This window comes from Phyllobates terribilis, unplaced genomic scaffold (assembly GCF_046119375.1).
Source record: "Phyllobates terribilis strain yellow unplaced genomic scaffold, ASM4611937v1 Scaffold_3__8_contigs__length_932513732, whole genome shotgun sequence".
Lineage (NCBI taxonomy): Eukaryota > Metazoa > Chordata > Amphibia > Anura > Dendrobatidae > Phyllobates > Phyllobates terribilis.
In genome coordinates this window covers 135,896,982-136,041,160 of record NW_027362763.1, presented here as the reverse complement: position 1 = coordinate 136,041,160, position 144,179 = coordinate 135,896,982, and positions in this window count along the sequence as shown.

Genomic DNA, 144,179 nt, shown 5'->3' with positions numbered 1-144,179 from the left:
AGAAAAAAATTAGATTTAATTTGCAACCTGATGGAGGTCAGTATAGATGGACTTATAGAACAAGTCCCACACACTGCTAGAAGGCTAAATATTTTTTCAGAGTAAGATGCAGAAAAAAATTAGATTGAATTTGCAACCTGATGGAGGTCAGTATAGATGGACTAAAAGAACAAGTCCCACACACTGCTAGAAGCCAAAATATTTTTTCAGAGCTAGATGCAAAAAAAATTAGATTGAATTTGCAACCTGATGGAGGTCAGTATAGATGGACTAATAGAACAAGTCCCACACACTGCTAGAAGCCGAAATATTTTTTCAGAGCTAGATGCAGAAAAAAATTAGATTGAATTTGCAACCTGATGGAGGTCAGTATAGATGGACTAAAAGAACAAGTCCCACACACTGCTAGAAGCCGAAATATTTTTTCAGAGCTAGATGCAGAAAAAAATTAGATTGAATTTGCAACCTGATGTAGATCAGAATAGATGGACTAATAGAACAAGTCCCACACACTGCTAGAAGCTGAAATATTTTTTCAGAGCTAGATGCAGAAAAAAATTATATTGAATTTGCAACCTGATGGAGGTCAGTATAGATGGACTAATAGAACAAGTACCACACACTGCTACAAGCTGAAATATTTTTTCAGAGCTAGCTGTAGAAAAAAATTATATTGAATTTGCAACCTGATGGAGGTTAGTATAGATGGACTAATAGAACAAGTCCCACACACTGCTAGAAGCCGAAATATTTTTTCAGAGCTAGATGCAGAAAAAACTTAGATTGAATTTGCAACCTGATGGAGGTCAGAATAGATATACTTATAGAACAAGTCCCATACACTGCTAGTAGCCTAAATGATTTTTCAGAGCTAGATGCAGAAAAAAAGTAGATCGAATTTGCAACCTGATGGAGGTCATTATAGATGGACTAATAGAACTAGTCACACACACTGCTAGAAGCCGAAATATTTTTTCAGAGCTAGATGCAGAAAAAAATTAGATTGAATTTGCAACCTGATGGAGGTCAGTATAGATGGACTAATAGAACAAGTCCCACACACTGCTAGAAGCCTAAATATTTTTTCAGAGCTAGATGCAGAAAAAAATTAGATTGAATTTGCAACCTGATGGAGGTCAGTATAGATGGGCTAATAGAACAAGTCCCACACAATGCTAGAAGCCTAATTATTTTTTCAGAGCTAGATGCAGAAAAAAATTAGATTTAATTTGCAACCTGATGGAGGTCAGTATAGATGGACTAATAGAACAAGTCCCACACACTGCTAGAAGCCGAAATATTTTTTCAGAGCTAGATGCAGAAAAAAATTAGATTGAATTTGCAACCTGATGGAGGTCAGTATAGATCGACTAATAGAACACGTCCCACACACTGCTACAAGCTGAAATATTTTTTCAGAGCTAGCTGTAGAAAAAAATTATAATGAATTTGCAACCTGATGGAGGTTAGTATAGATGGACTAATAGAACAAGTCCCACACACTGCTAGAAGCCGAAATATTTTTTCAGAGCTAGATGCAGAAAAAAATTAGATTGAATTTGCAACCTGATGGAGGTCAGTATAGATGGACTAATAGAACAAGTACCACACACTGCTAGAAGCCTAAATATTTTTTCAGAGCTAGATGCAGAAAAAAATTTGATTGAATTTGCAACCTGATGGAGGTCATTATAGATGGACTAATAGAACAAGTCCCACACACTGCTAGAAGCCAAAATATTTTTTCAGAACTACATGCAGAAAAAAATTAGATGTAATTTGCAACCTGATGGAGGTCAGTATAGATGGGCTAATAGAACAAGTCCCACACACTGCTAGAAGCCTAAATATTTTTTCAGAGCTAGATGCAGAAAAAAATTAGATTTAATTTGCAACCTGATGGAGGTCAGTATAGATGGACTAATATAACAAGTCCCACACACTGCTAGAAGCCGAAATATTTTTTCAGAGCTAGATGCAGAAAAAAATTAGATTTAATTTGCAACCTGATGGAGGTCAGTATAGATGGACTAATATAACAATTCCCACACACTGCTTGAAGCCGAAATATTTTTTCAGAGCTAGATGCAGAAAAAAATTAGATTTAATTTGCAACCTGATGGAGGTCAGTATAGATGGACTAATAGAACAAGTCCCACACACTGCTAGAAGCCTAAATATTTTTTCAGAGCTAGATGCAGAAAAAAATTAGATTGAATTTGCAACCTGATGGAGGTCAGTATAGATGGGCTAATAGAACAAGTCCCACACAATGCTAGAAGCCTAATTATTTTTTCAGAGCTAGATGCAGAAAAAAATTAGATTTAATTTGCAACCTGATGGAGGTCAGTATAGATGGACTAATAGAACAAGTCCCACACACTGCTAGAAGCCGAAATATTTTTTCAGAGCTAGATGCAGAAAAAAATTAGATTGAATTTGCAACCTGATGGAGGTCAATATAGATGGACTAATAGAACAAGTCCCACACACTGCTACAAGCTGAAATATTTTTTCAGAGCTAGATGCAGAAAAAAATTAGATTGAATTTGCAACCTGATGGAGGTCAGTATAGATCGACTAATAGAACACGTCCCACACACTGCTACAAGCTGAAATATTTTTTCAGAGCTAGCTGTAGAAAAAAATTATATTGAATTTGCAACCTGATGGAGGTTAGTATAGATGGACTAATAGAACAAGTCCCACACACTGCTAGAAGCCGAAATATTTTTTCAGAGCTAGATGCAGAAAAAAATTAGATTGAATTTGCAACCTGATGGAGGTCAGTATAGATGGACTAATAGAACAAGTACCACACACTGCTAGAAGCCTAAATATTTTTTCAGAGCTAGATGCAGAAAAAAATTTGATTGAATTTGCAACCTGATGGAGGTCATTATAGATGTACTAATAGAAAAAGTCCCACACACTGCTAGAAGCCAAAATATTTTTTCAGAACTACATGCAGAAAAAAATTAGATGTAATTTGCAACCTGATGGAGGTCAGTATAGATGGGCTAATAGAACAAGTCTCACACACTGCTAGAAGCCTAAATATTTTTTCAGAGCTAGATGCAGAAAAAAATTCGATTTAATTTGCAACCTGATGGAGGTCAGTATAGATGGACTAATAGAACAAGTCCCACACACTGCTAGAAGCCGAAATATTTTTTCAGAGCTAGATGCAGAAAAAAATTAGATTTAATTTGCAACCTGATGGAGGTCAGTATAGATGGACTAATATAACAATTCCCACACACTGCTTGAAGCCGAAATATTTTTTCAGAGCTAGATGCAGAAAAAAATTAGATTTAATTTGCAACCTGATGGAGGTCAGTATAGATGGACTAATAGAACAAGTCCCACACACTGCTTGAAGCCTAAATATTTTTTCAGAGCTAGATGCAGAAAAAATTTGGATTTAATTTGCAACCTGATGAAGGTCAGTATAGGTGGGCTAATAGAACAAGTCCCACATATTGCTAGAAGCCTAAATATTTTTTCAGAGCTAGATGCACAAAAAAATTAGATTTAATTTGCAACTTGATGGAGGTCAGTATAGATGGACTAATAGAACAAGTCCCACACACTGCTAGAAGCCGAAATATTTTTTCAAAGCTAGATGCAGAAAAAAAAAAGATTGAATTTGCAACCTGATGGAGGTCAGTATAGATGGACTAATAGAACAAGTCCCACACACTGCTAGAAGCCAAAATATTTTTCAGAGCTAGATGCAGAAAAAAGTTAGATTTAATTTGCAACCTGATGGAGGTCAGTATAGATGGACTAATAGAACAAGTCCCACACACTGCTACAAGCTGAAATATTTTTTCAGAGCAAGATGCAGAAAAAAATTAGATTGAATTTGCAACCTGATGGAGGTTAGTATAGATGGACAAATAGAACAAGTCCCACAGACTGCTAGAAGCCGAAATATTTTTTCAGAGCTAGATGCAGAAAAAAAATAGATTTAATTTGCAACCTGATGGAGGTCAGTATAGATGAACTTATAGAACAAGTCCCACACACTGCTAGTAGCCTAAATATTTTTTCAGAGCTAGATGCAGAAAAAAATTAGATTGAATTTGCAACCTGATGGAGGTCATTATAGATGGACTAATAGAACAAGTCCCACACACTGCTAGAAGCCGAAATATTTTTTCAGAGCTAGCTGTAGAAAAAAATTATATTGAATTTGCAACCTGAGGGAGGTTAGTATAGATGGACTAATAGAACAAGTCCCACACACTGCTAGAAGCCGAAATATTTTTTCAGAGCTAGATGCAGAAAAAACTTAGATTGAATTTGCAACCTGATGGATGTCAGTATAGATGGACTAATAGAACAAGTCCCACACAATGCTAGAAGCCGAAATATATTTTCAGAGCTAGATGCAGAAAAAAATTTGATTGAATTTGCAACCAGATGGAGGTCAGTATACGTGTACTAATAGAACAAGTCCCACACACTGCTAGAAGCCAAAATATTTTTTCAGAGCTAGATGCAGAAAAAAATTAGATTTAATTTGCAATCTGATGGAGGTCAGTATAGATGGACTAATAGAACAAGTCCCACACACTGCTAGAAGCCGAAATATTTTTTCAGAGCTAGATGCAGAAAAAAATTAGATTTAATTTGCAACCTGATGGAGGTCAGTATAGATGCACTAATAGAAAAAGTCCCACACACTGCTAGAATCCGAAATATTTTTTCAAAGCTAGATGCAGAAAAAAATTAGATTGAATTTGCAACCTGATGGAGGTCAGTATAGATGGACTAATAGAACAAGTCCCACACACTGCTAGAAGCCGAAATATTTTTCAGAGCTAGATGCAGAAAAAAATTAGATTTAATTTGCAACCTGATGGAGGTCAGTATAGATGGACTAATAGAACAAGTCCCACAGACTGCTAGAAGCCGAAAAATGTTTTCAGAGCTAGATGCAGAAAAAAAATAGATTTAATTTGCAACCTGATGGAGGTCAGAATAGATATATTTATAGAACAAGTCCCACACACTGCTAGTAGCCTAAATATTTTTTCAGAGCTAGATGCAGAAAAAAAGTAGATCGAATTTGCAACCTGATGGAGGTCATTATAGATGGGCTAATAGAACTAGTCACACACACTGCTAGAAGCCGAAATATTTTTTCAGAGCTAGATGCAGAAAAAAATTAGATTGAATTTGCAACCTGATGGAGGTCAGTATAGATGGACTAATAGAAGTAGTCCCACACACTGCTAGAAGCCGAAATATTTTTTCAGAGCTAGATGCAGAAAAAAATTAGATTGAATTTGCCACCTGATGGAGGTCAATATAGATGGACTAATAGAACAAGTCCCACACACTGCTACAAGCTGAAATATTTTTTCAGAGCTAGATGCAGAAAAAAATTAGATTGAATTTGCAACCTGATGGAGGTCAGTATAGATCGACTAATAGAACACGTCCCACACACTGCTACAAGCTGAAATATTTTTTCAGAGCTAGCTGTAGAAAAAAATTATATTGAATTTGCAACCTGATGGAGGTTAGTATAGATGGACTAATAGAACAAGTCCCACACACTGCTAGAAGCTGAAATATTTTTTCAGAGCTAGATGCAGAAAAAAATTAGATTGAATTTGCAACCTGATGGAGGTCAGTATAGATGGACTAATAGAACAAGTACCACACACTGCTAGAAGCCTAAATATTTTTTCAGAGCTAGATGCAGAAAAAAATTTGATTGAATTTGCAACCTGATGGAGGTCATTATAGATGGACTAATAGAACAAGTCCCACACACTGCTAGAAGCCAAAATATTTTTTCAGAACTACATGCAGAAAAAAATTAGATGTAATTTGCAACCTGATGGAGGTCAGTATAGATGGGCTAATAGAACAAGTCCCACACACTGCTAGAAGCCTAAATATTTTTTCAGAGCTAGATGCAGAAAAAAATTATATTTAATTTGCAACCTGATGGAGGTCAGTATAGATGGACTAATAGAACAAGTCCCACACACTGCTAGAAGCCGAAATATTTTTTCAGAGCTAGATGCAGAAAAAAATTAGATTTAATTTGCAACCTGATGGAGGTCAGTATAGATGGACTAATATAACAATTCCCACACACTGCTTGAAGCCGAAATATTTTTTCAGAGCTAGATGCAGAAAAAAATTAGATTTAATTTGCAACCTGATGGAGGTCAGTATAGATGGACTAATAGAACAAGTCCCACACACTGCTAGAAGCCTAAATATTTTTTCAGAGCTAGATGCAGAAAAAAATTAGATTGAATTTGCAACCTGATGGAGGTCAGTATAGATGGGCTAATAGAACAAGTCCCACACAATGCTAGAAACCTAATTATTTTTTCAGAGCTAGATGCAGAAAAAAATTAGATTTAATTTGCAACCTGATGGAGGTCAGTATAGATGGACTAATAGAACAAGTCCCACACACTGCTAGAAGCCGAAATATTTTTTCAGAGCTAGATGCAGAAAAAAATTAGATTGAATTTGCAACCTGATGGAGGTCAATATAGATGGACTAATAGAACAAGTCCCACACACTGCTAGAAGCCGAAATATTTTTTCAGAGCTAGATGCAGAAAAAAATTAGATTTAATTTGCAACCTGATGGAGGTCAGTATAGATGCACTAATAGAAAAAGTCCCACACACTGCTAGAATCCGAAATATTTTTTCAAAGCTAGATGCAGAAAAAATTTAGATTGAATTTGCAACCTGATGGAGGTCAGTATAGATGGACTAATAGAACAAGTCCCACACACTGCTAGAAGCCGAAATATTTTTCAGAGCTAGATGCAGAAAAAAATTAGATTTAATTTGCAACCTGATGGAGGTCAGTATAGATGGACTAATAGAACAAGTCCCACACACTGCTAGAAGCCGAAAAATGTTTTCAGAGCTAGATGCAGAAAAAAAATAGATTTAATTTGCAACCTGATGGAGGTCAGAATAGATATATTTATAGAACAAGTCCCACACACTGCTAGTAGCCTAAATATTTTTTCAGAGCTAGATGCAGAAAAAAAGTAGATCGAATTTGCAACCTGATGGAGGTCATTATAGATGGGCTAATAGAACTAGTCACACACACTGCTAGAAGCCGAAATATTTTTTCAGAGCTAGATGCAGAAAAAAATTAGATTGAATTTGCAACCTGATGGAGGTCAGTATAGATGGACTAATAGAAGTAGTCCCACACACTGCTAGAAGCCGAAATATTTTTTCAGAGCTAGATGCAGAAAAAAATTAGATTGAATTTGCCACCTGATGGAGGTCAATATAGATGGACTAATAGAACAAGTCCCACACACTGCTACAAGCTGAAATATTTTTTCAGAGCTAGATGCAGAAAAAAATTAGATTGAATTTGCAACCTGATGGAGGTCAGTATAGATCGACTAATAGAACACGTCCCACACACTGCTACAAGCTGAAATATTTTTTCAGAGCTAGCTGTAGAAAAAAATTATATTGAATTTGCAACCTGATGGAGGTTAGTATAGATGGACTAATAGAACAAGTCCCACACACTGCTAGAAGCTGAAATATTTTTTCAGAGCTAGATGCAGAAAAAAATTAGATTGAATTTGCAACCTGATGGAGGTCAGTATAGATGGACTAATAGAACAAGTACCACACACTGCTAGAAGCCTAAATATTTTTTCAGAGCTAGATGCAGAAAAAAATTTGATTGAATTTGCAACCTGATGGAGGTCATTATAGATGGACTAATAGAACAAGTCCCACACACTGCTAGAAGCCAAAATATTTTTTCAGAACTACATGCAGAAAAAAATTAGATGTAATTTGCAACCTGATGGAGGTCAGTATAGATGGGTTAATAGAACAAGTCCCACACACTGCTAGAAGCCTAAATATTTTTTCAGAGCTAGATGCAGAAAAAAATTATATTTAATTTGCAACCTGATGGAGGTCAGTATAGATGGACTAATAGAACTAGTCCCACACACTGCTAGAAGCCGAAATATTTTTTCAGAGCTAGATGCAGAAAAAAATTAGATTTAATTTGCAACCTGATGGAGGTCAGTATAGATGGACTAATATAACAATTCCCACACACTGCTTGAAGCCGAAATATTTTTTCAGAGCTAGATGCAGAAAAAAATTAGATTTAATTTGCAACCTGATGGAGGTCAGTATAGATGGACTAATAGAACAAGTCCCACACACTGCTAGAAGCCTAAATATTTTTTCAGAGCTAGATGCAGAAAAAAATTAGATTGAATTTGCAACCTGATGGAGGTCAGTATAGATGGGCTAATAGAACAAGTCCCACACAATGCTAGAAACCTAATTATTTTTTCAGAGCTAGATGCAGAAAAAAATTAGATTTAATTTGCAACCTGATGGAGGTCAGTATAGATGGACTAATAGAACAAGTCCCACACACTGCTAGAAGCCGAAATATTTTTTCAGAGCTAGATGCAGAAAAAAATTAGATTGAATTTGCAACCTGATGGAGGTCAATATAGATGGACTAATAGAACAAGTCCCACACACTGCTACAAGGTGAAATATTTTTTCAGAGCTAGATGCAGAAAAAAATTAGATTGAATTTGCAACCTGATGGAGGTCAGTTTAGATCGACTAATAGAACAAGTCCCACACACTGATAGAAGCCGAAATATTTTTTCAGAGCTAGATGCAGAAAAAAATTAGATTTAATTTCCAACCTGATGGAGGTTAGTATAGATGGACTAATAGAACAAGTCCCACACACTGCTAGAAGCCGAAATATTTTTTCAGAGCTAGATGCAGAAAAAAATTTGATTGAATTTGCAACCTGATGGAGGTCATTATAGATGGACTAATAGAACAAGTCCCACACACTGCTTGAAGCCGAAATATTTTTTCAGAGTTAGATGCAGAAAAAAATTTGATTGAATTTGCAACCTGATGGAGGTCATTATAGATGGACTAATAGAACAAGTCCCACACACTGCTAGAAGCCAAAATATTTTTTCAGAGCTACATGCAGAAAAAATTAGATTTAATTTGCAACCTGATGGAGGTCAGTATAGATGTGCTAGTAGAACAATTCCCACACATTTCTAGAAGCCGAAATATTTTTTCAGAGCTAGATGCAGAAAAAAAATAGATTTAATTTGCAACATGATGGAGGTCAGTATAGATGGACTAATAGAACAAGTCCCACACACTGCTTGAAGCCAAAATATTTTTTCAGAGCTAGATGCAGAAAAAAATTAGATTGAATTTGCAACCTGATGGAGGTCAGTATATATGGACTAATAGAACAAGTCCCACACACTGCTAGAAGCCGAAATATTTTTTCAGAGCTAGAAGTAGAAAAAAATTAGATTGAATTTGCAACCTGATGAATTTTAGTATAGATGGACTAAAAGAACAAGTCTCACACACTGCTACAAGCTGAAATATTTTTTCAGAGCTAGATGCAGAAAATAACTAGATTGAATTTGCAACCTGATGGAGGTTAGAATAGATGGACTAATAGAACAAGTCCCACATACTGCTAGAAGCCGAAATATTTTTTCAGAGCTAGATGTAGAGAAAAATTAGATTGAATTTGCAACCAGATGGAGGTCATTATAGATGGACTAATAGAAAAAGTCCCACACACTGCTAGAAGCCGAAATATTTTTCAGAGCTAGATGCAGAAAAAAATTAGATAGAATTTGCAACCTGATGGAGGTCATTATAGATGGACTTATAGAACAAGTCCCACACACTGCTAGAAGACGAAATATTTTTTCCGAGCTAGATGCAGAAAAAAATTAGATTGAATTTGCAACCTGATGGAGGTCAGTATAGATGGACTAATAGAACAAGTCCCACACACTGCTAGAAGCCGAAATATTTTTCAGAGCTAGATGCAGAAAAAAATTTGATTTAATTTGCAACCTGATGGAGGTCAGTATAGATGGACTAATAGAACAAGTCCCACACACTGCTACAAGCTGAAATATTTTTTCAGAGCTAGATGCAGAAATAAATTAGATTGAATTTTCAACCTGATGGAGGTCATTATAGATGGACTAATAGAACAAGTCCCACACACTGCTAGAAGCCAAAATATTTTTTCAGAGCTAGACACAGAAAAAAATTAGATTTAATTTGCAACCTGATGGAGGTCAGTATAGATGGACTTATAGAACAAGTCCCAAACACTGCTAGAAGCCTAAATATTTTTTCAGAGCTAGATGCAGAAAAAAATTAGATTGAATTTGCAACCTGATGGAGGTCATTATAGATGGACTAATAGAACAAGTCCCACCCACTGCTAGAAGCCAAAATATTTTTTCAGAGCTACATGCAGAAAAAAATTAGATTAATTTGCAACCTGATGGAGGTCAGTATTGATGGACTAATAGAACAAGTCCCACACACTGCAAGAAGCCTAAATATTTTTTCAGAGCTAGATGCAGAAAAAAATTATATTGAATTTGCAACCTGATGGAGGTCAGTTTAGATGGACTAATAGAACAAGTCCCACACACTGCTACAATCTGAAATATTTTTTCAGAGCTAGCTGTAGAAAAAAATTATATTGAATTTGCAACCTGATGGAGGTTAGTATAGATGGACTAATAGAACAAGTCCCACGCACTGCTAGAAGCCGAAATATTTTTTCAGAGCTAGATGCAGAAAAAAATTATATTGAATTTGCAACCTGATGGAGGTCAGTTTAGATGGATTAATAGAACAAGTCCCACACACTGCTACAAGCTGAAATATTTTTTCAGAGCTAGCTGTAGAAAAAAATTAGATTGAATTTGCAACCTGATGGAGGTTAGTATAGATGGACTAATAGAACAAGTCCCACACACTGCTAGAAGCCGAAATATTTTTTCAGAGCTAGATGCAGAAAAAAATTAGATTGAATTTGCAACCTGATGGAGGTCAGTATAGATGAACTAATAGAACAAGTCCCACACACTGCTAGAAGCCGAAATATTTTTTCAGAGCTAGATGCAGAAAAAAATTAGATTGAATTTGCAACCTGATGGAGGTCAGTATAGATGGACTAATAGAACAAGTCCCACACACTGCTAGAAGCCGAAATAATTTTTCAGAGCTAGATGCAGAAAAAAATTAGATTGAATTTGCAACCTGATGGAGGTCAGTATAGATGGATTAATAGAACAAGTCCCACACACTGCTAGAAGCCTAAATATTTTTTCAGAGCTAGATGCAGAAAAAAATTAGATTGAATTTGCAACCTGATGGAGGTCAGTATAGATGGACTAATAGAACAAGTCCCACACACTGCTAGAAGCCTAAACATTTTTTCAGAGCTAGATGCAGAAAAAAGTTAGATTTCATTTGCAACCTGATGGAGGTCAGTATAGATGGACTAATAGAACAAGTCCCACAAACTGCTAGAAACCGAAATATTTTTTCAGAGCTAGATGCAGAAAAAAATGTGATTGAATTTGCAACCTGATGGAGGTCAGTATAGATGGACTAATAGAACAAGTCCCACACACTGCTAGAAGCCGAAATATTTTTTCAGAGCTAGATGCAGAAAAAAATTAGATTGAATTTGCAACCTGATGGAGGTCAGTATAGATGGACTAATAGAACAAGTCCCACACACTGCTTGAAGCCTAAATATTTTTTCAGAGCTAGATGCTGGAAAAAATTAGATTTAATTTGCAACCTGAAGGAGGTCAGTATAGTTGGACTTATAGAACAAGTCCCACACACTGCTAGTAGCCTAAATATTTTTTCAGAGCTATATGCAGAAAAAAATTAGATTGAATTTGCAACCTGATGGAGGTCATTATAGATGGACTAATAGAACTAGTCCTACCCACTGCTAGAAGCCGAAATATTTTTTCAGAGCTAGATGCAGAAAAAAATTAGATTGAATTTGCAACCTGATGGAGGTTATTATAGATGGACTAATAGAACAAGTCCCACCCACTGCTAGAAGCCGAAATATTTTTTCAGAGCTACATGCAGAAAAAAATTAGATTTAATTTGCAACCTAATGGAGGTCCGTATAGATGGACTAATAGAACAAGACCCACACACTGCTAGAAGCCAAAATATTTTTTCAGAGCTAGATGCAGAAAAAAATTAGATTGAATTTGCAACCTGATGGAGGTCAGTATAGATGGACTAAAAGAACAAGTCCCACACACTGCTAGAAGCCGAAATATTTTTTCAGAGCTAGATGCAGAAAAAAATTAGATTGAATTTGCAACCTGATGGAGGTCAGTATAGATGGACTAATAGAACAAGTCCCACACACTGCTAGAAGCCTAAATATTTTTTCAGAGCTAGATGCTGAAAAAAATTATATTTAATATGCAACCTGATGGAGGTCAGTATAGTTGGACTTATAGAACAAGTCCCACACACTGCTAGTAGCCTAAATATTTTTTCAGAGCTATATGCAGAAAAAAATTAGATTGAATTTGCAACCTGATGGAGGTCATTATAGATGGACTAATAGAACTAGTCCTACCGACTGCTAGAAGCCAAAATATTTTTTCAGAGCTAGATGCAGAAAAAAAATAGATTTAATTTGCAACATGATGGAGGTCAGTATAGATGGACTAATAGAACAAGTCCCACACACTGCTTGAAGCCAAAATATTTTTTCAGAGCTAGATGCAGAAAAAAATTAGATTGAATTTGCAACCTGATGGAGGTCAGTATAGATGGACTAATAGAACAAGTCCCACACACTGCTAGAAGCCTAAATATTTTTTCAGAGCTACATGCAGAAAAAAATTAGATTTAATTTGCAACCTGATGAATTTCAGTATAGATGGACTAAAAGAACAAGTCCCACACACTGCTACAAGCTGAAATATTTTTTCAGAGCTAGATGCAGAAAATAACTAGATTGAATTTGCAACCTGATGGAGGTTAGTATAGATGGACTAATAGAACAAGTCCCCCATACTGCTAGAAGCCGAAATATTTTTTCAGAGCTAGATGCAGAGAAAAATTAGATTGAATTTGCAACCAGATGGAGGTCATTATAGATGGACTAATAGAAAAAGTCCCACACACTGCTAGAAGCTGAAATATTTTTCAGAGCTAGATGCAGAAAAAAATTAGATTTAATTTGCAACCTGATGGAGGTCAGTATGGATGGACTAATAGAACAAGTCCCACACACTGCTAGAAGCCGAAATATTTTTTCAGAGCTAGATGCAGAAAAAAAAAAGATTTAATTTGCAACCTGATGGAGGTCAGTATAGATGGACTAATAGAACAAGGCCCACAAACTGCTAGAAGCCTAAATATTTTTACAGAGCTAGATGCAGAAAAAAAATAGATTGAATTTGCAACCTGATGGAGGTTAGTATAGATGGACTAATAGAACAAGTCCCACACACTGCTAGAAGCCGAAATATTTTTTCCGAGCTAGATGCAGAAAAAAATTAGATTGAATTTGCAACCTGATGGAGGTCAGTATAGATGGACTAATAGAACAAGTCCCACACACTGCTAGAAGCCGAAATATTTTTCAGAGCTAGATGCAGAAAAAAATTTGATTTAATTTGCAACCTGATGGAGGTCAGTATAGATGGACTAATAGAACAAGTCCCACACACTGCTAGAAGCCGAAATATTTTTTCCGAGCTAGATGCAGAAAAAAATTAGATTGAATTTGCAACCTGATGGAGGTCAGTATAGATGGACTAATAGAACAAGTCCCACACACTGCTAGAAGCCGAAATATTTTTCAGAGCTAGATGCAGAAAAAAATTTGATTTAATTTGCAACCTGATGGAGGTCAGTATAGATGGACTAATAGAACAAGTCCCACACACTGCTACAAGCTGAAATATTTTTTCAGAGCTAGATGCAGAAAAAAATTAGATTGAATTTGCAACCTGATGGAGGTTAGTATAGATGGACTAATAGAACAAGTCCCACACACTGCTAGAAGCCAAAACATTTTTTCAGAGCTAGAGGCAGAAAAAAATTAGATGTAATTTGTAACCTGTTGGAGGTCAGTATAGATGGATTATAGAACAAGTCCCACACACTGCTAGTAGCCTAAATATTTTTTCAGAGCTATATGCAGAAAAAAATTAGATTGAATTTGCAACCTGATGGAGGTCATTATAGATGGACTAATAGAACTAGTCCTACCCACTGCTAGAAGCCGAAATATTTTTTCAGAGCTAGATGCAGAAAAAAATTAGATTGAATTTGCAACCTGATGGAGGTCATTATAGATGGACTAATAGAACAAGTCCCACACACTGCTAGAAGCCAAAATATTTTTTCAGTGCTAGATGCAGAAAAAAATTAGATTTAATTTGCAACCTGATGGAGGTCAGTATAGATGGACTTATAGAACAAGTCCCACACACTGCTAGAAGCCTAAATATTTTTTCAGAGCTAGATGCAGAAAAAAATTAGATTGAATTTGCAACCTGATGGAGGTCATTATAGATGGATTAATAGAACAAGTCCCACCCATTGCTAGAAGCCGAAATATTTTTTCAGAGCTACATGCAGAAAAAAATTAGATTTAATTTGCAACCTGATGGAGGTCAGTATAGATGGACTAATAGAATAAGTCCCACACACTGCTAGAAGCCTAAATATTTTTTCAGAGCTAGATGCAGAAAAAAAATATATTGAATTTGCAACCTGATGGAGGTCAGTTTAGATGGACTAATAGAACAAGTCCCACACACTGCTACAAGCTGAAATATTTTTTCAGAGCTAGCTGTAGAAAAAAATTAGATTGAATTTGCAACCTGATGGAGGTTAGTATAGATGGACTAATAGAACAAGTCCCACACACTGCTAGAAGCCGAAATATTTTTTCAGAGCTAGATGCAGAAAAAAATTAGATTGAATTTGCAACCTGATGGAGGTCAGTATAGATGGACTAATAGAACAAGTCCCACACACTGCTAGAAGCCGAAATATTTTTTCAGAGCTAGATGCAGAAAAAAATTAGATTGAATTTGCAACCTGATGGAGGTCAGTATAGATGGACTAATAGAACAAGTCCCACACACTGCTAGAAGCCGAAATAATTCTTCAGAGCTAAATGCAGAAAAAAATTAGATTAAATTTGCAACCTGATGGAGGTCAGTATAGATGGACTAATAGAACAAATCCCACACACTGCTAGAAGCCTAAATATTTTTTCAGAGCTAGATGCAGAAAAAAATTTGATTTAATTTGCAACCTGATGGAGGTCAGTATAGATGGACTAATAGAACAAGTCCCATACACTGCTAGAAGCCGAAATATTTTTTCAGAGCTAGATGCAGAAAAAAATTAGATTTAATTTGCAACCTGATGGAGGTCATTATAGATGGACTAATAGAACTAGTCCTACCCACTGCTAGAAGCCGAAATATTTTTTCAGAGCTAGATGCAGAAAAAAATTAGATTGAATTTGCAACCTGATGGAGGTCATTATAGATGGACTAATAGAACAAGTCCCACCCACTGCTAGAAGCCAAAATATTTTTTCAGAGCTACATGCAGAAAAAAATTAGATTTAATTTGCAACCTGATGGAGGTCCGTGTAGATGGACTAATAGAACAAGACCCACACACTGCTAGAAGCTGAAATATTTTTTCAGAGCTAGATGCAGAAAAAAATTAGATTGAATTTGCAACCTGATGGAGGTCAGTATAGATGGACTTATAGAACAAGTCCCACACACTGCTAGAAGCCTAAATATTTTTTCAGAGCTAGATGCAGAAAAAAATTAGATTGAATTTGCAACCTGATGGAGGTCATTATAGATGGATTAATAGAACAAGTCCCACCCATTGCTAGAAGCCGAAATATTTTTTCAGAGCTACATGCAGAAAAAAATTAGATTTAATTTGCAACCTGATGGAGGTCAGTATAGATGGACTAATAGAACAAGTCCCACACACTGCTAGAAGCCTAAATATTTTTTCAGATCTAGATGCAGAAAAAAATTATATTGAATTTGCAACGTGATGGAGGTCAGTTTAGATGGACTAATAGAACAAGTCCCACACACTGCTACAAGCTGAAATATTTTTTCAGAGCTAGCTGTAGAAAAAAATTAGATTGAATTTGCAACCTGATGGAGGTTAGTATAGATGGACTAATAGAACAAGTCCCACACACTGCTAGAAGCCGAAATATTTTTTCAGAGCTAGATGCAGAAAAAAATTAGATTGAATTTGCAACCTGATGGAGGTCAGTATAGATGGACTAATAGAACAAGTCCCACACACTGCTAGAAGCCGAAATATTTTTTCAGAGCTAGATGCAGAAAAAAATTAGATTGAATTTGCAACCTGATGGAGGTCAGTATAGATGGACTAATAGAACAAGTCCCACACACTGCTAGAAGCCGAAATAATTTTTCAGAGCTAAATGCAGAAAAAAATTAGATTAAATTTGCAACCTGATGGAGGTCAGTATAGATGGACTAATAGAACAAATCCCACACACTGCTAGAAGCCTAAATATTTTTTCAGAGCTAGATGCAGAAAAAAATTAGATTTAATTTGCAACCTGATGGAGGTCAGTATAGATGGACTAATAGAACAAGTCCCACACACTGCTAGAAGCCGAAATATTTTTTCAGAGCTAGATGCAGAAAAAAATTAGATTTAATTTGCAACCTGATGGAGGTCCTTATAGATGGACTAATAGAACTAGTCCTACCCACTGCTAGAAGCCGAAATATTTTTTCAGAGCTAGATGCAGAAAAAAATTAGATTGAATTTGCAACCTGATGGAGGTCATTATAGATGGACTAATAGAACAAGTCCCACACACTGCTAGAAGCCAAAATATTTTTTCAGAGCTACATGCAGAAAAAAATTAGATTTAATTTGCAACCTGATGGAGGTCAGTATAGATGGACTAATAGAACAAGTCCGACACACTGCTACAAGCTGAAATATTTTTTCAGAGCTAGATGCAGAAAAAAATTAGATTGAATTTGCAACCTGATGGAGGTCAGTTTAGATCGACTAATAGAACAAGTCCCACACACTGATAGAAGCCGAAATATTTTTTCAGAGCTAGATGCAGAAAAAAATTAGATTTAATTTCCAACCTGATGGAGGTTAGTATAGATGGACTAATAGAACAAGTCCCACACACTGCTAGAAGCCGAAATATTTTTTCAGAGCTAGATGCAGAAAAAAATTTGATTGAATTTGCAACCTGATGGAGGTCATTATAGATGGACTAATAGAACAAGTCCCACACACTGCTTGAAGCCGAAATATTTTTTCAGAGTTAGATGCAGAAAAAAATTTGATTGAATTTGCAACCTGATGGAGGTCATTATAGATGGACTAATAGAACAAGTCCCACACACTGCTAGAAGCCAAAATATTTTTTCAGAGCTACATGCAGAAAAAATTAGATTTAATTTGCAACCTGATGGAGGTCAGTATAGATGTGCTAGTAGAACAATTCCCACACATTTCTAGAAGCCGAAATATTTTTTCAGAGCTAGATGCAGAAAAAAAATAGATTTAATTTGCAACATGATGGAGGTCAGTATAGATGGACTAATAGAACAAGTCCCACACACTGCTTGAAGCCAAAATATTTTTTCAGAGCTAGATGCAGAAAAAAATTAGATTGAATTTGCAACCTGATGGAGGTCAGTATATATGGACTAATAGAACAAGTCCCACACACTGCTAGAAGCCGAAATATTTTTTCAGAGCTAGAAGCAGAAAAAAATTAGATTTAATTTGCAACCTGATGAATTTTAGTATAGATGGACTAAAAGAACAAGTCTCACACACTGCTACAAGCTGAAATATTTTTTCAGAGCTAGATGCAGAAAATAACTAGATTGAATTTGCAACCTGATGGAGGTTAGAATAGATGGACTAATAGAACAAGTCCCACATACTGCTAGAAGCCGAAATATTTTTTCAGAGCTAGATGTAGAGAAAAATTAGATTGAATTTGCAACCAGATGGAGGTCATTATAGATGGACTAATAGAAAAAGTCCCACACACTGCTAGAAGCCGAAATATTTTTCAGAGCTAGATGCAGAAAAAAATTAGATAGAATTTGCAACCTGATGGAGGTCATTATAGATGGACTTATAGAACAAGTCCCACACACTGCTAGAAGACGAAATATTTTTTCCGAGCTAGATGCAGAAAAAAATTAGATTGAATTTGCAACCTGATGGAGGTCAGTATAGATGGACTAATAGAACAAGTCCCACACACTGCTAGAAGCCAAAATATTTTTCAGAGCTAGATGCAGAAAAAAATTTGATTTAATTTGCAACCTGATGGAGGTCAGTATAGATGGACTAATAGAACAATTCCCACACACTGCTAGAAGCCAAAATATTTTTTCAGAGCTAGACACAGAAAAAAATTAGATTTAATTTGCAACCTGATGGAGGTCAGTATAGATGGACTTATAGAACAAGTCCCAAACACTGCTAGAAGCCTAAATATTTTTTCAGAGTTAGATGCAGAAAAAAATTAGATTGAATTTGCAACCTGATGGAGGTCATTATAGATGGACTAATAGAACAAGTCCCACCCACTGCTAGAAGCCGAAATATTTTTTCAGAGCTACATGCAGAAAAAAATTAGATTTAATTTGCAACCTGATGGAGGTCAGTATTGATGGACTAATAGAACAAGTCCCACACACTGCAAGAAGCCTAAATATTTTTTCAGAGCTAGATGCAGAAAAAAATTATATTGAATTTGCAACCTGATGGAGGTCAGTTTAGATGGACTAATAGAACAAGTCCCACACACTGCTACAATCTGAAATATTTTTTCAGAGCTAGCTGTAGAAAAAAATTATATTGAATTTGCAACCTGATGGAGGTTAGTATAGATGGACTAATAGAACAAGTCCCACGCACTGCTAGAAGCCGAAATATTTTTTCAGAGCTAGATGCAGAAAAAAATTATATTGAATTTGCAACCTGATGGAGGTCAGTTTAGATGGATTAATAGAACAAGTCCCACACACTGCTACAAGCTGAAATATTTTTTCAGAGCTAGCTGTAGAAAAAAATTAGATTGAATTTGCAACCTGATGGAGGTTAGTATAGATGGACTAATAGAACAAGTCCCACACACTGCTAGAAGCCGAAATATTTTTTCAGAGCTAGATGCAGAAAAAAATTAGATTGAATTTGCAACCTGATGGAGGTCAGTATAGATGAACTAATAGAACAAGTCCCACACACTGCTAGAAGCCGAAATATTTTTTCAGAGCTAGATGCAAAAAAAAATTAGATTGAATTTGCAACCTGATGGAGGTCAGTATAGATGGACTAATAGAACAAGTCCCACACACTGCTAGAAGCCGAAATAATTTTTCAGAGCTAGATGCAGAAAAAAATTAGATTGAATTTGCAACCTGATGGAGGTCAGTATAGATGGATTAATAGAACAAGTCCCACACACTGCTAGAAGCCTAAATATTTTTTCAGAGCTAGATGCAGAAAAAAATTAGATTGAATTTGCAACCTGATGGAGGTCAGTATAGATGGACTAATAGAACAAGTCCCACACACTGCTAGAAGCCTAAATATTTTTTCAGAGCTAGATGCAGAAAAAAGTTAGATTTCATTTGCAACCTGATGGAGGTCAGTATAGATGGACTAATAGAACAAGTCCCACAAACTGCTAGAAACCGAAATATTTTTTCAGAGCTAGATGCAGAAAAAAATTTGATTGAATTTGCAACCTGATGGAGGTCAGTATAGATGGACTAATAGAACAAGTCCCACACACTGCTAGAAGCCGAAATATTTTTTCAGAGCTAGATGCAGAAAAAAATTAGATTGAATTTGCAACCTGATGGAGGTCAGTATAGATGGACTAATAGAACAAGTCCCACACACTGCTTGAAGCCTAAATATTTTTTCAGAGCTAGATGCTGGAAAAAATTAGATTTAATTTGCAACCTGAAGGAGGTCAGTATAGTTGGACTTATAGGACAAGTCCCACACACTGCTAGTAGCCTAAATATTTTTTCAGAGCTATATGCAGAAAAAAATTAGATTGAATTTGCAACCTGATGGAGGTCATTATAGATGGACTAATAGAACTAGTCCTACCCACTGCTAGAAGCCGAAATATTTTTTCAGAGCTAGATGCAGAAAAAAATTAGATTGAATTTGCAACCTGATGGAGGTCATTATAGATGGACTAATAGAACAAGTCCCACCCACTGCTAGAAGCCGAAATATTTTTTCAGAGCTACATGCAGAAAAAAATTAGATTTAATTTGCAACCTAATGGAGGTCCGTATAGATGGACTAATAGAACAAGACCCACACACTGCTAGAAGCCAAAATATTTTTTCAGAGCTAGATGCAGAAAAAAATTAGATTGAATTTGCAACCTGATGGAGGTCAGTATAGATGGACTAAAAGAACAAGTCCCACACACTGCTAGAAGCCGAAATATTTTTTCAGAGCTAGATGCAGAAAAAAATTAGATTGAATTTGCAACCTGATGGAGGTCAGTATAGATGGACTAATAGAACAAGTCCCACACACTGCTAGAAGCCTAAATATTTTTTCAGAGCTAGATGCTGAAAAAAATTAGATTTAATATGCAACCTGATGGAGGTCAGTATAGTTGGACTTATAGAACAAGTCCCACACACTGCTAGTAGCCTAAATATTTTTTCAGAGCTATATGCAGAAAAAAATTAGATTGAATTTGCAACCTGATGGAGGTCATTATAGATGGACTAATAGAACTAGTCCTACCGACTGCTAGAAGCCGAAATATTTTTTCAGAGCTAGATGCAGAAAAAAAATAGATTTAATTTGCAACATGATGGAGGTCAGTATAGATGGACTAATAGAACAAGTCCCACACACTGCTTGAAGCCAAAATATTTTTTCAGAGCTAGATGCAGAAAAAAATTAGATTGAATTTGCAACCTGATGGAGGTCAGTATAGATGGACTAATAGAACAAGTCCGACACACTGCTAGAAGCCTAAATATTTTTTCAGAGCTACATGCAGAAAAAAATTAGATTTAATTTGCAACCTGATGAATTTCAGTATAGATGGACTAAAAGAACAAGTCCCACACACTGCTACAAGCTGAAATATTTTTTCAGAGCTAGATGCAGAAAATAACTAGATTGAATTTGCAACCTGATGGAGGTTAGTATAGATGGACTAATAGAACAAGTCCCCCATACTGCTAGAAGCCGAAATATTTTTTCAGAGCTAGATGCAGAGAAAAATTAGATTGAATTTGCAACCAGATGGAGGTCATTATAGATGGACTAATAGAAAAAGTCCCACACACTGCTAGAAGCCGAAATATTTTTCAGAGCTAGATGCAGAAAAAAATTAGATTTAATTTGCAACCTGATGGAGGTCAGTATGGATGGACTAATAGAACAAGTCCCACACACTGCTAGAAGCCGAAATATTTTTTCAGAGCTAGATGCAGAAAAAAAAAAGATTTAATTTGCAACCTGATGGAGGTCAGTATAGATGGACTAATAGAACAAGGCCCACAAACTGCTAGAAGCCTAAATATTTTTACAGAGCTAGATGCAGAAAAAAAATAGATTGAATTTGCAACCTGATGGAGGTTAGTATAGATGGACTAATAGAACAAGTCCCACACACTGCTAGAAGCCGAAATATTTTTTCCGAGCTAGATGCAGAAAAAAATTAGATTGAATTTGCAACCTGATGGAGGTCAGTATAGATGGACTAATAGAACAAGTCCCACACACTGCTAGAAGCCGAAATATTTTTCAGAGCTAGATGCAGAAAAAAATTTGATTTAATTTGCAACCTGATGGAGGTCAGTATAGATGGACTAATAGAACAAGTCCCACACACTGCTAGAAGCCGAAATATTTTTTCCGAGCTAGATGCAGAAAAAAATTAGATTGAATTTGCAACCTGATGGAGGTCAGTATAGATGGACTAATAGAACAAGTCCCACACACTGCTAGAAGCCGAAATATTTTTCAGAGCTAGATGCAGAAAAAAATTTGATTTAATTTGCAACCTGATGGAGGTCAGTATAGATGGACTAATAGAACAAGTCCCACACACTGCTACAAGCTGAAATATTTTTTCAGAGCTAGATGCAGAAAAAAATTAGATTGAATTTGCAACCTGATGGAGGTTAGTATAGATGGACTAATAGAACAAGTCCCACACACTGCTAGAAGCCAAAATATTTTTTCAGAGCTAGAGGCAGAAAAAAATTAGATGTAATTTGTAACCTGTTGGAGGTCAGTATAGATGGATTATAGAACAAGTCCCACACACTGCTAGTAGCCTAAATATTTTTTCAGAGCTATATGCAGAAAAAAATTAGATTGAATTTGCAACCTGATGGAGGTCATTATAGATGGACTAATAGAACTAGTCCTACCCACTGCTAGAAGCCGAAATATTTTTTCAGAGCTAGATGCAGAAAAAAATTAGATTGAATTTGCAACCTGATGGAGGTCATTATAGATGGACTAATAGAACAAGTCCCACACACTGCTAGAAGCCAAAATATTTTTTCAGTGCTAGATGCAGAAAAAAATTAGATTTAATTTGCAACCTGATGGAGGTCAGTATAGATGGACTTATAGAACAAGTCCCACACACTGCTAGAAGCCTAAATATTTTTTCAGAGCTAGATGCAGAAAAAAATTAGATTGAATTTGCAACCTGATGGAGGTCATTATAGATGGATTAATAGAACAAGTCCCACCCATTGCTAGAAGCCGAAATATTTTTTCAGAGCTACATGCAGAAAAAAATTAGATTTAATTTGCAACCTGATGGAGGTCAGTATAGATGGACTAATAGAACAAGTCCCACACACTGCTAGAAGCCTAAATATTTTTTCAGAGCTAGATGCAGAAAAAAAATATATTGAATTTGCAACCTGATGGAGGTCAGTTTAGATGGACTAATAGAACAAGTCCCACACACTGCTACAAGCTGAAATATTTTTTCAGAGCTAGCTGTAGAAAAAAATTAGATTGAATTTGCAACCTGATGGAGGTTAGTATAGATGGACTAATAGAACAAGTCCCACACACTGCTAGAAGCCGAAATATTTTTTCAGAGCTAGATGCAGAAAAAAATTAGATTGAATTTGCAACCTGATGGAGGTCAGTATAGATGGACTAATAGAACAAGTCCCACACACTGCTAGAAGCCGAAATATTTTTTCAGAGCTAGATGCAGAAAAAAATTAGATTGAATTTGCAACCTGATGGAGGTCAGTATAGATGGACTAATAGAACAAGTCCCACACACTGCTAGAAGCCGAAATAATTTTTCAGAGCTAAATGCAAAAAAAATTAGATTAAATTTGCAACCTGATGGAGGTCAGTATAGATGGACTAATAGAACAAATCCCACACACTGCTAGAAGCCTAAATATTTTTTCAGAGCTAGATACAGAAAAAAATTAGATTTAATTTGCAACCTGATGGAGGTCAGTATAGATGGACTAATAGAACAAGTCCCACACACTGCTAGAAGCCGAAATATTTTTTCAGAGCTAGATGCAGAAAAAAATTAGATTTAATTTGCAACCTGATGGAGGTCATTATAGATGGACTAATAGAACTAGTCCTACCCACTGCTAGAAGCCGAAATATTTTTTCAGAGCTAGATGCAGAAAAAAATTAGATTGAATTTGCAACCTGATGGAGGTCATTATAGATGGACTAATAGAACAAGTCCCACCCACTGCTAAAAGCCGAAATATTTTTTCAGAGCTACATGCAGAAAAAAATTAGATTTAATTTGCAACCTGATGGAGGTCAGTACAGATGGACTAATAGAACAAGTCCCACACACTGCTAGAAGCCTAAATATTTTTTCAGAGCTAGATGCAGAAAAAAATTATATTGAATTTGCAACCTGATGGAGGTCAGTATAGATGGACTAATAGAACAAGTCCCACCTACTGCTACAAGTCTAAATATTTTTTCAGAGCTAGCTGTAGAAAAAAATTATATTGAATTTGCAACCTGATGGAGGTCAGTATAGATGGACTAATAGAACAAGTCCCACACACTGCTAGAAGCCGAAATATTTTTTCAGAGCTAGATGCAGAAAAAAATTAGATTTAATTTGTAACCGATGGAGGTCAGTATAGATGGACTTATAGAACAAGTCCTACACACTGCTAGAAGCCTAAATTTTTTTTCAGAGCTAGATGCAGAAAAAAAATAGATTGAATTTGCAACCTGATGGAGGTCATTATAGATGGACTAATAGAACTAGTCCCACCCACTGCTAGAAGCAAAGATATTTTTTCAGAGCTAGATGCAGAAAAAAATAAGATTTAATTTGCAACCTGATGGAGGTCAGTATAGATGGACTAACAGAACAAGTCTCACACACTGCTGGAAGCCTAAATATTTTTTCAGAGCTAGATGCAGAATAAAATTGATTTAATTTGCAACCTGATGGAGGTCATTATAGATGGAGTAATAGAACAAGTCCCACCCACTGTTAGAAGCCGAAATATTTTTTCAGAGCTACATGCAGAAAAAAATTTGATTTAATTTGCAACCTGATGGAGGTCCGTATAGATGGACTAATAGAACAAGACCCACACACTGCTAGAAGCCGAAATATTTTTTCAGAGCTAGATGTAGAAAAAAATTAGATTGAATTTGCAACCTGATGGAGGTCAGTATAGATGGACTAATAGAACAAGTCCCACACACTGCTAGAAGCCAAAATATTTTTTCAGAGCTAGATGCAGAAAAAAATTAGATTGAATTTGCAACCTGATGGAGGTCAGTATAGATGGACTAATAGAACAAGTCCCATACACTGCTAGAAGCCTAAATATTTTTTCAGAGCTAGATGCTGAAAAAAATTAGATTTAATTTGCAACCTCATGGAGGTCAGTATAGATGGACTAATAGAACAAGTCCCACCTACTGCTACAAGCTGAAATATTTTTTCAGATCTAGCTGTGGAAAAAAATTAGATTGAATTTGCAACCTGATGGAGGTTAGTATAGATGGACTAATAGAAAAAGTCACACACATTGCTAGAAGCCGAAATATTTTTTCAGAGCTAGATGCAGAAAAAAATTAGATTGAATTTGCAACCTGATGGACGTCAGTATAGATGGACTAATAGAACAAGTCCCACACACTGCTAGAAGCCGAAATATTTTTTCAGAGCTAGATGCAGAAAAAAATTAGATTTAATTTGTAACCGATGGAGGTCAGTATAGATGGACTTATAGAACAAGTCCTACACACTGCTAGAAGCCTAAATATTTTTTCAGAGCTAGATGCAGAAAAAAATTAGATTGAATTTGCAACCTGATGGAGGTCATTATAGATGGACTAATAGAACTAGTCCCACACATTGCTAGAAGCCAAGATATTTTTTCAGAGCTAGATACAGAAAAAAATAAGATTTAATTTGCAACCTGATGGAGGTCATTATAGATGGACTAACAGAACAAGTCTCACACACTGCTGGAAGCCTAAATATTTTTTCAGAGCTAGATGCAGAATAAAATTTGATTGAATTTGCAACCTGATGGAGGTCATTATAGATGCACTAATAGAACAACTCCCACACACTGCTAGAAGCCGAAATATTTTTTCAGAGCTACATGCAGAAAAAAATTAGATTTAATTTGCAACCTGATGGAGGTCAGTATAGATGGGATAATAGAACAAGTCCCACACACTGCTAGAAGCCTAAATATTTTTTCAGAGCTAGCTGTAGAAAAAAATTATATTGAATTTGCAACCTGATGGAGGTCAGTATAGATGGACTAATAGAACAAGTCCCACACACTGCTAGAAGCCGAAATATTTTTTCAGAGCTAGATGCAGAAAAAAATAAGATTTAATTTGCAACCTGATGGAGGTCAGTATAGATGGACTAACAGAACAAGTCCCACACACAGCTAGAAGCCTAAATATTTTTTCAGAGCTAGATGCAGAAAAAAATTTGATTGAAATAGCAACCTGATGTAGGTCATTATAGATGGACTAATAGAACAAGTCCCACACACTGCTAGAAGCCGAAATATTTTTTCAGAGCTACATGCAGAAAAAAATTAGATTTAATTTGCAACCTGATGCAGGTCAGTATAGATGGGCTAATAGAAGAAGTCCCACACACTGCTAGAAGCCTAAATATTTTTTTAGAGCTAGATGCAGGAAAAAATTATTTTGAATTTGCAACCTGATGGAGGTCAGTATAGATGGACTAATAGAACAAGTCCCACACACTGCTGCCAGCTGAAATATTTTTTCCGAGCTAGATGCAGAAAAAAATTATATTGAATTTGCAACCTGATGGAGGTTAGTATAGATGGACTAATAGAGCATGTCCCACACACTGCTAGAAGCCTAAATATTTTTTCAGAGCTAGATGAAGAAAAAAATTTGATTGAATTTGCAACCTGATGGAGGTAATTATAGATGGACTAATAGAACAAGTCCCACACACTGCTAGAAGCCAAAATATTTTTTCAGAGCTACATGCAGAAAAAAATTAGATTTAATTTGCAACCTGATGGAGGTCAGTATAGATGGGCTAATAGAACAAGTCCCACCCACTGCTAGAAGCCTAAATATTTTTTCAGAGCTAGATGCAGAAAAAAATTATATTGAATTTGCAACCTGATGGAGGTCAGTATAGATGACTAATAGAACAAGTCCCACACACTGCTACAAGCTGAAATATTTTTTCAGAGCTAGCTGTAGAAAAAAATTAGATTGAATTTGCAACCTGATGGAGGTTAGTATAGATGGACTAATAGAACAAGTCCCACACACTGCTAGAAGCCGAAATATTTTTTCAGAGCTAGATGCAGAAAAAAATTAGATTGAATTTGCAACCTGATGGAGGTCAGTATAGATGGACTAACAGAACAAGTCCCACACACTGCTAGAAGCTGAAATATTTTTTCAGAGCTAGATGCAGAAAAAAATTAGATTTAATTTGCAACCTGATGGAGGTCAGTATAGATGGACTAATAGAACAAGTCCCACACACTGATAGAAGCCTAAATATTTTTCAGAACTAGATGCAGAAAAAAATTAGATTTAATTTGCAACCTGATTGAGTTCATTATAGATGTACTAATAGAACAAGTCCCACACACTGGTAGAAGCCTAAATATTTTTTCAGAGCTAGATGCAGAAAAAAATTATTTTGAATTTGCAACCTGATGGAGGTCAGTATAGATGTACTAATAGAAAAAGTCCCACACACTGCTACAAGCTGAAATATTTTTTCAGAGCTAGCTGTAGAAAAAAATTAGATTGAATTTGCAACCTGATGGAGGTTAGTATAGATGGACTAATAGAACAAGTCCCACACACTGCTAGAAGCTGAAATATTTTTTAAGAGCTAGATGCAGAAAAAAATTAGATTGAATTTGCAACCTGATGGAGGTCAGTATAGATGGACTAATAGAACAAGTTCCACACACTGCTAGAAGCCGAAATATTTTTTCAGAGCTAGATGCAGTAAAAAATTAGATTGTATTTGCAACCTGATGGAGGTGAGTATAGATGGACTAATAGAACAAGTCCCACACACTGCTAGAAGCCGAAATAATTTTTCAGAGCTAGATGCAGAAAAAAATTAGATTGAATTTGCAACCTGATGGAGGTCAGTATAGATGGACTAATAGAACAAGTCCCACACACTGCTAGAAGCCGAAATATTTTTCAGAGCTAGATGCAGAAAAAAATTAGATTGAATTTGCAACCTGATGGAGGTCAGTATAGATGGACTAATAGAACAAGTCCCACACACTGCTAGAAGCCTAAATATTTTTTCAGAGCTAGATGCAGAAAAAAATTAGATTGAATTTGCAACCTGATGGAGGTCATTATAAATGGACTAATAGAACAAGTCCCACACACTGCTAGAAGCCGAAATATTTTTTCAGAGCTAGATGCAGAAAAAAATTCGATTGAATTTGCAACCTGATGGAGGTCAGTATAGATGGACTAACAGAACAAGTCCCACACACTGCTAGAAGCCTAAATATTTTTTCAGAGCTAGATGCAGAAAAAAATTTGATTGAATTTGCAACCTGATGGAGGTCATTATAGATGGACTAATAGAACAACTCCCACACACTGATAGAAGCCGAAATATTTTTTCAGAGCTACATGCAGAAAAAATTAGATTTAATTTGCAACCTGATGGAGGTCAGTATAGATGGGCTAATAGAACAAGTCCCACACCCTGCTAGAAGCCTAAATATTTTTTCAGAGCTAGCTGTAGAAAAAAATTATATTGAATTTGCAACCTGATGGAGGTGAGTATAGATGGACTAATAGAACAAGTCCCACACACTGCTAGAAGCCGAAATATTTTTTCAGAGCTACATGCAGAAAAAAATTAGATTTAATTTGCAACCTGATGCAGGTCAGTATAGATGGGCTAATAGAAGAAGTCCCACACACTGCTAGAAGCCTAAATATTTTTTTAGAGCTAGATGCAGGAAAAAATTATTTTGAATTTGCAACCTGATGGAGGTCAGTATAGATGGACTAATAGAACAAGTCCCACACACTGCTGCCAGCTGAAATATTTTTTCCGAGCTAGATGCAGAAAAAAATTATATTGAATTTGCAACCTGATGGAGGTTAGTATAGATGGACTAATAGAGCATGTCCCACACACTGCTAGAAGCCTAAATATTTTTTCAGAGCTAGATGAAGAAAAAAATTTGATTGAATTTGCAACCTGATGGAGGTAATTATAGATGGACTAATAGAACAAGTCCCACACACTGCTAGAAGCCAAAATATTTTTTCAGAGCTACATGCAGAAAAAAATTAGATTTAATTTGCAACCTGATGGAGGTCAGTATAGATGGGCTAATAGAACAAGTCCCACCCACTGCTAGAAGCCTAAATATTTTTTCAGAGCTAGATGCAGAAAAAAATTATATTGAATTTGCAACCTGATGGAGGTCAGTATAGATGACTAATAGAACAAGTCCCACACACTGCTACAAGCTGAAATATTTTTTCAGAGCTAGCTGTAGAAAAAAATTAGATTGAATTTGCAACCTGATGGAGGTTAGTATAGATGGACTAATAGAACAAGTCCCACACACTGCTAGAAGCCGAAATATTTTTTCAGAGCTAGATGCAGAAAAAAATTAGATTGAATTTGCAACCTGATGGAGGTCAGTATAGATGGACTAACAGAACAAGTCCCACACACTGCTAGAAGCTGAAATATTTTTTCAGAGCTAGATGCAGAAAAAAATTAGATTTAATTTGCAACCTGATGGAGGTCAGTATAGATGGACTAATAGAACAAGTCCCACACACTGATAGAAGCCTAAATATTTTTCAGAACTAGATGCAGAAAAAAATTAGATTTAATTTGCAACCTGATTGAGTTCATTATAGATGTACTAATAGAACAAGTCCCACACACTGGTAGAAGCCTAAATATTTTTTCAGAGCTAGATGCAGAAAAAAATTATTTTGAATTTGCAACCTGATGGAGGTCAGTATAGATGTACTAATAGAAAAAGTCCCACACACTGCTACAAGCTGAAATATTTTTTCAGAGCTAGCTGTAGAAAAAAATTAGATTGAATTTGCAACCTGATGGAGGTTAGTATAGATGGACTAATAGAACAAGTCCCACACACTGCTAGAAGCTGAAATATTTTTTAAGAGCTAGATGCAGAAAAAAATTAGATTGAATTTGCAACCTGATGGAGGTCAGTATAGATGGACTAATAGAACAAGTTCCACACACTGCTAGAAGCCGAAATATTTTTTCAGAGCTAGATGCAGAAAAAAATTAGATTGTATTTGCAACCTGATGGAGGTGAGTATAGATGGACTAATAGAACAAGTCCCACACACTGCTAGAAGCCGAAATAATTTTTCAGAGCTAGATGCAGAAAAAAATTAGATTGAATTTGCAACCTGATGGAGGTCAGTATAGATGGACTAATAGAACAAGTCCCACACACTGCTAGAAGCCGAAATATTTTTTCAGAGCTAGATGCAGAAAAAAATTAGATTGAATTTGCAACCTGATGGAGGTCAGTATAGATGGACTAATAGAACAAGTCCCACACACTGCTAGAAGCCTAAATATTTTTTCAGAGCTAGATGCAGAAAAAAATTAGATTGAATTTGCAACCTGATGGAGGTCATTATAAATGGACTAATAGAACAAGTCCCACACACTGCTAGAAGCCGAAATATTTTTTCAGAGCTAGATGCAGAAAAAAATTAGATTGAATTTGCAACCTGATGGAGGTCAGTATAGATGGACTAACAGAACAAGTCCCACACACTGCTAGAAGCCTAAATATTTTTTCAGAGCTAGATGCAGAAAAAAATTTGATTGAATTTGCAACCTGATGGAGGTCATTATAGATGGACTAATAGAACAACTCCCACACACTGATAGAAGCCGAAATATTTTTTCAGAGCTACATGCAGAAAAAATTAGATTTAATTTGCAACCTGATGGAGGTCAGTATAGATGGGCTAATAGAACAAGTCCCACACCCTGCTAGAAGCCTAAATATTTTTTCAGAGCTAGCTGTAGAAAAAAATTATATTGAATTTGCAACCTGATGGAGGTGAGTATAGATGGACTAATAGAACAAGTCCCACACACTGCTAGAAGCCGAAATATTTTTTCAGAGCTAGATGCAGAAAAAAATTAGATTGAATTTGCAACCTGATGGACGTCAGTATAGATGGACTAATAGAACAAGTCCCACACACTGCTAGAAGCTGAAATATTTTTTCAGAGCTAGATGCAGAAAAAAATTATATTGAATTTGCAGCCTGATGGAGGTCAGTATAGATGCACTAATAGAACAAGTCCCACACACTGCTAGAAGCCTAAATATTTTTTCAGAGCTAGATGCAGAAAAAAATTAGATTGAATTTGCAACCTGATGGAGGTCATTATAGATGGACTAATAGAACAAGTCCCACACACTGCTAGAAGCCGAAATATTTTTTCAGAGCTAGATGCAGAAAAAAATTAGATTTAATTTGTAACCGATGGAGGTCAGTATAGATGGACTTATAGAACAAGTCCCACACACTGCTAGAAGCCTAAATATTTTTTCAGAGCTAGATGCAGAAAAAAATTAGATTGAATTTGCAACCTGATGGAGGTCATTATAGATGAACTAATAGAACAAGTCCCACCCACTGCTAGAAGCCTAAATATTTTTTCAGACCTACATGCAGAAAAATATTAGATTTAATTTGCAACCTGATGGAGGTCAGTATAGATGGACTAATAGAACAAGTCCCACACAATGCTACAAGCTGAAATATTTTTTCAGAGCTAGCTGTAGAAAAAAATTAGATTGAATTTGCAACCTGATGGAGGTTAGTATAGATGGACTAATAGAACAAGTCCCACACACTGCTAGAAGCCGAAATATTTTTTCAGAGCTAGATGCAGAAAAAAATTAGATTGAATTTGCAACCTGATGGAGGTCAGTATAGATGGACTAATAGAACAAGTCCCACACACTGCTAGAAGCCGAAATATTTTTTCAGAGCTAGATGCAGAAAAAAATTAGATTGAATTTGCAACCTGATGGAGGTCAATATAGATGGACTAATAGAACAAGTCCCACACACTGCTAGAAGCCTAAATATTTTTTCAGAGCAAGATGCAGAAAAAAATTAGATTTAATTTGTAACCTGATGGAGGTCATTATAGATGGACTAATAGAACAAGTCCCACACACTGCTAGAAGCCTAAATATTTTTTCAGAGCTAGATGCAGAAAAAAATAAGATTTAATTTGCAACCTGATGGAGGTCAGTATAGATGGACTAATAGAACAAGTCCCACACACAGCTAGAAGCCTAAATATTTTTCCAGAGCTAGATGCAGAAAAAAATTTGATTGAAATTGCAACCTAATGGAGGTCATTATAGATGGACTAATAGAACAAGTCCCACACACTGCTAGAAGCCGAAATATTTTTTCAGAGCTACATGCAGAAAAAAATTAGATTTAATTTGCAACCTGATGCAGGTCAGTATAGATGGGCTAATAGAAGAAGTCCCACACACTGCTAGAAGCTTAAATATTTTTTTAGAGCTAGATGCAGAAAAAAATTATTTTGAATTTGCAACCTGATGGAGGTCAGTATAGATGGACTAATAGAACAAGTCCCACACACTGCTGCCAGCTGAAATATTTTTTCCTAGCTAGATTCAGAAAAAAATTATATTGAATTTGCAACCTGATGGAGGTTAGTATAGATGGACTAATAGAGCATGTCCCACACACTGCTAGAAGTCTAAATATTTTTTCAGAGCTAGATGAAGAAGAAAATTTGATTGAATTTGCAACCTGATGGAGGTCATTATAGATGGACTAATAGAACAAGTCCCACACACTGCTAGAAGCCAAAATATTTTTTCAGAGCTACATGCAGAAAAAAATTAGATTTAATTTGCAACCTGATGGAGGTCAGTATAGATGGGCTAATAGAACAAACCCCACCCACTGCTAGAAGCCTAAATATTTTTTCAGAGCTAGATGCAGAAAAAAATTAGATTAAATTTGCAACCTGATGGAGGTCGTTATAAATGGACTAATAGAACAAGTCCCACACACTGCTAGAAGCCGAAATATTTTTTCAGAGCTAGATGCAGAAAAAAATAAGATTTAATTTGCAACCTGATGGAGGTCAGTATAGATGGACTAACAGAACAAGTCCCACACACTGCTAGAAGCCTAAATATTTTTTCAGAGCTAGATGCAGAAAAAAATTTAATTGAATTTGCAACCTGATGGAGGTCATTATAGTTGGACTAATAGAACAACTCCCACACACTGCTAGAAGCCGAAATATTTTTTCAGAGCTACATGCAGAAAAAATTAGATTTAATTTGCAACCTGATGGAGGTCAGTATAGATGGGCTAATAGAACAAGTCCATCACCCTGCTAGAAGCCTAAATATTTTTTCAGAGCTAGCTGTAGAAAAAAATTATATTGAATTTTCAACCTGATGGAGGTCAGTATAGATGGACTAATAGAACAAGTCCCACACACTGCTAGAAGCCGAATTATTTTTTCAGAGCTAGATGCAGAAAAAAATTAGATTGAATTTGCAACCTGATGGAGGTCAGTATAGATGGACTAATAGAACAAGTCCCACACACTGATAGAAGCCTAAATATTTTTTCAGAACTAGATGCAGAAAAAAATTAGATTTAATTTGCAACCTGATTGAGTTCATTATAGAAGGACTTATAGAACAAGTCCCATACACTGCTAGAAGCCTAAATATTTTTTCAGAGCTAGATGCAGAAAAAAATTATATTGAATTTGCAACCTGATGGAGGTCAGTATAGATGTACTAATAGAAAAAGTCCCACACACTGCTACAAGCTGAAATATTTTTTCAGAGCTAGCTGTAGAAAAAAATTAGATTGAATTTGCAACCTGATGGAGGTTAGTATAGATGGACTAATAGAACAAGTCCCACACACTGCTAGAAGCCGAAATATTTTTTAAGAGCTAGATGCAGAAAAAAATTAGATTGAATTTGCAACCTGAGGGAGGTCAGTATAGATGGACTAATAGAACAAGTCCCACACACTGCTAGAAGCCTAAATATTTTTTCAGAGCTAGATGCAGAAAAAAATTAGATTGAATTTGCAACCTGATGGAGGTCATTATAAATGGACTAATAGAACAAGTCCCACACACTGCTAGAAGCCAAAATATTTTTTCAGAGATAGATGCAGAAAAAAATAAGATTTAATTTTCTACCTGATGGAGGTCAGTATAGATGGACTAACAGAACAAGTCCCACACACTGCTAGAAGCCTAAATATTTTTTCAGAGCTAGATGCAGAAAAAAATTAGATTGAATTTGCAACCTGATGGAGGTCATTATAGATGGACTAATAGAACAACTCCCACACACTGCTAGAAGCCGAAATATTTTTTCAGAGCTACATGCAGAAAAAATTTGATTTAATTTCCAACCTGATGGAGGTCAGTATAGATGGGCTAATAGAACAAGTCCCACACCCTGCTAGAAGCCTAAATATTTTTTCAGAGCTAGATGCAGAAAAAAATTAGAATGAATTTGCAACCTGATGGAGGTCAGTATAGATGGACTAATAGAACAAGTCCCACACACTGCTAGAAACCTAAATATTTTTTCAGAGCTAGATGCAGAAAAAAATTATATTTAATTTGTAACTGATGGAGGTCAGTATAGATGGACTTATAGAACAAGTACTACACACTGCTAGAAGCCTAAATATTTTTTCAGAGCTAGATGCAGAAAAAAAATAGATTGAATTTGCAACCTGATGGAGGTCATTAAAGATGGACTAATAGAACTAGTCCCACCCACTGCAAGAAGCCGAAATATTTTTTCAGAGCTAGATGCAGAAAAAAATTAGATTGAATTTGCAACCTGATGGAGGTCATTATAGATGGACTAATAGAACAAGTCCCACACACTGCTAGAAGCCGAAATATTTTTTCAGAGGTAGATGCAGAAAAAAATTAGATTTAATTTGCAACCTGATGGAGGTCAGTATAGATGGACTTATAGCACACGTCCCACACACAGCTAGAAGCCTAAATATTTTTTCAGAGCTAGATGCAGAAAAAAATTAGATTGAATTTGCAACCTGATGGAGGTCATTATAGATGGACTAATAGAACAAGTCCCACACACTGCTAGAAGCCGAAATATTTTTTCAGACCTACATGCAGAAAAATATTAGATATAATTTGCAACCTGATGGAGGTCAGTATAGATGGACTAATAGAACAAGTCCCACCCACTGCTAGAAGCCGAAATATTTTTTCAGAGCTAGATGCAGAAAAAAAATATACTGAATTTGCAACCTGATGGAGGTCTGTACAGATGGACTAATAGAACAAGTCCCACACAATGCTACAAGCTGAAATATTTTTTCAGAGATAGCTGTAGAAAAAAATTAGATTGAATTTGCAACCTGATGGAGGTTAGTATAGATGGACTAATAGAACAAGTCCCACACACTGCTAGAAGCCGAAATATTTTTTCAGAGCTAGATGCAGAAAAAAATTAGATTGAATTTGCAACCTGATGGAGGTCAGTATAGATGGACTAATAGAACAAGTCCCACACACTGCTAGAAGCCGAAATATTTTTTCAGAGCTAGATGCAGAAAAAAATTAGATTGAATTTGCAACCTGATGGAGGTCAATATAGATGGACTAATAGAACAAGTCCCACACACTGCTAGAAGCCTAAATATTTTTTCAGAGCAAGATGCAGAAAAAAATTAGATTTAATTTGTAACCTGATGGTGGTCATTATAGATGGACTAATAGAACAAGTCCCACACACTGCTGGAAGCCTAAATATTTTTTCAGAGCTAGATGCAGAAAAAAATAAGATTTAATTTGCAACCTGATGGAGGTCAGTATAGATGGACTAATAGAACAAGTCCCACACACAGCTAGAAGCCTAAATATTTTTTCAGAGCTAGATGCAGAAAAAAATTTGATTGAAATTGCAACCTGATGGAGGTCATTATAGATGGACTAAAAGAACAAGTCCCACACACTGCTAGAAGCCGAAATATTTTTTCAGAGCTACATGCAGAAAAAAATTAGATTTAATTTGCAACCTGATGCAGGTCAGTATAGATGGGCTAATAGAAGAAGTCCCACACACTGCTAGAAGCCTAAATATTTTTTCAGAGCTAGATGCAGAAAAAAAATATATTGAATTTGCAACCTGATGGAGGTCAGTATAGATTGACTAATAGAACAAGTCCCACACACTGCTACAAGCTGAAATATTTTTTCAGAGCTAGCTGTAGAAAAAAATTATATTGAATTTGCAACCTGATGGAGGTTAGTATAGATGGACTAATAGAACAAGTCCCACACACTGCTAGAAGCCGAAATATTTTTTCAGAGCTAGATGCAGAAAAAAATTAGATTGAATTTGCAACCTGATGGAGGTCAGTATAGATGGTCTAATAGAACAAGTCCCACACACTGCTAGAAGCCGAAATATTTTTTCAGAGCTAGATGCTGAAAAAAATTAGATTTAATTTGCAACCTGATGGAGGTCAGTATAGATGGACTAATAGAACAAGTCCCACACACTGATAGAAGCCTAAATATTTTTTCAGAACTAGATGCAGAAAAAAATTAGATTTAATTTGCAACCTGATTGAGTTCATTATAGATGGACTAATAGAACAAGTCCCACACAATGCTAGAAGCCTAAATATTTTTTCAAAGCTAGATGCAGAAAAAAATTATATTGAATTTGCAACCTGATGGAGGTCAGTATAGATGGACTAATAGAACAAGTCCCACACACTGCTAGAAGCCGAAATATTTTTTCAGAGCTAGATGCAGAAAAAAATTAGATTGAATTTGCAACCTGATGGAGGTCAGTATAGATGGACTAATAGAACAATTCCCACACACTGCTAGAAGCCTAAATATTTTTTCAGAGCTAGATGCAGAAAAAAATTAGATTGAATTTGCAACCTGATGGAGGTCATTATAGATGGACTAATAGAACAAGTCCCACACACTGCTAGAAGCCGAAATATTTTTTCAGAGCTAGATGCAGAAAAAAATAAGATTTAATTTGCAACCTGATGGAGGTCAGTATAGATGGACTAATAGAACAAGTCCCACACACTGCTAAAAACCTAAATATTTTTTCAGAGCTAGATGCAGAAAAAAATTATATTTAATTTGTAACTGATGGAGGTCAGTATAGATGGACTTATAGAACAAGTCCTACACACTGCTAGAAGCCTAAATATTTTTTCAGAGCTAGACGCAGAAAAAAAATAGATTGAAATTGCAACCTGATGGAGGTCATTATAGATGGATTAATAGAACTAGTCCCACCCACTGCTAGAAGCCGAAATATTTTTTCAGAGCTAGATGCAGAAAAAAATTAGATTGAATTTGCAACCTGATGGAGGTCATTATAGATGGACTAATAGAACAAGTCCCACCCACTGCTAGAAGCCTAAATATTTTTCAGACCTACATGCATAAAAATATTAGATTTAATTTGCAACCTGATGGAGGTCAGTATAGATGCGCTAATAGAACAAGTCCCACCCACTGCTAGAAGCCGAAATATTTTTTCAGAGCTAGATGCAGAAAAAAATTACATTGAATTTGCAACCTGATGGAGGTTAGTATAGATGGACTAATAGAACAAGTCCCACACACTGCTAGAAGCCGAAATATTTTTTCAGAGCTAGATGCAGAAAAACATTAGATTGAATTTGCAACCTGATGGAGTTCAGTATAGATGGACTAATAGAACAAGTCCCACACACTGCTAGAAGCCGAAATATTTTTTCAGAGCTAGATGCAGAAAAAAATAAGATTTAATTTGCAACTAGTGTTGAGCCACCCCCGTAGTGTTCGGGTTCGGTTCGGTTCGTCGAACACCGGGATGTTCGAGGAACTGTTCGTCGAACTGTTCGTCGAACACCTTAGAACACCGTCGAACACCGTTAAAACCAATGGCAGGCAAACAAAAACACATAGAAACACATAGAAAACACCTGCAAAGGTGTCCAAAAGCTGACAAACTGCTCAGAAGACACTCTCTTTAAAAAAGCCGGCCGGCAAATTCAGCAGCGGCATACACCGGTACCCGACAATTTAGACAAGAAGGAATAGAGCATCACACATAGATTAGATAGATAGAAACATGTCAGTCACACATATAAGAAGCACAGTGACAGTGTTGGTTACTGCACTTGTCATTTAGTGTAAAGGATTTATTAAAAAAAATATTAGTGTTTTCATGCACCGTCTCTTTAAAAAAGCCGGCCGGCAATTCAGCATCTGTACCCGACAATTTAGAACAGAAAGAATAGAGCTTCACACATAGATTAGATAGATAGAAACATGTCAGTCACATATATAATAAGTACAGTGATAGTGTTGCTTACTGTACTTGTCATTTAGTGTAAAGGATTTATTTAAAAAAATAATAGTGTTTTCATGCACTGTCTCTTTAAAAAAGCCGGCCGGCAATTCAGCAGCGGTACCCGACAATTTAGAACAGAAAGATAGAGCATCACACATAGATTAGATAGATAGAAACATGTCAGTCACATATATATGAAGTACAGTGATAGTGTTGGTTACTGTACTTGTCATTTAGTATTAAAATAAAGGATTTATTATTAAAAAAATTGGCGTGGGGTTCCCCTTAATTTTAGGCTCTAGCGGAGGTTAAGCAGACGGCTGGGGCAGATGTTTGAAGCCTGGGAAGGGGGTAATACCCACGGAGCTTCCCAGGCTACTAATATCAGCCCCCAGCTGAATACATAGCCTTTACTAGCTATTAAAATGGGGGACCCCTCAAAAAAAATGACGTGGGGTCCCCCCTAATTTAATAGCTAGCAAAGGCTAGGCAGACAGCTGGGGGCTGATATTAATAGCCCAGGAAGGGAGCCATGAATATTGGCCCCCTCCCAGGCTAGAAACACCAGCCGTCAGCCGCCCCAGAAATGGCGCATTCATAGGATGCGCCAATTCTGGCACTTAGCCTCGCTCTTCCACGCTGCCCTGGTGCGGTGGCAGGGGGTAATAGGGTTGGGGTTGATGTCAGCTTATAATGCCAGCTGACATCAAGCCCAGGTTAGTAATGGAGAGGCGTCTATAAGACACCCCCATTACTAACCCCATAGTCAAAGTTAAAAAAAACACAAACACCCAGAATAAAGTCCTTTAATTGAAATAAAGACTAGAGATGAGCGTTGTTCTACTCGAACTGTTCGCCATTCTCAAATTCGAGCTGTTTTGGGCGGTGTTCGAGCCGGTCGGCGAACACGAACAATTTGAGAAAAATTCGGCTGTTCGAGGTTATGTTCGATAACTGTTCGTGCACCAAAATCATAACTGGATTTTTTCTCAGTAATGATGAAAATTAATGTTAATACGCAGTTTGAGTGTACAGCGGGGCGGGGGGAGGGGCAGGGGATGGATCTCTGCAGGAACAATGAAGATCTCCATTTTTTTTTCTCTTTCCCGCATTTGCAGTGGGGAGGTGCAATCTGTCAGCCTATCAGCAGCGCACATGACGCGCCCCTGGGCCTGTGTCGCGCTGCGTTGCGCACGCGGGAGCTTACCCGGAGCCGGATCTCTTGAGGGTTGTAGTCTCGTGGCGGTGACCCGGTCCGTGCCCAGGGAGTCAAACTGAGCGGCGATGTAACAGCGGTAGATGCAGGACGACTACGCCACCCGTTGAATGCAGCTATGGAGCTGCCGCTGCAGGACAGTCCGCTGAGGCCGGTGGATGGATGGTGCAGCGTAGATGGTATAACCCCCAATGGGAGGGGTATGGCCTCAGGGCAGCAGATGTGGATGATGGGGGTAGCAGGAACCACTCAGAGACGGTGCGGTGTAATTCAGGGTCTTTACTGGTAACAACGATAGACCCTCCCGGAGTACTTGCTAGTGAACAGGGCCTGGTCAGTCCTTGAGCAGATGGGATCTCCCCTGGCCAGGCGGAGTTGTAGGCCTCCCAAACTGACTGTACTCTTCTGGCTACCTTGCTAGAAGCGGATATAAGTAGCCCACATCCCTGAGTGTACCGTGTGGTGCTCACCCGTATGGCCGGTGACTCGGGGCCTTCTAATGGCTTCCGCTCCACGATGGCGGTGCTGGTCCCACGCGTGTGACCGTGCCTTCGGGTTTCTGGGCCTGAGGACCTGAAATCCCCTGCCGGTCGGCTTCTGCTGCTGGGTAAGAGTTAGTCCCCACAGCCTCGGACGCTGGGTCCGGTAAGAAAGCTTCTCAGTCAGGGCGAGCTCTGCAGCTGCCAGCCCCTGACTTGTAGTAGTATTGCTCCCACTGAGCTTCTGCTCTTTCTTCCTGTGACTGTTTCTTGTCTCTACTCTCCTTGACTGCTCACCCTGCTTCAGCCCCGGGTTTATATAGGGGAAGTTCTTCCCCTCCCAAGACTGGGCAGGAGGTGTGGCATGCACAGGATCCCTGACCAAAGGACCTCCCACCTGCTCTCAGACATAATATCTCTATCACTGTGGCAACCAGACCCCTGGGGTGTCACATTCCCCCCTAGTGAAATTTAGTACTCCGGGACTAAACATATTTTAGAAAAACATAACAAGATATAACAATAACAATACAATAAAGAAATACATAAAGGTGGTCACGGCATGTCCGTAACCGGGTGCAGTCTTTGAAGAAAGCAAGGTGTCCATTTCACCAAAACAGGGAGACGTAACCAGGTAGGGGTCTGTCCTACCCCGAGTCCTTAACAGTCTCTAGTCCATCCTGGGTTACGCTCCAACTATGTACAAGGATTCCCGGTAAATCCACCAAGGATTCCTAAAAATAACTGGAAACACAAAATTATACACAAGCAACAATACACAGATAAACATAAATAAAACAATTTATACACTTCAAATCCTCCAGCGTGCGGGTAACTGGCCTCTAGTGGCCCTAGTGGACCTACGGAGCTGACTGTCTGGCCCTGAACTACAGGGTGTAGGAGCTGTCAAGGGTAAACTGGGCAGCTGTCTACCGGCTCTTTGTCTCACTAGGGGTACGGCAGGCTCACTATAAACAGAGGGTTGATCCTCCTGTTCTGCTTGTGTGGAGTCTTCTGCCTCCTGGACCGGCTGTTCTTCCAGCTCTACCTGTTGCTCCGTAGGTGCTTGGGATGCTGGTTGGAGGAAGGTGAGTACGGGTACCACAACTGCACCATTGACTTGAGTCCAAGACCGAGGGAAGTCCCCGAGCACAGTACTAACCATATCTTCCCTTTCCTCTACGGGTCGATGGTCTTCTTGTTCCTCTTCAGGGTTCCTCAGTTGTTCGGGACACTTCTTCAGGTGGTCCCGGGATACAATAGCTGTGGTTTCCCCTCCGTCTTTACTGATGGTACAAACCTTCGGGTTCTTGTGGCTTGAGGGCAGTACGGTGTACGGGTCCTTTTCCCACTGGTCGTCCAACTTGTGGAGCCGTCTCTTCCTCTTCAAGACCTGCTCTCCGGGTACCAGGGGAACAGCGGGAGCATACTGGTTGTAAGTTTTCTCTTGTCTTTCCCTAGCCTGACAGAGACTTCGCTCCACGCTCTCCTGTACTCTCCGGTACTGCTGCTGCCTCTCTGTGTCCCAGTCTGTTTCTGGTGAAGTGTCCTCGGGTGTCAGGACTCCCATTTCCAGGTCAACAGGTAACTTACCAGGTCTTGCCCTCATTAGGTAAGCCGGGGTACAGTTGGTGGAACCTACCGGGATGTGGTTGTATAGGTCCACCAGATCGGGCAACTTCTCAGGCCACAGACTGCGTTCTTCCAGGGGCAACGTTTTTAAAAGATCCATTACCACCTGGTTCATTTTCTCACAAAGTCTATTAGTTTGCGGATGGTAGGGTGTCGTCCTTATCTTCCGGCAGCCATACAGATTGCAGAATTCCTGGAAGACCTCCGCTTCAAAGGCAGGTCCCTGGTCCGTCAGCACTTGGTCCGGGTACCCGTGTGGACGGCAAAAGTGCTGCTGGAAGGCTCTAGCTGCTGTTTGAGCCGTTAAGTCCTTGACGGGGACGACAACCAGAAACCGGGAGTAATGATCCACGATGGTTAACGCGTAGACGTAGCCACTTCTGCTTGGTGTCAGTTTTACTTGATCCAAGGCTACCAGTTCCAACGGTTGCCGAGTGACGATGGACTGCAGGGGAGTCTTCTGGCTGGCACGGTCCTTCCTTCTCAGATTGCACGGGCCACAGTCTCTGCACCACTTCTCGATGGTTCCCCTCATGCCTACCCAGTGGAACCGCTCGCGCAGCAGGAACTCCAGCTTCTTCCACCCGAAGTGTCCAGCTCCGTCGTGGTATGCCTCCATCACCATGGCTGCGTCTCTTCGTGGCACCACTACTTGCCAGAGTAATTCATGCGTCCGGGAGTTAACCATTCTGCGGCACAACTTCCCTTTGTAAAGGAACAGTCGACTCTTCTCTGCCCATAGTTGTTTGGCTTCCTCCGGAGCGTCTGGTTCAAGGCGAGCCTCCGGCCGAGTCAGCATCTCCTTCACCAGTCGGACGGCAGGGTCGCTGTCTTGCGTTTCCGCCCAGTTGTAGTGGGGTAAGGGGTTCAACGTAGCAGTCTGCTTACTCCTTACCTGGTGGGAATACTGAATAGTCCCATGACGGTGGAACGCAGGGAGTTCAACTTCTTCCAGTCCCTCCAGATCTTCTCCTCCGTCCGGCAGGTTGGGCATCCTGGACAGGGCGTCCGCGTTGGTATTGGAGCGTCCTGCCCGGTATTTGATTGTGAACTCGTAGTTGGACAGACGGGCCATCCACCTCTGCTCCAGGGCACCGAGTCTTGCCGTGTCCAGGTGTGTCAACGGGTTGTTATCCGTGTACACGGTGAACCGGGAAGAAGCGAGGTAATGCTTAAAGCGCTCGGTGACTGCCCATACTACGGCCAGGAACTCTAGCTTAAATGAGCTGTAATTCTCGGGGTTCCTTTCAGTGGGTCGCAGTTTTCGGCTGGCGTAGGCGATTACTCGTTCCTTCCCCTGCTGGATCTGGGACAGTACGGCTCCTAGCCCGATGTTACTGGCGTCGGTGTAGAGGATAAAGGGCTGGCTATAATCCGGGTACGCCAGGATTTCGTCCCCCGTGAGGGCCATCTTCAGCTGGCGGAAGGACTCTTCTTCCAGCTCCTCCCATTTGAAGGGCGGCTTCTGGTTCTTGGCCTTCCGGGACTGGCCTATCAGGAGGTCCTGCATAGGTGCTGCCTTTTTGGTGAAACCGGGAATAAACCTTCGGTAGTAGCCTACCAACCCGAGGAACTGCCGCACTTCTTTTACGCTGGAGGGGCTTGGCCATTCCTTAATTGCGGTGATCTTATCAGGGTCGGGAGCCACTCCGTCAGCGCTCACCACGTGTCCCAGGTACTGCACCTTTGGTTTCAGGAGGTGACACTTGGAGGGTTTCACCTTTAGGCCGTAACTTGCCAGAGCTTCGAACACTTCCGCCAGGTGTTTCAGGTGGTCCTCATACGTCTTGGAATATACGATGACATCGTCCAGGTACAACAGGACCGTCTCGAAGTTTCTGTGGCCCAGACAACACTCCATTAGTCGTTGGAAGGTTCCCGGTGCGTTGCAGAGTCCGAACGGCATGCAGGTGAACTCGCTAAGTCCCATCGGGGTGGTGAATGCGGTCTTCTCCCGGTCCGCCTCTGCTACAGGAACCTGCCAGTACCCGCTAGTGAGATCCAAGGTAGAGAAGAAGTTAGCAGATCTTAAAGCAGCCAATGACTCCTCTATCCTTGGTAAGGGGTACGCATCCTTGTGTGTGATACGATTGATTTTCCGGTAATCTACACACATCCTCATGGTGTTGTCTTTCTTTCGGACTAAGACTAGTGGAGCTGCCCAGGGGCTACAGCTATCCCTGATCACCCCAGCCTCCTTCATGTCTCTAAGCATCCCCTTGGCGTGTTGGTAGTGTGCAGGGGGTACGGGTCGATACCTCTCTTTTATGGGAGGATGGTCTCCCGTGGGGATGTGGTGTTCTACCCCCTTGACTCGCCCGAAGTCTAACGGGTGTTTACTAAACACTCTCTCGTACTCTTGAACCACCCGATAGACTCCCTGTTTCTGATGTGAGGGAGTGGAGTCAGTACCCAAATGTAGTTGCTGACACCAGTCCTCCTTTGTTTTCTTAGAGCCGTTACCTTCCTCCGGGTGAGATGGAGGCAAGGGTTCCACAGATTGTATAGCATTTTGGTTAATGGTATATAATTTGGCTAGCGTGGCATACCGGGGCAGGTACACTTCCCTCTCCCCGATATTGATTATGCGAACGGGCACCCTCCCATGGCGTACATTGACCACCCCCCGTGCTGTCAAAATGGTGGGCCTACTGTCTGAGTAAACTGGTTCTACCATTGCCTGGTAATCTCTACCTCTCAGACCAATAGCTGCCCGGCACCAAATCATCATTTCACTTTTTGGGGGCATGGCAATAGGAAAAGGGTCACACATTCTTACGCTACCAATCTCACCGCCGGAGAGTTCCACCTGTTGCCGTCGCATCAGTGCCCGGATCTCTTTCTGGAGCACCCGCTGCTCGCCGGAGCTGGCGTTCTTGGCAACCTGCTGTAAAAGGAAAATCACCTCTGCAAGACAATTTTCAATTACATTAGTTCCTAGAGTTATTTTTGGGTGACTCTCAGGTTTGTCAATATCTACAATGATCAGTCCCTGTGCTGCCAGTTCGACTCTACCGATTTTGATGGTCACCTCTTTAAATCCGATCTGTGGCACGGGCTGGCCATTGCTGGCGATGATACTCAAGTCGTCGTCAGGGTAGCGGGTAATATCCGAGTCATTCCAGTACTGCTTAAAGAGCACGTACGGGATGGTGGTGACCTGTGACCCGGTGTCCAGTAGGGCACTCATGGGAATGCCATCCAGTACCACAGGCAAGGGGCGTCTCTCTCGACATGTGCCTCCCCATTATGGACCCCTAACAGTGCTATTGCCCCCTGGTGATTACATTTGGACACTGGATAGCTGCGGTAAGCATACAATGGGGACATTTATGTTCCCTCTATTCATCTAGTGCACCGCACATGACAATAATAGTAGATAATAGGAGGGTGATATGGTAAATGACTTCTACTGGTTTCCACTATACAGCAGTGAGGGTAATCAGCATATATAGTATCCATTTTAATGCTTATGTGTGTTATATATATATAGCAGATATGATATAATAAAACTAAATACATAGGATCTGGGTCTGCCATGGATTACCTATATTATAGGTCCCTGTGTGGAGTCACATGTAGAGAGGGCTGTTATTGATTTTATTGTCCTTTTTTATAATATTGTACTGACCTTTGTATATGTCTGATCTTTGTATCATAATAAATATTGACCATTTTTTGCTATAGAAGTGTTGATTCGGTCTTCGCTTTTTTCTCTGGTAGTTGCTTAAAGAGCACGTACGGGATGGTGGTGACCTGTGACCCGGTGTCCAGTAGGGCACTCATGGGAATGCCATCCAGTACCACAGGCAAGACTGGACGTCCTCCCACATATCTGTCGCGCCAGTTCGATGGGCCTGGTGATCTTTTTCCTGGGGGTTGGCCCTCTACCCCAGGTTGTGCCCGTTTAAAGAACAGTACCTTGCCATATGTCCAGGTTGATTGCAGCGGCGGCAGATGGGTCGTCCGTCCTCGCTGTATCGGTCACTGGGTCTTCCTCTGGCCGGTGGGGTCCTCCTTGGTCGACGCCACGGGATGTCCTCCGGTCCGGATGCCAGCTGGATCTTCCCTGGGGTGGAAGCCTGTAAAGACTGCACAGTTCGGGTTAGCGCAGCAACGCTCTTAGCTAGCTCTTGGACCTGATGGTGTAGGTCTGGAGCCGGGTCATTGTCCAAAGCCTGCGCATCAGCTCCCACAGGCCCTGCCGACAAGGGCGCCGCCTCCTGGTGGTAAGTGATAGCAGGGCACTTGTGGGTCACAACGCCACCCGGTGCCGGTTCTCGGAGCACCCGGATGGCTCTGTCCTTGAACTGTGCAAAGCCCAGATGGGGATCCTGTAAGGCCATTGCCCGCAACTGGGTTCGGTGGGTATTACAATACAGTCCCTCTATAAACTGTTCGGTCAACAGCCTGTCCTCGTTTCCCACTCCATCAGGGTCGGTCTGCTTAATGGCCCTCAGGGCCTCTTGTAGGTTTAGTGCATAGTCCCTTATACTCTCATGCGCTCGCTGCTTGCACCCGTAGAATCTAAGCTTAATCTCGGCTGAGGTGCGGGTATCAAAGGTGTCCTTCAGCCGGGTTAGTATCCCTGCGACAGTCTTCCTCCCAGGTGGCCAGGATTTTACTTCCCTTTTGGCTGCCCCGGTTAGTTGGGCCACCAGGATGCTCACTTTTTGCTCTTCTGTGAGGGGGTACACCTGGAAGAGGCTATCCAGCTTTTCTCTAAAGTCATGCAGGGTATGTGACTCCCCTGAGTACTGGGGTAGCCAAGCTGCTCCCGGGATATAGGGCATGGTGAAGGGCATAACTGCAGCAGCGGTAGCGCTGGCGGGGGTTGAGGCAGTGAAGCTCTCCTCCGTATCCGACATCTTCCTCCCCCCTAGTGGACCGTGGCCTACCTTGCGATGATCCTCTTCCGTAGGCCGCGGCTCCGCAGTGGATCGTCAGGGTTGAGGACCTTCCGTCGCGCTCCTGTGACGTCGGCGTCTGCTGGGCTCCTTCCAGGACCTTACGCAACGTCCGGACGTGAGGCGGGGCTTCAGTTCTCGCGCGCTTTCGGAGTCCACGCCCCTCTTCTTCCCGCGCGGCGTCCTCAAGATGGCGTCCAATGGCGGGAAAACTCCACGGATGGCGGGAAGAAGGCAGAAGATGGCGCCGGATGGCGGGAAACTTCACCGATGGCGGGAAGAAGGCTGAAGATGGCGCCGGATGGCGGGAATCTTCACCACAGGTAAGTTTGAAAAGTCTCTTTTTCAGGCACGCAGTACCCGGTGGTTGCGGGCACGAAATCCTGCCGACTACGCCAAAGTTGACGCGCCCCTGGGCCTGTGTCACGCAGCGTTGCGCACGCGGGAGCTTACCCGGAGCCGGATCTCTTGAGGGTTGTAGTCTCGTGGCGGTGACCCGGTCCGTGCCCAGGGAGTCAAACTGAGCGGCGATGTAACAGCGGTAGATGCAGGACGACTACGCCACCCGTTGAATGCAGCTATGGAGCTGCCGCTGCAGGACAATCCGCTGAGGCCGGTGGATGGATGGTGCAGCGTAGATGGTATAACCCCCAACGGGAGGGGTATGGCCTCAGGGCAGCAGATGTGGATGATGGGGGTAGCAGAAACCACTCAGAGACGGTGCGGTGTAATTCAGGGTCTTTACTGGTAACAACGATAGACCCTCCCGGAGTACTTGCTAGTGAACAGGGCCTGGTCAGTCCTTGAGCAGATGGGATCTCCCCTGGCCAGGCGGAGTTGTAGGCCTCCCAAACTGACTGTACTCTTCTGGCTACCTTGCTAGAAGCGGATATAAGTAGCCCACGTCCCTGAGTGTACCGTGTGGTGCTCACCCGTATGGCCGGTGACTCGGGGCCTTCTAATGGCTTCCGCTCCACGATGGCGGTGCTGGTCCCACGCGTGTGACCGTGCCTTCGGGTTTCTGGGCCTGAGGACCTGAAATCCCCTGCCGGTCGGCTTCTGCTGCTGGGTAAGAGTTAGTCCCCACAGCCTCGGACGCTGGGTCCGGTAAGAAAGCTTCTCAGTCAGGGCGAGCTCTGCAGCTGCCAGCCCCTGACTTGTAGTAGTATTGCTCCCACTGAGCTTCTGCTGTTTCTTCCTGTGACTGTTTCTTGTCTCTACTCTCCTTGACTGCTCACCCTGCTTCAGCCCCGGGTTTATATAGGGGAAGTTCTTCCCCTCCCAAGACTGGACAGGAGGTGTGGCATGCACAGGATCCCTGACCAAAGGACCTCCCACCTGCTCTCAGACATAATATCTCTATCACTGTGGCAACCAGACCCCTGGGGTGTCACACACACACGGAGCGAAGTGCTTTTTTTCACACAAGCAAGGGCATGTGTGATTGGCAGTGTATGTCACATGTCCTTGCCCTATAAGACCAAGCCATTTTCCCCGTCGCCACCATTTTCTCACTGCTGCAGCTGCGTGTTAGACGGCACCGCTGTTGCTGTGTGCGCTATACCTTGTTAATTTCAAGCCAATTTTCGCACAAATATACAGATAGCTTGGGAGTAGGGAATAGTTGTGATTGCAGTCCTTTTAAGGACTAGGTTACAGCATTTCCTATGACTTTTATCAGGCAGGTCTGTGCTCTTAAATAGATAGATTGTGGGAGTAAAGACTAATTGTAATTGGAGTCCTTTTCAGGACTAGGTTACATCAGTTCCTATCAGTTTTTGCCAGGCAGGTCTGTGCCAGTGCTGTGCAAGATTTTTTCACAGCATTTGGCTGAATCTAGCAAAGCTAATCCTTTTTGGCCTATTGCAGAGTGTGTTAGTCAGTGGAGTAGCCTATCTGTGTTGCAAGATATACCACCTGTGTATAGAATACCAATTTTTTTACTGCACCTAGTGAAGTAAAATCTTTTGGGCATAGCATCATTCTATTAGTCCATCTATACTGACCTCCATCAGGTTGCAAACTGAATATAATTTTTTTCTGCATCTAGCTCTGAAAAAATATTTGGGCTTCTAGCGGTGTGTGGGACTTGGTCTATTAGTCCATCTATACTGACCTCCATCAGGTTGCAAATTAAAAATAATTTTTTTCTGCATCTAGCTCTGAAAAAATATTTGGGCTTCTAGCAGTGTGTGGGACTTGGTCTATTAGTCCATCTATACTGACCTCCATCAGGTTGCAAATTAAAAATAATTTTTTTCTGCATCTAGCTCTGAAAAAATATTTGGGCTTCTAGCAGTGTGTGGGACTTGGTCTATTAGTCAATCTATACTGACCTCCATCAGGTTGCAAATTAAAAATAATTTTTTTCTTCATTTATCTCTGAAAAAATATTTGGGCTTCTAGCAGCGTGTGGGACTTGTTCTATTAGTCCATCTATACTGACCTCCATCAGGTTGCAAATTAAAAATAATTTTTTTCTGCATCTAGCTCTGAAAAAATATTTGGGCTTCTAGCAGTGTGTGGGACTTGGTCTATTAGTCCATCTATACTGACCTCCATCAGGTTGCAAATTAAAAATAATTTTTTTCTGCATCTAGCTCTGAAAAAATATTTGGGCTTCTAGCGGTGTGTGGGACTTGGTCTATTAGTCCATCTATACTGACCTCCATCAGGTTGCAAATTAAAAATAATTTTTTTCTGCATCTAGCTCTGAAAAATATTTGGGCTTCTAGCAGTGTGTGGGACTTGGTCTATTAGTCCATCTATACTGACCTCCATCAGGTTGCAAATTAAAAATAATTTTTTTCTGCATCTAGCTCTGAAAAAATATTTGGGCTTCTAGCAGTGTGTGGGACTTGGTCTATTAGTCCATCTATACTGACCTCCATCAGGTTGCAAATTAAAAATAATTTTTTTCTGCATCTAGCTCTGAAAAAATATTTGGGCTTCTAGCAGTGTGTGGGACTTGGTCTATTAGTCCATCTATACTGACCTCCATCAGGTTGCAAATTGAATAAAACAATTTTCTGCATCTAGCTCTGAAAAAATATTTGGGCTTCTAGCAGTGTGTGGGACTTGGTCTATTAGTCCATCTATACTGACCTCCATCAGGTTGCAAATTGAATAAAAAATTTTTCTGCATCTAGCTCTGAAAAAATATTTGGGCTTCTAGCGGTGTGTGGGACTTGGTCTATTAGTCCATCTATACTGACCTCCATCAGGTTGCAAATTAAAAATAATTTTTTTCTGCATCTAGCTCTGAAAAAATATTTGGGCTTCTAGCAGTGTGTGGGACTTGGTCTATTAGTCCATCTATACTGACCTCCATCAGGTTGCAAATTAAAAATAATTTTTTTCTGCATCTAGCTCTGAAAAAATATTTGGGCTTCTAGCAGTGTGTGGGACTTGGTCTATTAGTCCATCTATACTGACCTCCATCAGGTTGCAAATTAAAAATAATTTTTTTCTTCATTTATCTCTGAAAAAATATTTGGGCTTCTAGCAGCGTGTGGGACTTGTTCTATTAGTCCATCTATACTGACCTCCATCAGGTTGCAAATTAAAAATAATTTTTTTCTGCATCTAGCCCAGCCAATAGTTTTGGCCTAATACCACAGTTTGGCCACTCAGCACATTGTTTTTTTGTGCAAACAACTCCAGAGTTGTGAATTAGTTAACCACCAAAATGAGTGGAAAAAGGCCTGCTGCTGGTGGAAAGGGGAATAGGCGTGTTGGGAAGGGGAAAAAAGGTTGTGTCCATGGGGTAGGTGCAGAAGAAAGACCATCTTCCAGCCAAACTAAAATGTCTACTTCTTTTAGCGGACAATGTGATAAGATCCCTTTCTTACGGCCACGCCAATCGCTACAAATTCCAGATGAGGCACAAAAACAGCAGGTGCTTCAACGGATATCAAGTGCTCCTTTAAGTGGGCTCTCCTCCACATCAACTTCAACATCACAAATACTCCAGTCCTCAAAGGTGTCACCCAAATCGCACTTGCTTCCTCACAGCTCCCAAATCTCCAGCTGCCCGTCTGAGTATGAGGTAGAACAGATGGTTGAGTCTGCAGAGCTGTTTACTCATACTATAGCCTGGGAATCAGAGGTCGACTCCAGCGCTTCTGTGAATCCAGACGAGGAAATGATCTGCACTGATGCCCAGAATCTTTATGAGTCGGATCCAGGACCAGACGCAGAAGGTTCTGACCATAATGTAGACCCTCATTCCCAAACTGTAACTCCTGTTGGTGGAGACAATGAGGAAGACGATGATAAGACTCAAATACCTGATTGGAGCGACAACTTTAGTTTTTTGTCAGGGCAGGAACAGGTTGGCTCTGAGGACGACGGGTGTGATAACGCACAGGGTGATGATGATGAGGTCGGAGATCCCACTTACTGTCAACCCACAGTCAGCCAAGAGATGAGGTCAGCAGAGGAGGTGGAGGAAGATGCTAGTGACGACGAGGTCAGGTTGCGCCTTCCTGGACAGAGACGTAGTACTGGAAGCACGTCAACAACTGCATCCTCAAACACAACTCTGCCTCTCACCACAAGTCGTGGTGGCTCTTCAGGTCTCATGGGTGCTAAGCCTTGCATAGCCTGGGCATTTTTTCAGATCGATAAAGATGACCCAACTCGTGTTATCTGTAACATTTGTCAGCAAAAGCTAAGTAGAGGCCAAAAAATACATAGTTTGAGTACTTCATGCATGAACCGGCACATGGACATGAAGCATAAGTTGCAGTGGGAAGCTCAGTGTGCTACAATGCGGCCTAGCCGGCCGGGCCAATCACCGTCTGCCATATCTTGTGCATCCGCGGCCTCTTCATCCTCTGTGACTGGGGGGACAGCAGTCACACCTGTTTTGGGGCGCAGACCTGCCACCTCTTTACCCGCAACAGCCAGCGTGATTGGCAGGTCATCATTTTCTTTGGAGGTGGTAACACCAGCTGGTGTTGAGCGCTGTCCGACATCGATAGCACCACCTTTGGATCAAGGCAACCTAACATGTCCGCCTGCATCTTCCTCACAGACCGGCAGTTTGCCGGGGACACCCTTATCAACCCCGTCTAAGCACAATAGCCAGCCCTCGGTCCCTCAGATGTGGACAAGTAAAAGACCATTTCCTCCTAGCCATGAGAAAGCTAAGAGGTTGAATTTCACCATCTGCAAGCTCTTGGCTACAGAAATGCTGCCTTTCCGCCTGGTGGACACAGAGGATTTTCGAGACCTTATGTCCGTCGCAGTGCCCCAGTACCAGATGCCCAGTCGGCACTACTTCTCAAAGAAAGGTGTGCCTGCGCTCCACCAGCATGTCGCACACAACATCACCGCTTCTTTGAGAAACTCTGTGTGTGACAGGGTACATTTCACCACAGACACTTGGACGAGTAGTCATGGACAGGGGCGTTACATGTCGCTGACTGGGCACTGGGTAACTATGGTGACAGCAGGACAAGGGGCTGCTGTCCAAGTCTTGCCGTCCCCACGAGTTGTGCGTCAATCCTCTTTATGTCAAAGTTCCTCCACTGCTTCTGCCTCCTCAACCTCCTCTCGGTCTTCCACCTGCACCCAAAGCCTGTCTGGTCATGCCACAAGCTTTCTAACTGCGCAGAAGGGATCCTGCACACCTCCTTACTATGCTGGCAGTAGGGCTCAACGTCATCAGGCGGTTTTTACATTGAAATGTCTGGGAAATGTGAGTCACACAGCTGAGGAGTTGTGGTCAGCTCTGGAGAACCAATTTCATGAATGGTTGTCTCCACTGGACCTGAAACCAGGGAAGGCCGTGTGCGACAATGCTGCAAACCTGGGTGCGGCCCTTCGCCGGGGCAATGTCACACACGTGCCTTGTATGGCTCACGTGTTGAACCTGGTTGTCCAGCAATTTTTAGCCCACTATCCCAGACTAGATGGCCTTCTGCAGAGGGCACGGTCGCTGTGTGCTCACTTCCGCCGTTCGCATCCCGCAGCTCAACGACTTAAATCTCTACAGAAGTCGTTGGGCCTGCCACTTCACCGGCTAAAATGCGATGTGCCTACCCGGTGGAATTCAACTTTGCACATGTTGCAGCGACTGTGGCAGCACCGACAAGCCCTGGTGCAATACGTTCTGACGTATAGCCTGGGCCAACGAGATTCAGAGGTGGGGCAAATCACGCTGGAGGAGTGGACTCAGATCAGGGACCTATGCACCCTTCTGCACAGTTTTGAAATGGCGACGAAGATGTTTAGTGCTGACGATGCCATTATCAGCATGACTATTCCGGTGATTTACATGCTGGAGCACATGTTAAACAGAATTCGGAGTCAGGTGGTGGCACAAGAGGAGGTGGAGGAAGTAGAGGAGGAGGAGTTGTATGCGGAAGGGCTAACATCTGCAAGGTCCAGACGGTCGGCAGCACCAAGGCGGCAGGCATGTGAGGGTGGGGGAGATGGTTTTACCAGGGCGCATGGTAGCAGCCAAACTAGTGAGGAAGGTGCAGGAGCCCAGGAAGAAGTGGAGGACGAACTGATGGAAGACTCATCAGATGAGGGAGACCTTGATCACATTTCTGTTGTGCGAGGTTGGGGGGAGAGGACAGAGGAAGGAAGCATGATTGTTACCTCGCCACCAACACAACAGGGACTTGGTGCTCCTGGATGCGCAACACACATGAGTGCCTTCTTGCTGCACTACCTGCAACATGACCCTCGAATTGTGAGAATTAGAAATAATCCTGACTACTGGGTTGCCACACTGTTAGATCCCCGGTACAAAAGTAAATTTGCAGAAATTATTCCTGCCATAGAAAGGGATGCACGCATGCAGGAGTATCCGCAGAGACTGTTGCAGAATCTTACATGTGCTTTTCCACAAAATACCAGTGGTGCACGTAGTGAATCTCACAGTTCCAACTTGCCAACCGTGGGACCGTCAAGTGTTCAGCACTCAAACCGTAACAGAACCACAGTATCTGCTGGTAACATCAATTTTGCGGAATCATTTCACCACTTTTTTAGCCCATCCTTTGCAAGGCCACAGGAGACAAGAAGTCTGACACATAGTCAACGCCTAGAGACGATGGTACAGGAGTATCTCCAAGTAAACATTGAAGCCACGACTGTGTCACTGGACCCTTGCTCTTTTTGGGCTTCCAATCTGGATAAATGGCCGGAGCTAGCCACTTACGCCTTGGAGATCTTGTCATGCCCCGCAGCCAGCGTTCTGTCTGAACGTGTGTTCAGCGCTGCTGGTGGTGTGCTGACAGATAAGCGCACGCGGCTCTCCACTGATAATGTAGACAGACTCACGTTCATAAAGATGAACAAATCATGGATCCGAAACGACTTTTCTACCACTGTGTCATCCTGGGGAGAGTAAAAGCTTGATGATTGGTTAAAATCACCCTACCAACCGTTTTAAGCTTTCAAATTACTAATCATGTTTATCTGTATCTTGACTGGAAAATAATTTGGGCTTTGTAGCAGTGTGCAGCACTGATCCTATTAGGCCATCTATAATAAGCTTCACCAGATTTAAAATTAAAAATAATTTTTAGCTGCATCTAGCCCGGAAAATAATTTTGGGGCTCCGAGATGCGCAAGACACATAAGTGCCTTCTTGCTGCACTACCTGCAGCATGACCCTCATATTGTCAGAATTCGAAGTAATCATGACTACTGGGTTGCCACACTCTTAGATCCCCCAAACTTTTCGATCAACCTTTTCATTTTAATAAAGACCAAAAAAATGGTCATTTTTGAAATTATAAGCATTAGCAGGTTGTTAGAAACTGAAATCAAACAGTTTTCAACTCAAAACTTTATTCTAGGTGATGTTACATTTTCACATAGGACCCCTTGTTCGAAAGGAGCTTCTGAACTCTCTCGTCCATTGAATTTGTCAGGTTTTGGATGGTTTCTGCTTCAATTGTTTTGCATGAGGACAGAATACCCTCCCAGAGCTGTTGCTTAGATGTGAACTGCCTCCCGCCATCATAGACACTCCTTTTAATGATGCTCCAAAGGTTCTGAATGGGGTAGAGGTCAGGGGAGCATGGGCCTCACACCATAAGTTTGTCCCCTTTTATGCCCATATCAGCCAGAGATGCAGATGTTTTATGTGCAGCATGAGATGGTGCATTATCATGCAGAAAAATGATCTTGCTGTGAAATACACGGTTCTTCTTCTTGAACCATGGCAGGAAGTGCTGTTTGAGAAAATCCACATACATTATGGAGTTCATCTTTAGCGCCTTCAGGGATCCTAAAGGGGCCGACAATCTCTCTCCCCATGATTCCAGCCCAAAACATTACTCCACCTCCTCCTTGTTGGCGCTGTAGCCGTGTTTGCGTGGGGTGTCCATCAACCAGCCATCCTCCACTCCATTCATCTGGACCATCGAGCGCTGCACGGCACTCATCCGTGAACAAAACAGTTTTGAAATCAGTCTTCATGTAATGTTTGGCCCACTGGAGCCGTTTCTGCTTGTGTGAAGTGGATAGAGGAGGTCGACAGGATGGCATATGCACAGCTGCAAACCTCTGAAGGACCCTGCATCTTGTTGTTCGGGGGACGTTGGAGGCACAAGCAGCTTCAAAAACTTGTCTGCTGCTATGACAAGGCTTTTTTGCCGCTGCTGTTTCAACCTGACGTAATTGCCTGTAGGAAAGAGTCCTCAATTTGCCCTTATCAGCACGCACACGTGTGTACTGTGAATCAGCTACATACTTCTTGATTGCCAAGACACTTCATCCTGATCATCGCACAATGTTGATTGTAGTCATGCCTTGACCTAAACACTCCACAATTTGTTGCTTCTCAGCAGCCGACACATCCTTTTTCTTTCCCATTTTGGCAGAAAATGTAGGCTGCTTAATAATGTGAGAGAGCCTTCTTAAGTAGTCTTGCCTTTCATTGGACACACCTGCCAAACTAATTAGCACAGGTGTCTGCAATTGCTTACAGTGATATAAAGAGCCCTGACACACATCACCATCAATGAGTTTAACTGACAAACAAACAAATTCTTCCCTTATCACTCCTAAATAGAGATGAGCGTTGTTCTACTCGAACTGTTCGCCAATCTCAAATTCGAGCTGTTTTGGGCGGTGTTCGAGCCGGTCGGCGAACACGAACAATTTGAGAAAAATTCGGCTGTTCGAGGTTATGTTCGATAACTGTTCGTGCACCAAAATCATAACTGGATTTTTTCTCAGTAATGATGAAAATTAATGTTAATACGCAGTTTGAGTGTACAGCGGGGCGGGGGGAGGGGCAGGGGATGGATCTCTGCAGGAACAATAAAGATCTCCATATTTTTTTCTCTTTCCCGCATTTGCAGTGGGGAGGTGCAACCTGTCAGCCTATCAGCAGCGCACACACGGAGCGAAGTGCTTTTTTTCACACAAGCAAGGGCATGTGTGATTGGCAGTGTATGTCACATGTCCTTGCCCTATAAGACCAAGCCATTTTCCCCGTCGCCACCATTTTCTCACTGCTGCAGCTGCGTGTTAGACGGCACCGCTGTTGCTGTGTGCGCTATACCTTGTTAATTTCAAGCCAATTTTCGCACAAATATACAGATAGCTTGGGAGTAGGGAATAGTTGTGATTGCAGTCCTTTTAAGGACTAGGTTACAGCATTTCCTACGACTTTTATCAGGCAGGTCTGTGCTCTTAAATAGATAGATTGTGGGAGTAAAGACTAATTGTAATTGGAGTCCTTTTCAGGACTAGGTTACATCAGTTCCTATCAGTTTTTGCCAGGCAGGTCTGTGCCAGTGCTGTGCAAGTTTTTTTCACAGCATTTGGCTGAATCTAGCAAAGCTAATCCTTTTTGGCCTATTGCAGAGTGTGTTAGTCAGTGGAGTAGCCTATCTGTGTTGCAAGATATACCACCTGTGTATAGAATACAAATTTTTTTACTGCACCTAGTGAAGTAAAATCTTTTGGGCATAGCATCATTCTATTAGTCCATCTATACTGACCTCCATCAGGTTGCAAACTGAATATAATTTTTTTCTGCATCTAGCTCTGAAAAAATATTTGGGCTTCTAGCGGTGTGTGGGACTTGGTCTATTAGTCCATCTATACTGACCTCCATCAGGTTGCAAATTAAAAATAATTTTTTTCTGCATCTAGCTCTGAAAAAATATTTGGGCTTCTAGCAGTGTGTGGGACTTGGTCTATTAGTCCATCTATACTGACCTCCATCAGGTTGCAAATTAAAAATAACTTTTTTCTGCATCTAGCTCTGAAAAAATATTTGGGCTTCTAGCAGTGTGTGGGACTTGGTCTATTAGTCCATCTATACTGACCTCCATCAGGTTGCGAATTAAAAATAATTTTTTTCTTCATTTATCTCTGAAAAAATGTTTGGGCTTCTAGCAGCGTGTGGGACTTGTTCTATTAGTCCATCTATACTGACCTCCATCAGGTTGCAAATTAAAAATAATTTTTTTCTGCATCTAGCTCTGAAAAAATATTTGGGCTTCTAGCAGTGTGTGGGACTTGGTCTATTAGTCCATCTATACTGACCTCCATCAGGTTGCAAATTAAAAATAATTTTTTTCTGCATCTAGCTCTGAAAAAATATTTGGGCTTCTAGCAGTGTGTGGGACTTGGTCTATTAGTCCATCTATACTGACCTCCATCAGGTTGCAAATTAAAAATATTTTTTTTCTGCATCTAGCCCAGCCAATAGTTTTGGCCTAATACCACAGTTTGGCCACTCAGCTCTGCTCGGTTACCATCCATTGTTTTTTTGTGCAAACAACTCCAGAGTTGTGAATTAGTTAACCACCAAAATGAGTGGAAAAAGGCCTGCTGCTGGTGGAAAGGGGATTAGGCGTGTTGGGAAGGGGAAAAAAGGTTGTGTCCGTGGGGTAGGTGCAGAAGAAAGACCATCTTCCAGCCAAACTAAAATGTCTACTTCTTTTAGCGGACAATGTGATAAGATCCCTTTCTTACGGCCACGCCAATCGCTACAAATTCCAGATGAGGCACAAAAACAGCAGGTGCTTCAACGGATATCAAGTGCTCCTTTAAGTGGGCTCTCCTCCACATCAACTTCAACATCACAAATACTCCAGTCCTCAAAGGTGTCACCCAAATCGCACTTGCTTCCTCACAGCTCCCAAATCTCCAGCTGCCCGTCTGAGTATGAGGTAGAACAGATGGTTGAGTCTGCAGAGCTGTTTACTCATACTATAGCCTGGGAATCAGAGGTCGACTCCAGCGCTTCTGTGAATCCAGACGAGGAAATGATCTGCACTGATGCCCAGAATCTTTATGAGTCGGATCCAGGACCAGACGCAGAAGGTTCTGACCATAATGTAGACCCTCATTCCCAAACTGTAACTCCTGTTGGTGGAGACAATGAGGAAGACGATGATAAGACTCAAATACCTGATTGGAGCGACAACTTTAGTTTTTTGTCAGGGCAGGAACAGGTTGGCTCTGAGGACGACGGGTGTGATAACGCACAGGGTGATGATGATGAGGTCGGAGATCCCACTTACTGTCAACCCACAGTCAGCCAAGAGATGAGGTCAGCAGAGGAGGTGGAGGAAGATGCTAGTGACGACGAGGTCAGGTTGCGCCTTCCTGGACAGAGAGGTAGTACTGGAAGCACGTCAACAACTGCATCCTCAAACACAACTCTGCCTCTCACCACAAGTCGTGGTGGCTCTTCAGGTCGCATGGGTGCTAAGCCTTGCATAGCCTGGGCATTTTTTCAGATCGATAAAGATGACCCAACTCGTGTTATCTGTAACATTTGTCAGCAAAAGCTAAGTAGAGGCCAAAAAATACATAGTTTGAGTACTTCATGCATGAACCGGCACATGGACATGAAGCATAAGTTGCAGTGGGAAGCTCAGTGTGCTACAATGCGGCCTAGCCGGCCGGGCCAATCACCGTCTGCCATATCTTGTGCATCCGCGGCCTCTTCATCCTCTGTGACTGGGGGGACAGCAGTCACACCTGTTTTGGGGCGCAGACCTGCCACCTCTTTACCCGCAACAGCCAGCGTGATTGGCAGGTCATCATTTTCTTTGGAGGTGGTAACACCAGCTGGTGTTGAGCGCTGTCCGACATTGATAGCACCACCTTTGGATCAAGGCAACCTAACATGTCCGCCTGCATCTTCCTCACAGACCGGCAGTTTGCCGGGTACACCCTTATCAACCCCGTCTAAGCACAATAGCCAGCCCTCGGTCCCTCAGATGTGGACAAGTAAAAGACCATTTCCTCCTAGCCATGAGAAAGCTAAGAGGTTGAATTTCACCATCTGCAAGCTCTTGGCTACAGAAATGCTGCCTTTCCGCCTGGTGGACACAGAGGATTTTCGAGACCTTATGTCCGTCGCAGTGCCCCAGTACCAGATGCCCAGTCGGCACTACTTCTCAAAGAAAGGTGTGCCTGCGCTCCACCAGCATGTCGCACACAACATCACCGCTTCTTTGAGAAACTCTGTGTGTGACAGGGTGCATTTCACCACAGACACTTGGACGAGTAGGCATGGACAGGGGCGTTACATGTCGCTGACTGGGCACTGGGTAACTATGGTGACAGAAGGACAAGGGGCTGCTGTCCAAGTCTTGCCGTCCCCACGAGTTGTGCGTCAATCCTCTTTATGTCAAAGTTCCTCCACTGCTTCTGCCTCCTCAACCTCCTCTCGGTCTTCCACCTGCACCCAAAGCCTGTCTGGTCATGCCACAAGCTTTCTAACTGCGCAGAAGGGATCCTGCACACCTCCTTACTATGCTGGCAGTAGGGCTCAACGTCATCAGGCGGTTTTTACATTGAAATGTCTGGGAAATGTGAGTCACACAGCTGAGGAGTTGTGGTCAGCTCTGGAGAACCAATTTCATGAATGGTTGTCTCCACTGGACCTGAAACCAGGGAAGGCCGTGTGCGACAATGCTGCAAACCTGGGTGCGGCCCTTCGCCGGGGCAATGTCACACACGTGCCTTGTATGGCTCACGTGTTGAACCTGGTTGTCCAGCAATTTTTAGCCCACTCTCCCAGACTAGATGGCCTTCTGCAGAGGGCACGGTCGCTGTGTGCTCACTTCCGCCGTTCGCATCCCGCAGCTCAGCGACTTACATCTCTACAGAAGTCGTTGGGCCTGCCACTTCACCGGCTAAAATGCGATGTGCCTACCCAGTGGAATTCAACTCTGCACATGTTGCAGCGACTGTGGCAGCACCGACAAGCCCTGGTGCAATACGTTCTGACGTATAGCCTGGGCCAACGAGATTCAGAGGTGGGGCAAATCACGCTGGAGGAGTGGTCTCAGATCAGGAACCTATGCACCCTTCTGCACAGTTTTGAAATGGCGACGAAGATGTTTAGTGCTGACGATGCCATTATCAGCATGACTATTCCGGTGATTTACATGCTGGAGCACATGTTAAACAGAATTCGGAGTCAGGTGGTGGCACAAGAGGAGGTGGAGGAAGTAGAGGAGGAGGAGTTGTATGCGGAAGGGCTAACATCTGCAAGGTCCAGACGGTCGGCAGCACCAAGGCGGCAGGCATGTGAGGGTGGGGGAGATGGTTTTACCAGGGCGCATGGTAGCAGCCAAACTAGTGAGGAAGGTGCAGGAGCCCAGGAAGAAGTGGAGGACGAACTGATGGAAGACTCATCAGATGAGGGAGACCTTGATCACATTTCTGTTGTGCGAGGTTGGGGGGAGAGGACAGAGGAAGGAAGCATGATTGTTACCTCGCCACCAACACAACAGGGACTTGGTGCTCCTGGATGCGCAACACACATGAGTGCCTTCTTGCTGCACTACCTGCAACATGACCCTCGAATTGTGAGAATTAGAAATAATCCTGACTACTGGGTTGCCACACTGTTAGATCCCCGGTACAAAAGTAAATTTGCAGAAATTATTCCTGCCATAGAAAGGGATGCACGCATGCAGGAGTATCAGCAGAGACTGTTGCAGAATCTTACATGTGCTTTTCCACAAAATACCAGTGGTGCACGTAGTGAATCTCACAGTTCCAACTTGCCAACCGTGGGACCGTCAAGTGTTCAGCACTCAAACCGTAACAGAACCACAGTATCTGCTGGTAACATCAATTTTGCGGAATCATTTCACCACTTTTTTAGCCCATCCTTTGCAAGGCCACAGGAGACAAGAAGTCTGACACATAGTCAACGCCTAGAGACGATGGTACAGGAGTATCTCCAAGTAAACATTGAAGCCACGACTGTGTCACTGGACCCTTGCTCTTTTTGGGCTTCCAATCTGGATAAATGGCCGGAGCTAGCCACTTACGCCTTGGAGATCTTGTCATGCCCCGCAGCCAGCGTTCTGTCTGAACGTGTGTTCAGCGCTGCTGGTGGTGTGCTGACAGATAAGCGCACGTGGCTCTCCACTGATAATGTAGACAGACTCACGTTCATAAAGATGAACAAATCATGGATCCGAAACGACTTTTCTACCCCTGTGTCATCCTGGGGAGAGTAAAAGCTTGATGATTGGTTAAAATCACCCTACCAACCGTTTTAAGCTTTCAAATTACTAATCATGTTTATCTGTATCTTGACTGGAAAATAATTTGGGCTTTGTAGCAGTGTGCAGCACTGATCCTATTAGGCCATCTATAATAAGCTTCACCAGATTTAAAATTAAAAATAATTTTTAGCTGCATCTAGCCCGGAAAATAATTTTGGGGCTCCGAGATGCGCAAGACACATAAGTGCCTTCTTGCTGCACTACCTGCAGCATGACCCTCATATTGTCAGAATTCGAAGTAATCATGACTACTGGGTTGCCACACTCTTAGATCCCCCAAACTTTTCGATCAACCTTTTCATTTTAATAAAGACCAAAAAAATGGTCATTTTTGAAATTATAAGCATTAGCAGGTTGTTAGAAACTGAAATCAAACAGTTTTCAACTCAAAACTTTATTCTAGGTGATGTTACATTTTCACATAGGACCCCTTGTTCGAAAGGAGCTTCTGAACTCTCTCGTCCATTGAATTTGTCAGGTTTTGGATGGTTTCTGCTTCAATTGTTTTGCATGAGGACAGAATACCCTCCCAGAGCTGTTGCTTAGATGTGAACTGCCTCCCGCCATCATAGACACTCCTTTTAATGATGCTCCAAAGGTTCTGAATGGGGTAGAGGTCAGGGGAGCATGGGGGTCACACCATAAGTTTGTCCCCTTTTATGCCCATATCAGCCAGAGATGCAGATGTTTTATGTGCAGCATGAGATGGTGCATTATCATGCAGAAAAATGATCTTGCTGTGAAATACACGGTTCTTCTTCTTGAACCATGGCAGGAAGTGCTGTTTGAGAAAATCCACATACATTATGGAGTTCATCTTTAGCGCCTTCAGGGATCCTAAAGGGGCCGACAATCTCTCTCCCCATGATTCCAGCCCAAAACATTACTCCACCTCCTCCTTGTTGGCGCTGTAGCCGTGTTTGCGTGGGGTGTCCATCAACCAGCCATCCTCCACTCCATTCATCTGGACCATCGAGCGCTGCACGGCACTCATCCGTGAACAAAACAGTTTTGAAATCAGTCTTCATGTAATGTTTGGCCCACTGGAGCCGTTTCTGCTTGTGTGAAGTGGATAGAGGAGGTCGACAGGATGGCATATGCACAGCTGCAAACCTCCGTAGGACCCTGCATCTTGTTGTTCGGGGGACGTTGGAGGCACAAGCAGCTTCAAAAACTTGTCTGCTGCTATGACAAGGCTTTTTTGCCGCTGCTGTTTCAACCTGACGTAATTGCCTGTAGGAAAGAGTCCTCAATTTGCCCTTATCAGCACGCACACGTGTGTACTGTGAATCAGCTACATACTTCTTGATTGCCAAGACACTTCATCCTGATCATCGCACAATGTTGATTGTAGTCATGCCTTGACCTAAACACTCCACAATTTGTTGCTTCTCAGCAGCCGACACATCCTTTTTCTTTCCCATTTTGGCAGAAAATGTAGGCTGCTTAATAATGTGAGAGAGCCTTCTTAAGTAGTCTTGCCTTTCATTGGACACACCTGCCAAACTAATTAGCACAGGTGTCTGCAATTGCTTACAGTGATATAAAGAGCCCTGACACACATCACCATCAATGAGTTTAACTGACAAACAAACAAATTCTTCCCTTATCACTCCTAAACACTTTTTGCATAATAATTTGGAACGCGGTGTACATGTGCTTTTCCACAAAACACCAGTGGTTCACGTAGTGAATCTTACAGTTCTAACTTGCCAACCGTGGTCTGTATGGAATTGTTCAATAAAGGGCCCAAAATTAAGATAACATAGATGGGAGAGGTCTCTATGAATAGGAATTCCTAAGTATTTGATACCCTGTGAGGGCCAGGCAAAGGGAAAGTTGGACTGGATGGAATCCTATATGGATTTAGGGAGGGAGACATCGAGGGCCTCAGACTTCGCTGCATTGATTTTAAAATTTTACCATGTAACAAAGTGATCTATTTCAGCCATAACAGCAGGGATGGATATATGTGATTGAGTGATATATACTAGGACATCATCAGCAAATAGAGAGCACTTGTACTCGGTGCCTCCCACCTCAATCCACCTAATATTGGGGTTATGGCGAATTGATGAGAGCAGGTGCTCCGTCACTAGGATGTATAAGAGAGGGGACAGAGGACATCCCTGCCTTGTCCCATTGGTGATTGTGAAAGGTGATGAAAATGTTCTGACGCACCCCCTGGGCCTTGGGACACCCGGAGCCGGACACTTTTTGGTGGATGCTGGTGGTTGTAGTCTTCGTGGCGGCGATCCGGTTCCGTGGCTCAGGGCGGTTAAACCAGTGGCGGAACTATTTATGTGGTTTTGATGTTTAAATGTCCGACTACGCCACCCGTGGATTGCGGTCAGAGTGAACCGCCGCTACAGGGCAGACCGCTAAGGCTGGTGTTGTGGGTGCAGCAGAGCGTAGCATAACTCCCCACGGGAGGAGTATAGCCTCAGGGCAGTGTATGCGGAGGATGGGGGTGATGGTGCAGGGCAGCAGCAGTAACGACACGGAGTCAGTGATGCAGTTCAGGGCCTTTACTCACAGTTCTTATTATCCAGACCACGTCTGCAGGTAACGGCTGCCCACGTCGTACTGTGCTCACCAGGTGAGGGGCTCAGACAACTCCCAGATAACTTTGGAGCGCTTCACAGGACCCCCTTTGTGTGTCCTTTGTCTGGCCTTTCTTACCAACACTTCTGTCCGGCTGCCTCGGGCCTCCTCTTGGTAAACTTGGCGCCAGTTTCCCTGACCCTATGTGGTGCCTTCCTAGCGGGTGGAGCAAGGGGCTCCGGTTTCTAGCTGAGGGTCGTTTCCTGCCTCCACTAGTTCGGGGACCGGTCTCCCCCTTTGGCCTGACCCCTCCACGCAGGTGGATTCGGGCATGCGGTGGCGACTCGCCCGTCCGCACCCCTGGGATCCCTTCATTCCTTGTTCCTGGAGCCTTCTCCGCTCCTCTTCCTTCCTTCTCCCTCTTGCAGGCCTGGGCCTCTGTTACTAGGCCCGCCTCCGAAGCAGAGCTCATGCAGAGCCCCTGCTCCCTGCCACTTCTGCTCAGACTTCTCTGCACTGAACTAAGATGGTGCCCACCTTTTATACTCCCTTCTCAATGCACCCAGGAACTGCTTCCTCCCTGCTCCTGCACTGCAGGGTTCCCCTTCCTCAGTGTTCCCTCCCCCCACTCCAGCCAGGGACAGGGACTGTCGTTCCCATCTCAGGGGCATATTGGTCGCCCTGCCCCACGGCAATGTGGTGTAATGCATGCAGGTGTCGGGTCCTGATCCACACTCCATCCTTATCTGAGAGTGAGATATCACACCTCTGGGTGAGGTGCAATACGTCTGTAGCAACCGAGCCCTCGGTGCTACAGTTCCATTTATCTTCAGCCTAGGTGACGTATTGTGATACAGGGCCGTGATTTTGGCTATAAAAGGGTCCCCTAGACCCCTACCCCAAGCTTTTTAAGAGAATCATATATGGCGTGGCAGGAGACTCTATGGAATGCTTTCTCAGCATCCAACGAGAGTATCTACTTACAAATTTTTAACTGCATCTAGCCCAGGAAATACTTTGTGCCTAGTAGCAGTGTCTGCTAGTCAGCGGATTATCCCGGCTGTTAAGCAAGCTACACCACCTGTAGTTTGGACACTTAATTTTTTCAAAGGAAATGCTTCGGGACCACGGGATACTTAGTGAAGAGCATCAGGAGGCACCCCAAGGCATAGGGGCTGGGACTGGCACTAGGATGCCTTGCGATGGACAGCCGAGCTCGATCCTTATAAAAGCTTTCTAACTGCAGCAGCTTTAGTGGACGCTACTGGAGCTGGAATTACGCCGCTGCTGGCATGAGACTTGCCCTCCAATAGATCCTTGTAAATGGATTTAAAGTGTATTCATTCAAATTAGAGGGACAATTTAAATTTAAAAGCTTAGAGCTGCCTCCACCACAGGGGGGCTCTCTCGACCCACCAGCGGACAGGCACCAGTATTGGGAGAGGGGGGCTGGCCGTCAGGGTTCACCGCGGCTCTGGCACAAACCCGGCGACACGGAGGTGGCACGGGCAGGAGCGGACTGGCCGTCTCGGCTTCTCACTTTTTGGATTTTAGAAGGGCATGACATGCCTATATCTGTGTCTCCCCCTCCTTTTACTCCTCCACCTCTTTTCTTTTCGCATGACTATATGTACTTGTCACTTTTCCATGTGTTAGTTGTGTCTTCTGAGCAGTTTGTCAGCTTTTGGACACCTTTGAAGGTGTTTTCTATGTGTTTCTATGTGTTTTTGTTTGCCTGCCATTGGTTTTAACGGTGTTCGAAGGTGTTCGACGAACAGTTCGACGAACAGTTCGGCGAACACACGGGTGTTCTACGAACCGAACCGAACTCGAACACTACGGGGGTGGCTCAACACTAATAAAGACACAATCCTTTATTGTTCTAAATTAAACCATACTTACCATCACGCCCATTCCAGCTGAAGCCAACGATCTCCTGCAATAAAAGAAAAATAATAAAGCAACCTCATCCTTACCTTTCCATGGTTCCCACGACAGCTTCAGCTCTGCTACATCGAGATGACAGGCTGGACCGCAGCAGAACGCTGCCATCCAGCCTGTCATCCCGCAGACACTGAGAAGCGCAGGCTTGCTTGCGCTGCTCAGCGTCTCTCTGTGACGACATCCAGATGAGCCGAGTTCATGTCCAATGAACTCGGCTCACCTCATGCACGTCACTGACAGCGTGGGAAAATTCTCACGCTGAAGCGCTGAGTGCAGGAGAATTTTCCCACGCTGTCAGTGACGTGCAGGAGGTGAGCTGAGTTCATTGGACATGAGCTCACCTCATGCACATCACTGACAGCGTGGGAGAATTCTCCTGCACTCAGCACTTCAGCGTGAGAATTTTCCCACGCTGTCAGTGACGTGCATGAGGTGAGCCGAGTTCATTGGACATGACCTCGGCTCATCTGGATGCCGTCACAGCGAGACAGTGAGGAGCGCAAGCATGCCTGCGCTTCTCAGTGTCTGCGGGATGACAGACTGGATGGCAGTGTTCTGCTGCGGTCCAGCCAGTCATCTCGATGTAGCAGAGCTGAAGCTGTCGTGGGAACCATGGAAAGGTAAGGATGAGGTTGGTTTATTATTTTTCTTTTATTTCAGGAGATCGTTGGCTTCAGCTGGAATGGGTGTGATGGTAAGTATGGTTTAATTTAGAACAATAAAGAATTGTGTCTTTATTTCAATTAAAGGACTTTATTCTGGGTGTTGTGTTTTTTTTAAATACTTTACTAGAAATTCATGGCGGTCATGTCTAATACTGGCGTGACCCCATGAATTTTGGGCTTGGGGCCAGCTGATAATACCAAGCTGGCCCTAACCCCTTTATTACCCAGTGAGCCACCGCACCAGGGCCCTGGATGAGTTGGGTACAGCGCCAGAAGATGGCGCTTCTATGAACGCGCCATTTTCCGGGGTGGCTGCGGACTGCAATTTGTAGCGGGGGGGGCCCAGAAAGTTTGGGCCTCCCTGCGCTGCAGATTCCAGCCCCCAGCTGCCTGGTTGTACCTGGCTGGACACAAAAATAGGGCGAAGCCCCACGTACTTTTTTTTTAATTATTTCATGAAATTCATGAAATAATTAAGAAAAAAAGGCCTTCCCTATATTGTTGTGTCCGGCCAGGTACAAATAGGCAGCTGGTGGTTGGGGGCAGCCCGTTCCTGCCTGCTGTACCTGGCTGGACACAAATATAGTGCGAAGCCCCACTTCAATTTTTTTAATTATTTCATGAAATTCATGAAATAATTAAGAAAAAAAGGGCTTCCCTATATTGTTGTGTCCGGCCAGGTACAAATAGGCAGCTGTTGGATGGGGGCAGCCCGTTCCTGCCTGCTGTACCTGGCTGGACACAAATATAGTGCGAAGCCCCACTTCAATTTTTTTAAATTATTTCAGGAAATTCATGAAATAATTTTAAAAAAATTGACGTGGGGCTTCGCACTATATTTGTGTCCAGCCAGGTACAGCAGGCAGGAACGGGCTGCCCCCAACCACCAGCTGCCTATTTGTACCTGGCCGGACACAACAATATAGGGAAGCCCTTTTTTTCTTAATTATTTCATGAAATAATTTAAAGAAAATTGACGTGGGGCTTCGCCCTGTTTTTGTGTCCAGCCAGGTACAACTAGGCAGCTGGGGGCTGGAATCCGCAGCGCAGGGAGGCCCAAGCTTTCTGGGCCACCCCCGCTGCAAATTGCAGTCCGCAGCCACCCCGGAAAATGGCGCGTTCATAGAAGCGCCATCTTCTGGCGCTGTACCCAACTCATCCAGGGCCCTGATGCGGTGGCTCACTGGGTAATAAAGGGGTTAGGGCCAGCTTGGCATTATCAGCTGGCCCTAAGCCCGAAATTCATGGGGTCACGCCAATATTAGACATGACCATCATGAATTTCTAGTAAAGTATTTAAAAAAAACACAACACCCAGAAAAAAGTACTTTAATTGAAATAAACACACAATTCTTTATTGTTCTAAATTAAACCATACTTACCATCACGCCCATTCCAGCTGAAGGCAACGATCTCCTGAAATAAAAGAAAAATAATAAAGCAACATCATCCTTACCTTTCCATGGTTCCCATGACAGCTTCAGCTCTGCTACATCGAGATGACAGGCTGGACCGCAGCAGAACGCTGCCATCCAGCCTGTCATCCCGCAGACACTGAGAAGCGCAGGCTTGCTTGCGCTCCACAGTGTCTCTCTGTGAGGGCATCCAGATGAGCCGAGTTAATGTCCAATGAACTCGGCTCACCTCATGCACGTCACTGACAGCGTGGGAAAATTCTCCTGCACTCAGCGCTTCAGCGTGGGAGAATTCTCACACTGAAGCGCTGAGTGCAGGAGAATTCTCCCACGCTGTCAGTGACGTGCAGGAGGTGAGCTGAGTTCATTGGACATGAGCTCACCTTATGCACGTCACTGACAGCGTGGGAAAATTCTCCTGCACTCAGCGCTTCAGCGTGGGAGAATTCTCACGCTGAAGCGCTGAGTGCAGGAGAATTCTCCCACGCTGTCAGTGACGTGCAGGAGGTGAGCTGAGTTCATTGGACATGAGCTCACCTTATGCACGTCACTGACAGCGTGGGAGAATTCTCCTGCACTCACCGCTTCAGCGTGAGAATTTTCCCACGCTGTCAGTGACGTGCATGAGGTGAGCCGAGTTCATTGGACATGAACTCGGCTCATCTGGATGTCGTCACAGAGAGACGCTGAGCAGCGCAAGCAAGCCTGCGCTTCTCAGTGTCTGCGGGATGAGAGGCTGGATGGCAGCATTCTGCTGCGGTCCAGCCTGTCATCTCGATGTAGCAGAGCTGAAGCTGTCGTGGGAACCATGGAAAGGTAAGGATGAGGTTGCTTTATTATTTTTCTTTTATTGCAGGAGATCGTTGGCTTCAGCTGGAATGGGCGTGACGGTAAGTATGGTTTAATTTAGAACAATAAAGGATTGTGTCTTTATTTCAATTAAAGGACTTTATTCTGGGTGTTTGTGTTTTTTTTAACTTTGACTATGGGGTTAGTAATGGGGGTGTCTTATAGACGCCTCTCCATTACTAACCTGGGCTTGATGTCAGCTGGCATTATAAGCTGACATCAACCCCAACCCTATTACCCCCTGCCACCGCACCAGGGCAGCGTGGAAGAGCGAGGCTAAGTGCCAGAATTGGCGCATCCTATGAATGCGCCATTTCTGGGGCGGCTGACGGCTGGTGTTTCTAGCCTGGGAGGGGGCCAATATTCATGGCTCCCTTCCTGGGCTATTAATATCAGCCCCCAGCTGTCTGCCTAGCCTTTGCTAGCTATTAAATTAGGGGGGACCCCACGTCATTTTTTTGGGGGGGTCCCCCATTTTAATAGCTAGTAAAGGCTATGTATTCAGCTGGGGGCTGATATTAGTAGCCTGGGAAGCTCCGTGGGTATTACCCCCTTCCCAGGCTTCAAACATCTGCCCCAGCCGTCTGCTTAACCTCCGCTAGAGCCTAAAATTAAGGGGAACCCCACGCCAATTTTTTTAATAATAAATCCTTTATTTTAATACTAAATGACAAGTACAGTAACCAACACTATCACTGTACTTCATATATATGTGACTGACATGTTTCTATCTATCTAATCTATGTGTGAAGCTCTATTCTGTCTGTTATAAATTGTCGGGTACCGCTGCTGAATTGCCGGCCGGCTTTTTTAAAGAGACGGTGCATGAAAACACTATTATTTTTTTTGATAAATCCTTTACGCTAAATGACAAGTACAGTAAGCAGCACTTTCACTGTACTTCGTATATATGTGGCTGACATGTTTATATCTATCTAATCTATGTGTGAAGCTCTATTCTTTTGGTTCTAAATTGTCGGGTACAGGTGTATGCCGCTGCTGAATTGCCGGCTTTTCATGTTTCACTGTTGGCAGTGTTCCCATCGATTTGGGCAATCACTGTAATGCCACAACCACCATGGCTGTGGCATTACAGTGAGTGGCAGACAATCCCTGCATGATTGGTGCTCTAAATAGCGCCAGACATGCAGGACACGCTTTTGGTGCACGAACAGTTATCGAACATAACCTCGAACAGCCGAATTTTTTGCAAATCATTCGGGTTCGTCGAACAACTCGAACACCGCCCAAAACAGCTCGAATTTGAGATTGGCGAACAGTTCTAGTCGAACACCGCTCATCTCTATTTGCAACCTGATGGAGGTCAGTATAGATGGACTAATAGAACAAGTCCCACACACAGCTAGAAGTCTAAATATTTTTTCAGAGCTAGATGCAGAAAAAAATTTGATTGAATTTGCAACCTGATGGAGGTCATTATAGATGGACTTATAGAACAAGTCCCACACACTGCTAGAAGCCGAACTTTTTTTTCAGAGCTACATGCAGAAAAAAATTAGATTTAATTTGCAACCTGATGCAGGTCAGTATAGATGGGCTAATAGAACAAGTCCCACACACTGCTAGAAGCCTAAATATTTTTTCAGAGCTAGATGCAGAAAAAAATTATATTGAATTTGCAACCTGATGGAAGTCAGTATAGATGGACTAATAGAACAAGTCCCACACACTGCTAGAAGCCGAAATATTTTTTCAGAGCTAGATGCAGAAAAAAATTAGATTGAATTTGCAACCTGATGGAGGTCAGTATACATGGACTAATAGAACAAGTCCCACACACTGCTAGATGCCTAAATATTTTTTCAAAGCTAGATGCAGAAAAAAATTAGATTGAATTTGCAACCTGATGGAGGTCATTATAGATGGACTAATAGAACAAGTCCCACACACTGCTAGAAGCCGAAATATTTTTTCAGAGCTAGATGCAGAAAAAAATAAGATTTAATTTGCAACCTGATGGAGGTCAGTATAGATGGACTAACAGAACAAGTCCCACACACTGCTAGAAGCCTAAATATTTTTTCAGAGCTAGATGCAGAAAAAAATTTGATTGAATTTGCAACCTGATGGAGGTCATTATAGATGGACTAATAGAACAACTCCCACACACTACTAGAAGCCGAAATATTTTTTCAGAGCTACATGCAGAAAAAAATTAGATTTAATTTGCAACCTGATGGAGGTCAGTATAGATGGGCTAATAGAACAAGTCCCAAACACTGCTAGAAACATAAATATTTTTTCAGAGCTAGCTGTAGAAAAAAATTTTATTGAATTTGCAACCTGATGGAGGTCAGTATAGATGGACTAATAGAACAAGTCCCACACACTGCTAGAAGCCGAAATATTTTTTCAGAGCTAGATGCAGAAAAAAATTAGATTGAATTTGCAACCTGATGGAGGTCAGTATAGATGGACTAATAGAACAAGTCCCACACACTGCTAGAAACCTAAATATTCTTTCAGAGCTAGATGCAGAAAAAAATTATATTTAATTTGTAACTGATGGAGGTCAGTATAGATGGACTTTTAGAACAAGTCCTAAACACTGCTAGAAGCCTAAATATTTTTTCAGAGCTAGACGCAGAAAAAAAATAGATTGAATTTGCAACCTGATGGAGGTCATTATAGATGGACTAATAGAACTAGTCCCACCCACTGCTAGAAGCCGAAATATTTTTTCAGAGCTAGATGCAGAAAAAAATTAGATTGAATTTGCAACCTGATGGAGGTCATTATAGATGGACTAATAGAACAAGTCCCACCCACTGCTAGAAGCCTAAATATTTTTCAGACCTACATGCATAAAAATATTAGATTTAATTTGCAACCTGATGGAGGTCAGTGTAGATGGACTAATAGAACAAGTCCCACCCACTGCTAGAAGCCGAAATATTTTTTCAGAGCTAGATGCAGAAAAAAATTATATTGAATTTGCAACCTGATGGAGGTCAGTATAGATGGACTAATAGAACAAGTCCCACACACTGCTACAAGCTGAAATAGTTTTTCAAAGCTTGCTGTAGAAAAAAATTAGATTGAATTTGCAACCTGATGGAGGTTAGTATAGATGGACTAATAGAACAAGTCCCACACACTGCTAGAAGCCGAAATATTTTTTTAGAGCTAGATGCAGAAAAAAATTAGATTGAATTTGCAACCTGATGGAGTTCAGTATAGATGGACTAATAGAACAAGTCCCACACACTGCTAGAAGCCGAAATATTTTTTCAGAGATAGATGCAGAAAAAAATAAGATTTAATTTGCAACCTGATGGAGTTCAGTATAGATGGACTAATAGAACAAGTCCCACACACAGCTAGAAGCCTAAATATTTTTTCAGAGCTAGATGCAGAAAAAAATTTGATTGAATTTGCAACCTGATGGAGGTCATTATAGATGGACTAATAGAACAAGTCCCACACACTGCTAGAAGCCGAAATATTTTTTCAGAGCTACATGCAGAAAAAAATTAGATTTAATTTGCAACCTGATGCAGGTCAATATAGATTGGCTAATAGAACAAGTCCCACACACTGCTAGAAGCCTAAATATTTTTTCAGAGCTAGATGCAGAAAAAAATTATATTGAATTTGCAACCTGATGGAGGTCAGTATAGATGGACTAATAGAACAAGTCCCACACACTGCTGCCAGCTGAAATATTTTTTCAGAGCTAGATGCAGAAAAAAATTATATTGAATTTGCAACCTGATGGAGGTTAGTATAGATGGACTAATAGAGAATGTCCCACACACTGCTAGAAGCCTAAATATTTTTTCAGAGCTAGATGCAGAAAAAAATTTGATTGAATTTGCAACCTGATGGAGGTCATTATAGATGGACTAATAGAACAAGTCCCACACACTGCTAGAAGCCAAAATATTTTTTCAGAGCTACATGCAGAAAAAAATTTGATTTAATTTGCAACCTGATGGAGGTCAGTATAGATGGGCTAATAGAACAAGTCCCACACAATGCTAGAAGCCTAAATATTTTTTCAGAGCTAGATGCAGAAAAAAATTAGATTTAATTTGCAACCTGATGGAGGTCAGTATAGATGGACTAATAGAACAAGTCCCATACACTGCTAGAAGCCGAAATATTTTTTCAGAACTAGATGCAGAAAAAAATTTGATTTAATTTGCAACCTGATGGAGTTCATTATAGATGGACTAATAGAACAAGTCCCACACACTGCTAGAAGCCTAAATATTTTTTCAGAGCTAGATGCAGAAAAAAAATAGATTGAATTTGCAACCTGATGGAGGTCATTATAGATGGACTAATAGAACTAGTCCCACCCACTGCTAGAAGCCGAAATATTTTTTCAGAGCTAGATGCAGAAAATAATTAGATTGAATTTGCAACCTGATGGAGTTCATTATAGATGGACTAATAGAACAAGTTCCACACACTGCTAGAAGCCGAAATATTTTTTCAGAGCTAGATGCAGAAAAAAATTTGATTTAATTTGCAGCCTGATGGAGGTCAGTATAGATGGACTTATAGAAAAAGTCACACACACTGCTAGAAGCCTAAATATTTTTTCAGAGCTAGATGCAGAAAAAAATTAGATTGAATTTGCAACCTGATGGAGGTCATTATAGATGGACTAATAGAACAAGTCCCACCCACTGCTAGAAGCCTAAATATTTTTTCAGACCTACATGCAGAAAAATATTAGATTTAATTTGCAAGCTGATGGAGGTCAGTATAGATGGATTAATGGAACAAGTCTCACCCACTGCTAGAAGCCGAAATATTTTTTCAGAGCTAGATGCAGAAAAAAATTAGATTTAATTTGCAACCTGATGGAGGTCAGTATAGATGGACTAATAGAACAAGTCCCACACAATGCTACAAGCTGAAATATTTTTTCAGAGCTAGCTGTAGAAAAAAATTAGATTGAATTTGCAACCTGATGGAGGTTAGTATAGATGACTAATAGAACAAGTCCCACACACTGCTAGAAGCCGAAATATTTTTTCAGAGCTAGATGCAGAAAAAAATTAGATTGAATTTGCAACCTGATGGAGGTCAGTATAGATGGACTAATAGAACAAGTCCCACACACTGCTAGAAGCCGAAATATTTTTTCAGAGCTAGATGCAGAAAAAAATTAGATTGAATTTGCAACCTGATGGAGGTCAATATAGATGGACTAATAGAACAAGTCCCACACACTGCTAGAAGCCTAAATATTTTTTCAGAGCAAGATGCAGAAAAAAATTAGATTTAATTTGCAACCTGATGGAGGTCATTATAGATGGACTAATAGAACAAGTCCCACACACTGCTAGAAGCCTAAATATTTTTTCAGAGCTAGATGCAGAAAAAAATAAGATTTAATTTGCAACCTGATGGAGGTCAGTATAGATGGACTAATAGAACAAGTCCCACACACAGCTAGAAGCCTAAATATTTTTTCAGAGCTAGATGTAGAAAAAAATTTGATTGAATTTGCAACCTGATGCAGGTCAGTATAGATGGGCTAATAGAAGAAGTCCCACACACTGCTAGAAGCCGAAATATTTTTTCAGAGCTAGATGCAGAAAAAAATTAGATTGAATTTGCAACCTGATGGAGTTCAGTATAGATGGACTAATAGAACAAGTCCCACACACTGCTAGAAGCCTAAATATTTTTTCAGAGCTAGATGCAGAAAAAAATAAGATTTAATTTGCAACCTGATGGAGGTCAGTATAGATGGACTAATAGAACAAGTCCCACACACAGCTAGAAGCCTAAATATTTTTTCAGAGCTAGATGCAGAAAAAAATTTGATTGAATTTGCAACCTGATGGAGGTCATTATAAAAGGACTAATAGAACAAGTTCCACACACTGCTAGAAGCCGAAATATTTTTTCAGAGCTACATGCAGAAAAAAATTAGATTTAATTTGCAACCTGATGCAGGTCAGTATAGATGGGCTAATAGAAGAAGTCACACACACTGCTAGAAGCCTAAATATTTTTTCAGAGCTAGATGCAGAAAAAAATTATATTGAATTTGCAACCTGATGGAGGTCAGTATAGATGGACTAATAGAACAAGTCCCACAAACTGCTGCCAGCTGAAATATTTTTTCAGAGCTAGATGCAGAAAAAAATTATATTGAATTTGCAACCTGATGGAGGTTAGTATAGATGGACTAATAGAGCAAGTCCCACACACTGCTAGAAGCCTAAATATTTTTTCAGAGCTAGATGCAGAAAAAAATTTGATTGAATTTGCAACCTGATGGAGGTCATTATAGTTGGACTAATAGAACAAGTCCCACACACTGCTAGAAGCCAAAATATTTTTTCAGAGCTACATGCAGAAAAAAATTAGATTTAATTTGCAACCTGATGGAGGTCAGTATAGATGGGCTAATAGAACAAGTCCCACACACTGCTAGAAGCCTAAATATTTTTTCAGAGCTAGATGCAGAAAAAAATTAGATTTAATTTGCAACCTGATGGAGGTCAGTATAGATGGACTAATAGAACAAGTCCCACATACTGCTAGAAGCCTAAATATTTTTTCAGAACTAGATGCAGAAAAACATTAGATTTAATTTGCAACCTGATGGAGTTCATTATAGATGGACTAATAGAACAAGTCCCACACACTGCTAGAAGCCTAAATATTTTTTCAGAGTTAGATGAAGAAAAAAATTATATTGAATTTGCAACCTGATATAGGTCAGTATAGATGGACTAATAGAACAAGTCCCAAACACTGCTAGAAGCCGAAATATTTTTTCAGAGGTAGATGCAGAAAAAAATTAGATTGAATTTGCAACCTGATGGAGGTCAGTATAGATGGACTAATAGAACAAGTCCCACACACTGCTAGAAGCCGAAATATTTTATCAGAGATAGATGCAGAAAAAAATTAGATTGAATTTGCAACCTGATGGAGGTCAGTATAGATGGACTAATAGAACAAGTCCCACACACTGCTAGAAGCCTAAATATTTTTTCAGAGCAAGATGCAGAAAAAAATTTGATTGAATTTGCAACCTGATGGAGGTCATTATAGATGGACTAATAGAACAAGTCCCACACACTGCTAGAAGCCGAAATATTTTTTCAGAGCTACATGCAGAAAAAAATTAGATTTAATTTGCAACCTGATGCAGGTCAGTATAGATTGGCTAATAGAACAAGTCCCACACACTGCTAGAAGCCTAAATATTTTTTCAGAGCTAGATGCAGAAAAAAATTATATTGAATTTGTAACCTGATGGACGTGAGTATAGATGAACTAATAGAACAAGTCCCACACACTGCTGCCAGCTCAAATATTTTTTCAGAGCTAGATGCAGAAAAAAATTAGATTGAATTTGCAACCTGATGGAGGTCAGTATAGATGGACTAATAGAACAAGTCCCACACACTGCTAGAAGCCTAAATATTTTTTCAGAGCAAGATGCAGAAAAAAATTAGATTGAATTTGCAACCTCATGGAGGTCAATATAGATGGACTAATAGAACAAGTCCCACACACTGCTAGAAGCCTAAATATTTTTTCAGAGCAAGATGCAGAAAAAAATTAGATTTAATTTGCAACCTGATGGAGGTCATTATAGATGGACTAATAGAACAAGTCCCACACACTGCTAGAAGCCTAAATATTTTTTCAGAGCTAGATGCAGAAAAAAATAAGATTTAATTTGCAACCTGATGGAGGTCAGTATAGATGGACTAATAGAACAAGTCCCACACACAGCTAGAAGCCTAAATATTTTTTCAGAGCTAGATGTAGAAAAAAATTTGATTGAATTTGCAACCTGATGCAGGTCAGTATAGATGGGCTAATAGAAGAAGTCCCACACACTGCTAGAAGCCGAAATATTTTTTCAGAGCTAGATGCAGAAAAAAATTAGATTGAATTTGCAACCTGATGGAGTTCAGTATAGATGGACTAATAGAACAAGTCCCACACACTGCTAGAAGCCGAAATATTTTTTCAGAGCTAGATGCAGAAAAAAAATAGATTGAATTTGCAACCTGATGGAGGTCATTATAGATGGACTAATAGAACTAGTCCCACCCACTGCTAGAAGCCGAAATATTTTTTCAGAGCTAGATGCAGAAAATAATTAGATTGAATTTGCAACCTGATGGAGTTCATTATAGATGGACTAATAGAACAAGTTCCACACACTGCTAGAAGCCGAAATATTTTTTCAGAGCTAGATGCAGAAAAAAATTTGATTTAATTTGCAGCCTGATGGAGGTCAGTATAGATGGACTTATAGAAAAAGTCACACACACTGCTAGAAGCCTAAATATTTTTTCAGAGCTAGATGCAGAAAAAAATTAGATTGAATTTGCAACCTGATGGAGGTCATTATAGATGGACTAATAGAACAAGTCCCACCCACTGCTAGAAGCCTAAATATTTTTTCAGACCTACATGCAGAAAAATATTAGATTTAATTTGCAAGCTGATGGAGGTCAGTATAGATGGATTAATGGAACAAGTCTCACCCACTGCTAGAAGCCGAAATATTTTTTCAGAGCTAGATGCAGAAAAAAATTAGATTTAATTTGCAACCTGATGGAGGTCAGTATAGATGGACTAATAGAACAAGTCCCACACAATGCTACAAGCTGAAATATTTTTTCAGAGCTAGCTGTAGAAAAAAATTAGATTGAATTTGCAACCTGATGGAGGTTAGTATAGATGGACTAATAGAACAAGTCCCACACACTGCTAGAAGCCGAAATATTTTTTCAGAGCTAGATGCAGAAAAAAATTAGATTGAATTTGCAACCTGATGGAGGTCAGTATAGATGGACTAATAGAACAAGTCCCACACACTGCTAGAAGCCGAAATATTTTTTCAGAGCTAGATGCAGAAAAAAATTAGATTGAATATGCAACCTGATGGAGGTCAATATAGATGGACTAATAGAACAAGTCCCACACACTGCTAGAAGCGTAAATATTTTTTCAGAGCAAGATGCAGAAAAAAATTAGATTTAATTTGCAACCTGATGGAGGTCATTATAGATGGACTAATAGAACAAGTCCCACACACTGCTAGAAGCCTAAATATTTTTTCAGAGCTAGATGCAGAAAAAAATAAGATTTAATTTGCAACCTGATGGAGGTCAGTATAGATGGACTAATACAACAAGTCCCACACACAGCTAGAAGCCTAAATATTTTTTCAGAGCTAGATGTAGAAAAAAATTTGATTGAATTTGCAACCTGATGCAGGTCAGTATAGATGGGCTAATAGAAGAAGTCCCACACACTGCTAGAAGCCGAAATATTTTTTCAGAGCTAGATGCAGAAAAAAATTAGATTGAATTTGCAACCTGATGGAGTTCAGTATAGATGGACTAATAGAACAAGTCCCACACACTGCTAGATGCCGAAATATTTTTTCAGAGCTAGATGCAGAAAAAAATAAGATTTAATTTGCAACCTGATGGAGGTCAGTATAGATGGACTAATAGAACAAGTCCCACACACAGCTAGAAGCCTAAATATTTTTTCAGAGCTAGATGCAGAAAAAAATTTGATTGAATTTGCAACCTGATGGAGGTCATTATAAAAGGACTAATAGAACAAGTTCCACACACTGCTAGAAGCCGAAATATTTTTTCAGAGCTACATGCAGAAAAAAATTAGATTTAATTTGCAACCTGATGCAGGTCAGTATAGATGGGCTAATAGAAGAAGTCACACACACTGCTAGAAGCCTAAATATTTTTTCAGAGCTAGATGCAGAAAAAAATTATATTGAATTTGCAACCTGATGGAGGTCAGTATAGATGGACTAATAGAACAAGTCCCACAAACTGCTGCCAGCTGAAATATTTTTTCAGAGCTAGATGCAGAAAAAAATTATATTGAATTTGCAACCTGATGGAGGTTAGTATAGATGGACTAATAGAGCAAGTCCCACACACTGCTAGAAGCCTAAATATTTTTTCAGAGCTAGATGCAGAAAAAAATTTGATTGAATTTGCAACCTGATGGAGGTCATTATAGTTGGACTAATAGAACAAGTCCCACACACTGCTAGAAGCCAAAATATTTTTTCAGAGCTACATGCAGAAAAAAATTAGATTTAATTTGCAACCTGATGGAGGTCAGTATAGATGGGCTAATAGAACAAGTCCCACACACTGCTAGAAGCCTAAATATTTTTTCAGAGCTAGATGCAGAAAAAAATTAGATTTAATTTGCAACCTGATGGAGGTCAGTATAGATGGACTAATAGAACAAGTCCCACATACTGCTAGAAGCCTAAATATTTTTTCAGAACTAGATGCAGAAAAACATTAGATTTAATTTGCAACCTGATGGAGTTCATTATAGATGGACTAATAGAACAAGTCCCACACACTGCTACAAGCCTAAATATTTTTTCAGAGTTAGATGAAGAAAAAAATTATATTGAATTTGCAACCTGATATAGGTCAGTATAGATGGACTAATAGAACAAGTCCCAAACACTGCTAGAAGCCGAAATATTTTTTCAGAGCTAGATGCAGAAAAAAATTAGATTGAATTTGCAACCTGATGGAGGTCAGTATAGATGGACTAATAGAACAAGTCCCACACACTGCTAGAAGCCGAAATATTTTATCAGAGATAGATGCAGAAAAAAATTAGATTGAATTTGCAACCTGATGGAGGTCAGTATAGATGGACTAATAGAACAAGTCCCACACACTGCTAGAAGCCTAAATATTTTTTCAGAGCAAGATGCAGAAAAAAATTTGATTGAATTTGCAACCTGATGGAGGTCATTATAGATGGACTAATAGAACAAGTCCCACACACTGCTAGAAGCCGAAATATTTTTTCAGAGCTACATGCAGAAAAAAATTAGATTTAATTTGCAACCTGATGCAGGTCAGTATAGATTGGCTAATAGAACAAGTCCCACACACTGCTAGAAGCCTAAATATTTTTTCAGAGCTAGATGCAGAAAAAAATTATATTGAATTTGTAACCTGATGGACGTGAGTATAGATGAACTAATAGAACAAGTCCCACACACTGCTGCCAGCTCAAATATTTTTTCAGAGCTAGATGCAGAAAAAAATTAGATTGAATTTGCAACCTGATGGAGGTCAGTATAGATGGACTAATAGAACAAGTCCCACACACTGCTAGAAGCCTAAATATTTTTTCAGAGCAAGATGCAGAAAAAAATTAGATTGAATTTGCAACCTGATGGAGGTCAATATAGATGGACTAATAGAACAAGTCCCACACACTGCTAGAAGCCTAAATATTTTTTCAGAGCAAGATGCAGAAAAAAATTAGATTTAATTTGCAACCTGATGGAGGTCATTATAGATGGACTAATAGAACAAGTCCCACACACTGCTAGAAGCCTAAATATTTTTTCAGAGCTAGATGCAGAAAAAAATAAGATTTAATTTGCAACCTGATGGAGGTCAGTATAGATGGACTAATAGAACAAGTCCCACACACAGCTAGAAGCCTAAATATTTTTTCAGAGCTAGATGTAGAAAAAAATTTGATTGAATTTGCAACCTGATGCAGGTCAGTATAGATGGGCTAATAGAAGAAGTCCCACACACTGCTAGAAGCCGAAATATTTTTTCAGAGCTAGATGCAGAAAAAAATTAGATTGAATTTGCAACCTGATGGAGTTCAGTATAGATGGACTAATAGAACAAGTCCCACACACTGCTAGAAGCCGAAATATTTTTTCAGAGCTAGATGCAGAAAAAAATTTGATTTAATTTGCAACCTGATGGAGGTCAGTATAGATGGACTAATAGAACAAGTCCCACACACAGCTAGAAGCCTAAATATTTTTTCAGAGCTAGATGCAGAAAAAAATTTGATTGAATTTGCAACCTGATGGAGGTCATTATAAAAGGACTAATAGAACAAGTTCCACACACTGCTAGAAGCCGAAATATTTTTTCAGAGCTACATGCAGAAAAAAATTAGATTTAATTTGCAACCTGATGCAGGTCAGTATAGATGGGCTAATAGAAGAAGTCCCACACACTGCTAGAAGCCTAATTATTTTTTCAGAGCTAGATGCAGAAAAAAATTATATTGAATTTGCAACCTGATGGAGGTCAGTATAGATGGACTAATAGAACAAGTCCCACAAACTGCTGCCAGCTGAAATATTTTTTCAGAGCTAGATGCAGAAAAAAATTATATTGAATATGCAACCTGATGGAGGTTAGTATAGATGGACTAATAGAGCAAGTCCCACACACTGCTAGAAGCCTAAATATTTTTTCAGAGCTAGATGCAGAAAAAAATTTGATTGAATTTGCAACCTGATGGAGGTCATTATGGTTGGACTAATAGAACAAGTCCCACACACTGCTAGAAGCCAAAATATTTTTTCAGAGCTACATGCAGAAAAAAATTAGATTTAATTTGCAACCTGATGGAGGTCAGTATAGATGGGCTAATAGAACAAGTCCCACACACTGCTAGAAGCCTAAATATTTTTTCAGAGCTAGATGCAGAAAAAAATTAGATTTAATTTGCAACCTGATGGAGGTCAGTATAGATGGACTAATAGAACAAGTCCCACATACTGCTAGAAGCCTAAATATTTTTTCAGAACTAGATGCAGAAAAAAATTAGATTTATTTTGCAACCTGATGGAGTTCATTATAGATGGACTAATAGAACAAGTCCCACACACTGCTAGAAGCCTAAATATTTTTTCAGAGTTAGATGAAGAAAAAAATTATATTGAATTTGCAACCTGATATAGGTCAGTATAGATGGACTAATAGAACAAGTCCCAAACACTGCTAGAAGCCGAAATATTTTTTCAGAGCTAGATGCAGAAAAAAATTAGATTGAATTTGCAACCTGATGGAGGTCAGTATAGATGGACTAATAGAACGAGTCCCACACACTGCTAGAAGCTGAAATATTTTATCAGAGATAGATGCAGAAAAAAATTAGATTGAATTTGCAACCTGATGGAGGTCAGTATAGATGGACTAATAGAACAAGTCCCACACACTGCTAGAAGCCTAAATATTTTTTCAGAGCAAGATGCAGAAAAAAATTTGATTGAATTTGCAACCTGATGGAGGTCATTATAGATGGACTAATAGAACAAGTCTCACACACTGCTAGAAGCCGAAATATTTTTTTCAGAGCTACATGCAGAAAAAAATTAGATTTAATTTGCAACCTGATGCAGGTCAGTATAGATTGGCTAATAGAACAAGTCCCACACACTGCTAGAAGCCGAAATATTTTATCAGAGATAGATGCAGAAAAAAATTAGATTGAATTTGCAACCTGATATAGGTCAGTATAGATGGACTAATAGAACAAGTCCCAAACACTGCTAGAAGCCGAAATATTTTTTCAGAGCTAGATGCAGAAAAAAATTAGATTGAATTTGCAACCTGATGGAGGTCAGTATAGATGGACTAATAGAACAAGTCCCACACACTGCTAGAAGCCGAAATATTTTATCAGAGATAGATGCAGAAAAAAATTAGATTGAATTTGCAACCTGATGGAGGTCAGTATAGATGGACTAATAGAACAAGTCCCACACACTGCTAGAAGCCTAAATATTTTTTCAGAGCAAGATGCAGAAAAAAATTTGATTGAATTTGCAACCTGATGGAGGTCATTATAGATGGACTAATAGAACAAGTCCCACACACTGCTAGAAGCCTAAATATTTTTTCAGAGCTAGATGCAGAAAAAAATTATATTGAATTTGTAACCTGATGGACGTGAGTATAGATGAACTAATAGAACAAGTCCCACACACTGCTGCCAGCTCAAATATTTTTTCAGAGCTAGATGCAGAAAAAAATTATATTGAATTTGCAACCTGATGGAGGTTAGTATAGATGGACTAATAGAGCAAGTCCCACACACTGCTAGAAGCCTAAATATTTTCTCAGAGCTAGATGCAGAAAAAAATTTGATTGAATTTGCAAACTGATGGACGTCATTATAGATGGACTAATAGAACAAGTCCCACACACTGCTAGAAGCCAAAATATTTTTTCAGAGCTACATGCAGAAAAAAATTAGATTTAATTTGCAACCTGATGGAGGTCAGTATAGATGGGGTAATAGAACAAGTCCCACACACTGCTAGAAGCCTAAATATTTTTTCAGAGCTAGATGCAGAAAAAAATTAGATTTAATTTGCAACCTGATGGAGGTCAGTATAGATGGACTAATAGAACAAGTCCCACACACTGCTAGAAGCCTAAATATTTTTTCAGAACTAGATGCAGAAAAAAATTAGATTTAATTTGCAACCTGATGGAGTTCATTATAGATGGACTAATAGAACAAGTCCCACACACTGCTAGAAGCCTAAATATTTTTTCAGAGCTAGATGCAGAAAAAAATTATATTGAATTTGCAACCTGATGGAGGTCAGTATAGATGGACTAATAGAACAAGTCCCACACACTGCTACAAGCTGAATAATTTTTTTCAGAGGTAGATGCAGAAAAAAATTAGATTGAATTTGCAACCTGATGGAGGTTAGTATAGATGGACTAATAGAAAAAGTCCCACACACTGCTAGAAGCCGAAATATTTTTTCAGAGCTAGATGCAGAAAAAAATTAGATTGAATTTGCAACCTGATGGAGGTCAATATAGATGGACTAATAGAACAAGTCCCACACACTGCTAGAAGCCTAAATATTTTTTCAGAGCAAGATGCAGAAAAAAATTAGATTTAATTTGCAACCTGATGGAGGTTAATATAGATGGACTAATAGAACAAGTCCCACACACTGCTAGAAGCCTAAATATTTTTTCAGAGCTAGATGCAGAAAAAAATAAGATTTAATTTGCAACCTGATGGAGTTCAGTATAGATGGACTAATAGAACAAGTCCCACACACAGCTAGAAGCCTAAATATTTTTTCAGAGCTAGATGCAGAAAAAAATTTGATTGAATTTGCAACCTGATGCAGGTCAGTATAGTTGGGCTAATAGAAGAAGTCCCACACACTGCTAGAAGCCGAAATATTTTTTCAGAGCTAGATGCAGAAAAAAATAAGATTTAATTTGCAACCTGATGGAGGTCAGTATAGATGGACTAATAGAACAAGTCCCTCACACAGCTAGAAGACTAAATATTTTTTCAGAGCTAGATGCAGAAAAAAATTTGATTGAATTTGCAACCTGATGGAGGTCATTATAGAAGGACTAATAGAACAAGTCCCACACACTGCTAGAAGCCTAAATATTTTTTCAGAGCTAGATGCAGAAAAAAATTAGGTTGAATTTGCAACCTGATGGAGGTCAGTATAGATGGACTAATAGAACAAGTCCCACACACTGCTGCCAGCTGAAATATTTTTTCAGAGCTAGATGCAGAAAAAAATTATATTGAATTTGCAACCTGATGGAGGTTAGTATAGATGGACTAATAGAGCAAGACCCACACACTGCTAGAAGCCTAAATATTTTTTCAGAGCTAGATGCAGAAAAAAATTTGATTGAATTTGCAACTTGATGGAGGTCATTATAGATGGACTAATAGAACAAGTCCCACACACTGCTAGAAGCCAAAATATTTTTTCAGAGCTAGATGCAGAAAAAAATTTGATTTAATTTGCAACCTGATGGAGGTCAGGATAGATGGACTAATAGAACAAGTCCCACATACTGCTAGAAGCCTAAATATTTTTTCAGAACTAGATGCAGAAAAAAATTAGATTTAATTTGCAACCTGATGGAGTTCATTATAGATGGACTAATAGAACAAGTCCCACACACTGTTAGAAGCCTAAATATTTTTTCAGAGCTAGATGCAGAAAAAAATTAGATTGAATTTGCAACCTGATGGAGGTCAGTATAGATGGACTAATAGAACAAGTCCCACACACTGCTAGAAGCCGAAATATTTTTTCAGAGATAGATGCAGAAAAAAATTAGATTGAATTTGCAACCTGATGGAGGTCAGTATAGATGGACTAATAGAACAAGTCCCACACACTGCTAGAAGCCTAAATATTTTTTCAGAGCAAGATGCAGAAAAAAATTAGATTTAATTTGCAACCTGATGGAGGTCATTATAGATGGACTAATAGAACAAGTCCCACACACTGCTAGAAGCCTAAATATTTTTTCAGAGCTAGATGCAGAAAAAAATAAGATTTAATTTGCAACCTGATGGAGGTCAGTATAGATGGACTAATAGAACAAGTCCCACACACAGCTAGAAGCCTAAATATTTTTTCAGAGCTAGATGCAGAAAAAAATTTGATTGAATTTGCAACCTGATGGAGGTCATTATAGATGGACTAATAGAACAAGTACCACACACTGCTAGAAGCCGAAATATTTTTTCAGAGCTACATGCAGAAAAAAATTAGATTTAATTTGCAACCTGATGCAGGTCAGTATAGATTGGCTAATAGAACAAGTCCCACACACTGCTAGAAGCCTAAATATTTTTTCAGAGCTAGATGCAGAAAAAAATTATATTGAATTTGTAACCTGATGGAGGTCAGTATAGATGGACTAATAGAACAAGTCCCACACACTGCTGCCAGCTGAAATATTTTTTCAGAGCTAGATGCAGAAAAAAATTATATTGAATTTGCAACCTGATGGAGGTTAGTATGGATGGACTAATAGAGCAAGTCCCACACACTGCTAGAAGCCTAAATATTTTTTCAGAGCTAGATGCAGAAAAAAATTTGATTGAATTTGCAACCTGATGGAGGTCAGTATAGATGGGCTAATAGAACAAGTCCCCCACACTGCTAGAAGCCTAAATATTTTTTCAGAGCTAGATGCAGAAAAAAATTAGATTTAATTTGCAACCTGATGGAGGTCAGTATAGATGGACTAATAGAACAAGTCCCACACACTGCTAGAAGCCTAAATATTTTTTCAGAACTAGATGCAGAAAAAAATTAGATTTAATTTGCAACCTGATGGAGTTCATTATAGATGGACTAATAGAACAAGTCCCACACACTGCTAGAAGCCTAAATATTTTTTCAGAGCTAGATGCAGAAAAAAATTATATTGAATTTGCAACCTGATGGTGGTCAGTATAGATGGACTAATAGAACATGTCCCACACACTGCTACAAGCTGAATAATTTTTTTCACAGGTAGATGCAGAAAAAAATTAGATTGAATTTGCAACCTGATGGAGGTTAGTTTAGATGGACTAATAGAAAAAGTCCCACACACTGCTAGAAGCCGAAATATTTTTTCAGAGCTAGATGCAGAAAAAAATTAGATTTAACTTGTAACAGATGGAGGTCAGTATAGATGGACTTATAGAACAAGTCCTACACACTGCTAGAAGCCTAAATATTTTTTCAGATCTAGATGCAGAAAAAAAATAGATTGAATTTGCAACCTGATGGAGGTCATTATAGATGGACTAATAGAACTAGTCCCACCCACTGCTAGAAGCCAAAATATTTTTTCAGAGCTAGATGCAGAAAATAATTAGATTGAATTTGCAACCTGATGGAGGTCATTATAGATGGACTAATAGAACAAGTTCCACACACTGCTAGAAGCCGAAATATTTTTTCAGAGCTAGATGCAGAAAAAAATTAGATTTAATTTGCAGCCTGATGGTGGTCAGTATAGATGGTCTTATAGAACAAGTCCCACACACTGCTAGAAGCCTAAATATTTTTCCAGAGCTAGATGCAGAAAAAAATTAGATTGAATTTGCAACCTGATGGAGGTCATTATAGATGGACTAATAGAACAAGTCCCACCCACTGCTAGAAGCCTAAATATTTTTTCAGACCTACATGCAGAAAAATATTAGATTTAATTTGCAACCTGATGGAGGTCAGTATAGATGGATTAATAGAACAAGTCCCATCCACTGCTAGAAGCCGAAATAATTTTCCAGAGCTAGATGCAGAAAAAAATTAGATTTAATTTGCAACCTGATGGAGTTCATTATAGATGGACTAATAGAACAAGTCCCACACACTGCTAGAAGCCTAAATATTTTTTCAGAGCTAGATGCAGAAAAAAATTAGATTTAACTTGTAACAGATGGAGGTCAGTATAGATGGACTTATAGAACAAGTCCTACACACTGCTAGAAGCCTAAATATTTTTTTAAGATCTAGATGCAGAAAAAAAATAGATTGAATTTGCAACCTGATGGAGGTCATTATAGATGGACTAATAGAACTAGTCCCACCCACTGCTAGAAGCCAAAATATTTTTTCAGAGCTAGATGCAGAAAATAATTAGATTGAATTTGCAACCTGATGGAGGTCATTATAGATGGACTAATAGAACAAGTCCCACACACTGCTAGAAGCCTAAATATTTTTTCAGACCTACATGCAGAAAAATATTAGATTTAATTTGCAACCTGATGGAGGTCAGGATAGATGGATTAATAGAACAAATCCCATCCACTGCTAGAAGCCGAAATATTTTTTCAGAGCTAGATGCAGAAAAAAATTAGATTTAATTTGCAACCTGATGGAGGTCAGTATAGATGGACTAATAGAACAAGTCCCACACACTGCTAGAAGCCGAAATATTTTTTCAGAGCTAGATGCAGAAAAAATTAAATTGAATTTGCAACCTGATGGAGGTCAATATAGATGGACTATTAGAACAAGTCCCACACACTGCTAGAAGCCTAAATATTTTTTTAGAGCAAGATGCAGAAAAAAATTAGATTTAATTTGCAACCTGATGGAGGTCATTATAGATGGACTAATAGAACAAGTCCCACACACTGCTAGAAGCCTAAATATTTTTTCAGAGCTAGATGCCGAAAAAAATAAGATTTAATTTGCAACCTGATGGAGGTCAGTATAGATGGACTAATAGAACAAGTCCCACACACAGCTAGAAGCCTAAATATTTTTTCAGAGCTAGATGCAGAAAAAAAATTGATTGAATTTGCAACCTGATGCAGGTCAGTATAGATGGGCTAATAGAAAAAGTCCCACACACTGCTAGAAGCCTAAATATTTTTTCAGAGCTAGATGCAGAAAAAAATTATATTGAATTTGCAACCTGATGGAGGTCAGTATAGATGGACTAATAGAACAAGTCCCACACACTGCTAGAAGCCGAAATAATTTTTCAGAGCTAGATGCAGAAAAAATTAGATTGAATTTGCAACCTGATGGAGGTCAATATAGTTGGACTAATAGAACAAGTCCCACACACTGCTAGAAGCCTAAATATTTTTTCAGAGCAAGATGCAGAAAAAAATTAGATTTAATTTGCAACCTGATGAAGGTCATTATAGATGGACTAATAGAACAAGTCCCACACACTGCTAGAAGCCTAAATATTTTTTCAGAGCTAGATGCAGAAAAAAATTAGATTTAATTTGCAACCTGATGGAGGTCAGTATAGATGGACTAATAGAACAAGTCCCACACACACAGCTAGAAGCCTAAATATTTTTCCAGAGCTAGATGCAGAAAAAAATTAGATTGAATTTGCAACCTGATGGAGGTCATTATAGATGGACTAATAGAACAAGTCCCACCCACTGCTAGAAGCCTAAATTTTTTTTCAGACCTACATGCAGAAAAATATTAGATTTAATTTGCAACCTGATGGAGGTCAGGATAGATGGATTAATAGAACAAGTCCCATCCACTGCTAGAAGCCGAAATATTTTTTCAGAGCTAGATGCAGAAAAAAATTAGATTTAATTTGCAACCTGATGGAGGTCAGTATAGATGGACTAATAGAACAAGTCCCACACACTGCTAGAAGCCGAAATATTTTTTCAGAGCTAGATGCAGAAAAAAATTAAATTGAATTTGCAACCTGATGGAGGTCAATATAGATGGACTATTAGAACAAGTCCCACACACTGCTAGAAGCCTAAATATTTTTTTAGAGCAAGATGCAGAAAAAAATTAGATTTAATTTGCAACCTGATGGAGGTCATTATAGATGGACTAATAGAACAAGTCCCACACACTGCTAGAAGCCTAAATATTTTTTCAGAGCTAGATGCAGAAAAAAATAAGATTTAATTTGCAACCTGATGGAGGTCAGTATAGATGGACTAATAGAACAAGTCCCACACACAGCTAGAAGCCTAAATATTTTTTCAGAGCTAGATGCAGAAAAAAAATTGATTGAATTTGCAACCTGATGCAGGTCAGTATAGATGGGCTAATAGAAAAAGTCCCACACACTGCTAGAAGCCTAAATATTTTTTCAGAGCTAGATGCAGAAAAAAATAATATTGAATTTGCAACCTGATGGAGGTCAGTATAGATGGACTAATAGAACAAGTCCCACACACTGCTAGAAGCCGAAATAATTTTTCAGAGCTAGATGCAGAAAAAATTAGATTGAATTTGCAACCTGATGGAGGTCAATATAGTTGGACTAATAGAACAAGTCCCACACACTGCTAGAAGCCTAAATATTTTTTCAGAGCAAGATGCAGAAAAAAATTAGATTGAATTTGCAACCTGATGGAGGTCAATATAGTTGGACTAATAGAACAAGTCCCACACACTGCTAGAAGCCTAAATATTTTTTCAGAGCAAGATGCAGAAAAAAATTAGATTTAATTTGCAACCTGATGGAGTTCATTATAGATGGACTAATAGAACAAGTCCCACACACTGCTAGAAGCCTAAATATTTTTTCAGAGCTAGATGCAGAAAAAAATTATATTGAATTTGCAACCTGATGGTGGTCAGTATAGATGGACTAATAGAACATGTCCCACACACTGCTACAAGCTGAATAATTTTTTTCACAGGTAGATGCAGAAAAAAATTAGATTGAATTTGCAACCTGATGGAGGTTAGTTTAGATGGACTAATAGAAAAAGTCCCACACACTGCTAGAAGCCGAAATATTTTTTCAGAGCTAGATGCAGAAAAAAATTAGATTTAACTTGTAACAGATGGAGGTCAGTATAGATGGACTTATAGAACAAGTCCTACACACTGCTAGAAGCCTAAATATTTTTTCAGATCTAGATGCAGAAAAAAAATAGATTGAATTTGCAACCTGATGGAGGTCATTATAGATGGACTAATAGAACTAGTCCCACCCACTGCTAGAAGCCAAAATATTTTTTCAGAGCTAGATGCAGAAAATAATTAGATTGAATTTGCAACCTGATGGAGGTCATTATAGATGGACTAATAGAACAAGTTCCACACACTGCTAGAAGCCGAAATATTTTTTCAGAGCTAGATGCAGAAAAAAATTAGATTTAATTTGCAGCCTGATGGTGGTCAGTATAGATGGACTTATAGAACAAGTCCCACACACTGCTAGAAGCCTAAATATTTTTCCAGAGCTAGATGCAGAAAAAAATTAGATTGAATTTGCAACCTGATGGAGGTCATTATAGATGGACTAATAGAACAAGTCCCACCCACTGCTAGAAGCCTAAATATTTTTTCAGACCTACATGCAGAAAAATATTAGATTTAATTTGCAACCTGATGGAGGTCAGTATAGATGGATTAATAGAACAAGTCCCATCCACTGCTAGAAGCCGAAATAATTTTCCAGAGCTAGATGCAGAAAAAAATTAGATTTAATTTGCAACCTGATGGAGTTCATTATAGATGGACTAATAGAACAAGTCCCACACACTGCTAGAAGCCTAAATATTTTTTCAGAGCTAGATGCAGAAAAAAATTAGATTTAACTTGTAACAGATGGAGGTCAGTATAGATGGACTTATAGAACAAGTCCTACACACTGCTAGAAGCCTAAATATTTTTTTAAGATCTAGATGCAGAAAAAAAATAGATTGAATTTGCAACCTGATGGAGGTCATTATAGATGGACTAATAGAACTAGTCCCACCCACTGCTAGAAGCCAAAATATTTTTTCAGAGCTAGATGCAGAAAATAATTAGATTGAATTTGCAACCTGATGGAGGTCATTATAGATGGACTAATAGAACAAGTCCCACACACTGCTAGAAGCCTAAATATTTTTTCAGACCTACATGCAGAAAAATATTAGATTTAATTTGCAACCTGATGGAGGTCAGGATAGATGGATTAATAGAACAAATCCCATCCACTGCTAGAAGCCGAAATATTTTTTCAGAGCTAGATGCAGAAAAAAATTAGATTTAATTTGCAACCTGATGGAGGTCAGTATAGATGGACTAATAGAACAAGTCCCACACACTGCTAGAAGCCGAAATATTTTTTCAGAGCTAGATGCAGAAAAAATTAAATTGAATTTGCAACCTGATGGAGGTCAATATAGATGGACTATTAGAACAAGTCCCACACACTGCTAGAAGCCTAAATATTTTTTTAGAGCAAGATGCAGAAAAAAATTAGATTTAATTTGCAACCTGATGGAGGTCATTATAGATGGACTAATAGAACAAGTCCCACACACTGCTAGAAGCCTAAATATTTTTTCAGAGCTAGATGCCGAAAAAAATAAGATTTAATTTGCAACCTGATGGAGGTCAGTATAGATGGACTAATAGAACAAGTCCCACACACAGCTAGAAGCCTAAATATTTTTTCAGAGCTAGATGCAGAAAAAAAATTGATTGAATTTGCAACCTGATGCAGGTCAGTATAGATGGGCTAATAGAAAAAGTCCCACACACTGCTAGAAGCCTAAATATTTTTTCAGAGCTAGATGCAGAAAAAAATTATATTGAATTTGCAACCTGATGGAGGTCAGTATAGATGGACTAATAGAACAAGTCCCACACACTGCTAGAAGCCGAAATAATTTTTCAGAGCTAGATGCAGAAAAAATTAGATTGAATTTGCAACCTGATGGAGGTCAATATAGTTGGACTAATAGAACAAGTCCCACACACTGCTAGAAGCCTAAATATTTTTTCAGAGCAAGATGCAGAAAAAAATTAGATTTAATTTGCAACCTGATGAAGGTCATTATAGATGGACTAATAGAACAAGTCCCACACACTGCTAGAAGCCTAAATATTTTTTCAGAGCTAGATGCAGAAAAAAATTAGATTTAATTTGCAACCTGATGGAGGTCAGTATAGATGGACTAATAGAACAAGTCCCACACACACAGCTAGAAGCCTAAATATTTTTCCAGAGCTAGATGCAGAAAAAAATTAGATTGAATTTGCAACCTGATGGAGGTCATTATAGATGGACTAATAGAACAAGTCCCACCCACTGCTAGAAGCCTAAATTTTTTTTCAGACCTACATGCAGAAAAATATTAGATTTAATTTGCAACCTGATGGAGGTCAGGATAGATGGATTAATAGAACAAGTCCCATCCACTGCTAGAAGCCGAAATATTTTTTCAGAGCTAGATGCAGAAAAAAATTAGATTTAATTTGCAACCTGATGGAGGTCAGTATAGATGGACTAATAGAACAAGTCCCACACACTGCTAGAAGCCGAAATATTTTTTCAGAGCTAGATGCAGAAAAAAATTAAATTGAATTTGCAACCTGATGGAGGTCAATATAGATGGACTATTAGAACAAGTCCCACACACTGCTAGAAGCCTAAATATTTTTTTAGAGCAAGATGCAGAAAAAAATTAGATTTAATTTGCAACCTGATGGAGGTCATTATAGATGGACTAATAGAACAAGTCCCACACACTGCTAGAAGCCTAAATATTTTTTCAGAGCTAGATGCAGAAAAAAATAAGATTTAATTTGCAACCTGATGGAGGTCAGTATAGATGGACTAATAGAACAAGTCCCACACACAGCTAGAAGCCTAAATATTTTTTCAGAGCTAGATGCAGAAAAAAAATTGATTGAATTTGCAACCTGATGCAGGTCAGTATAGATGGGCTAATAGAAAAAGTCCCACACACTGCTAGAAGCCTAAATATTTTTTCAGAGCTAGATGCAGAAAAAAATAATATTGAATTTGCAACCTGATGGAGGTCAGTATAGATGGACTAATAGAACAAGTCCCACACACTGCTAGAAGCCGAAATAATTTTTCAGAGCTAGATGCAGAAAAAATTAGATTGAATTTGCAACCTGATGGAGGTCAATATAGTTGGACTAATAGAACAAGTCCCACACACTGCTAGAAGCCTAAATATTTTTTCAGAGCAAGATGCAGAAAAAAATTAGATTTAATTTGCAACCTGATGAAGGTCATTATAGATGGACTAATAGAACAAGTCCCACACACTGCTAGAAGCCTAAATATTTTTTCAGAGCTAGATGCAGGAAAAAAATAAGATTTAATTTGCAACCTGATGGAGGTCAGTATAGATGGACTAATAGAACAAGTCCCACACACACAGCTAGAAGCCTAAATATTTTTTCAGATTAGATGCAGAAAAAAATTTGATTGAATTTGCAACCTGATGCAGGTCAGTATAGATGGGCTAATAGAAAAAGTCCCACACACTGCTAGAAGCCTAAATATTTTTTCAGAGCTAGATGCAGAAAAAAATTGGATTGAATTTGCAACCTGATGGAGGTCAGTATAGATGGACTAATAGAACTAGTCCCACCCACTGCTAGAAGCCAAAATATTTTTTCAGAGCTAGATGCAGAAAATAATTAGATTGAATTTGCAACCTGATGGAGGTCATTATAGATGGACTAATAGAACAAGTCCCACACACTGCTAGAAGCCTAAATATTTTTTCAGACCTACATGCAGAAAAATATTAGATTTAATTTGCAACCTGATGGAGGTCAGGATAGATGGATTAATAGAACAAATCCCATCCACTGCTAGAAGCCGAAATATTTTTTCAGAGCTAGATGCAGAAAAAAATTAGATTTAATTTGCAACCTGATGGAGGTCAGTATAGATGGACTAATAGAACAAGTCCCACACACTGCTAGAAGCCGAAATATTTTTTCAGAGCTAGATGCAGAAAAAAATTAAATTGAATTTGCAACCTGATGGAGGTCAATATAGATGGACTATTAGAACAAGTCCCACACACTGCTAGAAGCCTAAATATTTTTTTAGAGCAAGATGCAGAAAAAAATTAGATTTAATTTGCAACCTGATGGAGGTCATTATAGATGGACTAATAGAACAAGTCCCACACACTGCTAGAAGCCTAAATATTTTTTCAGAGCTAGATGCCGAAAAAAATAAGATTTAATTTGCAACCTGATGGAGGTCAGTATAGATGGACTAATAGAACAAGTCCCACACACAGCTAGAAGCCTAAATATTTTTTCAGAGCTAGATGCAGAAAAAAAATTGATTGAATTTGCAACCTGATGCAGGTCAGTATAGATGGGCTAATAGAAAAAGTCCCACACACTGCTAGAAGCCTAAATATTTTTTCAGAGCTAGATGCAGAAAAAAATTATATTGAATTTGCAACCTGATGGAGGTCAGTATAGATGGACTAATAGAACAAGTCCCACACACTGCTAGAAGCCGAAATAATTTTTCAGAGCTAGATGCAGAAAAAATTAGATTGAATTTGCAACCTGATGGAGGTCAATATAGTTGGACTAATAGAACAAGTCCCACACACTGCTAGAAGCCTAAATATTTTTTCAGAGCAAGATGCAGAAAAAAATTAGATTTAATTTGCAACCTGATGAAGGTCATTATAGATGGACTAATAGAACAAGTCCCACACACTGCTAGAAGCCTAAATATTTTTTCAGAGCTAGATGCAGAAAAAAATAAGATTTAATTTGCAACCTGATGGAGGTCATTATAGATGGACTAATAGAACAAGTCCCACCCACTGCTAGAAGTCTAAATTTTTTTTCAGACCTACAAGCAGAAAAATATTAGATTTAATTTGCAACCTGATGGAGGTCAGGATAGATGGATTAATAGAACAAGTCCCATCCACTGCTAGAAGCCGAAATATTTTTTCAGAGCTAGATGCAGAAAAAAATTAGATTTAATTTGCAACCTGATGGAGGTCAGTATAGATGGACTAATAGAACAAGTCCCACACACTGCTAGAAGCCGAAATATTTTTTCAGAGCTAGATGCAGAAAAAAATTAAATTGAATTTGCAACCTGATGGAGGTCAATATAGATGGACTATTAGAACAAGTCCCACACACTGCTAGAAGCCTAAATATTTTTTTAGAGCAAGATGCAGAAAAAAATTAGATTTAATTTGCAACCTGATGGAGGTCATTATAGATGGACTAATAGAACAAGTCCCACACACTGCTAGAAGCCTAAATATTTTTTCAGAGCTAGATGCAGAAAAAAATAAGATTTAATTTGCAACCTGATGGAGGTCAGTATAGATGGACTAATAGAACAAGTCCCACACACAGCTAGAAGCCTAAATATTTTTTCAGAGCTAGATGCAGAAAAAAAATTGATTGAATTTGCAACCTGATGCAGGTCAGTATAGATGGGCTAATAGAAAAAGTCCCACACACTGCTAGAAGCCTAAATATTTTTTCAGAGCTAGATGCAGAAAAAAATAATATTGAATTTGCAACCTGATGGAGGTCAGTATAGATGGACTAATAGAACAAGTCCCACACACTGCTAGAAGCCGAAATAATTTTTCAGAGCTAGATGCAGAAAAAATTAGATTGAATTTGCAACCTGATGGAGGTCAATATAGTTGGACTAATAGAACAAGTCCCACACACTGCTAGAAGCCTAAATATTTTTTCAGAGCAAGATGCAGAAAAAAATTAGATTGAATTTGCAACCTGATGAAGGTCATTATAGATGGACTAATAGAACAAGTCCCACACACTGCTAGAAGCCTAAATATTTTTTCAGAGCTAGATGCAGAAAAAAATAAGATTTAATTTGCAACCTGATGGAGGTCAGTATAGAAGGACTAATAGAACAAGTCCCACACACACAGCTAGAAGCCTAAATATTTTTTCAGATTAGATGCAGAAAAAAATTTGATTGAATTTGCAACCTGATGCAGGTCAGTATAGATGGGCTAATAGAAAAAGTCCCACACACTGCTAGAAGCCTAAATATTTTTTCAGAGCTAGATGCAGAAAAAAATTGGATTGAATTTGCAACCTGATGGAGGTCAGTATAGATGGACTAATAGAACAAGTCCCACACACTCCTAGAAGCCGAAATAATTTTTCAGAGCTAGATGCAGAAAAAAATTAGATTGAATTTGCAACCTGATGGAGGTCAGTATAGATGGACTAATAGAACAAGTCCCACACACTGCTAGAAGCCAAAATATTTTTTCAGAACTAGATGCAGAAAAAAATTAGATTTAATTTGCAACCTGATGGAGTTCATTATAGATTGGCTAATAGAACAAGTCCCACACACTGCTAGAAACCTAAATATTTTTTCAGAGCTAGATGCAGAAAAAAATTATATTGAATTTGCAACCTGATGGAGGTCAGTATAGATGGACTAATAGAACAAGTCCCACACACTGCTACAAGGTGAAATATTTTTTCAGAGCTAGCTGTAGAAAAAAATTAGATTGAATTTGCAACCTGATGGAGGTTAGTATAGATGGACTAATAGAACAAGTCCCACACACTGCTAGAAGCCGAAAAATTTTTTAAGAGCTAGATGCAGAAAAAAATTAGATTGAATTTGCAACCTGATGGAGGTCAGTATAGATGGACTAATAGAACAAGTCCCACACAGTGCTAGAAGCCGAAATATTTTTTCAGAGCTAGATGCAGAAAAAAATTAGATTGAATTTGCAACCTGATGGAAGTCAGTATAGATGGACTAATAGAACAAGTCCCACACACTGCTAGAAGCCGAAATATTTTTTCAGAGCTAGATGCAGAAAAAAATTAGATTGAATTTGCAACCTGATGGAGGTCAGTATAGATGGACTAATAGAACAAGTCCCACACACTGCTAGAAGCCGAAATATTTTTTCAGAGCTAGATGCAGAAAAAAATAAGATTTAATTTGCAACCTGATGGAGGTCAGTATAGATGGACTAACAGAACAAGTCCCACACACTGCTAGAAGCCGAAATATTTTTTCAGAGCTAGATGCAGAAAAAAATTAGATTTAATTTGCAACCTGATGGAGGTCATTATAGATGGACTAATAGAACAACTCCCAAACACTGCTAGAAGCCGAAATATTTTTTCAGAGCTACATGCAGAAAAAAATTAGACTTAATTTGCAACCTGATGGAGGTCAGTATAGATGGGCTAATAGAACAAGTCCCACACACTGCTAGAAGCCTAAATATTTTTTCAGAGCTAGCTGTAGAAAAAAATTTGATTGAATTTGCAACCTGATGGAGGTCATTATAGATGGACTAAGAGAACAACTCCCACACACTGCTAGAAGCAGAAATATTTTTTTCAGAGCTACATGTAGAAAAAAATTAGATTTAATTTGCAACCTGATGGAGGTCAGTATAGATGGGCTAATAGCACAAGTCCCATACACTGCTAGAAGCCTAAATATTTTTTCAGAGCTAGCTGTAGAAAAAAAGTATACTGAATTTGCAACCTGATGGACTAATAGAACAAGTCCCACCCACTGCTAGAAGCCTAAATATTTTTTCAGACCTATATGCAGAAAAATATTAGATTTAATTTGCAACCTGATGGAGGTCAGTATAGATGGACTAATAGAACAAGTCCCACCCACTGCTAGAAGCCGAAATATTTTTTCAGAGCTAGATGCAGAAAAAAATAAGATTTAATTTGCAACCTGATGGAGGTCAGTATAGATGGACTAACAGAACAAGTCCCACACACTGCTAGAAGCCTAAATATTTTTTCAGAGCTAGATGCAGAAAAATATTTGATTGAATTTGCAACCTGATGGAGGTCATTATAGATGGACTAATATTAGATTGAATTTGCAACCTGATGGAGGTCATTATAGAGGGACTAATAGAACAAGTCCCACCCACTGCTAGAAGCCTAAATATTTTTTCAGACCTGTATGCAGAAAAATATTAGATTTAATTTGCAACCTGATGGAGGTCAGTATAGATGGACTAATAGAACATGTCCCACCCACTGCTAGAAGCCTAAATATTTTTTCAGAGCTAGATGCAGAAAAAAATAAGATTGAATTTGCAACCTGATGGAAGTCATTATAGATGGACTAATAGAACAATTCCCACACACTGCTAGAAGCCGAAATATTTTTTCAGAGCTACATGCAGAAAAAAAATAGATTTAATTTGCAACCTGATGGAGGTCAGTATAGATTGGCTAATAGAACAAGTCCCACACACTGCTAGAAGCCTAAATATTTTTTCAGAGCTAGATGCAGAAAAAAATTATATTGAATTTGCAACCTGATGGAGGTCAGTATAGATGGACTAATAGAACAAGTCCCACACACTGCTGCGAGCTGAAATATTTTTTCAGAGCTAGATGCAGAAAAAAATTATATTGAATTTGCAACCTGATGGAGGTTAGTATAGATGGACTAATAGAGCAAGTCCCACACACTGCTAGAAGCCTAAATATTTTTTGAGAGCTAGATGCAGAAAAAAATTTAATTGAATTTGCAAACTGATGGACGTCATTATAGATGGACTAATAGAACAAGTCCCACACACTGCTAGAAGCCAAAATATTTTTTTCAGAGCTACATGCAGAAAAAAATTAGATTTAATTTGCAACCTGATGGAGGTCAGTATAGATGGGCTAATAGAACAAGTCCCACACACTGCTAGAAGCCTAAATATTTTTTCAGAGCTAGATGCAGAAAAAAATTAAATTTAATTTGCAACCTGATGGAGGTCAGTATAGATGGACTAATAGAACAAGTCCCACACACTGCTAGAAGCCTAAATATTTTTTCAGAACTAGATGCAGAAAAAAATTAGATTTAATTTGCTACCTGATGGAGTTCATTATAGATGGACTAATAGAACAAGTCCCACACACTGCTAGAAGCCTAAGTATTTTTTCAGAGCTAGCTGCAGAAAAAAATTATATTGAATTTGCAACCTGATGGAGGTCAGTATAGATGGACTAATAGAACAAGTCCTACACACTGCTACAAGCTGAAAATTTTTTTTCAGAGTTAAATGCAGAAAAAAATTAGATTGAATTTGCAACCTGATGGAGGTTAGTATAGATGGACTAATAGAAAAAGTCCCACACACTGCTAGAAGCCGAAATATTTTTTCAGAGCTAGATGCAGAAAAAAATTAGATTTAACTTGTAACCGATGGAGGTCAGTATAGATGGACTTATAGAACAAGTCCTACACACTGCTAGAAGCCTAAATATTTTTTCAGATGTAGATGCAGAAAAAAATTAGATTGAATTTGCAACCTGATGGATGTCATTATAGATGGAATAATAGAACAAGTCCCACCCACTGCTAGAAACCTAAATATTTTTTCAGACCTACATGCAGAAAAATATTAGATTTAATTTGCAACCTGATGGAGGTCAGTATAGATGGATTAATAGAACAAGTCCCACCCACTGCTAGAAGCCGAAATATTTTTTCAGAGCTAGATGCAGAAAAAAATTAGATTTAATTTGCAACCTGATGGAGGTCAGTATAGATGGACTAATAGAACAAGTCCCACACACTGCTGGAAGCCGAAATATTTTTTCAGAGCTAGATGCAGAAAAAAAATAGATTTAATTTGCAACCTGATGGAGGTCAATATAGATGGACTAATAGAACAAGTCCCACACACTGCTAGAAGCCTAAATATTTTTTCAGAGCAAGATGCAGAAAAAAATTAGATTTAATTTGCAACCTGATGGAGGTCATTATAGATGGACTAATAGAACAAGTCCCACACACTGCTAGAAGCCTAAATATTTTTTCAGAACTAGATGCAGAAAAAAATTAGATTTAATTTGCTACCTGATGGAGTTCATTATAGATGGACTAATAGAACAAGTCCCACACACTGCTAGAAGCCTAAATATTTTTTCAGAGCTAGCTGCAGAAAAAAATTATATTGAATTTGCAACCTGATGGAGGTCAGTATAGATGGACTAATAGAACAAGTCCCACACACTGCTACAAGCTGAAAATTTTTTTTCAGAGTTAAATGCAGAAAAAAATTAGATTGAATTTGCAACCTGATGGAGGTTAGTATAGATGGACTAATAGAAAAAGTCCCACACACTGCTAGAAGCCGAAATATTTTTTCAGAGCTAGATGCAGAAAAAAATTAGATTTAACTTGTAACCGATGGAGGTCAGTATAGATGGACTTATAGAACAAGTCCTACACACTGCTAGAAGCCTAAATATTTTTTCAGATCTAGATGCAGAAAAAAATTAGATTGAATTTGCAACCTGATGGATGTCATTATAGATGGAATAATAGAACAAGTCCCACCCACTGCTAGAAGCCTAAATATTTTTTCAGACCTACATGCAGAAAAATATTAGATTTAATTTGCAACCTGATGGAGGTCAGTATAGATGGATTAATAGAACAAGTCCCACCCAATGCTAGAAGCCGAAATATTTTTTCAGAGCTAGATGCAGAAAAAAAGTTAGATTTAATTTGCAACCTGATGGAGGTCAGTATAGATGGACTAATAGAACAAGTCCCACACACTGCTGGAAGCCGAAATATTTTTTCAGAGCTAGATGCAGAAAAAAAATAGATTGAATTTGCAACCTGATGGAGGTCAATATAGATGGACTAATAGAACAAGTCCCACACACTGCTAGAAGCCTAAATATTTTTTCAGAGCAAGATGCAGAAAAAAATTAGATTTAATTTGCAACCTGATGGAGGTCATTATAGATGGACTAATAGAACAAGTCCCACACACTGCTAGAAGCCTAAATATTTTTTCAGAGCTAGATGCAGAAAAAAATTTGATTTAATTTGCAACCTGATGGAGGTCAGTATAGATGGACTAATAGAACAAGTCCCACACACAGCTAGAAGCCTAAATATTTTTTCAGAGCTAGATGCAGAAAAAAATTTGATTTAATTTGCAACCTGATGCAGGTCAGTATAGATGGGCTAATAGAAGAAGTCCCACACACTGCTAGAAGGCTAAATATTTTTTCAGAGCTAGATGCAGAAAAAAATTATATTGAATTTGCAACCTGATGGAGGTCAGTATAGATCGACTAATAGAACAAGTCCCACACACTGCTAGAAGCCGAAATAATTTTTCAGAGCTAGATGCAGAAAAAAATTAGATTGAATTTGCAACTTGATGGAGGTCAGTATAGATGGACTAATAGAACAAGTCCCACACACTGCTAGAAGCCGAAATATTTTTTCAGAACTAGATGTAGAAAAAAATTAGATTTAATTTGCAACCTGATGGAGTTCATTATAGATGGACTAATAGAACAAGTCCCACACACTGCTAGAAGCCTAAATATTTTTTCAGAGCTAGATGCAGAAAAAAATTAGATTTAACTTGTAACCGATGGAGGTCAGTATAGATGGACTTATAGAACAAGTCCTACACACTGCTAGAAGCCTAAATATTTTTTCAGATCTAGATGTAGAAAAAAATTATATTGAATTTGCAACCTGATGGATGTCATTATAGATGGAATAATAGAACAAGTCCCACCCACTGCTAGAAGCCTAAATATTTTTTCAGACCTACATGCAGTAAAATATTAGATTTAATTTGCAACCTGATGGAGGTCAGTATAGATGGATTAATAGAACAAGTCCCACCCACTGCTAGAAGCCGAAATATTTTTTGAGAGCTAGATGCAGAAAAAAATTAGATTTAACTTGTAACCGATGGAGGTCAGTATAGATGGACTTATAGAACAAGTCCTACACACTGCTAGAAGCCTAAATATTTTTTCAGATCTAGATGCAGAAAAAAATTAGATTGAATTTGCAACCTGATGGATGTCATTATAGATGGAATAATAGAACAAGTCCCACCCACTGCTAGAAGCCTAAATATTTTTTCAGACCTACATGCAGAAAAATATTAGATTTAATTTGCAACCTGATGGAGGTCAGTATAGATGGATTAATAGAACAAGTCCCACCCACTGCTAGAAGCCGAAATATTTTTTCAGAGCTAGATGCAGAAAAAAATTAGATTTAATTTGCAACCTGATGGAGGTCAGTATAGATGGACTAATAGAACAAGTCCCACACACTGCTGGAAGCCGAAATATTTTTTCAGAGCTAGATGCAGAAAAAAAATAGATTGAATTTGCAACCTGATTGAGGTCAATATAGATGGACTAATAGAACAAGTCCCACACACTGCTAGAAGCCTAAATATTTTTTCAGAGCAAGATGCAGAAAAAAATTAGATTTAATTTGCAACCTGATGGAGGTCATTATAGATGGACTAATAGAACAAGTCCCACACACTGCTAGAAGCCTAAATATTTTTTCAGAGCTAGATGCAGAAAAAAATTTGATTTAATTTGCAACCTGATGGAGGTCAGTATAGATGGACTAATAGAACAAGTCCCACACACAGCTAGAGGCCTAAATATTTTTTCAGAGCTAGATGCAGAAAAAAATTTGATTGAATTTGCAACCTGATGCAGGTCAGTATAGATGGGCTAATAGAAGAAGTCCCACACACTGCTAGAAGCCTAAATATTTTTTCAGAGCTAGATGCAGAAAAAAATTATATTGAATTTGCAACCTGATGGAGGTCAGTATAGATCGACTAATAGAACAAGTCCCACACACTGCTAGAAGCCGAAATAATTTTTCAGAGCTAGATGCAGAAAAAAATTAGATTGAATTTGCAACTTGATGGAGGTCAGTATAGATGGACTAATAGAACAAGTCCCACACACTGCTAGAAGCCGAAATATTTTTTCAGAACTAGATGTAGAAAAAAATTAGATTTAATTTGCAACCTGATGGAGTTCATTATAGATGGACTAATAGAACAAGTCCCACACACTGCTAGAAGCCTAAATATTTTTTCAGAGCTAGATGCAGAAAAAAATTAGATTGAATTTGCAACCTGATGGAGGTCAGTATAGATGGACTAATAGAACAAGTCCCACACACTGCTACAAGCTGAAATATTTTTTCAGAGCTAGCTGTAGAAAAAAATTAGATTGAATTTGCAACCTGATGGAGGTTAGTATAGATGGACTAATAGAACAAGTCCCACACACTGCTAGAAGCCGAAATATTTTTTAAGAGCTAGATGCAGAAAAAAATTAGATTGAATTTGCAACCTGATGGAGGTCAGTATAGATGGACTAATAGAACAAGTCCCACACACTGCTAGAAGCCGAAATATTTTTTCAAAGTTAGATGCAGAAAAAAATTAGATTGAATTTGCAACCTGATGGAGGTCAGTATAGATGGACTAATAGAACAAGTCCCACACACTGCTAGAAGCCGAAATATTTTTTCAGAGCTAGATGCAGAAAAAAATTAGATTGAATTTGCAACCTGATGGAGGTCAGTATAGATGGTCTAATAGAACAAGTCCCACACACTGCTAGAAGCCTAAATATTTTTTCAGAGCTAGATGCAGAAAAAAATTAGATTGAATTTGCAACCTGATGGAGGTCATTATAGATGGACTAATAGAACAAGTCCCACACACTGCTAGAAGCCGAAATATTTTTTCAGAGCTAGATGCAGAAAAAAATAAGATTTAATTTGCAACCTGATGGAGGTCAGTATAGATGGACTAATAGAACAAGTCCCACACACTGCTGCCAGCTGAAATATTTTTTCAGAGCTAGATGCAGAAAAAAATTATATTGAATTTGCAACCTGATGGAGGTTAGTATAGTTGGACTAATAGAGCAAGGCCCACACACTGCTAGAAGCCTAAATATTTTTTCAGAGCTAGATGAAGAAAAAAATTTGATTGAAATTGCTACCTGATGGAGGTCATTATAGATGGACTAATAGAACAAGTCCCACACACTGCTAGAAGCCAAAATATTTTTTCAGAGCTACATGCAGAAAAAAATTAGATTTAATTTGCAACCTGATGGAGGTCAGTATAGATGGGCTAATTGAACAAGTCCCACACACTGCTAGAAGCCTAAATATTTTTTCAGAGCTAGATGCAGAAAAAAATTATATTGAATTTGCAACCTGATGGAGGTCAGTATAGATGGACTAATGGAACAAGTCCCACACACTGCTACAAGCTGAAATATTTTTTCAGAGCTAGCTGTAGAAAAAAATTAGATTGAATTTGCAACCTGATGGAGGTTAGTATAGATGGACTAATAGAACAAGTCCCACACACTACTAGAAGCCAAAATATTTTTTCAGAGCTAGATGAAGAAAAAAATTTGATTGAATTTGCAACCTGATGGAGGTCATTATAGATGGACTAATAGAACAAGTCCCACACACTGCTAGAAGCCAAAATATTTTTTCAGAGCTACATGCAGAAAAAAATTAGATTTAATTTGCAACCTGATGGAGGTCAGTATAGATGAGCTAATAGAACAAGTCCCACACACTGCTAGAAGCCTAAATATTTTTTCAGAGCTAGATGCAGAAAAAATTATATTGAATTTGCAACCTGATGGAGGTCAGTATAGATGGACTAATAGAACAAGTCCCACACACTGCTACAAGCTGAAATATTTTTTCAGAGCTAGCTGTAGAAAAAAATTATATTGAATTTGCAACCTGATGGAGGTTAGTATAGATGGACTAATAGAACAAGTCCCACACACTGCTAGAAGCCGAAATATTTTTTCAGAGCTAGATGCAGAAAAAAATTAGATTTAATTTGCAAGCTGATGGAGTTCATTATAGATGGACTAACAGAACAAGTCCCACACACTGCTAGAAGCCGAAATAATTTTTCAGAGCTAGATGCAGAAAAAAATTAATTGAATTTGCAACCTGATGGAGGTCAGTATAGATGGACTAATAGAACAAGTCCCACACACTGCTAGAAGCCGAAATATTTTTTCAGAACTAGATGCAGAAAAAAATTAGATTTAATTTGCAACCTGATGGAGTTCATTATAGATGGACTAATAGAACAAGTCCCACACACTGCTAGAAGCCTAAATATTTTTTCAAAGCTAGATGCAGAAAAAAATTAGATTGAATTTGCAACCTGATGGAGGTCAGTATAGATGGACTAATAGAACAAGTCCCACACACTGCTAGAAGCCGAAATATTTTTTCAGAGCTAGATGCAGAAAAAATTAGTTTTAATTTGCAACCTGATGGAGGTCAGTATAGATGGACTAATAGAACAAGTCCCACACACTGATAGAAGCCGAAATATTTTTTCAAAGCTAGATGCAGAAAAAAATTAGGTTGAATTTGCAACCTGATGGAGGTCAGTATAGATGGACTAATAGAACAAGTCCCACACACTGCTAGAAGCCGAAATATTTTTTCAGAGCTAGATGCAGAAAAAAATTAGATTGAATTTGCAACCTGATGGAGGTTAGTATAGATGGACTAATAGAACAAGTCCCACACACTGCTAGAAGCCTAAATATTTTTTCAGAGCTAGATGCAGAAAAAAATTAGATTGAATTTGCAACCTGATGGAGGTCATTATAGATGGACTAATAGAACAAGTCCCACACACTGCTAGAAGCCGAAATATTTTTTCAGAGCTAGATGCAGAAAAAAATAAGATTTAATTTGCAACCTGATGGAGGTCAGTATAGATGGACTAATAGAACAAGTCCCACACACTGCTGCCAGCTGAAATATTTTTTCAGAGCTAGATGAAGAAAAAAATTATATTGAATTTGCAACCTGATGGAGGTTAGTATAGTTGGACTAATAGAGCAAGTCCCACACACTGCTAGAAGCCTAAATATTTTTTCAGAGCTAGATGAAGAAAAAAATTTGATTGAATTTGCTACCTGATGGAGGTCATTATAGATGGACTAATAGAACAAGTCCCACACACTGCTAGAAGCCTAAATATTTTTTCAGAGCTACATGCAGAAAAAAATTAGATTTAATTTGCAACCTGATGGAGGTCAGTATAGATGGGCTAATTGAACAAGTCCCACACACTGCTAGAAGCCTAAATATTTTTTCAGAGCTAGATGCAGAAAAAAATTATATTTAATTTGCAACCTGATGGAGGTCAGTATAGATGGACTAATGGAACAAGTCCCACACACTGCTACAAGCTGAAATATTTTTTCAGAGCTAGCTGTAGAAAAAAATTAGATTGAATTTGCAACCTGATGGAGGTTAGTATAGATGGACTAATAGAACAAGTCCCACACAGTACTAGAAGCCGAAATATTTTTTCAGAGCTAGATGAAGAAAAAAATTTGATTGAATTTGCAACCTGATGGAGGTCATTATAGATGGACTAATAGAACAAGTCCCACACACTGCTAGAAGCCAAAATATTTTTTCAGAGCTACATGCAGAAAAAAATTAGATTTAATTTGCAACCTGATGGAGGTCAGTATAGATGAGCTAATAGAACAAGTCCCACACACTGCTAGAAGCCTAAATATTTTTTCAGAGCTAGATGCAGAAAAAAATTATATTGAATTTGCAACCTGATGGAGGTCAGTATAGATGGACTAATAGAACAAGTCCCACACACTGCTACAAGCTGAAATATTTTTTCAGAGCTAGCTGTAGAAAAAAATTATATTGAATTTGCAACCTGATGGAGGTTAGTATAGATGGACTAATAGAACAAGTCCCACACACTGCTAGAAGCCGAAATATTTTTTCAGAGCTAGATGCAGAAAAAAATTAGATTGAATTTGCAACCTGATGGAGGTCAGTATAGATGGACTAATAGAACAAGTCCCACACACTGCTAGAAGCCGAAATATTTTTTCAGAGCTAGATGCAGAAAAAATTAGTTTTAATTTGCAACCTGATGGAGGTCAGTATAGATGGACTAATAGAACAAGTCCCACACACTGATAGAAGCCTAAATATTTTTTCAGAACTAGAAGCAGAAAAAAATTAGATTTAATTTGCAACCTGATGGAGTTCATTATAGATGGACTAATAGAACAAGTCCCACACACTGCAAGAAGCCTAAATATTTTTTCAGAGCTACATGCAGAAAAAAATTATATTGAATTTGCAACCTGATGGAGGTCAGTATAGATGGACTAATAGAACAAGTCCCACACACTGCTACAAGCTGAAATATTTTTTCAGAGCTAGCTGTAGAAAAAAAGTAGATTGAATTTGCAACCTGATGGAGGTTAGTATAGATGGACTAATAGAACAAGTCCCACACACTGCTAGAAGCCGAAATATTTTTTAAGAGCTACATGCAGAAAAAAATTAGATTGAATTTGCAACCTGATGGAGGTCAGTATAGATGGACTAATAGATCAAGTCCCACACACTGCTAGAAGCCTAAATATTTTTCCAGAGCTAGATGCAGAAAAAAATTAGATTGAATTTGCAACCTGATGGAGGTCAGTATAGATGTACTAATGGAACAAGTCCCACACACTGCTACAAGCTGAAATATTTTTTCAGAGCTAGCTGTAGAAAAAAATTAGATTGAATTTGCAACCTGATGGAGGTTAGTATAGATGGACTAATAGAACAAGTCCCACACACTACTAGAAGCCGAAATATTTTTTAAGAGCTAGCTGTAGAAAAATATTATATTGAATTTGCAACCTGATGGAGGTCAGTATAGATGGGCTAATAGAAGAAGTCCCACACACTGCTAGAAGCCTAAATATTTTTTCAGAGCTAGATGCAGCAAAAAATTATATTGAATTTGCAACCTGATGGAGGTCAGTATAGATGGACTAATAGAACAAGTCCCACACACAGCTAGAAGCCTAAATATTTTTTCAGAGCTAGATGCAGAAAAAAATTTGATTGAATTTGCAACCTGATGCAGGTCAGTATAGATGGGCTAATAGAAGAAGTCCCACACACTGCTAGAAGCCTAAATATTTTTTCAGAGCTAGATGCAGAAAAAAATTATATTTAATTTGCAACCTGATGGAGGTCAGTATAGATCGACTAATAGAACAAGTCCCACACACTGCTAGAAGCCGAAATAATTTTTCAGAGCTAGATGCAGAAAAAAATTAAATTGAATTTGCAACCTGATGGAGGTCAGTATAGATGGACTAATAGAACAAGTCCCACACACTGCTAGAAGCCGAAATATTTTTTCAGAACTAGATGCAGAAAAAAATTAGATTTAATTTGCAACCTGATGGAGTTCATTATAGATGGACTAATAGAACAAGTCCCACACACTGCTAGAAGCCTAAATATTTTTTCAGAGCTAGATGCAGAAAAAAATTAGATTGAATTTGCAACCTGATGGAGGTCAGTATAGATGGACTAATAGAACAAGTCCCACACACTGCTAGAAGCCGAAATATTTTTTCAGAGCTAGATGCAGAAAAAATTAGTTTTAATTTGCAACCTGATGGAGGTCAGTATAGATGGACTAATAGAACAAGTCCCACACACTGATAGAAGCCGAAATATTTTTTCAAAGCTAGATGCAGAAAAAAATTAGGTTGAATTTGCAACCTGATGGAGGTCAGTATAGATGGACTAATAGAACAAGTCCCACACACTGCTAGAAGCCGAAATATTTTTTCAGAGCTAGATGCAGAAAAAAATTAGATTGTATTTGCAACCTGATGGAGGTTAGTATAGATGGACTAATAGAACAAGTCCCACACACTGCTAGAAGCCTAAATATTTTTTCAGAGCTAGATGCAGAAAAAAATTAGATTGAATTTGCAACCTGATGGAGGTCATTATAGATGGACTAATAGAACAAGTCCCACACACTGCTAGAAGCCGAAATATTTTTTCAGAGCTAGATGCAGAAAAAAATAAGATTTAATTTGCAACCTGATGGAGGTCAGTATAGATGGACTAATAGAACAAGTCCCACACACTGCTGCCAGCTGAAATATTTTTTCAGAGCTAGATGCAGAAAAAAATTATATTGAATTTGCAACCTGATGGAGGTTAGTATAGTTGGACTAATAGAGCAAGTCCCACACACTGCTAGAAGCCTAAATATTTTTTCAGAGCTAGATGAAGAAAAAAATTTGATTGAATTTGCTACCTGATGGAGGTCATTATAGATGGACTAATAGAACAAGTCCCACACACTGCTAGAAGCCAAAATATTTTTTCAGAGCTACATGCAGAAAAAAATTAGATTTAATTTGCAACCTGATGGAGGTCAGTATAGATGGGCTAATTGAACAAGTCCCACACACTGCTAGAAGCCTAAATATTTTTTCAGAGCTAGATGCAGAAAAAAATTATATTTAATTTGCAACCTGATGGAGGTCAGTATAGATGGACTAATGGAACAAGTCCCACACACTGCTACAAGCTGAAATATTTTTTCAGAGCTAGCTGTAGAAAAAAATTAGATTGAATTTGCAACCTGATGGAGGTTAGTATAGATGGACTAATAGAACAAGTGCCACACAGTACTAGAAGCCGAAATATTTTTTCAGAGCTAGATGAAGAAAAAAATTTGATTGAATTTGCAACCTGATGGAGGTCATTATAGATGGACTAATAGAACAAGTCCCACACACTGCTAGAAGCCAAAATATTTTTTCAGAGCTACATGCAGAAAAAAATTAGATTTAATTTGCAACCTGATGGAGGTCAGTATAGATGGACTAATAGATCAAGTCCCACACACTGCTAGAAGCCTAAATATTTTTCCAGAGCTAGATGCAGAAAAAAATTAGATTGAATTTGCAACCTGATGGAGGTCAGTATAGATGTACTAATGGAACAAGTCCCACACACTGCTACAAGCTGAAATATTTTTTCAGAGCTAGCTGTAGAAAAAAATTAGATTGAATTTGCAACCTGATGGAGGTTAGTATAGATGGACTAATAGAACAAGTCCCACACACTACTAGAAGCCGAAATATTTTTTAAGAGCTAGCTGTAGAAAAATATTATATTGAATTTGCAACCTGATGGAGGTCAGTATAGATGGGCTAATAGAAGAAGTCCCACACACTGCTAGAAGCCTAAATATTTTTTCAGAGCTAGATGCAGCAAAAAATTATATTGAATTTGCAACCTGATGGAGGTCAGTATAGATGGACTAATAGAACAAGTCCCACACACAGCTAGAAGCCTAAATATTTTTTCAGAGCTAGATGCAGAAAAAAATTTGATTGAATTTGCAACCTGATGCAGGTCAGTATAGATGGGCTAATAGAAGAAGTCCCACACACTGCTAGAAGCCTAAATATTTTTTCAGAGCTAGATGCAGAAAAAAATTATATTTAATTTGCAACCTGATGGAGGTCAGTATAGATCGACTAATAGAACAAGTCCCACACACTGCTAGAAGCCGAAATAATTTTTCAGAGCTAGATGCAGAAAAAAATTAAATTGAATTTGCAACCTGATGGAGGTCAGTATAGATGGACTAATAGAACAAGTCCCACACACTGCTAGAAGCCGAAATATTTTTTCAGAACTAGATGCAGAAAAAAATTAGATTTAATTTGCAACCTGATGGAGTTCATTATAGATGGACTAATAGAACAAGTCCCACACACTGCTAGAAGCCTAAATATTTTTTCAGAGCTAGATGCAGAAAAAAATTAGATTGAATTTGCAACCTGATGGAGGTCAGTATAGATGGACTAATAGAACAAGTCCCACACACTGCTAGAAGCCGAAATATTTTTTCAGAGCTAGATGCAGAAAAAATTAGTTTTAATTTGCAACCTGATGGAGGTCAGTATAGATGGACTAATAGAACAAGTCCCACACACTGATAGAAGCCGAAATATTTTTTCAAAGCTAGATGCAGAAAAAAATTAGGTTGAATTTGCAATCTGATGGAGGTCAGTATAGATGGACTAATAGAACAAGTCCCACACACTGCTAGAAGCCGAAATATTTTTTCAGAGCTAGATGCAGAAAAAAATTAGATTGTATTTGCAACCTGATGGAGGTTAGTATAGATGGACTAATAGAACAAGTCCCACACACTGCTAGAAGCCTAAATATTTTTTCAGAGCTAGATGCAGAAAAAAATTAGATTGAATTTGCAACCTGATGGAGGTCATTATAGATGGACTAATAGAACAAGTCCCACACACTGCTAGAAGCCGAAATATTTTTTCAGAGCTAGATGCAGAAAAAAATAAGATTTAATTTGCAACCTGATGGAGGTCAGTATAGATGGACTAATAGAACAAGTCCCACACACTGCTGCCAGCTGAAATATTTTTTCAGAGCTAGATGCAGAAAAAAATTATATTGAATTTGCAACCTGATGGAGGTTAGTATAGTTGGACTAATAGAGCAAGTCCCACACACTGCTAGAAGCCTAAATATTTTTTCAGAGCTAGATGAAGAAAAAAATTTGATTGAATTTGCTACCTGATGGAGGTCATTATAGATGGACTAATAGAACAAGTCCCACACACTGCTAGAAGCCAAAATATTTTTTCAGAGCTACATGCAGAAAAAAATTAGATTTAATTTGCAACCTGATGGAGGTCAGTATAGATGGGCTAATTGAACAAGTCCCACACACTGCTAGAAGCCTAAATATTTTTTCAGAGCTAGATGCAGAAAAAAATTATATTTAATTTGCAACCTGATGGAGGTCAGTATAGATGGACTAATGGAACAAGTCCCACACACTGCTACAAGCTGAAATATTTTTTCAGAGCTAGCTGTAGAAAAAAATTAGATTGAATTTGCAACCTGATGGAGGTTAGTATAGATGGACTAATAGAACAAGTGCCACACAGTACTAGAAGCCGAAATATTTTTTCAGAGCTAGATGAAGAAAAAAATTTGATTGAATTTGCAACCTGATGGAGGTCATTATACATGGACTAATAGAACAAGTCCCACACACTGCTAGAAGCCAAAATATTTTTTCAGAGCTACATGCAGAAAAAAATTAGATTTAATTTGCAACCTGATGGAGGTCAGTATAGATGAGCTAATAGAACAAGTCCCACACACTGCTAGAAGCCTAAATATTTTTTCAGAGCTAGATGCAGAAAAAAATTATATTGAATTTGCAACCTGATGGAGGTCAGTATAGATGGACTAATAGAACAAGTCCCACACACTGCTACAAGCTGAAATATTTTTTCAGAGCTAGCTGTAGAAAAAAATTATATTGAATTTGCAACCTGATGGAGGTTAGTATAGATGGACTAATAGAACAAGTCCCACACACTGCTAGAAGCCGAAATATTTTTTCAGAGCTAGATGCAGAAAAAAATTAGATTGAATTTGCAACCTGATGGAGGTCAGTATAGATGGACTAATAGAACAAGTCCCACACACTGCTAGAAGCCGAAATATTTTTTCAGAGCAAGATGCAGAAAAAAATTTGATTTAATTTGCAACCAGATGGAGGTCAGTATAGATGGACTAATAGAACAAGTCCCACACACTGATAGAAGCCTAAATATTTTTTCAGAGCAAGATGCAGAAAAAAATTAGATTTAATTTGCAAGCTGATGGAGTTCATTATAGATGGACTAATAGAACAAGTCCCACACACTGCTAGAAGCCTAAATATTTTTTCAGAGCTAGATGCAGAAAAAAATTATATTGAATTTGCAACCTGATGGAGGTCAGTATAGATGGACTAATGGAACAAGTCCCACACACTGCTACAAGCTGAAATATTTTTTCAGAGCTAGCTGTAGAAAAAAATTAGATTGAATTTGCAACCTGATGGAGGTTAGTATAGATGGACTAATAGAACAAGTCCCACACACTACTAGAAGCCGAAATATTTTTTAAGAGCTAGCTGTAGAAAAATATTATATTGAATTTGCAACCTGATGGAGGTCAGTATAGATGGGCTAATATAAGAAGTCCCACACACTGCTAGAAGCCTAAATATTTTTTCAGAGCTAGATGCAGCAAAAAATTATATTGAATTTGCAACCTGATGGAGGTCAGTATAGATGGACTAATAGAACAAGTCCCACACACTGCTACCAGCTGAAATATTTTTTCAGAGCTAGATGCAGAAAAAAATTATATTGAATTTGCAACCTGATGGAGGTTAGTATAGTTGGACTAATAGAGCAAGTCCCACACACTGCTAGAAGCCTAAATATTTTTTAAGAGCTAGATGAAGAAAAAAATTTGATTGAATTTGCAACCTGATGGAGGTCATTATAGATGGACTAATAGAACAAGTCCCACACACTGCTAGAAGCCAAAATCTTTTTTCAGAGCTACATGCAGAAAAAAATTAGATTTAATTTGCAACCTGATGGAGGTCAGTATAGATGGGCTAATAGAACAAGTCCCACACACTGCTAGAAGCCTAAATATTTTTTCAGAGCTAGATGCAGAAAAAAATGATATTGAATTTGCAATCTGATGGAGGTCAGTATAGATGGACTAATAGAACAAGTCCCACACACTGCTACAAGCTGAAATATTTTTTCAGAGCTAGCTGTAGAAAAAAATTATATTGAATTTGCAACCTGATGGAGGTTAGTATAGATGGACTAATAGAACAAGTCCCACACACTGCTAGAAGCCGAAATATTTTTTCAGAGCTAGATGCAGAAAAAAATTAGATTTAATTTGCAACCTGATGGAGGTCAGTATAAATGAACTAATAGAACAAGTCCCACACACTGCTAGAAGCCGAAATATTTTTTCAGAGCTAGATGCAGAAAAAAATTAGATTGAATTTGCAACCTGATGGAGGTCAGTATAGATGGACTAATGGAACAAGTCCCACACACTGCTACAAGCTGAAATATTTTTTCAGAGCTAGCTGTAGAAAAAAATTAGATTGAATTTGCAACCTGATGGAGGTTAGTATAGATGGACTAATAGAACAAGTACCACACACTACTAGAAGCCGAAATATTTTTTAAGAGCTAGCTGTAGAAAAAAATTATATTGAATTTGCAACCTGATGGAGGTCAGTATAGATGGGCTAATAGAAGAAGTCCCACACACTGCTAGAAGCCTAAATATTTTTTCAGAGCTAGATGCAGCAAAAAATTATATTGAATTTGCAACCTGATGGAGGTCAGTATAGATGGACTAATAGAACAAGTCCCACACACTGCTGCCAGCTGAAATATTTTTTCAGAGCTAGATGCAGAAAAAAATTATATTGAATTTGGAACCTGATGGAGGTTAGTATAGTTGGACTAACAGAGCAAGTCCCACAGACTGCTAGAAGCCTAAATATTTTTTCAGAGCTAGATGAAGAAAAAAATTTGATTGAATTTGCTACCTGATGGAGGTCATTATAGATGGACTAATAGAACAAGTCCCACACACTGCTAGAAGCCTAAATATTTTTTCAGAGCTAGATGCAGAAAAAAATGATATTGAATTTGCAACCTGATGGAGGTCAGTATAGATGGACTAATAGAACAAGTCCCACACACTGCTACAAGCTGAAATATTTTTTCAGAGCTAGCTGTAGAAAAAAATTATATTGAATTTGCAACCTGATGGAGGTTAGTATAGATGGACTAATAGAACAAGTCCCACACACTGCTAGAAGCCGAAATATTTTTTCAGAGCTAGATGCAGAAAAAAATTAGATTTAATTTGCAACCAGATGGAGGTCAGTATAGATGGACTAATAGAACAAGTCCCACACACTGATAGAAGCCTAAATATTTTTTCAGAGCAAGATGCAGAAAAAAAATAGACTTAATTTGCAACCTGATGGAGTTCATTATAGATGGACTAATAGAACAAGTCCCACACACTGCTAGAAGCCTAAATATTTTTTCAGAGCTAGATGCAGAAAAAAATTATATTGAATTTGCAACCTGATGGAGGTCAGTATAGATGGACTAATGGAACAAGTCCCACACACTGCTACAAGCTGAAATATTTTTTCAGAGCTAGCTGTAGAAAAAAATTAGATTGAATTTGCAACCTGATGGAGGTTAGTATAGATGGACTAATAGAACAAGTCCCACACACTACTAGAAGCCGAAATATTTTTTAAGAGCTAGCTGTAGAAAAAAATTATATTGAATTTGCAACCTGATGGAGGTCAGTATAGATGGGCTAATAGAAGAAGTCCCACACACTGCTAGAAGCCTAAATATTTTTTCAGAGCTAGATGCAGCAAAAAATTATATTGAATTTGCAACCTGATGGAGGTCAGTATAGATGGACTAATAGAACAAGTCCCACACACTGCTGCCAGCTGAAATATTTTTTCAGAGCTAGATGCAGAAAAAAATTATATTGAATTTGCAACCTGATGGAGGTTAGTATAGTTGGACTAACAGAGCAAGTCCCACAGACTGCTAGAAGCCTAAATATTTTTTCAGAGCTAGATGAAGAAAAAAATTTGATTGAATTTGCTACCTGATGGAGGTCATTATAGATGGACTAATAGAACAAGTCCCACACACTGCTAGAAGCCAAAATATTTTTTCAGAGCTACATGCAGAAAAAAATTAGATTTAATTTGCAACCTGATGGACGTCAGTATAGATGGGCTAATTGAACAAGTCCCACACACTGCTAGAAGCCTAAATATTTTTTCAGAGCTAGATGCAGAAAAAAATTATATTGAATTTGCAACCTGATGGAGGTCAGTATATATGGACTAATAGAACAAGTCCCACACACTGCTACAAGCTGAAATATTTTTTCAGAGCTAGCTGTAGAAAAAAATTATATTGAATTTGCAACCTGATGGAGGTTAGTATAGATGGACTAATAGAACAAGTCCCACACACTGCTAGAAGCCGAAATATTTTTTCAGAGCTAGATGCAGAAAAAAATTAGATTGAATTTGCAACCTGATGGAGGTCAGTATAGATGGACTAATAGAACAAGTCCCACACACTGCTAGAAGCCGAAATATATTTTCAGAGCTAGATGCAGAAAAAATTAGTTTTAATTTGCAACCTGATGGAGGTCAGTATAGATGGACTAATAGAACAAGTCCCACACACTGATAGAAGCCTAAATATTTTTTCAGAACTAGAAGCAGAAAAAAATTAGATTTAATTTGCAACCTGATGGAGTTCATTATAGATGGACTAATAGAACAAGTCCCACACACTGCAAGAAGCCTAAATATTTTTTCAGAGCTAGATGCAGAAAAAAATTATATTGAATTTGCAACCTGATGGAGGTCAGTATAGATGGACTAATAGAACAAGTCCCACACACTGCTACAAGCTGAAATATTTTTTCAGAGCTAGCTGTAGAAAAAAAGTAGATTGAATTTGCAACCTGATGGAGGTTAGTATAGATGGACTAATAGAACAAGTCCCACACACTGCTAGAAGCCGAAATATTTTTTAAGAGCTACATGCAGAAAAAAAATAGATTGAATTTGCAACCTGATGGAGGTCAGTATAGATGGACTAATAGATCAAGTCCCACACACTGCTAGAAGCCTAAATATTTTTTCAGAGCTAGATGCAGAAAAAAATTAGATTGAATTTGCAACCTGATGGAGGTCAGTATAGAAGTACTAATGGAACAAGTCCCACACACTGCTACAAGCTGAAATATTTTTTCAGAGCTAGCTGTAGAAAAAAATTTAATTGAATTTGCAACCTGATGGAGGTTAGTATAGATGGACTAATAGAACAAGTCCCACACACTACTAGAAGCCGAAATATTTTTTAAGAGCTAGCTGTAGAAAAAAGTTATATTGAATTTGCAACCTGATGGAGGTCAGTATAGATGGGCTAATAGAAGAAGTCCCACACACTGCTAGAAGCCTAAATATTTTTTCAGAGCTAGATGCAGCAAGAAATTATATTGAATTTGCAACCTGATGGAGGTCAGTATAGATGGACTAATAGAACAAGTCCCACACACTGCTGCCAACTGAAATATTTTTTCAGAGCTAGATGCAGAAAAAAATTATATTGAATTTGCAACCTGATGGAGGTTAGTATAGTTGGACTAATAGAGCAAGTCCCACACACTGCTAGAAGCCAAAATATTTTTTCAAAGCTAGATGCAGAAAAAAATTAGATTGAATTTGCAACCTGATGGAGGTCAGTATAGATGGACTAATAGAACAAGTCCCACACACTGCTAGAAGCCGAAATATTTTTTCAAAGCTAGATGCAGAAAAAATTAGTTTTAATTTGCAACCTGATGGAGGTCAGTATAGATGGACTAATAGAACAAGTCCCACACACTGATAGAAGCCTAAATATTTTTTCAGAACTAGAAGCAGAAAAAAATTAGATTTAATTTGCAACCTGATGGAGTTCATTATAGATGGACTAATAGAACAAGTCCCACACACTGCTAGAAGCCTAAATATTTTTTCAGAGCTAGATGCAGAAAAAAATTATATTGAATTTGCAACCTGATGGAGGTCAGTATAGATGGACTAATAGAACAAGTCCCACACACTGCTACAAGCTGAAATATTTTTTCAGAGCTAGCTGTAGAAAAAAAGTAGATTGAATTTGCAACCTGATGGAGGTTAGTATAGATGGACTAATAGAACAAGTCCCGCACACTGCTAGAAGCCGAAATATTTTTTAAGAGCTAGATGCAGAAAAAAATTAGATTGAATTTGCAACCTGATGGAGGTCAGTATAGATGGACTAATAGAACAAGTCCCACACACTGCTAGAAGCCGAAATATTTTTTCAGAGCTAGATGCAGAAAAAAATTAGATTGAATTTGCAACCTGATGGAGGTCATTATACATGGACTAATGTTAGATTGAATTTGCAACCTGATGGAGGTCATTATAGATGGACTAATAGAACAAGTCCCACCCACTGCTAGAAGCCTAAATATTTTTTCAGACCTATATGCAGAAAAATATTAGATTTAATTTGCAACCTGATGGAGGTCAGTATAGATGGACTAATAGAACAAGTCCCACCCACTACTAGAAGCCGAAATATTTTTTCAGAGCTAGATGCAGAAAAAAATAAGATTTAATTTGCAACCTGATGGAGGTCAGTATAGATGGACTAACAGAACAAGTCCCACACACTGCTAGAAGCCTAAATATTTTTTCAGAGCTAGATGCAGAAAAAAATTTGGTTGAATTTGCAACCTGAAGGAGGTCATTATAGATGGACTAATAGAACAACTCCCACACACTACTAGAAGCCGAAATATTTTTTCAGAGCTACATGCAGAAAAAAATTAGATTTAATTTGCAACCTGATGGAGGTCAGTATAGATGGGCCAATAGAACAAGTCCCACACACTGCTAGAAGCCTAAATATTTCTTCAGAGCTAGCTGTAGAAAAAAATTATATTGAATTTGCAACCTGATGGAGGTCAGTATAGATGGACTAATAGAACAAGTCCCACACACTGCTAGAAGCCGAAATATTTTTTCAGAGCTAGATGCAGAAAAAAATTAGATTGAATTTGCAACCTGATGGAGGTCAGTATAGATGGACTAATAGAACAAGTCCCACACACTGCTAGAAACCTAAATATTTTTTCAGAGCTAGATGCAGAAAAAAATTATATTTAATTTGTAACCGATGGAGGTCAGTATAGATGGACTTATAGAACAAGTCCTACACACTGCTAGAAGACTAAATATTTTTTCAGAGCTAGATGCAGAAAAAAAATAGATTGAATTTGCAACCTGATGGAGGTCATTATAGATGGACTAATAGAAGTAGTCCCACACACTGCTACAAGCTGAAATATTTTTTCAGAGCTACCTGTAGAAAAAAATTAGATTGAATTTGCAACCTGATGGAGGTTAGTATAGATGGACTAATAGAACAAGTCCCACACACTGCTAGAATCCGAAATATTTTTTCAGAGCTATATGCAGAAAAAAATTAGATTGAATTTGCAACCTGATGGAGGTCAGTATAGATGGACTAATAGAACAAGTCCAACACACTGCTAGAAGCCGAAATATTTTTTCAGAGCTAGATGCAGAAAAAAATTAGATTGAATTTGCAACCTGATGGAGGTCAGTATAGATGGACTAATAGAACAAGTCCCACACACTGCTAGAAGCCTAAATATTTTTTGAGAGCAAGATGTAGAAAAAAATTAGATTTAATTTGCAACCTGATGGAGGTCATTATAGATGGACTAATAGAACAAGTCCCACACACTGCTAGAAGCCGAAATATTTTTTCAGAGTTAGATGCAGAAAAAAATAAGATTTAATTTGCAACCTGATGGAGGTCAGTATAGATGGACTAATAGAACAAGTCCCACACACAGCTAGATGCCTAAATATTTTTTCAGAGCTAGATGCAGAAAAAAATTTGATTGAATTTGCAACATGATGGAGGTCAATATAGTTGGACTAATAGAACAAGTCCCACACACTGCTAGAAGCCGAAATATTTTTTCAGAGCTACATGCAGAAAAAAAATAAATTTAATTTGCAACCTGATGCAGATCAGTATAGATGGGCTAATAGAAGAAGTCCCACACACTGCTAGAAGCCTAAATATTTTTTCAGAGCTAGATGCAGAAAAAAATTATATTGAATTTGCAACCTGATGGTGGTCAGTATAGTTTGACTAATAGAACAAGTCCCACACACTGCTGCCAAGTGAAATATTTTTTCAGAGCTAGATGCAGAAAAAAATTATATTGAATTTGCAACCTGATGGAGGTTAGTATAGATGGACTAATAGAGCAAGTCCCACACACTGCTAGAAGCCTAAATATTTTTTCAGAGCTAGATGCAGAAAACAATTTGATTTAATTTGCAACCTGATGGAGGTCATTATAGATGGACTAATAGAACAAGTCCCACACACTGCTAGAAGCCAAAATATTTTTTCAGAGCTACATGCAGAAAAAAATTAGATTTAATTTGCAACCTGATTGAGGTCAGTATAGATGGGCTAATAGAACAAGTCCCACACACTGCTAGAAGCCTAAATATTTTTTCAGAGCTAGATGCAGAAAAAAATTAGATTTAATTTGCAACCTGATGGAGGTCAGTATAGATGGACTAATAGAACAAGTCCCACACACTGCTAGAAGCCTAAATATTTTTTCAGAAATAGATGCAGAAAAAATTAGATTTAATTTGCAACCTGATGGAGTTCATTATAGATGGACTAATAGAACAAGTCCCACACACTGCTAGAAGCCTAAATATTTTTTCAGAGCTAGATGCAGAAAAAAATTATATTGAATTTGCAACCGGATGGAGGTCAGTATAGATGGACTAATAGAACAAGTCCCACACACTGCTAGAAGCCGAAATATTTTTTCAGAGCTAGATGCAGAAAAAAATTAGATTGAATTTGCAACCTGAGGGAGGCCAGTATAGATGAACTAATAGAACAAGTCCCACACAGTGCTAGAAGCCAAAATATTTTTTCAGAGCTAAATGCAGAAAAAAATTAGATTTAATTTGCAACCTGATGGAGGTCAGTATAGATGGACTAATAGAACAAGTCCCACACACTGCTAGAAGCCTAAATATTTTTTCAGAGCAAGATGCAGAAAAAAATTAGATTTAATTTGCAACCTGATGGAGGTCATTATAGATGGACTAATAGAACAAGTCCCACACACTGCTAGAAGCCTAAATATTTTTTCAGAGCTAAATGCAGAAAAAAATAAGATTTAATTTGCAACCTGATGGAGGTCAGTATAGATGGAATAATAGAACAAGTCCCACACACAGCTAGAAGCCTAAATATTTTTTCAGAGCTAGATGCAGAAAAAAATTTGATTGAATTTGCAACCTGATGGAGGTCATTATAGATGGACTAATAGAACAAGTCCCACACACTGCTAGAAGCCTAAATATTTTTTCAGAGCTACATGCAGAAAAAAATTAGATTTAATTTGCAACCTGATGCAGGTCAGTATAGATGGGCTAATAGAACAAGTCCCACACACTGCTAGAAGCCTAAATATTTATTCAGATCTAGATGCAGAAAAAAATTATATTGAATTTGCAACCTGATGGAGGTCAGTATAGATGCACTAATAGAACAAGTCCCACACACTGCTGCCAGCTGAAATATTTTTTCAGAGCTAGATGCAGAAAAAAATTATGTTGAATTTGCAAAATGATAGAGGTTAGTATAGATGGACTAATAGAGCAAGTCTCACACACTGCTAGAAGCCTAAATATTTTTTCAGAGCTAGATGCAGAAAAAAATTTGATTGAATTTGCAACCTGATGGAGGTCATTATAGATGAACTAATAGAACAAGTCCCACACACTGCTAGAAGCCAAAATATTTTTTCAGAGCTACATGCAGAAAAAAATTAGATTTAATTTGCAACCTGATGGAGGTCAGTATAGATGGACTAATAGAACAAGACCCACACACTGCTACAACCTGAAATATTTTTTCAGAGGTAGATGCAGAAAAAAATTAGATTGAATTTGCAACCTGATGGAAGTTAGTATAGATGGACTAATAGAACAAGTCCCACATACTGCTAGAAGCCGAAATATTTTTTCAGAGCTAGATGCAGAAAAAAATTTGATTGAATTTGCAACCTGATGGAGGTCATTATAGATGAACTAATAGAACAAGTCCCACACACTGCTAGAAGCCAAAATATTTTTTCAGAGCTACATGCAGAAAAAAATTAGATTTAATTTGCAACCTGATGGAGGTCAGTATAGATGGACTAATAGAACAAGTCCCACACACTGCTAGAAGCCTAAATATTTTTTCAGAACTAGATGCAGAAAAAAATTAGATTTAATTTGCAACCTGATGGAATTCATTATAGATGGACTAATAGAACAAGTCCCACACACTGCTAGAAGCCTAAATATTTTTTCAGAGCTAGATGCAGAAAAAAATTATATTGAATTTGCAACCTGATGGAGGTCAGTATAGATGAACTATTAAAACAAGTCCCACACACTGCTACAAGCTGAATAATTTTTTTCAGAGGTAGATGCAGAAAAAAATTAGATTGAATTTGCAACCTGATGGAGGTTAGTATAGATGGACTAATAGAACAAGTCCCACACACTGCTAGAAGCCGAAATATTTTTTCAGAGCTAGATGCAGAAAAAAATTAGATTTAATTTGCAACCTGATGGAGGTCAGTATAGATGGACTAATAGAACAAGACCCACACACTGCTACAACCTGAAATATTTTTTCAGAGGTAGATGCAGAAAAAAATTAGATTGAATTTGCAACCTGATGGAAGTTAGTATAGATGGACTAATAGAAAAAGTCCCACATACTGCTAGAAGCCGAAATATTTTTTCAGAGCTAGATGCAGAAAAAAATTATATTTAATTTGCATCCTGATGGAGGTCAGTATAGATGGACTAATAGAACAAGTCCCACACACTGCTAGAAGCCTAAATATTTTTTTAGAGCTACATGCAGAAAAAAATTAGATTGAATTTGCAACCTGATGGAGGTCATTATAGATGGACTAATAGAACAAGTCCCACACACTGCTAGAAGCCAAAATATTTTTTCAGAGCTAGATGCAGAAAAAAATTAGATTGAATTTGCAACCTGATGGAGGTCAGTATAGATGGACTAATAGAACAAGTCCCACACACTGCTAGAAGCCGAAATATTTTTTCAGAGCTAGATGCAGAAAAAAATTAGATTGAATTTGCAACCTCATGGAGGTCATTATAGATGGACTAATAGAACAAGTCCCACACACTGCTAGAAGCCGAAATATTTTTTCAGAGCTAGATGCAGAAAAAAATTAGATTGAATTTGCAACCTGATGGAGGTCAGTATAGATGGACTAATAGAACAAGTCCCACACACAGCTAGAAGCCTAAATATTTTTTCAGAGCTAGATGCAGAAAAAAATTAGATTGAATTTGCAACCTGATGGAGGTCAGTATAGATGGACTAATAGAACAAGTCCCACACACTGCTACAAGCTGAAACATTTTTTTCAGAGCTAGATGCAGAAAAAAATTAGATTGAATTTGCAACCTGATGTAGGTTAGTATAGATGGACTAATAGAACAAGTCCCACACACTGCTAGAAGCCAAAATATTTTTTCAGAGCTAGATGCAGAAAAAAATTAGATTGAATTTGCAATCTGATGGAGGTTAGTATAGATGGACTAATAGAACAAGTCCCACACACTGCTAGAAGCCGAAATATTTTTTCAGAGCTAGATGCAGAAAAAAATTAGATTGAATTTGCAACCTGATGGAGGTTAGTATAGATGGACTAATAGAACAAGTCCCACACACTGCTAGAAGTCTAAATATTTTTTCAGAGCTAGATGTAGCAAAAAATTAGATTGAAATTGCAACCTGATGGAGGTCAGTATAGATGGGCTAATAGAACAAGTCCCACACACTGCTACAAGCTGAAATATTTTTTTCAGAGCTAGATGCAGAAAAAAATTAGATTGAATTTGCAACCTGATGGAGGTCAGTATAGATGGACTAATAGAACAAGTCCCACACACTGCTAGAAGCTGAAATATTTTTTCAGAGCTAGATGCACAAAAATATTATATTGAATTTGCAACCTGGTGGAGGTTAGTATAGATGGACTAATAGAATGATTCTCTGCCCAAAAGGTTTTACTTCACTAGGTGCAATAAAAAAAGTTGTATTCTATGCACAGGTGGTGTGGCTTGCAACACAGATAGGCTACTCCACTGACTAACACACTCTGCAATAGGCCAGAAAGGATTTGCTTTGCTAGATTTAGCCAAATGCTGTGAAAAAAGCTTGCACAGCACTGGCACAGACTTGCCTGGCAAAAACTGATAGGAACTGATGTAAGTTAGTCCTGAAAAGGACTGCAATTACAATTAGTCTTTACTCCCAACCTATCAATTTAAGAGCACAGACCTGCCTGATAAAAGTCATATGAAATGATGTAACCTAGTCCTTAAAAGGACTGCAATCACAACTATTCCCTACTCCAAAGCTATCTGTAGATTTGTGCGAAAATTGGCTTGAAATTAACACTGAAAGTATAGCGCACACAGCAACAGCGGTGCCGTCTAACACGCAGCTGCAGCAGTGAGAAAATGGTGGCGACGGGGAAAATGGCTGGGTCTTATAGGGCAAGGACATGTGACATACACTGCCAATGACACATGCCCTTGCTTGTGTGAAAAAAAAGCACTTCGCTCCGTGTGTGCGCTGCTGATAGGCTGACAGATTGCACCTCCCCACTGGAAATGCGGGAAAGAGAAAAAAAATGGAGATCTTCATTATTCCTGCAGAGATCCATCCCCTGCCCCTCCCCCGCCCCGCTGTACACTCAAACTGCGTATGAACATTAATTTTTGGAGGAACTCCAATGCCCCTTGCAAGAGACGTAGAGGTCAGAGGGCCTCCTGAAAATAATGCGTAGATATGTTGATATGGTACATATGGTGGTGATATGGTGGTGGAGGATGAGGATACGGAGAAGGAGAAGGACAAAAGAAAATAGACAAAATCAGGAAGCGTATACCCATGTCTGAGTGAGAAGACAGAGGTGCATGGGAATTGAGTTAGACCTCCCAAACAAAGACACTGTATTTGAGTTTGTTACGCTTCTATCATTTGGTCTTGTTGAGAAGTCTGGCCAAATCCAACCCCTGTTCATTTTTATAAGAATCAGCCTGTTAGCATTTTCAGTTGACAGGCGGATGCGCCTATCTGTTACAATTCCACTGGCGGCACTAAAAACCCGCTCTGACAAAATGCTAGAGGCAGGGCAGGCCAGGACCTCCAAGGCATAGAGAGCCAGTTTATGCCATGTGTCCAGCTTGGATACCCAATAATTATAAGGCACAAAGGAATCACGGAGGACGTTAGTACAGTCAGCAAGGTACTCCCACACCATCTTCGGAAACTTTTCCTTCCGTGACAGAGTACCTCGTGCCTCAGGGCGTGTGTGATGGGAGGGTCTGAGAGAACTGTCCCAGAACTTTGACAGTGTTCCTCTGCCTTTGCTCGATTGCATTTGTGTCTCTCTCGCTTGTACTCCTTGGTTGTACAACGAACTGTGACCTCTGCCGCATGTGTTTTCAGATTGGAATTTTTGTAATAAGGGCCTTCTTGTACTGCACCATTTTATAAGGCTTGTCCTGCAAGAGAATAAGAGACAGCAAGTTATCCTTGTAGCGTGGGTCTAGAAGTGTCACCAACCAGTAATGACTGTCATCCAAAATTTGGACAACGCGAGGGTCACTGGAATGGCAGCATAACATAACCTCAGCCATGTGTGCCAGACTGAAAAGAGGCAAGACTTCAGTGTCCTCACCATGATGATGACTGACCATGCTCTCCTCCTCATCCTCCTCCTCCCTGTCCTCAGGCCATCCATGGTGAACAGATGGTATGACAGTTGTGCAGGTAGTTCCGTCTATAGCGAGGAAACTAGCTCCTGTTCTTCCTCCTCCTCCTCCTCTTCCTCATTGTCACCCAATTCACATTGGGATGGGCTGTGCGTAATCACCCTGTATGGTTCCTTGCTCCATCTCATTGTGCTCCACCTGCATTGCATCCTCTTTAATTGTGAGCAGAGAGCATTTCAGAAGACAGAGAAGTGGGATGGTGACTAATTATGGCTTCATCGCTGCTAACCATCTTGGTGGAGTCCTCAAAGTTTTGGAGGATGGTACAAATGTCTGACATCCATGTCCACTCCTAAGATCTTATGTGTGGAGATTGACCTGAATACCGACGGCCTTGTTGATGCTGGCAGTCAACAACTGCCCTCTTCTGCTCACAAATCATTCCCAACATCTGCAATGTAGAGATCCAATGAGTGGGGACATCGCAGATCAGACGGTGAGCTGGAAGCTGCAAATGCTGCTGAAGCACGGCAAGGGCGGCGGAAGCTGTAGCTAACTTTTTTAAAATAGGCACACAGGCGGTGTACTTTGACAAGCAGATCCGACAGATCCGGGTAGGTTTTGAGAAACCGCTGAACCACGAGGTTGAGCACATGGGCCAGGCATGGTACGCCTCGCTTCAGAGCCGCCACCAGGTTCCGGCCATTGTCACACACGACCATACCTGGTTGTAGGTTCAGTGGTGTCAGCCACCGATCTGCCTGCTGTTTCAGAGCGGTCCACAGATCTGCCTGCTGTTTCAGAACTGTCCACAACTCTTCAGCATTGTGCGGTTTGTGACCTAAGAATATTAGCTTCAGCACAGCCTGTTGCCGCTTGGCCAAGGCTGTGCTGCAGTGGTTTCAGCTTGCGACTGATGTGATCATTTCGGAGATGGAGGCTGAAGAGGAGGAGGAGGAGGTGCAGGAGCTGTAGAATGTTAGGGCAACCCTGATTGACCCATGGCCTGCAATCCTTGGCGTCGGGAGGACGTGTTCCGTCCCAAGGTCCGACTGGGTCCCGGCTTCCACTATGTTAACCCAATGTGGCGTCAGCGAGATGTACCTTCCCTGCCCACAAGCACTTGTCCACATGTCCGTGGTTAGGTGGACTTTCCCAGTAACTGTGTTGTTGAGGGCACGTCTAATGTTGTGGGACATGTGCTTGTGTAATGGGGGGACGGCACACCAGGAGAAATAGTGGCGGCTGGGGACCCACTACCAAGGAACAGCCACCAACAGGTTGCGGAAAGCTTCCATCTCCATGACCCTAAAAGGCAATATTTTGAGCGCAAGCATTCGCGAAATGTGGGAATTTAGTATTGTGGCCTATGGGGCGTTGGCTGCATATTTGCGCTTGCGTTCCATGGACTGGGGTAGGGACAACTGAACGCTGCACTAAGACAAGGACGTGGACGTACTTGCTGATGGTGCTAGTTGAGAGTGTGCAACGACAGGTGCAGGGTGGGAGGCATCTTGGCATGTGCCATGGACAGGGGATTGGCGTGCATGCACAACAGCGGAACAGGCAATGGTGTCACCCGCATACACTATTGCTGGGCCCTGTGGTTCGGCCCACTTAGTCGGGTGCTTTGTTGCCATGTGCCTGATCATGCTGGTGGTGGTCAGGCTGGTAGTTTTGCTACCCCTGCTGATGCTGGCCTGGCAGGTGGTGCAAATGGCATTTTTTGGGGTTATCTACAGAGCCTTTAGAAAATAACCAGACTCGGGAAGACCTAACAGTTGTACTGGCAACTTCCATCATGTTGGCGTTACGAGGAATGCTTTCCCGCCTTGTGTCTGCGGCCACCGCACTGCTTCTTCCTGCCTGTTGTGGTGCTACACCTCCCTCCCCCTGAGTGCTGCTGTCGTCGCTGTGTATGTCCTCCTGCCAGGTTGGGTCAGTTACCATATCATCCATCACCTCGTCTTCCACTTCCGCACCCTGGTCCTCCTCCTGACTTTCTGGCAATTGTGTCTCATCATCATCATCATCATCCACCTCTTGCGACAGTTATTGCACTTTCCCACCGACTTCATGCGACCGCGGCTGCTCCAATATTTGGGCATCGCTACACGCTTTCTCCTCTTGACTCGCTTGAAGCTGGCCGGGTGAGAGGCCCGAATCTACAAATGGAAAAGTGAACAGCTCTTCTGAGAGTCCAAGTGTGGGATCAGTTTTCTCCTGGCACTTGGCATGGTGGGAGGAAGGAGGATCAGGATGAAGAATACGTGGTCCAGACTCACAGCTACTGAGACTTGACTGTGTGAAAGACAGGGTGGTGGTGGTGATGGCTAAGTGACTGGAAGCATTATCTGCTATCCAACCAACAACCTTTTGATACTTCTCTATGTTCAATAGTGGTGTTCTGCGGTCCCCTATTAATTGGGACAGGAAGGTCAAGCGACAAGATGTGGGTGTTTGTTGCGGCACAATTTCAGCTTGACCACGGCCACGTCATCGGCCTCTGCATGCACCATCACCATCACGTCCTCTTCCCTGTCCCTTGCCACGCACCTTGCCCATTTTTAATGGAGGACAATATTTCCCACGTTCACGAGAAATGGCTGATGTTGGAACGCAGCTATATGTTATATGTCTGACAGAGATCCACAATTTTTAATAGCAGGTCTGTAATTCACTAATTTTATTATTCACAGAGTCCTAGTTTGAACAGCTTGACCGATACACTGCAACAGAATGGAAATGGAAGAAATGTCAGAATTTGGAACACTCTTATAGGTGTTATGTCTGACAAAGAACCACTGTTTTAAATTGCAGACCTGTAATTTGCTAATACTATTCTTTACAGACACCTAGTGTGAATATCTTGACCGACACACTGCAACGGAATGAAAATGGAAGAAATGTCTGATTTTGGAACACTCTTATAGGTGTTATGTCTGACAGAGATCCACGGTTTTAAATAGCAGGCCTGTTATTTGCTAATACTATTCATCACAGACACCTACTGTGAATAGCTTTACAGACACATTCCAACTGGATGAAAATGGAAGAAATGGCTGATTTTGGAAAACTCTTATAGGTGTTATGTCCGACAGAGAACCACTGTTTAATAGCAGGCCTGTAATTTTCTAATACTATCCTTCACAGACACCTAGTGTGAATAGCTTGACCGACACACTGCAACGGAATGAAAATGGAAGAAATGTCTGATTTTGGAACACTCTTATAGGTGTTATGTCTGAGAGAACCACTGTTTTAAATAGCAGGCCTGTAATTTTCTAACACTATCCTTCACAGACACCTAGTGTGAATAGTTTGATCGACACACTGCAACAGAATGAAAATGGAAGAAATGTCTGATTTTGGAACACTCTTATCGGTGTTATGTCTGACAGAGAACCATGGTTTTAAATATCAGGCCTGTAATTTGCTAATATTATTCTTCACAGAGACCTAGTGTGAATAGCTTGACTGACAGACTGCAACAGAATGGAAATGGCAGAAATGGCAGATTTTGGAACACTCTTATAGGTGTTATGTCTGACAGAGAACCACAGTTTTAAAAAGCAGGCCTGTAATTTGCTAATACTATCCTTCACAGACACCTAGTGTGAATAGCTTGACCGACACACTGCAACGGAATTAAAATGGAAGAAATGGCTGATTTTGGAACACTCTTATCGGTGTTATGTCTGACAGAGAACCACTGTTTTAAATAGCAGGCATGTAATTTGCTAATACTATCCTTCCCAGACACCTAGTGTCAATAGCTTGACCGACACACTGCAATAGATTAGAAATGGCAGAAGTGTCAGATTTTGGAACACTCTTATAGGTGTTATGTCTGACAGAGAACCACAGTTTTAAAAAGCAGGCATGAAATTTGCTAATACTATACTTCACAGACACCTAGTGTGAACAGCTTTACAGTCACATTGCAACTAGATGAAAATGGAAGAAATGGCTTATTTTGGAAAACTCTTATAGGTGTTATGTCTGACAGAGAACCACTGCTTTAATAGCAGGTCTGTAATTTGCTAATACTATCCTTCACAGACACCTAGTGTGAAAAGCTTGATCGACACACTGCAACAGAATGAAAATGGAAGAAATGTCTGATTTTGGAACACTCTTATCGGTGTTATGTCTGACAGAGAACCACTGTTTTAAATAGGAGGCCTGTAATTTGCTAATACTATCCTTCACAGACACCTAGTGTGAATAGCTTGACCGACACACTGCAACAGAATGAAAATGGAAGAAATGTCTGATTTTGGAACACTCTTATAGGTGTTATGTCTGACAGAGAACCACGGTTTTAAATAGCAGGCATCTAATTTGCTAATACTATCCTTCACAGACACCTAGTGTGAATAGCTCTACAGTCACATTGCAACTGGATGAAAATGGAAGAAATGGCTGATTTTGGAAAACTCTTATAGGTGTTATGTCTGACAGAGAACCACTGTTTTAATAGCAGGCCTGTAATTTGCTAATACCGCCCTTCACAGACACTTAGTGTGAATACTTGACCGACACACTGCAACAGAATGAAAATGGAAGAAATGTCTGATTTTGGAAAACTCTTATAGGTGTTATGTCGGTCAGATAATCACGGTTTTAAATAGGAGGCCTGTAATTTGCTAATACTATACTTCACAGACACCTAGTGTGAATAGCTTGACCGACACACTGCAACGGAATAAAAATGGAAGAAATGTCTGATTTTGAAACACTCTTATAGGTTTTATGTTTGACAGAGAACCATGGTTTTAAATATCAGGCCTGTAATTTGCTAATACTATTCTTCACAGACACCTAGTGTGAATAGCTTTACAGTCACATTGCAACTGGATGAAACTGGAAGAAATGGCTGATTTTGGAAAACTCTTATAGGTGTTATGTCTGACAGAGAACCACTGTTTTAATAGCAGGCCTGTAATTTGTTAATACTATCCTTCACAGACACCTAGTGTGAATAGCTTGACCAACACACTGCAACGGAATGAAAATGGAAGAAATGTCTGATTTTGGAAAACTCTTATAGGTGTTATGTCTGACAGAGAACCACTGTTTAAATAGCAGGCCTGTAATTTGCTAATACCATCCTTCACAGACACCTAGTGTGAATAGCTTGATAGTCACATTGCAACTGGATGAAAATGGAAGAAATGGCTGATTTTGGAAAACTCTTATAGGTGTTATGTCTGACAGAGAACCACTGTTTTAATAGCAGGCCTGTAATTTGTTAATACTATCCTTCACAGACACCTAGTGTGAATAGCTTGACCAACACACTGCAACGGAATGAAAATGGAAGAAATGGCTGATTTTGGAATACTCTTATAGGTGTTATGTCTGATAGAGATCCACTGTTTTAATAGCAGGCATCTAATTTGCTAGTACTATCCTTCACAGACACCTAGTGTGAATAGCTTTACAGTCACATTGCAACTGGATGAAAATTTAAGAAATGGCTGATTTTGGAAAACTCTTATAGGTGTTAAGACTGACAGAGAACCACTGTTTTAATAGCAGGCCTGTAATTTGCTAATACTATCCTTCATAGACACTAAGTGTGAATAGCTTGACTGACACACTGCAACAGAATTAAAATGGAAGAATTGTCTGATTTTGGAAAACTCTTATAGGTGTTATGTCTGACAGAGAACCACTGTTTAAATAGCAGGCCTGTAATTTGCTAATACTATCCTTCACAAACACCTAGTGTGAATAGTTTTACAGTCACATTGCAACTGGATGAAAATGGAAGAAATGGCTGATTCTGGAAAACTCTTATAGGTGTTATGTCTGACAGAGAATCACTGTTTTAAATAGCAGGCCTGTAGTTTGCTAACACTGTCCTTCACAGACACCTAGTGTGAATAGCTTGACCACCACACTGCAACAGAATGAAAATGGAAGAAATGTCTGATTTTGGAACACTCTTATAGGAGTTATGTCTGACAGAGAACCACGGTTTTAAATAGGAGGCATCTAATTTGCTAATGCTATCCTTCACAGACACCTAGTGTGAATAGCTTTACAGTCACATTGCAACTGGATGAAAATGGAAGAAATGGCTGATTTTGGAAAACTCTTATAGGTGTTATGTCTGACAGAGTACCACTGCTTTAATAGCAGGTCTGTAATTTGCTAATACCATCCTTCACAGACACCTAGTGTGAATAGTTGACCGACACACTGCAACAGAATGAAAATGGAAGAAATGTCTGATTTTGGAAAACTCTTATAGGTGTTATGTCTGACAGATAATCACGGTTTTAAATAGCAGGCCTGTAATTTGCTAATACTATACTTCACAGACACCTAGTGTGAATAGCTTGACCGACACACTGCAACGGAATAAAAATGGAAGAAATGTCTGATTTTGAAACACTCTTATAGGTGTTATGTCTGACAGATAATCACGGTTTTAAATAGCAGGCCTGTAATTTGCTAATACTATACTTCACAGACACCTAGTGTGAATAGCTTGACCAACACACTGCAACGGAATGAAAATGGAAGAAATGTCTGATTTTGGAAAACTCTTATAGGTGTTATGTCTGCCAGAGAACCACTGTTTAAATAGCAGGCCTGTAATTTGCTAATACTATCCTTCACAGACACCTAGTGTGAATAGCTTGATAGTCACATTGCAACTGGATGAAAATGGAAGAAATGGCTGATTTTGGAAAACTCTTATAGGTGTTATGTCTGACAGAGAACCACTGTTTTAATAGCAGGCCTGTAATTTGTTAATACTATCCTTCACAGACACCTAGTGTGAATAGCTTGACCAACACACTGCAACGGAATGAAAATGGAAGAAATGGCTGATTTTGGAATACTCTTATAGGTGTTATGTCTGACAGAGAACCACTGTTTTAATAGCAGGCATCTAATTTGCTAGTACTATCCTTCACAGACACCTAGTGTGAATAGCTTTACAGTCACATTGCAACTGAATGAAAATTTAAGAAATGGCTGATTTTGGAAAACTCTTATAGGTGTTAAGACTGACAGAGAACCACTGTTTTAATAGCAGGCCTGTAATTTGCTAATACTATCCTTCACAGACACTAAGTGTGAATAGCTTGACTGACACACTGCAACAGAATTAAAATGGAAGAAATGTCTGATTTTAGAAAACTCTTATAGGTGTTATGTCTGACAGAGAACCACTGTTTAAATAGCAGGCCTGTAATTTGCTAATACTATCCTTCACAGACACCTAGTGTGAATAATTTTACAGTCACATTGCAACTGGATGAAAATGGAAGAAATGGCTGATTTTGGAAAACTCTTATAGGTGTTATGTCTGACAGAGTATCACTGTTTTAAATAGCAGGCCTGTAGTTTGCTAATACTGTCCTTCACAGACACCTAGTGTGAATAGCTTGACCACCACACTGCAACAGAATGAAAATGGAAGAAATGTCTGATTTTGGAACACTCTTATAGGAGTTATGTCTGACAGAGAACCACGGTTTTAAATAGGAGGCATCTAATTTGCTAATACTATCCTTTACAGACACCTAGTGTGAATAGCTTTACAGTCACATTGCAACTGGATCAAAATAAAAGAAATGGCTGATTTTGGAAAACTCTTATAGGTGTTATGTCTGACAGAGAACCACTGTTTTAATAGCAGGCCTGTAATTTGCTAATACTATCCTTCACAGACACCTAGTGTGAATAGCTTGACCAACACACTGCAACGGAATGAAAATGGAAGAAATGTCAAATTTTGGAACACTCTTATAGGTGTTATGTCCGACAGAGAACCACAGTTTTAAATAGCAGGCCTGTAATTTGCTTATACTATCCTTCACAGACACCTAGTGTGAATAGCTTGACCAACACACTGCAACGGTATTAAAATGGAAGAAATGTCTGATTTTGGAGCACTCTTATCGGTGTTATATCTGACAGAGATCCACGGTCTTAAATAGCAGGCCTGTAATTGACTAATATTATTCTTCACAGACACCTAGTGTGAATAGCTTGACCGACACACTGCAACAGAATGGAAATGAAAGAAATGTCAGATTTTTGAACACTCCTATAGGTGTTATGTCTGACAGAGAACCACTGTTTTAATAGCAGGCCTGTAATTTGCTAATACTATCCTTTAAAGACACCTAGTGTGAATAGCCTGACCGACACACTGCAACGGAATTAAAATGGAAGAAATGTCTGATTTTGGAACACTCTTATAGGTGTTATGTCTGACAGAGAACCACTGTTTTAAATAGCAGGCCTGTAATTTGCTTACACTATCCTTCACAGATAGCTAGTGTGAATAGCTTGACCGACACACAACAACGGAATGAAAATTGAAGAAATGTCTGATTTTGGAACACTCTTATCGGTGTTATGTCTGACAGAGAACCACGGTTTTAAATAGCAGTCCTGTAATTTGCTAATCCTATCCTTCACAGACAGCTAGTGTGAATAGCTTGACCGACACACTGCAACGGAATGAAAATGGAAGAAATGTCTGATTTTGGAACACTCTTATCGGTGTTATGTCTGACAGAGAACCACGGTTTTAAATAGCAGTCCTGTAATTTGCTAATACTATCCTTCACAGACAGCTAGTGTGAATAGCTTGACTGACACACTGCAACAGAATGGAAAAGGAGGCCAATCATTTCTTCATTCAGTTTACATTTTTGGATTTTTATCGCTGAAATATGGAACAGATCTGACTTTATTCTGCAGTGAGAAGAAGCAAATGGGCAGAAAAATGGTGTTCTCTGGATTACTTTTTAAGCAAATAACCAGGATTAAGATGAAAAAAAGTTTTTCCCTGGCCCCTGATAACTGGGGTTATGTCTACAAATATCTGTAAGAACAGCAGCAGCAGGAGCGTTCAATGGACACTCTTGCACTATATGCACTGCAGTCTACCACATACACTGCCTGCCTGCCTAATGCCTGCTATCACCACTGAATATATGCAGCTGGATTAGTCCTCAGAAGGACTGTTAGTTCAGTTGGATATAGATATATAAATTGTAGGGATTTGTACTCACTGAGCCACGTTGGAGGTACTCACAGGTTCACACAGTGATGCAGTTCACGGGTTCAAACAAACTGGTGGTTTATTTAGTGTCCATACACCAGTGAGGAAACAAAAGTAACAGCCTTTTCCTGGCACAAAAAGGAATAACAGAACAAAGCTCAAAATAACAAGTCCATACAGCACGACTTCAGCAGTTTAAACAAAGTGCTTTTTGTCTGCCTCCAGCAGACTCTGAGAAGCACATGCAAGGTCTGCTCACCTTGCCCAACAAACACAGACAGACTGAGACAGGCGCAGCTGTCTTAAATCAGCCTTCCAACACCTGGACTGGAGGTAAGTGAGCAGCTGTCCCCCCCCCTCCAGCTCTTTCAGCTGATCGTAAAACCCGGTCCTGTAATCTGGGCCTATTAAATTCCTCTCAGCACTATGTGTGCTGGAGCCTGCTTCTCCGGGTCTTACATCACCGAAGCTTGGCACTTCGAGGACACATACCTCCCGTCCACGACCTGCCCGGCAGCCACCTTACAATATATATATATACAGTACAGCCATAATACAAATTCTAACAGTCTATTCAGTAGGACTATCAGCTGTGTATTCACCAGACTTCTGCACAACACAACTGATGGTCCCAGCCCCATTTATAAGGCAAGAAATCCCACTTATTAAACCTGACAGGGCACACCTGTGAAGTGAAAACCATTTCCGGTGACAACCTCTTGAAGCTTTACAAGAGAATGCCAAGAGTGTGCAAAGCAGTCATCAAAGCAAAAGGTGGCTACTTTGAAGAACCTAGAATATGACATATTTTCAGTTGTTTCACACTTTTTTTGTTAATTATATAATTCCACATGGGTTAATTCATAGTTTTGATGCCTTCAGTGTGAATGTACAATTTTCATAGTCATGAAAATACAGAAGAATCTTTAAATGAGAAGGTGTGTCCAAACTTTTGGTCTGTACTGTATATATATATATATATGTTGTGGAATACCTATACTAACTATGAAGAAGCAAATCTCTCCCTGATGCAGCAGCACCTCTCCCTACTCTGCCTGATTCTGGGGTAGACTGTGACGAGCATGGTGACGCCCGGTCTTATATGCACCTGATGATGCTGTGCAGCCAGCCAATCACTGTAATGCCCACAACCAACATGGCTACGGCATTACAGTGCATGGCAGGCAATCCCCGCATGTTCATTGGGTCTCTAAAGAGCGCCAAACATGCAGGGAGGGGACCCGAGTTCCCGTCCGAGCAACCTGGAAATAATCGCTGAGCTCATCGAGCTCAGTAATGCTCGGGTGAGTACCAAGCAGTGGTGAGCACGTTCGCTCATCACTAATTACAATGCACCACATAACGTGATTGGTGTCTTCAGGGATAGAAACATGATAGCACAGTCCACCACCCTTGCAGATGTGTTATGTGTTGTGTATTGATGTGTTATGTGTTATGTATTGATAGTGCATTATTAAAGGTGTTGGTCACATTACTTGGACAACTCCTTAAATGCCCCATTTTAGGAGTAAAATAATAAAATATTGTACTTACCTACTGCACTGGCGCTGTTCCAGTGATGATGGTGCTGGGTCTCCCAACATAGTTACATAGTTACATAGTTTATAAGGCCGAAAAAAGACAAGCGTCCATCGAGTTCAGCCTATTTCTTGTGCACTGCAGCTATTCCGCAGCGTTGATCCAGGGGAAGGCAAAAAAAAAACATGCGGTATAGGCCAATTTACATCATTGAGGAAAAATTCACTTCCCGACTCCAATCTGGCAGTCAGATTAAATCCCTGGATTAATTAACTATCACTAAGCATAAGATGTAATTTTATTGTTCTCAAGAAAGGCGTCCAGGCCTCTCTTGAACTCATTAAGTGAGTTGGACATCACCACTTCCTCTCCCAGAGAGTTCCAGACTCTCACGGCTCTGACCATAAAGAATCCCCTTCCATGCTGGTGCAGGAACCTCCTTTCCTCCAGACGCATAGTGTGCCCCCTCGTCTTTGTCACCATCCTTGGTATAAACAGGTCATGGGAGAGATCTCTGTACTGCCCCCTGATGTATTAATACATGTTTATGAAGTCTCCCCTAAGCCTTCTCTTTTCCAACGTAAATAAGCCGAATTTTGACAACCTCTCTGGGTATTCTAGTCCCTCCATTCCCTTTATTACCTTAGTCGACCTCCTTTGTAGCCTCTCTAGCTCCAATATGTCTTTCCTGAGCACCGGAGCCCAGAACTGTGCACAATATTCTAAGTGCGGCCTTACCAGCGCTTTATACAGAGGAAGAACAATGTTCTCATCATATGCCCCTATTCCTCTTCTGATGCATGCCATGACTCTATTTGCCTTCGCAGCTGCTGCCTGACACTGGGCACTCCAATTTAATTTGCTATTAACCAAGACGCCCAGGTCCTTCTCCATGTCAGATTTCCCCAACGGTTTCCCATTTAATATGTATGGGTGACTGCTGTTTTTCTTTCCCATGTGCATGACCTTACATTTATCAGCATTGAACCCCATTTGCCATTTTTTGGCCCAACTCCCCAATTTATCTAAATCCTCCTGTAGCTGTGCCCTATCCTCATCTGTATTAACTACTTTACAAAGTTTAGTATCATCTGCAAATATTGCTATTTTACTATGCAACCCTTCCACTAGATCATTAATAAATATATTAAATAATATAGGGCCCAAGACAGACCCTTGAGGCACCCCGCTAGTAACCCTGACACACCCTGAGCTTACACCATTGATAACCACCCTCTGCTTTCTATCACTCAGCCAGCTATTTACCCACTTGCACACATTATCCGGCAGACCAAGCATTCTCATTTTATATACCAACCTTTTGTGTGGCACGGTATCAAACGCTTTGGAGAAGTCAAGGTATACAACATCCACTGACTCTCCCCGGTCCAGCTGTGAGCTCACCTCCTCGTAGAAGGCCATCAGGTTTGTTTGGCAGGAGCGATCCCTCATGAATCCATGTTGATATGGAGTTAGACAGTTATTATCATTAAGATATTCTACAATAGCATCTCTAAGAAATCCTTCAAACAATTTACCCACAACAGACTTTAAGCTGACTGGTCTATAGTTCCCAGGGTCACTTTTAGACCCCTTTTTGAATATTGGTACCACATTTGCTTGGCACCAGTCAAGTGGGACAGTCCCTGTCCATAAAGAGTGCTTGAATATAAGATACAGCGGTCTGTCTATCACATTACTTAATTCTTTTAGTACCCGGGGGTGTATGTCATCTGGGCCTGCTGACTTGTCTATTTTGATATTATTTAGGCGTTTCTGAACTTCCTCCTGGGTTAGGTGGGTGATATTTAGCGGAGGGTTTACTTTATCACTCTGCATTTCCTCCGATAAATTGTTTTCTTTTGTGAAAACAGTGGAGAAGAAGCTATTGAGTAGGTTTGCTTTACCCTCATCGCCCTCTATGATTTTACCCAGGTTATTTTTCAATGGGCCAACGCCATCAGTTTTAATCCTTTTACTGTTTATATAGTTAAAGAACAGTTTGGGATTCGTTTTACTTTCCTTGGCAATTAGTCTCTCTGTCTCCTCTTTTGCTATTCTTATTTGTTTCTTACAGATTTTATTTTTTTCCCTATAAGATATTAGCGCTTCCTCGCTGCCTTCTTGTTTAAGTTTACCGAAAGCCCTTTTTTTGTTTTTCATTGCCCTCTTGACTTCCTTATTTAGCCACATTGGCTTCCTCCTATTTCTAGCCCTTTTATTCCCATAAGGTATGTACCTTCTACAGTGACTATGTAGGACTGTTTTGAAAATTTCCCATTTTCTATCCATGCTCCTATTACTAATGATACTATCCCAGTCTATAAGGTGAAGGGCATCTCTTAGCTGATTAAACTTTGCCCTCCTGAAGTTCAGTGTTTTTGTGACTCCCTTGCTGGGCTCCCTACTGAAGCACATGTGGAATTGTATAATGTTGTGGTCACTATTTCCCAGGTGCCCCCCGACCTGCACCTCAGTTATTCTGTCTGGCCTGTTAGTTAACCCCTTAAGCCCCGCGGGTGGTTTGCACGTTAATGACCGGGCCAATTTTTACAATTCTGACCACTGTCACTTTATGAGGTAATTACTCTGGAACGCTTCAACGGATCCCCCTGATTCTGAGATTGTTTTTTCGTGACATACTGTACTTCATGATTGTGGAAAAATTTCTTTGATATCACTTGCGTTTATTTGTGAAAAAAACGGAAATTTGGTGAAAATTTTGAAAATTTTGCAATTTTCAAAATTTGAATTTTTAAGCCCTGAAATCAGAGCGATATGTCACACAAAAGAGTTAATAAATAACATTTCCCACATGTATACTTTACATCAGCACAATTTTGGAACCAAAATTTTTTTTTGTTAGGGAGCTATAAGGGTTAAAAGTTGACCAGCGATTTCTCATTTTTCCAACAAAATTTACAAAACCATTTTTTTAGGGACCACATCACATTTGAAGTCACTTTGAGAGGTCTTTATGACAGAAAATACCCAAAAGTGACACCATTCTAAAAACTGCACCCCTCAAGGTGCTCAAAACCACATTCAAGAACTTTATTAACCCTTCAGGTGCTTCACAGGAATTTTTTGAATGTGGAAGAAAAAAATGAACATTTAACTTTTTTCACAAAAATGTTACTTTAGACCCAATTTTTTTTATTTTCACAGGGGTAACAAGAAAAAATGGACCCCAAAATTTGTTGTGCAATTTCCCCTGGGCATGCAGATACCCAATATTTGGGGAAAAAACACTGTTTGGGCGCACGGCAGGGCTCGGAAGGGAAGGAGCGCCATTTGACTTTTTGATTGTAAAATTTGCTTGAATAATTAGCGGACGCCATGTTGTGTTTGGAGAGCCCATGTGTGCCCAAACTTTGGAGCTCCCCCACAAGTGACCCCATTTTGGAAACTAGACCCCCCAAAGCACCTTTCTAGATGCATAGTAAGCACTTGGAACCCCCAGGTGCTTCACAAATTGATTCGTAACAATGAAAAAGTGAAAAAAAAGACACTTTTTCATTTTTATGAATCAATTTGTGAAGCACCTGAGGGTTCCAAGTGCTCACAATGCATCTAGATAGGTGCCTTGGGGGGTCTAGTTTCCAAAATGGGGTCACTTGTGGGGGAGCTCCAATGTTTGGGCACACAGCGGCTCTCCAAACGCAACATGGTGTCGCTAACAATTTGAGCAGATTTTCCGTTAAATTTGTTAGAGGACACCATGTTGCATTTAGAGAGTCCCTGTGTGCCCAAACATTGGAGCTCCCCCACAAGTGACCCCATTTTGGAAACTACACCCCCCAAGGCACCTATCTAGATGCATAGTGAGCACTTGGAACCCCCAGGTGCTTCACAAATTGATTCGTAACAATGAAAAAGTGAAAAAAAAAACACTTTTTCATTTTTATGAATCAATTTGTGAAGCACCTGGGGTTCCAAGTGCTCACTATGCATGTAGATAGGTGCCTTGGGTGGTCTAGTTTCCAAAATGGGGTCACTTGTGGGGGAGCTCCAATATTTGGGCACACAGCGGCTCTCTAAATGCAACATGGTGTCCGCTAACAAATTTAACGCAAAATTGGCTCAAATTGTTAGAGACACCATGTTGCGTTTGGAGAGCTGCTGTGTGCCCAAACATTGGAGCTCCCCCACAAGTGACCCCATTTTGGAAACTAGACCCCCCAAGGCACCTATCTAGATGCATAGTGAGCACTTGTAACCCCCAGGTGCTTCACAAATTGATTCGTAACAATGAAAAAGTGAAAAAAAAAAACACTTTTTCATTTTTATGAATCAATTTGTGAAGCACCTGGGGGTTCCAACTGCTCATTATGCATCTAGATAGGTGCCTTGGGGGGTCTAGTTTCCAAAATGGGGTCACTTGTGGGGGAGCTCCAATGTTTGGGCACACAGGGACTCTCTAAATGCAACATGGTATCCGCTAACAAATTGAATGGAAAATCGTCTCAAATTGTTAGCGGACACCACATTGCGTTTGGAGAGCCCCTCTGTGCCCAAACTTTGGAGCTCCCCCACAAGTGACCCCATTTTGGAAACTAGACCCCCCAAGGCACCTTTCTAGATGCATAGTGAGCACTTGGAACCCCCAGGTGCTTCACAAATTGATTCGTAATAATGAAAAAGTGAAAAAAAAAACACTTTTTCATTTTTACGAATCAATTTGTGAAGCACCTAGGGGTTCCAAGTGCTCACTATGCATCTAGATAGGTGCCTTGGGGGGTCTAGTTTCCAAAATGGGGTCACTTGTGAGGGAGCTCCAATGTTTGGGCACACAGGGACTTTCTAAATGCAACATGGTATCCGCTAACAAATTGAATGGAAAATCGGCTCAAATTGTTAGCGGACGCCACATTGCGTTTGGAGAGCCCCTCTGTGCCCAAACTTTGGAGCTCCCCCACAAGTGACCCCATTTTGGAAACTAGACCCCCCAAGGCACCTTTTTAGATGCATAGTGAGCACTTGGAACCCCCAGGTGCTTCACAAATTGATTCGTAATAATGAAAAAGTGAAAAAAAAAACACTTTTTCATTTTTATGAATCAATTTGTGAAGCACCTGGGGTTCACCCAGCTGACACCCGGCGCCCGCACAGCCTGTGTGCGCGCGCGATCGCGATGACGTACTAATACGGGTCTGGCTCTTAAGTCCCAGGGCACAGACGCGTATTAGTACGTCAGATGTTATTAAGGGGTTAATATTAAGTCTAAAAGGGCCATCCCTCTAGTTGGTTCCTGCACAAGTTGTGACAAATAATTGTCTTTGATAATTGACAGAAACCTGTTTCCTTTCTGAGATCTACAGCTTTCGGTTTCCCAGTCTATATCGGGGTAGTTGAAGTCCCCCATAATAATCACCTCATTATTTTTTGCTACTTCGTCTATTTGTCTCATTAATAGACTTTCGGTGGCTTCTGCTATATTTGGTGGTTTATAACAGACTCCTATGATAATTTTATTTTTGTTTTTTGCCCCATGTATCTCCACCCATAAGGACTCGACCTCCTCATGTCCCTCCCATACATCCTCCCGTATTGTAGGCTTTAGACACGTCTTTACATATAGACAGACTCCACCCCCTTTCCGACTTCTTCGATCCCTTCTAAACAGACTGTAACCCTGTAAGTTAACTGCCCAGTCATAGCTTTCATCTAACCATGTCTCGGTTATTCCCACTATGTCATAGTTACCTGTAGATATTTCTGCTTCCAGTTCATCCATCTTGTTTGTCAGGCTCCTGGCATTTGCTAGCACGCAGTTTACACGATTTTGTTTTGTTCCAATCTTCTCCCTGTGGATTGTATTTGAAATTTTCTTACCTCCCTTCCAAGTATCTTGTCTTGGACCTTCTTTGTCGCACTTCATATCTTTCATTAGTATGTTCTCTGGTTGCATGTTCGTGTCCGGCGTTTTTCTTCCCATCCCCTCTTCTTCTAGTTTAACGCCCTCCTAACGTGAGTGTGACGCGCCCCCTGGGCCGTGTGTGGGGGGAATACCCGGAGCCGGGTCTCTGTGTAATGTTGGGGGTTTGTAGTCTCCGTGGCGGCGACCTGGTTCCGTGGCTCAGGGTGGTCAAACCAGTGGTGGATCTGTCAAACACCTCTGCCAGGTGTTTCAGATGGTCCTCATATGTTTTGGAATACACAATGACATCGTCCAGGTATAGCAGGACCGTCTCGAAATTCCTGTGCCCCAGACAGCACTCCATCAACTGCTGGAAGGTTCTTGGTGCGTTGCAGAGCCCGAACGGCATACAGTTGAATTCGCTGAGACCCATCGGGGTGGTGAACGCGGTCTTCTCCTTGTCGGCCTCTGCTACAGGAACCTGCCAGTACCCAATAGTAAGATCCAAAGTGGAGAAGAAGTTAGTAGATTTTAATGCAGCTAAAGATTCCTCTATCCTAGGTAACGGGTACGCATCTTTGTGGGTGATTCGGTTGACCTTCCTGTAGTCTACACACATTCTCATGGTGCCATCTTTCTTTTTCACAAGAACTAGTGGAGCTGCCCAGGGGCTACAGCAACATTCCCTTGCCATTCTGATAGTGTGCAGGGGGTACAGGTCGGTATCTTTCCTTTATGGGTGGATGGTCTCCCGTGGGGATGTGGTGTTCTACCCCCTTTACTCGCCCAAAGTCTAGCGGGTGTTTGATAAAGATTCTTTCGTACGCTTGAATCACCCGGTAGACTCCCTGTTTGTGGTGTGAGGGAGTGGAGTCGGTGCCCACATGCAGTTTCTGACACCAGTCCTCCATTTGTTTCTTGGAGCCATTACCCTCCTCTGGTTGAGATGGAGGCAAGGGTTCCACAGCCTTTACAGAGTTTTGGTTAACGGTGAACAATTTGACTAGAGTGGCATACCGGGGCAAGTATACTTTTCTTTCCCCAATGTTTAGGATGCGGACGGGTACCCTCCCATGGCGTACATCGACCACCCCCCGTGCTGTCAAAATGGTGGGTCTACTGTCTGAGTAGACGGGTTCTAACATGGCTTGGTAGTCTCTTCCTCTCAACCCGATTGCAGTCCGGCACCAGATCATCATCTCACTTTTTGGGGGCATGGTGATAGGGAACGGGTCACTCATCCTAACGCTACCAATCTCACCACCAGACAGTTCTACCTGTTGCCTTTTCATCAGGGCTCTGATCTCTTTTTGTAGGACACGCTGCTGGCTGGAGCTGGCATTCACCGAAACCTGCTGTAATATGACAATTATCTATGCAAGACAATTTTCAATAACATTAGTACCCAAGGTTATTTTAGGGTGGCTTTCATGACAGTCAATGTCCACAATAATCAGTCCTTGCGCTGGCAGTTCAACTTTACCAATTTTTATGGTCACCTCTTTGAATCCCACCTGCGGTACGGGCTGACCATTGCTGACGATGATGCTCAAATTGTCATCTGGGTAGCGGGTAATATCCGAGTCATTCCAGTACCGCTTAAAAAGCACATAGGAGATGGTGGTTACCTGTGACCCGGTGTCCAGTAGTGCGCTCATAGGAATGCCATCCAGCACCACAGGCAAGACCGGTCGTCCCCCTACGTACTTATCACGCCAGCTTGATGGGCCTGATGGTCTTATGCCTGGGGGGGTCGGCCCTCTGCCCCAGGTTGGGCCCATTTAAATGACAGTACCTTGCCATATGTCCTGGTTGGTTGCAGCGGCGGCAGATGGGTTGTCCGTCCTGGTTGTAGCGGTCGCTGGGCCTTCCTCTGGATGATGGGATCCTCCTCTGTCGACTCCAAGGGACGTCCTCCGGACTGGAAGCCAGCTGGATCTTTCCTGGGGAAGACACCTGTAAAGACTGCACAGTTCTGGTTAGCGCGGCAACGCTTTTGGTCAGTTCTTGGACCTGATGGTGCAGGTCTACAGCCGGGTCCTTGTCCAAAGCCTGTGCATCAGCTCCCACAGGCTCTCCAGACAAGGGCGCCGCCTCCTGGTGATAGGTGATAGCAGGGCGCCTGTGGGTTACAGCGCCACCTGGTGCTGGTTCTCGGAGCACCCGGATGGCCCTGTCTTTGAACTGCGCAAAGTCCAAATCAGGGTTCTGCAAGGCCATTACACGCAACTGGGTTCGGTTGGTGCTGGACTGTAGACCCTCAATGAACTGTTCAGTCAACAGCTTATCCTCATTCCGCACGCTGTCAGGGTCTGCCTGCTTAATGGCTCTCAGGGCCTCCTGCATATCCAAAGCATAGTTCCGAATACTGTCTTGTGCCCGCTGTTTGCATCCATAAAATTTTAGTTTGATCTCTGCTGAGGTGCGGGTATCAAAAGTGTCCTTTAGACGGGCCAGTATTTCCTTTACAGTCCCCTTTTCCCTGGCTGACCAGGACTTCACTTCTCTTTGGACTGCCCCGATTAACTGGCCTGTCAGGATGCTCACTTTTTGTTCCTCGGACAGGGGGTATACTTTGAATAGGCTATACAGTATTTCTTTAAAGTCGCTCAGGGTATGTGACTCCCCCTGAGTACTGGGGTAACCATGCCGCTCCGGGGATATACGACATCGTGAACGGCATCACTGTGGCAGCAGCCGCGCTGGCGGTGGGAGCTCCCTCCATTCCTGGTGTCTTCCTCCCCCCTAGTTAACCGTGACCTACCTTCCGTTGCTTCTTCACCATAGGCCGCGGCTCCACAGGCGATCGTCGGGGTCGAGGATCTTGCATCGCACTCTGGTGACGTCGGTGTCCGCTGGGCTCCTTCCAGGACCTTGCGCAGCGTCAGTGCGTAAGGCGGGGCTTCAGCTCTCGCGCAATTTTGGCGTCCACGCCCCTCTTCTTCCTGCGTGGCGTCCCAAAAATTGTGCCCAATGTCGGGAAAATGGCTGCGGATGGCAGGAAAACGGCTGCGGATGGCGGAAAACTTCACCACGGTACATATCACAGTCTTTCTTCAGGCACGCAGTACCCGGTTGTTGCGGGCACGAAATTCTGCCGACTACGCCAAAGTTGACGCGCCCCCTGGGCCGTGTGTGGGGGGAATACCAGGAGCCGGGTCTCTGTGTAATGCTGGGGGTTTGTAGTCTCCGTGGCGGCGACCCGGTCCCATGGCTCAGGGTGGTCAAACCAGTGGCGGATCTGTTTACTTGGTTTGTAATGTTTAAATGTCCGACTATGCCACCAGTGGATTGTGGTCACTAAGAACAGCCGCTGCGGGGCAGACCGCTGAGGCTGATGGTGTGCGCAGCAGAGAGTAGTATAACTCCCCACGGGAGGAATATAGCCTCAGGGCAGCGTGTATAGATGGTGAGGGTTGTGGTGCATGGGCGCAGCAGAAATGACTCAGAGTCCGAGCAGTGCAGTTCAGGGTCTTTACTGTTGGCAATGAAGAAGGCCCTGCCGGGAGTACTGGCTAACATTAGAGGCCTGGTCAGTCTGTGAGCGAGTGAACAAGAGTCCCCCTGGCCAGGTGGCGTTGTAGGCCTTCCCGTCTGACTGCACTCTTCCTGGCTACCTTGCTGTAGTCGTGTAGTAGCTCACGTCCCTGAGTGTACCGTGTGGTGCTCACCCGTATG